Source organism: Rutilus rutilus (assembly GCF_951802725.1).
Source record: "Rutilus rutilus genome assembly, chromosome: 16".
NCBI classification, from domain to species: domain Eukaryota; kingdom Metazoa; phylum Chordata; class Actinopteri; order Cypriniformes; family Leuciscidae; genus Rutilus; species Rutilus rutilus.
In genome coordinates, this window is record NC_140224.1 from 5,270,911 (window position 1) to 5,380,125 (window position 109,215).

The 109,215-nt window shown below is 39.3% G+C and overlaps 5 protein-coding genes across 7 annotated transcripts; 1 reads left to right on the forward strand and 4 right to left on the reverse strand.

The window, feature by feature from the left end:
* Positions 1-13,054: 13,054 nt before the first annotated feature.
* Positions 13,055-22,142, reverse strand: LOC311306213 (uncharacterized protein). The gene is made up of 6 exons (XM_084434482.1): positions 22,045-22,142; positions 14,692-14,792; positions 13,966-14,034; positions 13,754-13,808; positions 13,552-13,588; positions 13,055-13,392 (listed from the first exon to the last, which is right to left on the reverse strand). Exons 1-6 carry the CDS (start codon positions 22,139-22,141, stop codon positions 13,371-13,373), a joined length of 381 nt encoding a protein of 126 aa, XP_084290608.1. The 5' UTR covers position 22,142; the 3' UTR covers positions 13,055-13,370.
* An 11,674-nt stretch (positions 22,143-33,816) lies between these two features.
* On the reverse strand, positions 33,817-42,267 carry LOC311306214 (uncharacterized protein). Of its 2 annotated transcripts, none has more exons than XM_084434483.1 (7): positions 42,217-42,267; positions 40,234-41,255; positions 35,847-35,947; positions 35,151-35,219; positions 34,931-34,985; positions 34,739-34,775; positions 33,817-34,585 (listed from the first exon to the last, which is right to left on the reverse strand). In XM_084434483.1, the coding sequence occupies exons 2-7, from the start codon at positions 41,006-41,008 to the stop codon at positions 34,564-34,566; spliced, it is 1,059 nt and encodes a 352-aa protein (XP_084290609.1). In that variant the 5' UTR covers positions 41,009-41,255; positions 42,217-42,267; the 3' UTR covers positions 33,817-34,563. The 2 variants fall into 2 exon arrangements, with proteins under 2 accessions (XP_084290609.1, XP_084290610.1); XM_084434484.1 differs by having other exon boundaries at positions 42,221-42,258.
* A 4,020-nt stretch (positions 42,268-46,287) lies between these two features.
* Positions 46,288-80,108, reverse strand: LOC311305633 (transient receptor potential cation channel subfamily M member 4-like). Its single transcript, XM_084433441.1, has 28 exons — positions 79,937-80,108; positions 79,033-79,094; positions 78,783-78,960; positions 76,206-76,386; positions 75,292-75,461; positions 72,053-72,221; positions 63,845-63,909; positions 63,528-63,761; positions 63,316-63,418; positions 63,053-63,174; positions 60,604-60,840; positions 57,381-57,482; positions 57,126-57,254; positions 56,077-56,206; positions 55,841-55,986; positions 55,630-55,742; positions 53,552-53,656; positions 53,411-53,457; positions 53,018-53,253; positions 51,979-52,094; positions 50,687-50,819; positions 49,862-50,036; positions 49,596-49,761; positions 49,317-49,498; positions 48,854-48,986; positions 47,936-48,008; positions 47,755-47,848; positions 46,288-46,747 (listed from the first exon to the last, which is right to left on the reverse strand). Exons 1-28 carry the CDS (start codon positions 79,991-79,993, stop codon positions 46,719-46,721), a joined length of 3,687 nt encoding a protein of 1,228 aa, XP_084289567.1. The 5' UTR covers positions 79,994-80,108; the 3' UTR covers positions 46,288-46,718.
* Positions 80,109-81,146: 1,038 nt separating this feature from the next.
* LOC311306512 (uncharacterized protein) lies at positions 81,147-83,520 on the reverse strand. Its single transcript, XM_084434950.1, has 4 exons — positions 83,400-83,520; positions 82,507-82,588; positions 82,051-82,221; positions 81,147-81,499 (listed from the first exon to the last, which is right to left on the reverse strand). Exons 1-4 carry the CDS (start codon positions 83,443-83,445, stop codon positions 81,361-81,363), a joined length of 438 nt encoding a protein of 145 aa, XP_084291076.1. The 5' UTR covers positions 83,446-83,520; the 3' UTR covers positions 81,147-81,360.
* A 10,200-nt stretch (positions 83,521-93,720) lies between these two features.
* LOC311306020 (chaperone Ric-8A) lies at positions 93,721-107,877 on the forward strand. 2 transcript variants are annotated; one of them, XM_084434165.1, is made up of 14 exons: positions 93,766-93,881; positions 95,256-95,341; positions 95,521-95,568; positions 97,788-97,805; positions 99,621-99,707; positions 99,799-100,379; positions 101,114-101,249; positions 101,595-101,783; positions 101,957-102,051; positions 104,106-104,256; positions 105,473-105,568; positions 105,667-105,811; positions 107,195-107,474; positions 107,559-107,741. In XM_084434165.1, the coding sequence occupies exons 1-14, from the start codon at positions 93,851-93,853 to the stop codon at positions 107,686-107,688; spliced, it is 2,073 nt and encodes a 690-aa protein (XP_084290291.1). In that variant the 5' UTR covers positions 93,766-93,850; the 3' UTR covers positions 107,689-107,741. The 2 variants fall into 2 exon arrangements, with proteins under 2 accessions (XP_084290292.1, XP_084290291.1); XM_084434166.1 differs by lacking the exon at positions 97,788-97,805 and having other exon boundaries at positions 93,721-93,881; positions 95,521-95,583; positions 107,559-107,877.
* The last annotated feature ends 1,338 nt before the right edge of the window (positions 107,878-109,215 follow it).

Below are 109,215 nucleotides of genomic sequence, written 5' to 3' on the forward strand. Positions count from 1 at the left end.
AGTGCTGGACTCTTGCATGGTCAATACAAGATCTTGAGCAAAAATGTATGCACCTCTTGATGGATATATATGTTGTGATGCCATATTATCTTTGCAAGCACAGACTTTTTTTTTTTTTTACCTCAATATACAGTATCTTTCTTTTAATAATTTACATATTTAGCATCAAACAAACAATATAAGTCTTGTTCAGAGTAAAAACTGATTAAAGATTAGAATATAAGATTTTTTAAAAAGGATTGCACAACCACCCAGTAGGTGGCGATATGTAATAAGAATGTAAATCGCAATTAAACAAAAGAAGATGAAAAAAAAAAAGAGTAGAGTATGGGGCTCTTCTTCTTAGCTCTGTTTTCATGGTGACTCCTTGATTCGGTGCTCTGTTGAGAATAGATGCAGCATCCCAATTGCATACTTGTGCACTATTCTATGCTGTTTTGTAGAATAGTGAGTAGTGTGTTCACACTGAAAATTCCAAAAAGAAAAGGTGCATTGTAAATAGCCAGATTATGTCCTTAATTAACCGGGGGAAAGTGTGGAATGTTCCTTTATGCACTCAATTGTTGCCACTTTAAATAGCAGAGGGGGAGGGGTAACCAGACTCCAATGTTAAATGACAAAATAACCTTGTATGATGTATACACAACACTGTTGAGTAAATATTGTGTGTCATTGCATAGTGTGTCATTTGGGTGTCTACACATCTAATGCCTTCACTGTGAACATATAGGGTTGACTGAACTTGGCCACGTTTTTGGAACTAGCAAGGTTTGGGTTAATTAATTGAGAGTTCAGGGTATATGTGATGGTAAGTTTACCTTGATTTTAGACCAACATGGTAGCTCAAGCTTCTTTGTCCTTTTAATTTAATTTAATAATTAAATTTAATATTTTTCCCTTTCAGCTTTCTTTGATCAGTGATCCGACACATGATCTTGGAACTAAACCATGAACAGGGTATGAACTTGCAAAAAAAAAGAAAAAAAGAAGCAGGTTATGCAAAATATCCAGGTAAGTTTACGGATAAGCAAGCAGATAACCCAAACATTGAGGTCCAAAAACTGAGGTATAACTTTCACACCATAGCGACTTATTTTCTCAGTAGCAGGTTATAAGAACTATTACAACTTAAAACAAAGCTATAATTTTTTCATTTAGATTTTATTCTCATCTCACACAATGTAGATGTGCCATTTGGAACATTTAATTGATTTTTATAATTAATTACTATATAATGTATTTCTATAATAAAATACAAATGTGGAAGTAAAATGGCTCAGACAAAATGTAGGCAGAGTCATTTTCTAAGCCTGCCAATTTTAAAAACATTTCATAAAACTAATTTAAAAATAAATTCACCAGAAACTTCCAACTCTACTTGGATTTCTATTTCTATATTAATCTGTTCATCATATAAAGCTGTCTTGTCTCTTCAGAACATTTGGACTAAATTGCTCAATTCATATAGATTAGTTTTACAATATCTTTATGAACTTTTTGAAGCGTAAAAGTGGTAGTTGTGTAGTGTTGTCAATGGAGGGACAGAAAGCTCTCAGATTTCATCAAAAAGATCTTCATTTGTGTTCTGAAGATGAACAAAAGTCATATGGGTTTGAAACAATTAAGGGTGAGTATAATAACAGAATTTAAATTTTTGGTTGAACAAATAGATCCTCGTCTCTCCTCGTTTGGACTAAACCCTGACACACAGTCAGTTATTGCCCAAAATATTCAAGAAGACTGATTTGAGCTTTGCTTTCAACAGTCCTATCTGGAAGCCCAGTGATTGCAGTGCTGGAACTGCATACCACTGTTGAACTCACAATATCACATGACAACAGGCATTTTAACATCACTAGCTCAAAGCTTCTTAACTTTTTAGATTGTCTTTTTCATGAGAGTAATGAAAAAACGTGAAAAAGTGCATCTTTAGTCATTAAAGTCATGTGTGTGATGCACTATGCTGCTGTTTTATCTACAGCTGTTATGAGGTTCTTGCTGCATAAACTGAGCACATGAAGATTTGTCATGCTACATTCATCCTGGAGATTAGATCATATTCATTAAAGGTCTCCTACAACAGGTTTACATGCATCAAAGGTAAAAAAAAAACTGTTTCATTTTCTCATAATATACATTTGCACATCACCAGATTGTTAATGATTCTCAAACGACTCGTCAAATGAATCAATCTCTCTAAATCCCGCCTTTCCGGGAGCTACTCTGCTCTGATTGGCCAGACAGCTCAGTCTATTGTGATTGGTTTACCGTGTCGAAAACAAAAATGCCCATTGCCATAACAACGTCAGCTCTGCTTGTCCTGGTCCCTGGTCCTTCCTAGCCTACACTGTAATCTAAACACAGTTACGAACAATGATGTCGATTTTAACATATCAATGCGAGCGTGAGTCCGATGATGAAACATTCATTGGGAGAACTAGTTATTCAACCCGAACCTCCATCGCAAGGACAACTCGAGCAGGACGTTTCTCAGTGATACACTAACGTTACTCAGTTTCAGAGATGGACAGTATTTAAATGACATATGTTTGAAATACGTATTTAATTACTTTTGAGTATTTTGTCATTTGTATTTTCCTTAACAAAAATAAATTAAATGTAATTTGTAATTAAATACTTCGAGAGACTGTAATTTGTATTTAAAATACTAAAATACTTTTTTAAATATATCATTTTATTTCGCATATATTAACTTTCATCACCAGGGTTAAAGGGATAGTTCACCCAAAAATGAAAATTAGCCCATGATTTACTCATCCTGAAGCCATCCTAGATGTATATGACATTCTTCTGTCAGACGAATACAATCAGAGTTATATTAAAAATATATACTGGCTCTTCCAATCTTTATAATGGCAGTGAATGGCCGTTTAAGTTTTGAAGTCCATCAAAACAAATATATCCATCATAAAAGTGCATCTATCCATCATAAAAGCACATCATAAAAGTACATCTATCCATCATAAAAATGCATCTATCCATCATGAAAATGTGCATCTTTCCATCATAAAAGTGCTCCACAGGCTTCCAAGCTTTATAATGGCAGTGAATGGCTTTATATTTTTTCTATCTATGTACTCAATCTATGGCAAATTTTTGTGAAGGAAGACAAGCATGTGAAGTTTATCTGGTTTCAAACTGAAGCCAAACACTGTCTGAAGGTTTCCTGAAGAACTGAAAAGCTCTTAAACCTGTTGTTGCACTGGCGCCAATAGAGATCGCTAAGACATGTGACCAAATGGGCGGCAACCTCTTCAGAACGCAAAGAATTATGGGTATGTTTGGCCAGGCTGGCATAGCAGGCAAGTGTTCTGGCATGAAAATAATGAAAAATTAGCGTGAAAAACAGAATATAATCCTACAAAATGCAGGCATCTTGAACACTGCGTTCTTCCCTCCATGCAATGAAGTTTGGCGCCTTATGTTTGTGCCGCGGATTCCCAAAATGCTTTGCGTTCACCACTGGGAATATGTCATGATGACGTCACATTAGCAATCCTTATAAAGTCATGCAGATAGCAGATTTGAATAAAAAAAATCAAGTGCAAATACAAATACAAAAATAAGATGAGTAAAGAAAACGGGGTTCTTAATTTTAATAATCACCCTTTATTAAATATATGAACACAGAAACCCCCTGTTAAAGGTGCATTGCGCAACTTTTCATGTTAAAAATACCCGTTTTCTAACCCATACATGCTTAAACAATTGCCTGATGGGCTGAATGAGCCCTTCTCTGATCACTGCGATTGCCTCTATAATCCTGTACAGTAAAATAAATAAGAGGGATTCGGGTCGGAATCTGAGACTGGTCGTGACGTCATGCGCGTTCACGGCACGCTCATATGTCTGGCAGGTTTGTGTATGCGCCGACGCCGCCATTCTCCGTAGAAAATGGATTCTAAGAGACCGGCTTGTAGTTCATTTCAAACACCAACGCAAACTCCACGTAAGATAAAAAAAGAGAACTTTTGTCTAGTGCAACCAAAAGGTCCAAATTGGAGTCAGACAGGCGTCGGGGTAAGACGAGAGTAAACATAGGGAAGGCTTTCAACAAATGTGGAGAGATCTCCGGTCTGCTCTAGGGCTCAAACGGGATCCTCAGTTGGCTTTTTTCTTGATAAAAAGGTAAGATATATCCCATTCTCTAATGTCTGATACGGCCAATAATGACAATAAATGACGATCCATAAAATGTGTAATGCTTCAGCGTAAGCTAGATAAATGTACAATCGGAATAGGTTTTACTAACTTACCATTGTCAGTGATCAGGTTCAGAATGATTGTGATATAAAATGCTGATATATAAGTTAGATACTTAGACACAAATTTTGAGCAAATTACTGCTTAATTACGATGTATTGCTATTGGAATATGCTACTTAGCTGATCAATAAAACAGGCTAAACCCCCGCAAATCTTCGTCGGACTAGCCTGTTTGGCTTTTATGGTAACGTCATAGTGCCACTTGATTGTTTATTACCTTGAGACATTTGGGTGTACTTTGTTGACCGACTGTGTATGGTATGGTATCATGATTACTATTTTGAGCTTTTACAAAGTAACTTATATTGTTCATGAACGTGTTTCCATAATAATGGTCATAAGTGGATACAGTAAACACATAACACAGTTCAACATGGCGATAGATGGGAATAAAAAACGAAGTTTTCTACTACCCCCATTTTTTCCCTTACACATAAGTGTGTTATTTACTCAATTGCCTTTCCTTTCACATATTTTAAATTACTTGCAGATTTAAAACTTTATTACCTCTGAAGACATGATAATTGTAAACAAAAGATTTGTGCGGCTGATGCTCCTTGGGTTATGACCAGCTCGTGCTCGTGCAAGCGTGCGTGTGCGTGTGCGTGTGGTCCGTGAGCGTGCACACCTCTGGTTGCAGTTTCGCTTGCCGCCAGAGGGGGCGTAGTTCTGCGAAAACTCAGACTCTTGCGCAATGCACCTTTAACAGTTAATGTCACGTTTCCCATTCCATGATGACTAGTAAAATAATAGCCGCGTCGCGTCTATGACAACTCGAGGTATTGCACACCGGACACGCACTTTCTCAGTTTATGGCCAGCAATATCATTATGTTTAAGGATATTATGGAATTGAGATAATGTCTGTACTATGTTATGATTATACTGTACAATTAAATACAATAGTTGCTGAGTCTGTGATCTGAACACTTTTTTCTGCGCTCTGTGTCGCGGCAAGATTTTGAACACGGTCCTGAGCCGTTGCTGGGCGCCGACAGACGCCGAATAGAACCGCGCTGTGCTTCTCGTCCGGTGTGTGTACACTCATACAGAATGTGTTCGAATTTTAAAGACGTGGCGCTGCGCTTCTCGTCCAGTGTGCGACCACCTCTAAGGTGCTGTTTTCTTTGAAGCCGAAGAACTCTGTTGTTAATACTGGCGAGCTCAGCTTACTTTTTTCGGGTGTGGACAGAGTGTTTCACTCTAGCTGCGCGGGCGCGGACGAGCGCTGCGTCTAGAAAACGCCAATATCGCCAATACCGGTATATTGTATTGCTCTAAATTAACACGATGTCGATATTTCATGCTTTGAATATCACGATTATCGTCAATACCGGTATATTGCGACACCCCTATTTCAAACTAATCTTTCTTTCTTTCAAACTAATCTTTCTTTATTTCTAACTAATCTATCGTTCTTTCTTTCTAACTAATATTTCTTTTTTATTTATAATCTCTTTCTTTCTTTCTAACTAATCTTTCTTACTTTCTAACTACTGTTTCTTTCTAACTTTTCTTTCTTACTAACTAATCTTTCTTTCTTTCTTTCTACCTTTCTTTCTTTCTTTCTTTCTGTCTAGCTAATCTTTCTTTCTTTCTTTCTGTCTAGCTAATCTATCTTTCTTTCTTTCTAACTAATCTATCTATAGTTCTTTCTTTCTAACTAGCTATCTTTCTTTCTTTCTTTTTAACTAATCTATCTTTCTTTCTTTCTAACTAATTTCTGTCATGAAGGTAAGAGGATCAGACAGCAAATGCGGAGAAATAATATCACTTTAATTGAAATAGAGCTTGCCAGAGAGTTCAATAAACAACAGAAAAAGTTCTCAAAGGGAAACTTAGAACTACTTGTAGTAGTATAAAGTCCAAATAAGGTCTCGGCTTGTAGATAACAAAAACAGCAGTCAGCCCGGGTGAAACGAAATGCTCAGATGAAAGCTCCGTACGACAGGGAAAAGGAGTAGGCTGGCGTTTCCCAAGGGAGAGTAGAGGCAAGCGGCGATTCTCCGGCTCAGTTGAGTTTTCTTACAGTTTTTGCCCGTTGCTTGAACACATTTTGCAAAACTTCGCTCATTGTGCCAAAACTCTACACACAAGTAAACATGACACAACACTGGGAAATATACCATTCACATCTGTGTCAAATTGAAACTCTACCATCAAAACCTGACATTCCTTTGTCAAAATGTAACTCTGATGACAAAATGACACATACTTGCATCATATGCATACACTTTCAGATCAGGGGGAACACACTAGTCTACTTTATATAAAACACTGCAGTCTTTGATTTTCACTGTTTATTCAGAAGGCATATTTTCAGGAGGCACATTTTCAAACAACCAAAAAAGCAAATAGGCCTACTCAATATTGTATATTGCAGTAATATGAATTCAGATAAAGCAAAAAATAAATAAATAATAATAATAGAAAAAACACTATGCTGTAAACAGAGAAAATCATGGCAATTGTGCATAAGTGGGCTCATGGATCCCGCCGTCTGTTGGGGTCTGGCCACAGGACCTCATCGACATCGCAAGCAATGTCTTCTCCCGCTAGGCACCGGGGAAAATATCCCCTTGCATGTCGAAACCATCCATGGATTGCTGTCACCTGAATGTCGCCGCAGGCCTGTTCCATTGCCTGCAGAAGAGGCATGCGGGCATGTGGTTGGCGGTCATATACACGCCATCTCCAAGCCGAAAAGAATTCCTCTATAGGGTTTAAAAATGGTTATACTGTAAGTAATCATCATGGTATGTTTCACAAAAACTACCACTTTGGCTGCAAAAGGAGCATTAGCACCCTGCAATACCCTGTACACGTGATGTGGTAATGTGATATACTGTAGTACAGTGCTGTAAATACCATCTGAGTAGAGTAGAAGGTAGAGAGGTGACGACATACCTGTTTTCTAGTCGGAATGTTCTTATTACAGATGCCACTGTGAAGCGGCTTAGATGTGGGTGGACTCTCTGCCCAGCTTCCCTCATAGTCAGGCCATGGTTGATGACATGGTCCAGCAAAGTTGCTCTTATATCATCAGAAATAGGGGTCCGTGCATGGCCTCTTCGACCTTGACCTTGACCTTGTCCTCGTCGTCGTCGTCCTCCTCCTCCTCCTCCTCCTCCTTTTTGTAGCTGGCTGATTGGTGTTCAGTTTTGCAAGTAAGTGCCTTCAGGTGTGTATTTGAGTGGTTGCAATTACCCGATGTGTTTTGTATTTTGGATACATGTGTTTTCCAAATGGCACCCTGAGATTTCATTTTCTTATGTATGAAATAGAGTGTAGTATGCAGGACCAAGTGTGTTGCATAAAGGAGTAAGTGTGCTGCAGAATTGCAACTAGAGTGTAAAGCAGCACTTTTGTTTAAGGTATGGGTACATGTGTTGGAGGTATGGTAACAAAAGCTTCAAGTTGTGTTACTTTAGTCTAAGCATGGGTCTATAGTGTTCAAGCAACGGGCAAAAACTGTAATATAAATCAGCTCCCGACACGACAGGACTAAGACATGACAGATACACGAGGATTAGTAGGCGTTTAGTACACATGAGAGAATGCAATACTCAGGCAAAGACAGGTAGAGAGAGGGGGAAAAGAAGTAGGAACGCTAATCAGAGGAAAAGAGGATTCAGGTGAAGAGGGGAATGAGTGATGGCTAATGGTAAAAGAGAGACAGCTGAGAGGGAATAAGGATTAAATGAGAAGGTGTGTGCGTAAATGAGGAAATAGCGGTTGTGTGTGTGTGTGTGTGTGTGTGTGTGTGTGTGTGTGTGTGTGTGTGTGTGTGTGTGTGTGTGTGTGTGTGTGTGTGTGTGTGTGTGTGTGTGTGTGTGTGAGAGAGTAAGAAAACAGGATCATGACAATTTCTCTTTCTTTCATTCTAACTAATCTTTTTTCTTTCTTGCTTTCTTTCTAACTAATATTTCTTTCTAAATAATTGTTCTATTTCTTTCTAATCTTTCTTTCTTTCTTTCTTTCTTTCTTTCTTTCTTTCTTTCTTTCTTTTTTCTTTCTAACTAATCTTTCTTTCTAACTAATCATACTTTCTTTGTCTTTCTTTTTAATTAATCTTTCTTTCTTCCTTTCTTTCTAACTAATATTTCTTTAATTCTCTCTAACTTTTCTTTCTTTCTTTCTTTCTTTATTCTTTCTAACTAATCTTTCTTACTTTTCTTTCTTTCTTTCTAACTAATCTTTTTCTTTTTAACTTTTCTTCTTTCTTTCTAACTAATCTATCTATCTATCTATTTATCTTTCTTTCTTTCTTTCTAACTATTCTTTCTTTCTAACTTTTCTGTCTTTCTAACTAAGCTTTTTTCTAACTATTCTTTCTTTCTTTCTAACTAATCTTGTTGATCTATCTATCCATCCGTCCATCCATGATCATGCTACAACATGCTAAATCACGTGGTAAACCATGGTAAATCATGCTAGCAATGTAGTAAACCACTAGAAATATGGTAAAACATGTTAAACCATGCTAGAACATTTTCAAACTTTTTCAAACTTTCTGGCTAGGCTTTTTCAAGCCAACTTAAAGTTTGTCTTCAAACTTTACCATCTAGTTTTTGATGTATTTGTGCCCATCTCTGCTCAGTTTGAGGAACATGAGATGTTGCAACTGTAATTCCTCAGCATCAGCATTAACAAGTGGATGTCTATCAACCAATTATTTTACTAATTTATTTACCGAGAATTTTTCTAATATATTGCGGTGAACACGTGGAAAGTGGAAACTGTATCAATAACAGTTCATGTAAGTTATGCAATACATTAGCCGAGCTCTAGCGTGAATGACTGATGTAACATAAACATTGGTAAAACAAATCTTGCTCCATGCTTAATCTTTACTCAAACTAGTGGGAACGACAGACAATCTGCTTTAATAGACACAGTTTTAGGTAATCGTGGCCCACAGCTGATTAGCAGAAGTATTTCAGTAAGACAGTAATAACGTGAGTTAGCCAGTTAGCAGGAGACCTACACAATATAAAACTCAAAACTACGTTTTTTGAACACCATCTTTCAAGAGCAAGCCGTTTGTGAATCCTGCATTGAACTCCGAGATTTGAGAAGCAGTCGTCAGTGAAATAAAGGGAACACAGCAAAAGCTTAGGATTATACTGCTGTGGTATCATGGTAAATATTAACTTTAACCACTGATTCTTCACATGCTCGTCCTTGGGCAGTGAAAAAAAACTGCTGGCTTTACCCTCACATTATAGAGCACAGCGTCTTCGCGACATGATGCTATCCAGTATCCACAGGAATCAGCTGCAGTGTTTGAGGTTCAAGTTTTCCCTGGTGTCTGCGCGCAATAAGTTGGTGGGCAATATGCTAATGTTTCGTCTTGATGTCACGACGAAGCGGCTTATGACTTGTTTGAAAAACAATTCATTTCATTGACTCAGAGTCGACCCCTACATTTGAATGACCCTAAATAGGACAGGCGGTTTGAAGAATGGATGGATGGAAAGATGGATAATTAAATTATACTGATTATATTACATTTACGCCATAAATTAACATGACCCATTATTCTATAACCGATGAGTATTGCATGCATAATGAATGGTTATTTATTAAACATTTGAGATTGTTATATGTACTGTTTTTTTTTTTTTTTTTGTCAAAAAGATTGGTTGTAATTTTTGTCCAAGCTATTTCCTAAAGTTAGGCTGCGTCCTAAGCAAACCCACAGCTTTTCCTGAACTTTTTTTATTCTCTTTGTCTCCTCTTTTATTCTTTTCATTTAGAGTTTATATACGCATACAAAGGGAATAAGTTCATGTGGTTTCACTTGCTATTTTGCACAGTGGTTTTATGCCCGATCTCACGGGAAAACCTACAAATTCTACGAGGTGGCTTATTCGTACGAATTCATACGACCTGACTCGTACGAATTTTTGCAAAATCGTACATATTTTACGAATTGGCCAATTCGTATGAATTCATACGAATGACCTACCCCTGACCCCGCCCCTAAACCTACCCATCACGTGGGTTTAGACAAATCGTACAAATTCGTACGAATTAGCCAACTTTTTATCATTCGTACGAATTCGTACGAATTGGTCGTGAGATAGCGTTGGTTTTATGTGACCCATAAATGCATTTTTGGGTGTGTGACCTGTCACTAAACCTTTGCTTATTCAACTTGACTTGATTAATCATGCAGTGACCTCCACAGTTTTTCCAAATGACATTGACAATTAAAATAACAGGTTTTGTATTTTTATGTGCATAACATTTGCTCATGGAATAAAGATGTTTATATTCAGTTGGTAATGTATTTGCACTTGCAAGATTTCAATCAAATAAGGAAATGCATTCATGCATTCGACATCGAGTGTGGGCACCCAAGGGCAGAAACATAAATTGTTCATATGAAATAAACAATTACCTGTAGGTGATGAAACGTCAGCCGTGAGAGCAGCTGACGCAAAGACATCGCAGTTGTGAGAGATTGCTGTGGCCGATAAACGTCAAAACACATTTATGTCAGGAATCTGAGCAGCTTCAGAAAAAGAGTCATATGTCACATAATTTTACTGATTTTGCACAAGCGCGTGTGTATGTGGTCACATGATCAGATCACAAGTCTGCTGCACCTGCTGTCCAAAGGAATTTAGTAAAAAATGGCAGGATGCTGAAAGAAAAGATACACAGACATCGGTGAAGAGACAATAAGAGATAGAGTGAAAATGAGGGAGGGAGATGAAAGGCTAGTTCTTGTGAATAACTGACAAGATACAAAAAATGATATAGCCATACACATCACCTGAGCAGAGATAAACACACAGATTTCCTATAGGTGCAGTGATTGAGTCTTGTGTGTGTATATGTGTATATATGTATAGTATATGTATATGTATATGTATATGTATATGTATATGTATATGTATATATGCAGGGCCGGATCTACCATACGGGCAATCTGGGCACGTTCCCAGGGGCTCTTGCGCAGAGATCCGTGATCGGAGTTTTTTTTTTTTTTTTTTTTGCCTACATAAAAATAGTAGGCTACTATACACAAGGCTTGATCTTGATAATTATCCAGTCAGAATAAAAAAAAAGTGTATATTACATTATATAATCCCGCTCTTATTCATGCAAATGCTTTTAAATAATTCATGTGCGACAAGATAAAAGTGTGACTGTGACACACACACACACACAGAAAGACACGCCAGTATCGTGCGCACAGAGAGCACGCCAGAATACAGTTCTCTTTCGTGCTTGAACTTACAATAACACACACAATTATGTCAAAATGTCAATTTTTTGTCGAGTATCTTCATAACATAAGAGCAGTCTTATGATGAACGTGAAGAGGTGTGAGAGAATGAGGCGCGTATGAGATCAGCGTCTCTGTCAGCAGCGGCTGGTCTTAAAGGGGTGGTTGAGTATGATTTCACTTTTCTAACTTTAGTTAGTGTGTAATGTTTCTGTTTGAGCATAAACAACATCTGCAAAGTTACAACGCTCAAAGTTCAAAGTAAAGGGAGATATTTGCTTTTAAAGAAATCGTTTTTTTAAGGACTACAATTGTAGTTGTTAACAAACGGCTGGTAGGGACTACATGACATTCCTCAATCACCAACCCTTAAATTTACATAAACCCCGCCCCCGGGAAGATTGCCCTTTTCACAAGTTGTAAAATAAATCTCTGATGTCCCCAGAGTGTGTGTGTCTCTCTGCGCAAGGGCCCCTGGGCACGTTCCCAGATTGCCCGTATGGTAGATCCGGCCCTGTCAGCAGGATTATTATAGCTAACTTAAAACTAAAATGATTATTTTATTTTTTTTTACTCGAAAAAACAAACAATAAAATGATTTTATTTCAGCTAGTCGCCAAAGCAACATTTTTCATTACTTCCTAACTGAATTGAAATTGTAATACTGCTCTCTAGTGGATGTACACTGCAAATGCGACTCACAATGAAAAAAATCCATCATCCATCAAAAAAAATCTCAGCCACCTTGAACATCTGTTGCCATGATGCCTCACACACAAAAAGGAAAATGATGTCATTATTTAAACTCACCCTCATGTCTTCTACTGAACACACACACACACACACACACACGTACATACATATATATAATATATACACATGTACATACATATATATAATAAAATATATTAATACATATTATTTTATTTTTTTAAGAAGGCTGGTAACCAGACAATTGATGGTAAACATTGACTACCATAGACATTTTTTTCCTACTACGGAAGTCAGTGGCTACCGTCAATTGTCTGGTTACCAGCCTTCTTTAAAATATCTTCTTTTTCATTCAGCAGAAGAGAGAAACTCATACAAGTTTGGAATAATAAAATAATTTTCATTTTTGGGTGAATTATCCCTTTAATAGGAAATAATAAAAAGCGATAAAATGTTGAATGGACACAATTACAGTAGAAGCTGAGGGGAAAACAGTGTAAAAACATATATAAATATAATATGCTGGTGTGTCTGCACTACAAATTGAGACATACTGTATGGCATTTATCTATTTCTTTAATACTGTATTGTTTATCGTGTTTATTCACACACACTCATAAATTGTACCCATTTATTGAGATTGAGACTGAGAAATCGGAAAACAGAATGACACTTTATGATGAACTCATGACACATATTTATAAAAATAGACATTGACCAGAACTTTTTTACTATTATTATTCTATACTGTATATACCATTCAAAAGCTTAGGGTCAGTATGATTTTATACATCTATATAAAAGAAGAGTCTTATGTTCACCAAGGCTGCATTTATTTGATCAAAAATACAACCAAAAACAGTAATACTAAATCATATTTAATTGTAATTAATTTAACGCAGCATGTAAAGTCACCTTTAAAGTGCCATTAAATGGTAAACATTAGGGTCCTGATAGTTTCTCAGTTTTATCTAGGATAAAGTAGGTTGTCCACTCCCATTATTGGCCTCAGGGTGAAAATCCCCTGATCTGGTCAGTCAAGTAATCAGGCCTACTACATGTGAATGATCTGACCGCTAGTCTGTAGTTCCTCTGTTCACCAAAAGATGGCGCTGTGAAGAACACTAAACGTATTCAGAGTAACGTGTTCACAGTCCTGTAGGTGAAGATGAAGACAAACACACATACAAAACACACACACACACACACACACACAAATAACGCATGATATGAATGATAACAGGTATGAATGAATATTGAATATATGAATGTGAATTTTCTGCAAGTAAAGTCTGGATAGATGTTATATCCTTACTGGTAGAGAGAACCGCTCAATACATCAAGAATTCCACCTAAAAACAAACATTTCCAAAATATTATCCAAAAACACATAAAGTAATAACATAAAATATATAGATCTGAAAAGGTTTTTGGATCAGCATAAACTATGCACTGAAATTTTCCAAAACGTTGAAACTCTAGCATTAATAGAGAGAGTGTGCATCCTAGTATCCTACCTGGCTGGCAGAGAGTCTCACAGATCACCGGACAAATGTAGCAGTATGAACAACCCTGTGGAAGGAGAAATGAAATGTAAGAGAGTAGTTTGATGCATTAAATCTTCATGGACTTTTTAAAGGTTTTGTTCGGTTGCCACACACAGTTCTTTTGCCCATGTAGTGTATTAATATAGATTTTGATAATATTAAGAAGTAACACTTAGGCCTACTTCACAGTGATGGCAGTGTGCTGATGTGTCTCCTTCCTCACAGGGGCATTTGTCACAGGTACTGCAGTGCTGAGAGGAAAGAGAGAGCCAGACACAGATAGAGTAAGTTACATCTCTGCCCTTTACTGGGGGGATTTAGGAAGGGATCACACCAGAGCTGTGTCCGAAATCACACACTCTCTTGAGTAGCTTATTTTGAATAAGTAATTGCTTCACGGCCACTAAAAAAGTATGTTCTATATAGTATGAATGTGTGTAGTATGAATGTAATCTGGACATACTACATTCGCAATGTTGTCATTATCATGTGACCTACCAGCGTCAGTTGCATTGCTTCACTGCCATTCATAAATCCTCTTCTGTGGCCTCATGGGATAGTAAAGAGTCCATCATATGCACACTTCAGAATCTCATCGGAAGTAGTAGGTCATCCAGGTACTTTTTGCCTACTCTTTTATGAGTACTGTGAATTCGGACATACTTCTTTTGTCACATACTGTTTTTCACCTACTATATAGTAGGGAAGTATGTGATTTCAGATGCAGCCCAGATCTGTACTTCAGCATGGGTCATGGAAGTGGGTTTGGCATGTGGTAAAAATATATTAATACTGATCATTGATTCTGATTCTGATCATGTCTGACATGTTTGTTTGAAGCTCATTAGCATATGTTGAGGCTGTGGAATGTGTAAGTCAGTAAAAAGTGTGGTAGAAGCATGGTTTACCTCGCAGACTGAGCAAAGGCCACAGAAAGAGCCTGCTCTATACTGTTCATCCTCCTTGGAGACCACCTCTTCTGACTCTACATTTTCCTCCTCAGCAGTTTCTACAGCACGAGGGAAAGATGGGGTTTAACAAAGGTCTTCATTAGTAATGGGTAAGGCACCAGAGGTACATTTAACCATAAAGCAAAACGTATCCATCAGTCAGTGTTAGGCTCAGCTCTAAATGAACAAGTACTAGTAGTTGATTCTTAAGAGGAAGTGGTATCTCTCACCGTGTCAAAACCTGCAAATCAGACAACATGGATCTACCCAGCAGGGGTGTCCAATCCTGTGCCTTTCAGCAGAACTTAGCTCCAGCCCTAATTAAAAACACTTGAGACGCAAGTGTGGGTATTAGGATAAGCCCACCAGAAATGTCCAGGCAGGCAGGTGTGTTGCAGCTAAAAGATGCAGTATGTAATATTGACAGCTAGTGGTTGAAATGGGTACTGCAGTCCAAATTCAAAATATTGGAGAGAGTTGTTTCCCCGCCCCCTCCTCCTCAGACTCGAGCTCACGAGGGTTGCCAGTTTGAGGACACGCAACAGGAACAAACGCAATTGACAACAGAAGGCGAGAAGACTTACAACTCGTAAGCTGATGAGTTGATTTATCCGCTTTTTAATATGCCCCCGTTCATAGAGATATTTAGATGGATGCCGAGGCTTTATAGGTCAGGTAGAATCTGCAATCTCTGATCCAGTTCATTTGCCGGCTTCCATGGCTGCAAAATGCTGTGTTTTTTGCCAACTGGCATCCTGTGGTGTCGAAATGCTATTGGGTAAATTGGGGCGGGATCACACAGACCAATAAAAAAAATAAAAAAAGACATCCCGACACAGAACACACATTTCAAAGTAAAATAACTGGCTGTAGCATTGTTTTTCAAAGAATGAGTATGAGCATGTTTCCTAAATATCTGCAAACATTATGGTATTTTTATGCTTTAGTACAGTCAAAAAATTACAAACAGCACCTTAAACTCTGCAGCTAAATGCCACTCCAAGCAGTGTGGGAATCTTTGTGATGTTTGTTAACCGTAAAGGTATTTCAAAGTTTGAATAGGAACTAAGCAAAGAACGAAAAATAACTTTGCCGTGAGTATATCGGGGCCTTTACCCGTAACTACTTACCATCCCTTTCTCCAGTTATCTGTCATACACGTCATTACTGCTGACTAATGCAATTACTGCAAGTATAAATCCATCATCTCATTCTCCTCCTCCTGTTGTTTCTGCTGCCAAGGTCACTTAGATACTACCGAAACAAGATCAGCAACACTTCAGACACATGCAAACTAATCACAGGATCTTTAACAAGAGATCTCTCCAACTCCACTCTTTCACATCAATGCATCTCTTACTACATCTCTTAATACTTTCCCACCATATTTAAGCAGGCTCAGGAACAACACTTAACCGTACAACAGTCGAAAGCTACAGAATAGTCCTGCCAACTTTCTGTCACAAGCTCTTGAAAGAGTTGTGTTCAGTCAACTCTCAGGTTTCCTGGAGAGAATTTGTGTCCAAGACATATCCGCTAATCACTGGGCTTCAAGGTTCAGTGCTGAGTCCTTTCTTATTCTTCATATACACACACAACCCGACAGAGGGAAATCATAAAGGCACAATGCTTCTATCACTCCTACGCAGATGGTGCCAGCTCTACCTGTCATTCTATCCTATCGACACTCTTATCTCACCTCATAATCTGCATGCCTTCTGGACATCTTCGCCACTTTTCAGCTGAACCTTGCTAAAATAAAGCTCAATCTAAACCATCAGTCGATCATAATGTCATTGTACAACTGGGTTCGACTCCAGCCTGTAGTCAACATTATTTCACGGTTTATTTGTTTAATAAATTACTTCAGATCATTTTTCCTGCTCCATTCATTGAATTACTATAACAATTCATTAATTGCTATAAGTTTGGTGAAGAAAATATTAATCGGACAGTAGTTGGTTTAATAGATAATAGGTATGGTTTCTTTGTTCTATGTCATATGACACCTAAAACAGAGTACTTTGTGCTTGTAAATTTTAACTTAAGTTAAACCCGGATCCTAGGTTTCACTGGTGGCCATACAGTCATGTGATACCATGTAACATATATGCCATTTGTTAGGTGCATGTCAACAGCATTCAACCAGAAAGGACTTAAAGTGGTTGGAATATTTCAGCTGCTGTAGCTGTTCAGATATAGTGAGCTATTTTAGGGCTCATGTGTGACTTCACTGACTAACTGAAGGGTATACACAGGACTTTAGACAGCCAACAATGGCTGTGTTCCAAAACCTATGAAATGCCTACGTAGAGAGCACAACCCTATAAAGCCTACTGTATCATAGATACAGCAATTTTCAAAGATTACCCACACCTTTTCCTTGTTTTACCCTAATTTATTCTGCATTCTCCTCAGTATTCTCCCGTATAGTCCTATAAGCCCGCGCTCAATCGGCCCAAAGTAGGCATCCAACCAGCGGGGAAGGTCTCTGCGTGTTACTGTCTTTTCTTGTGACAAAGTATTTTTGATTAAATGAAATACATTTTCTCATATGTATTAACTTGTTATTTCATCTGACTCCATAAATGAAAAAGTTTTAATGATATTTGTGCATCATTAAATGTGAGCAAATGTTTGACTATTCCTTTTAACTCTTAACTGAAAATTTTCGATTAGAATAAAATCAAATGTTTTATTATGTCAGTTAAATGTATCATGCCAATTACATAATCAATTCAAAGATAATCAATACAAAACATGAAAAGCTCTGGAATAAAGAGAAGAGATGCGAACCCGACATTAGGACATACATGATGCTGAGAGTCCCGGAGGCTCTCAGCATTCACGGGCTGATCTGAGGTACAGAATCGCGCCGATCCTCTAGTTGCATTTCATTATGTAAACAGAAACTTCTTTCCCTTGGAAACATCTGCTAACAATGGGAATTTACATTCAGAGTTGACACCTTCTGGGGGTATGAGACCATTTGTCTAGAGACCACCTTCCTTTGTGTGCCAGTTATCTCTAAACTCTTAAAAACCTTATTACCTTTTGTTTTACTTATTTGGGAATGAGACCTTTGTACTAGTCGCACTGAGATATTTAAAATGATACCAAACATGTATAATACTCTATGATAATTATTCACATTAAACCATATGGATTTTTGGGTGATTTTCATGTGATCTCAGCATGAGAGAGGGGGAGTGGGGGAAGAGATGTATTCTGAGGTGAGACTTTGTGTCTCAAATGGTGCACAAGAGTGAGTTCAAATGTTAATTTCCAGAAAGATCCTTTGTCTTCTCGGGGAGTGGTTGTTCATCAACCAGTTCTTCCAGTGTATCCAGCTTACAGTTCTCAGTTTTATATGTTTGTCCATCCAGGTCGATGTATGATTTGATTTTCTGTGCTTCTTTTTCCAGTGTTCCCTGGTATTTTGTTTTCTTTTAAACTAACCTCTTCCAAATAGATCCTCTCCTCATCTCCGCCAAACCTTGACAGACATATTTATTGGCAAAAATATTAAAGAAAAAAAATTAATACTGAAACTGATCTGGAATGTTCTTGCAAAGAAGAGTGGAAAATAATTCCAAGGCCAGGGGTGCATTCTAGAACTCAGGTTATACAACATATCCGGGTAAGTTTACTGATAAGTAAACGGATAACCTTAACGTTCAGTTTACTTTCTCAGGAGCTGGTTATGTTCCAAGATTAGTTTACTTTAGAGGTATTCAGCATAAACGTACCCAATTGATGATGCTCCAGTGGGCATAAACAGTATTTACACACACACACACACACACACACACTGCCCGGCCAAAAAAAGTCTCTGTCTGGATTTAAATAGGCAAATACTAAAAAGTCTATGATTGGATCATTATTGCAGTGATTATTATGTTTCTATGTTATATGTTTGACAACAGTTCTTCTATCCCTAATTGATGGAGTGTGTAGCAACCACCACCAATGTGCAGCATCCACCTGGATGATGCAACGGCAGCCATATTGCGCCAGAACGTCCACCACACACCATCTTGATGGTGGAGAGGAGACAGAGTGATGAAGCCAATCAGTATGTATGGGGATGAATGATTAGGAGGCCATGATGGACAAGGGCCAATGGGCAAATTTGGCCAGTCTTTTTTCCGAAGGACATACTGGGATTTTTAATGACCACAGAGAGTCAGGACCTTGGTTTAACGTCTCATCCGAAGGACGGTGCTTTTTGACAGTATAGTATCCCCATCACTTTGGGACTTTAGGACCCACACAGACCACAGGGTGAGCGCCCCCTGCTGGCCTCACTAACACCCCTTCCAGCAGCAACCTGGTTTCCCCAGGAGGTCTCCCATCCAGGTACTGACCAGGCTCAACCCTGCTTAGCTTCAGTGGGCAACCAGTCTTGGGCTACAGGGTGATATGGCTGTTGGCATCTTTGGGATGTGCTGGAGAAGAATTACAGAGTGCTGGACAATACAAGATCTTAAGCAAAAATGTATGCACCTCTTGATGGAAATATATGTTGTGATGCCATATTATCTTTGCAAGCACAGACTGTTTTTTTACCTCAATATATCTTTCTTTTAATAATTTACATGTTTAGCATCAAACAAACAATATAAGTCTTGTTCAGAGTAAAAACTGATTAAACTGATTTTTAAAAAAGGATTGCACAACCACCTAGTAGGTGGCGATATGTAATAAGAACGTACATCACAATTAAACAAAAGAAAATGAAAGAAAAAGTATGGGGCTCTTCTTCTTAGCTGTTTTCATGGTGACTCCTTGATTCGGTGCACAGTTGAGAATAGATGCAGCTTCCCAATTTGCATATTTGCGCACTATTCTATGCTGTTTTGTAGTATAGTGAGAAAATTCCCAAAAGAAAAAGTGCATTTTAAATGGCCAAAATAATTTAAATATTATGTCCTTAATTAACCGGGGGAAAGTTTTAATATGTAGCAGAGGGGGAGGGGCAACCAGACTCCAATGTTAAATGACAAAATAACCTTGTATAATTTATACACAACACTGTTGAGTGTATTGTATTAGTGCATAGTGTGTTATTTGGGTGTCTACACATCTAATGCCTTCACTGTGAACATATAGGGTTGACTGAACTTGGCCACGTTTTTGGAACTGGCATACCCCAAGTAAGCAAGGTTTGGGTTAATTAATTGAGAGTTCAGGGTATACGTGACGGTAAGTTAACCTTGCTTTCTGGAGTACTCTCCAGGAATTGGCTGGTTAGCATTTCCCCTTAGACCCTGGTAGATGCTGAAACTATACCAACATGATAGCTCAAGGTTGTTTGTCCTTTTTATTTAATTGAATTGAATTTAATAATTGAATTGAATTGAATTGAATATTTTTCCCTTTCAGCTTTCTTTGATCAGTGATCCGACACGTGATCTTGGAACTAAACCATGAACACGAGATGCACTCGCAAAAAAAAAAGAATGCAGGTTATGCAAAATATCCAGGTAAGTTTACGGATAAGCAAGCAGATAACCCAAACATTGAGTTCCAAAAACTGAGGTATAACTTTCACACCATAGCGACTTATTTTCTCAGGAGCAGGTTATATGTTATTTTACTCTAATTTATTCATTTTTATTTTATTCTCATCTCACACAACGTAGATGTGCCATTTGGAACATTTCATTTCTATATGATGTATTTCTATAATAAAATACAAATGTGGAAGTAAAATGGCTCAGACGAGGCAGAGTCATTTTCTAAATGGCTTTAAAGCCTGCCAATTTTAAAAACATTTCATAAAACAAATTTTAAAATAAATTCACCAGAAAATTTGATCTTCATTTCCCAAAAATCGGGAATAATGAATGTTGACGGAGGGATCGCATATGATTCAATCATGAATAAAAGCCTACATTTAATCTGTTCATTTTATAAAGCTGTCGTGTCTCTTCAGAACATTTGGACTAAATCGCTCAATTCATATGGATTAGTTTTACGATATCTTTATGAACTTTTTGAAGCGTCAAAGTGGTAGTTGTGTAGTTGTCAATGGAGGGACAGACAGCTCTCAGATTTCATCAAAAAAAAGATGAACAAAAGTCATATGGGTTTGGAACGATATGAGGGTGAGTATAATAACAGAATTTTCATTTTTGGGTGAACTATCCCTTTAATAATCTAACCACTTGCAAATAGATCCTCATCTCTCCTCATTTGGACCAAACCCTGATACACAGTTATTGCCAAAAATATTCAAGAAAAAAACAACTGATTTGAGTTTTGCTTTCAACAGTCCTGTCTGGATGCCCAGCGATTACAGTAGTGCTGGAACTGCATACCACTGTTGAACTCACAATATTACATGACAACAGGCATTTTAACGTCACTAGCTCAAAGCTTCTTAACTATTTAGATTGTCTTTGTGATGAGAGTCATGAAAAAATGTGCAAAAGTGCGTCATTAGAAATTAAAGTCATGTATGTGATGCACCATGCAGCTGTTTCATCTACAGCTGTGTCGTTCTTATGAGGTTCTTGCTGCATAAACTGAGCACATGAAGATTTGTCATGCTACATTCATCCTGGAGATTAGATCATATTCATTTATATTTTTTAATGATATGACCCCACGATTGGACAGGCGGTTTGAAGAATGGATGGATGGAAAGATGGATAATTAAATTATACTGATTATATGAATTACATTTACATCATAAATTAACATGACCCATTATTCTATAACCGATGAGTATTGCATGCATAATGAATGCTTATTTATTAAACATTTGAGATTGTTATATTAACTGTCTCAGTATTTTAATTTTTTTGTCAAAAATATTGGTTGTAATTTTTGTTCTAGCTATTTCCTAAAGTTAGGCTGCGCAAACCCACAGCTTTTCCTGAACTTTTTTTATTCTCTTTGTCTCCTCTTACATTCTTTTCATTTAGAGTTTATATGCGCAAACAAAGGGAATAAGGTCATGTGGTTTAACTTGTTGTTTTGCACAGTGGTTTTATGTGACCCATAAATGCATTTTTGGGTGTGTGATTTTGTGTGAAAGCATTACAACTTTGCTTATTCAACTTGTCTTGATTAATCATGCAGTGACCTCCACAGTTTTTCCAAATGACAATAATTAAAACAGCTTTTGTATTTTTATGTGCATATCATTTGCTCATGGAATAAAGATGTGTTTATATTCAGTTGGTAATGTATTTGCACTTGCAAGATTTCCAAAAAATAAGGAAATGCATACATACGTTCGGCATCGAATGTGGGCACCCACGGGGAGAAGCATAAATCGTTCATGTCAAATGAACAATTTACCTGCAGGTGATGAAACTTTAGGCGTGAGAGCAGCAGACGCAAAGACTTCGCAGTTGTGAGAGATTGCTGTACGTGGCCAATAAATGTCAAAATACATTTTTGTCAGGAATCTGAGCAGCTTCAGAAAAAGAACAGTGTCACAAGGGAATATGATATGACATGTCACATAATTTTACTGATTGCACTGATTTAGCACAGGCGCGTGTGTATGTGGTCACATGATCAGATAACAAGTCTGCTGCACCTGCTGCTCAAAGGAATTTAGTAAACATGTGCAGGATGCTGAAAGAGAAGAGTGTGATAAGAAAAGACACAGACTGCGGTGAAGATACAAGAAGAGATAGAGGGTGAAAATGAGGGAGGGAGATGGAGGACAAATTCTTGTGAATGATACAAAAAATGATATACACATCACCTGAGCAGAGATAAACACACAGATATCCTGTAGGTGCAGTGCTTGAGTCTTGTGTGTGTATATATATATATAGTAGTCAACATTTGAAGTGGATCAAAACCTTTCATCAAAGTTATATATGAATTACAACAATACCTGTTCTTGTCTTAGGACAACTTTGATGAACTTTTAAATTTGTTTGATGATCTGAATAATTTAAGTTTGACAAATATGCAAAAAAAGAAAAGAAAAAAAAAACATCAGGAAGGGGGTAAATAATTTTTCCCAGCACTGTATATACTGTATATATATATATATATACCTTCCTGATTTTTTTTTCTTTTTTTTTTTGTGAAACTTAAATTAGTCAAACTTAAATTATTCAGATCATCAAACAAATTTTAATATTACACATTTTTGAATATCACTCAAGATTACCCAAGTAAATACAAAATGCAGTTTTTAAATGATGATTTCATTTATTAAGGGAAAAATGCTGTCCTAACCTGCATGGCTCTATTGGCGCTTTTTCACTGCATGGTACTGTACGGCTCGGTTTGGTACGGCACGCTTTGGCGCTTTTCCACTGCATGGTACGGTACGGCTCGGTTCGGTACGGCTCACTTATGGCGCATTTCCACTGCATGGTACGGTACGGTACGGCTCGCTTCAGCTCGCTTTAAATGGTACCATCTCTGTTGAGGTTCCAAGCGTACCGTACCGATACTAAAATGTGACGTGAAAACACTGCAGATCACTGATTGGTCAGACAGAATCATCTCTACCAGCGTCATTGTATTTACGACACGAGACACTTAAACCCGCTAGATTTAAATAGCCAGTAGACAACAGCCAACGCTGTAGCACCTGTTTTAAAAGTATTTGCTTCAAAAAAAGAGTATAAACTTTTTTTTAAATTCGCATTTAATATGATGATGTCATGGTAGAGACGGCAACTATAACGATCAGTCCCACCCACTTTGAAGCGGTACTAACTGCAGTGGAAAAGCAACCGAGCTAAAGCGAGCCGAACCGTGCCGTACTGAGTCGAGTCGTACCACGCAGTGGAAAAGCGAAGCGAGCCGAACCGTTCCACGCCGAGTCGAACCGTACCGAGCTGAACCGAGCCGTACCATGCAGTGGAAAAGCGCCATATGTGAAAAAGTAATTGCCCCCAAAACCTAATAACTGGTTGTGCCACCCTTGGCAGCAACAACTGCAAACAAGTGTTTGCTATAACTGGCAATGAGTCTTTCACATCACTGTGGAGGAATTTTTGCCCACTCTTCTTTGCAGAATTGTTTTAATTCAGCTATATTGGAGGGTTTTCGAGTATGAACGAAACTATGTTAAAGGTCATGCCACAGCATCTTAGCCGGACTTTGACTAGGCCGATCCAAAGCCTTAATTATGTTTAGACCCGCATAGTGAACTGTACACAGTCCACCATTGTTTCGACGCCGGAGCAGGTGTAGTGTCCCCAAGTGATTGAGGTGTTTTGTTGTTTGATGTAAGAATGAACATAGCATTTTTCATTTACTGCCGACATCTGAGCTGCTGAAGACACAGTGGATACTTTTGTTTTTGAAGGGAATGTGCCCAACCACCCCCCACCACCCTGTTAGTTGGAATAAGTGTTTTTGTGTAATTCGCTTTGTTTGGTGATGATAATGAAAGGGAGAGAGAGAGTTTATGGATAAGACTTTAATGAACACTTCTTGCATGTGTTTTATTCAGCTCTTATGGTGATTTTCTGGAGTAAAATGGACACTCAAGAACCAATTATGCCCCTTTTTTTTTTTTTTTACAAGATTTAAAGCTGCAGTAGGTAACTTTTGTAAAAATGTATTTTTTACATATTTGCTAAAACTGTCATTATGTCCTGACAGTAGAATATGAGACAGATAATCTGTGGAAAAAATCAAGCTCCTCTGGCTCCTCCCAGTGGTCCTATTGCCATTTGCAGAAATACACCGCTCCCGGTCAGAAACAACCAATCAGAGCCAGGAGGAATGTCTTAGCAGTGTCAATCAAGCTCGTGTACGCGCTGATCACACCCCTCTATTGCACAGCGCGTACCGTCCGTCGTTCAAAATCAAGATTGCCGGTGTGCCGCAACTGTGGTAATGGCGGACAAACAACCAAAACTGCCAATTTCTCGAGTGGCACCTGCTCATACAACAAAGACGGGTAAACGGTAAAAGACCGATGACGATAAACAAGCGAAAAAGAAAGAATTAGAAATAGAGTGAATTCCTCGTCGGAGCCCATTGACTCGGTGTCAAAACTCTAGCCGCATAACATACAGATAAAATGTCACGCACTGTGCAAAGCAACAATTGAAACCTGCTAATTCACTGGCTTGTCATGTTGCTGAAATAATGTACTAGCAAACCTTATTTAGCATTACATATCGCTAGAATAATTACTTACATACTGTAACGTTAGTTACCGTTATTATCTTACTAGCTATTTATAACTTATAGAAAGAGTGCAACGTTATAAAGTTACATTACATGTATTGCAAAATATGTAATGATTTGAGGACCAAGTTTGTTGGACCACTGTTTATCCGCTGTCATCGGTGGCCCTGCTTACTAGCCTGCGCGTTCACGACAGGCTCCGTTGTGGGGGAGGAGCTGTGGAGGGAGGGCTGTAGCGCAGCAGAGAGCAAGGGGGAGTGACCTGTAAGTTGTGCTTGTTCAAATTTTCAGGCTAAAGGCCTATTTATACTTCTGCGTCGAACTCACGCCGTAGCTACGTCTTAGGCTTTGTGTAGCGCGCGTACCCTTCGGCGTACCCTGACGTGCACCTCTCCAAAAATGTAACAACGCGTCAACTCTACGCGGACGCAAGCGCTGTGATTGGTCTGCTAGGACCGCTCCCTCGGGTTTCACATGCTCCCTCTGCAGGTGTAATTGCGCATCAAAGTATAAATGAAAACCAACGCGTTGCCTACAGCATAGAGGCTCCGGCGTAGGTCCGACGCAGAAGTATAATGAGGCCTTAAGTCAACGTTTTCTAAAAACTCCCTACTGCAGCTTTAAAATAAGTCTCTGATGTATGATGAATACAACATTTTTTTTTTTTTCGCCACTAGAGATCGTCTGTTCAAAACAAAGGCGTAGATTCATTTTGCGTGCGTAGCGAGATTGAGCGTGAAATCATGGGATTTTTTGTCTGCACCTCACAGCCAGTGGAAAAGAATCCGATGGGACTAGGGTAGAAATAATATTCATGAATGAGATTATCAGTGTTACTGTCGTATGAAGCAGATTAGGGGCGAGTGCTCGAGGCCGCTGGAGCGATTGCTAATGAAAGACGAGTGCGAGACACGACTTGAGAGCAGTGGAGCTTTTATTATGCAGCAGACGCAGATTCTTCAGGTCAAGTGTATGTGGGGTAAAGGCCAATTTATACTTCTGCGTCGGGTGCGCAAGGTAGGTACAGCGTAGCATATGCATAGACGTGTACCATACGTCGTACCCTTCGCCGTACCCTGATGCGCACCTCCTCAAAAATCTAACTACACGTCGCGACGACGTGGACCGCAAGATCTGTGATTGGTCGGCTTGGTAGCATCGCATTTCCTCCTACGCATTTCCGGTGTGTTCTTCTGCACCGCCCATCATTTTTAAATTCGGTTCAACCGTCAACAGGTTCACGGGTTGCATGTACCATCTCCTCCGATGCCTTCTCTCGTTTCTGCCTTTTAGTTTTAGTCATTTCACTAAAATTAATTAAAATTAAGTTTTTCCACCTCGATAAGCTCCAACTCCAACGTGATCCGCTCTCTTTCAGTCGCTTAGTAGCCTAAACTCAAAACAGCCGCGAGGAATCTAAACACAGTGGAACATTAAAACCCGCCCCCGCCAAATAGCGTTTCGGCGGTGTAACTGCAGAGGAACACAGACATAACGCAGAAGTATAAATGCTCACGACGGCGTCGCCTACGTACGTAGCATACGACGTACACTACGGCGTACACTCGACGCAGAAGTATAAATTGCCCTTAACTCAGAACCATTGTCTCACAAATGTTTGTAGAAGTAGTCTGCATGCCTAGGTGCTTGATTTTATACAACTGTGTCCATGGAAGTGATTGGAACACCTGAATTCAATGATTTGGAGGGGTTCTCTTACGAGAGATACTCTCGTACTGCGTAGAATACGCTAGGGGAAAATCCTTTTCCACGAGAATACTGAAGCCAAAAAATTATCCTTAATTTTGTATTAATGTAAAACACGTTGCGGCAGCATACAGACATAGGCGAGGCAGCTCGCGCGCCTATTGGCTGGTCTGCTGGCAACTGCTTAAGCCTATCGAGCGAGACCTAGAGTGACGTCAGACCCAATGAGGGCGCTTTGCGGACTCTGAGGACTCGCTTGGCACTATTTAACGAGACTGCGCCCACACCTGCTGTTGTGCCGCGCCGTAAAAAGCGCCGCGCTCAGCGAATCCCGGAGCCCTCTCCCAGCCGTCAAAGCTCGCCGGTGCGCCCGCCTGCTTCTCCGGTTTCATCAGCATCACTTCCTGACGGACAACGGCCGCGGTCTGCCGCCGCTTCCGTCGACGACGCTGATGAGATCGACGCGCTGCTGCGAGAGGGGGATTCCTGCTCTCTCTTAGCATCAGGCAGTGAGGATTGGGCGAGCTCTGAGGATCTCGCCCCCCCCTGCCCGTGCTTCAACGGGAAAGAGAGCGAGCATTGAGGCTGAGCTCATGCGCGTACTCACTCAGGCCACGGCGAGCCTCGGCCTCGAGTGGATTACGCCTGAGCAGCCTGCTCACAACCGGCTGGACGGCTACTTCCTGCCTGGGGAGCGCACTTCACCTGCATCCAATGGCGCTTTTCCACTACACAGTACCAGCTCGCCTCAGCTCGGCTCGGCTCGACTCGACTCGGCTCTGTTTGGTTTTCCACTGTGTAAAAGTTGTACCTGTACCAGCTTCCAGGTACTTTTTTTCGTACCACCTCCGGCGAGGTTCTAAACGGGGCTGAGGCGAGCTGAGGCGATACTAAAATGTGACGTAAAATCATGGCAGACTGCTGATTGGTCAGAGAGAATCGTCACTATTCACTGCGTCATCATTGCACGCGCATCCTGAATAAAAAACAGCAAAAACAAAAACAAAAACATCCAAAAACAGCATACACTCGATTTCCTCCATTGTCCTGTGTGTGTGGGTAGCGGGTGTGCGTCGCGCGTCTCGTGTAAAAGATTAAGTCACGGCAGTTTCCTGCGGCGTCGCTATGACGACCAGGTACTATTGTGGAGGTACTATCTGCAATGGAAAACGGAGCGAAAAGCGAGCCGAGCCGAGCTGAGTCGAGGCGAGTCGAGTCGAGTCGAGCTGGTAATGGAAAAGCGCCACAAGCCAGCGCCCTTTCTTCCTGAGCTTCACGAAGAAGTCGCTAAATCTTGGAGCTCCCCTTTTTCTGCCAGGACACGATCCTCTGTTTCTTTGGCGTTCTCCGCTGTCGATGACGCAAAAAACAGAGGCTACCACTCCCTGCCGCCGGTCGAAGAGGCTATTGCAGCGCACTTATGCCCGCCCTCCGCTGGACGGCGTGCTAAGATGGCGCTGCCCTCAAAAGCCTGCCGCACGACATCAGCCCTGCTCCGCCGCGCTTTCTCCACCGCCGGGCAGGCCGCGTCAGCGTTGCACACCATGGCCACGCTCCAGATATACCAGGCCGATCTCCTCCGCAAGCTGGACGAGAAAGGACCTGACGCAATCTGCGTGCCGGACCTGAGAAGCGCTACAGACTTCGCTCTCCGCGCTACCAAGTCAGCGGCACTGGCCATTGGACGGAGCATGGCCTCGCTCACCGTGTCTGAAAGACACCTGTGGCTGACGCTCTCGGACATGTCTGAGTCAGAGCGCACCGCGTTCCTCGACGCGCCGCTTTCCCCTGCCGGCCTCTTCGGAACCTCGGTCAAAAATTCCGCCGATAGGTTCGCTGAGGTGCAGAAAGCGACCCAGGCCATGAAGCATTTCCTCCCGAAGCGCTCCAGTTCTGCAGCAGGCCGTGCGAAACCGTCTGCTCAGAGCTCGCAGCCTAAGCCTCAGTCCACTGCCTCTTCACAACGCCGCCAGACCCAGAGCTCGAGACCGCGCTCTCGCTCATCCAGCCGCCGCCCCGCCCCGCGTGGCCCGCGGCCAAAGGTTGCGTTGAAGCCAGAGGCCCCGAAATCGTCCTAGCACGCCTAGGAAAGCGACGGTGTCCAAGTCCCGCTGCGTATTTAGCAGCCAACAAGCCGGTTCCATTGCCCGCTTGCCTGCACAAAAAAGCCGTTTTATGGCTACCCAGATAAATCCCTTAAAGAGTGTATTTTCTGGTGTCCCGGCCACGGCCGATGGTGTTTCATGTGTAGAAAAAATGCCCACTACTCAGTGCCCATTCCTACACACAAGCACAGCCCTTCACACAGGGCTCGCGCACATAAAATCGACTCAGATCGATTGCGCATTAAACGTAGCAAACGTGCCCACTGCCCAGTGCCCACAAACGCTACTTCCCACATGTCTCACGGTCTCTGTAAATACAAGACCAGTATGCATACGCTCTGCTCACGCGAGCAATGCTGTAAAAGTGGTGTATGTGCCCGCTGCTCTGCGCCCACGCCCACACACAGACATGGAACTAGCCCAGCCCTCCCCCTCTCAGTTAAGGAGGAGTCAAGCGCGGGCATTCTGCCCGCTGTTACCAGCGCGCCCCCTGCCTCAGATGTCATGAGCGCGACGCTTATGTCACAGCACACCGAAGCCGCTGTATCGCGAGCCGATCAGAGCGTGCTTCGCATCCAGCCCCTAGCTACTCGCGCACTTGCGTGGGAAAAGCTTCCCGGGGTTTCGAGATGGGTGCTGAACATCATAAAAGAAAGCTATTCGCTGCAGTTTCGCCGCCGTCCACGCCGCTACATAGCGCGCATCGAGACCACGGTAGAATTGAAAGTAGCTCATCTACTTCGAGCCGAGATTCTGAAACTGTTGAGCAAAGGGGCTATAGAACCCCTATCTCAAGCTCAAAGCGAAGGAGGGCTTTACAGCAGATACTTCCTGGTGCCCAAGAAAGACGGGGGTCTCAGACCCATACTAGATCTGCGGCAGCTGAACAGAGCGCTTGTGAAGCGCCAGTTCAGGATGCTCACGACCGGAAAAATCCTCGCGCATGTCCGCCGAGGGGACTGGTTTGTGTCAATAGATCTAAAGGACGCGTATTTTCAAATACAGATAGCGTCACGTCACAGGCGATTTTTGAGATTCGCCTTCGAGGGCCAGGCATATCAGTACACAGTCCTGCCTTTCGGCTTGTCCCTGGCACCCCGTACATTTACGAAGTGCATGGACGCAGCGCTCGCACCCCTCAGACTGCGGGGCATACGAGTGCTGAACTATTTGGACGACTGGCTGATTCTAGCCCAATCTCACTCGGAGCTCGTGGAGCACAGGACCATTTTACTCGATCACCTCGAGAATCTCGGTCTCGCAGTGAATTGGGAAAAGAGCTCGCTATTCCCCAGACAGATTATATCTTTTCTGGGAATAGAACTGAACTCGCTGCTAATGACAGCACGCCTGTCATCTCAGCGCACACTGGACATTCGGCGCGCAGCCGGCTCGTTCCGCTGCGGCGCGATAGTCCCTCTCAAGACATTTCAAAGGATGCTAGGTCTGATGGCCTCAGCATCATCAGTTCTCCAATTGGGCCTTCTGCGCATGCGCCCACTGCAGTTCTGGCTCAAAAAGAGAGTGCCACGCACAGCGTGGGCCTCCGGTCGGCTTCGCTTCAAGGTCAATCAAGCGTGCATTGCAGCTCTGAAACCTTGGCAGGAAAAAGACTGGTACCAATCAGGTGTAAGCCTGGGGACTTCCTCGAGAGTGACGGTGGTGTCCACGGACGCATCCACCTCGGGATGGGGAGCGCTGCTCGAGGGCAGACCGCTTTTTGGCCAATGGTCAAAGCAGGAGAAGCTCCTACATATCAACTGCCTCGAAATGTTGGCAGTGAGCAAGGCGCTCACGCGCTTTTGTCCCCTGATAAGGGGACACCACGTGCTAATACGTTCAGACAACGTCTCAGTGGTGTCCTACATAAATCGCCAGGGCGGCCTCAGGTCCCTGACTCTGTACAGGCTAACCAGGCACCTCCTGTTATGGGCTCGCAGCAACCTGCTCTCGCTGAGAGCAGCGCACGTGCCAGGGCTCCTAAATATAGGGCCAGACAGACTGTCCAGGAACCAGGTTCCGACAGGAGAATGGTCTTTGCACCCACAGACAGTCCAGCTGCTGTGGAGGAAATTCGGCAGAGCGGAAATAGACCTGTTCGCGTCTCAAGAAAACGCTCACTGTCCAGAATTTTCTCGAAGAGCAAGGACGCGCTGACCCACGAGTGGCCTCGCCGTCCTCTCTACGCTTTTCCCCCCGTCTCCCTCCTGACACAGGTGGTAGAACGGATCAGGGAAGAAAGATGCCCAGTGCTGCTTGTAGCCCCACTTTGGATGAGCCAACCTTGGTTCCCAATTGTGATGCAGTTAGCAAGCACCGCCCCGTGGCCAGTGCCTCTGAGGAGGGATCTCCTCTCTCAAGCCAACGGCTCGATCTGGCATCCTCACCCAGAGCTGTGGTCCCTCCATGTGTGGGCCATCAACGGGTACCCGCTGACCTCCCACAGGGAGTGTTAAACACTATCACGCAGGCTAGAGCTCCGTCTACGCGACGTCTCTATGCCTCCAAATGGTCGGTGTTTTCTGGCTGGTGCACAGCTCGTGGTGTGTCACCCCTACATTGCGGTGTGACGGAGGTTCTCTCCTTCCTACAGGAGCTGTTGGATAAGGGCAGGTCCCCTTCCACGCTCAAAGTCTATGTGGCGGCCATAGCAGTGTTCTCTTCGACCAAGCTTGGCCAGTCTATTGGAAGGAACAATTTAGTCATTCGCTTCCAAGAGACTGAATCCTCCCAGACCTCCCACAGTCCCTATATGGGACCTTTCTACGGTTCTGGAAGCCATGAAAGGTCATCCATTCAAGCCCTTGCAGAAGATTGATCTTAAACACCTGTCTTTCAAGACGGCGTTTCTTCTGGCTCTCGCTTCAGTGAAGCGCATAGGGGACTTACACGCGCTCTCAGTAAGCGCGGCGTGCATGGAATTTGGGCCTAATGACTCTAGAGTTATACTCAAGCCTAAGCACGGTTATGTTCCTAAATCCCTCAATACACCGTTCAGAGCACAGGTCATCTCCCTGTCTGCCCTGCCGGTCACTGAAGGAAACATGGACGAAAGCTCCCTTTGCCCAGTTAGGGCATTAAGAGCTTATGTGTCTCGCTCGTCTGTTTTCAGACAGACGGAGCAGCTCTTTGTTTCATTCAGCGGGCGTTCTAAGGGACTAGCCGCTTCGAAACAAACCCTATCCAGATGGATAGTGGACGCAATAGCGCTAGCTTACACAACCAGGGGCATGCAGTGCCCACTGGGTGTCAGGGCGCACTCCACGAGAAGCATGGCTTCATCGTGGGCCTGGTCAAGTGGGATTGCCTTGCAAGATATTTGTATGGCGGCAGGCTGGGCCTCTCCGTCTACATTTATAAGGTTTTACAACCTAGAGGTTCCCGCACTACAGGCCAGACTACTGTCGGTCTAGTAGGGCCAAATCTCATACACTGACACTGTCAGTTATGCAGCTATCGAGTATTGCAGTGCTGCTCTATGCTGCCATGTAGGAAGACAGTGGCTAAGCCCCTCCTCTTCCAGGATTCCCTGTGAGTCCCCTGGGTGATTGTGTACTGTATGAACTCCGGGCTGTCGCCCTTGAGTCTATAGTGTCAGATCCCAGCACGCACGGCGTTTTACAGTAGGTTCCCCTAGCGTATTCTACGCAGTACGAGAGTATCTCTCGTAAGAGAACGTACTCGGTTACTAACGTAACCTCGGTTCTCTCTAGAGAGAGGAACGAGTACTGCGTATCCTGCCGCGAAGCGCCCTCATTGGGTCTGACGTCACTCTAGGTCTCGCTCGATAGGCTTAAGCAGTTGCCAGCAGACCAGCCAATAGGCGCGCGAGCTGCCTCGCCTATGTCTGTATGCTGCCGCAACGCGTTTTACATTAATACAAAATTAAGGATAATTTTTTGGCTTCAGTATTCTCGTTGAAAAGGATTTTCCCCTAGCGTATTCTACGCAGTACTTGTTCCTCTCTCTAGAGAGAACCGAGGTTACGTTAGTAACCGAGTACGGTTTCCAATACTTTTGGCAATATAGTGTAGGCCTATATAACACTGTTCTAATGGTTTTTGGATATTTGAATCCAAAAATCTTACATATTGTGCCATTAAAGTCTTACAGAGGTTATACTAAATGTAATCAGTGATTCTCAATCTGCAGTACTTCTGTGGCATGTGAATTAAAATTTTTATTTATAATAAACCCTGCAATATTCCATAAAAACAAGAATTGACTATATGATTTCATAGGGACTTTAAAGCAGAAGACAACATAAAGAAGATATAATGTCATTTATCCTATCATTCAGCTCATTTGTAACATTTCTTTCAAGCTTTTGCTCAGATCGAACAGTTAAGTTAGGTATGGTGGAGGAGGTTTACCATAAGAATATCAAACTAGAATACAAGACATGATGTTTTTCAAAATGAACGAGAAAGAGAGAGAGTTTAGTTTAGTCACTGCACACTGTAATTATAGCTTATTTTTCCACAATTGCTTGACAAGCATTGGTTTAATAGGCCTATACAAGACGTCCTCAGCATGGTTTTTTAAGGCTAACTAAAACTAAAATCTTTTTTTTTTCTTTTTTTTTTTACTTGAAATAAACAAATAATAAAATGAAAAACTTATACATGTTTTATTTCAGCTAATCGCCAAAGCAACATTTTTCATTACCTCCTATTACTAAATTGAAATTGTAATACTGCTCTCTAGTGGATGTACACTGCAAATGCGACTCACAAATTAAAAAAAAAATCCATCAATGAAGCCACCTTGAACATTTTATTTGTTGCCATGATGCCGTCATACACAAAAAGGAAAATGATGTAATTATTTACTCACCCTTATGTTGTTACTCACCCTCATGTCTTCTGCTGAACACAAAAAAATAAAACTCTCTCTCATATATATATATATATATATATATGTGTGTGTGTGTGTATTATTATTATTATTTAAGAAGGCTGGTAACCAGACAATTGACGGTAAACATTGACTACAATAGTTTTTAATTTTTTTTTTCCTACTATGGAAGTCAGTGGCTACCGTCTATTGTCTGGTTTCCAGCCTTCTTTAAAATATCTTCTTTTTTATTCAGCAGAAGAGAGAGACTCATACAAGTTTGGAATAATGAAAGAATTTTCATTTTAGGGTGAATTATCCCTTTAATAGGAAATAATAAAAAGCGATCAAATGTTGAATAGACACAATTACAATAGAAGCTGAGAGAAAAACAGTGTAAAAACATATATAAATATAATATGCTGGTGTGTCTGCACTACAAATTGAGACATACTATGTGGCATTTATCTATTTCTTTAATACTGTATTGTGTTTATCGTGTTTATTCACACACTCATAAATTGCACCCATTTATTGAGATTGAGACTGAGTAATCTGAAAACAGAATGACACTTTATGATAAACTGACACATATTTATACAAATAGACATTGACCAGAACTTTTTCACTATTATTATTCTATACTGTACATACCATTCAAAAGCTTGGGGTCAGTATGATTTTAAATATAAAAGAAGAGTCTTATGTTCACCAAGGCTGCATTTATTTGATCAAAAATACAGTCAAAAACAGTAATACTGTACAATTTTATACGAGAACCTTTGCACTTAATCATATTTAATTGTTATTAATTTAACGCAGCATGTAAAGTCACCTTTAAAGTGCCATTAAATGGTAAACATTAGGGTCTTGGTAGTTCCTCAGTTTTATCTAGGATACAGTAGGTTGTCCACTCCCATTATTGGCCTCAGGGTGAAAATCCCCTGATCTGGTCAGTCAAATAATCAGGCCTACTACATGTGAATGATCTGACCGCTAGTCTGTAGTTCCTCTGTTCACCAAAAGATGGCGCTGTGAAGAACATCAAACGTATTCAGAGTAACGTGTTCACAGTCCTGTAGGTGAAGATGAGGACAAAAACAAAACAAAAACACACACACACACACACAAATAACGAATGACATGAATGATAACAGGTATGAATGAATATTGAATATATGAATGTGATTTTTCTGCAGGTAAAGTCTGGATAGATTTGATATCCTTACTTGAAGAGAGAACCGCTCAATACATCAAGAATTCCACCTAAAAAACACACATTTCCAAAATATTATCCAAAAACACTGAAAGTAATTACATAAAAATATATAGATCTGAAAAAGTTTTTGGATCAGCATAAACTATGCACTGTAATTTTCCAAGCCGTTGAAACTCGAGAGTGTGCGTCTGCAGTCTCCTACCTGGCTGGCAGACGGTCTCACAGATCACCGGACAAATGTAGCAGTATGAACAACCCTGTGGAAGGAGAAGTGAAGTGTAAGAGGGTAGTTTGATGCATAACATCTTCATGGACTTTTTTAAGGTTAAAATTAGGTGTATTGTTCGTTTGTCCACATACAGTACTTTTGCCCATGTAGTGTATTAATGTAGATTTTGATAATATTAAGAAGTAACACTTACTTCACAGTGATGGCAGTGTGCTGATGTGTCTCCTTCCTCACAGGGACATTTGTCACAGGTACTGCAGTGCTGAGAGGAAAGAGAGAGCCAGACACAGATAGAGTAAGTTACATCTCTGCCCTTTACTGGGGGAATTTAGGAAGGGATCACACCAGGGCTGTGTCCGAATTCACATACTCTTGAGTAGCTTATTTTGAATAAGTAATAAAAGTATGTTCTATGTAGTATGAATGTGTGTAGTATGAATGAAATCTGGACGTACTACATTCGCAATGTTGTCATTATCATGTGACCTACCAGCGTCAGTTGCATTGCTTCACTGCCATTCATAAACCCTCTCCCGTGGCCTCATGGGATAGTAAAGAGTCCATCATATGCACACTTCAGAATCTCAGCGGAAGTAGTAGGTCATCCAGGTACTTTTTGCCTACTCTTTTATGAGTACTGTGAATTCGGACATACTTCTTTTGTCACATACTGTTTTTCACCTACTATATAGTAGGGAAGTATGTGATTTCAGATGCAGCCCAGATCTGTACTTCAGCATGGGTCATGGAAGTGGGTTTGGCATGTGGTAACTCTTGATCATGGTGACATGTCTGATCATGTCTGACATGTTTGTTTGAAGCTCATTAGCATATGTTGAGGCTGTGGAATGTGTAAGTCAGTAAAAAGTGTGGTAGAAGCATGGTTTACCTCACAGACTGAGCAAAGGCCACAGAAAGAGCCTGCTCTATACTGTTCATCCTCCTTGGAGACCACCTCTTCTGACTCTACATTTTCCTCCTCAGCAGTTTCTACAGCACGAGGGAAAGATGGGGTTTAACAAAGGTCTTCATTAGTAATGGGTAAGGCACCAGAGGTACATTTAACCATAAAGCAAAAAGTATCTGTCAGTCAGTGTTAGGCTCAGCTCTAAATGAACAAGTACTAGTAGCTGATTCTTAAGAGGAAGTGGTAGCTCTCACCGTGTCAAAACCTGCAAATCAGACAACATGGATCTACCCAGCAGGGGTGTCCAATCCTGTGCCTTTCAGCAGAACTTAGCTCCAGCCCTGATTAAAAACACTTGTGACGCAAGTGTGGGTATTAGGATAAGCCCACCCGAAATTTCCAGGCAGGCAGGTGTGTTGCAGCTAAAAGGTGCAGTATGTAATATTGACAGCTAGTGGTTGAAATGGGTACTGCAGTCCAAATTCAAAATATTGGAGAGAGTTGTTTCCCCGCCCCCTCCTCCTCAGACTCGACACTCACGCGGGTTGCCAGCTTGAGGACACGCAACAGGAACGAACGCAATTGACAACAGAAGGTGAGAAGACTTACAACCCGTAAGCTGATGAGTTGATTTATCCGCTTTTTAATATGCCCCCGTTCATAGAGATATTTAGATGGATGCCGAGGCTTTTTAGGTCAGGTAGAATCTGCAATCGCTGATCCAGTTCATTTGCCGGCTTTCATGGCTGCAAAATGCTGTGTTTTTTGCCAACTGGCATCCTGTGGTGTCGAAATACTATTGGGTAAATTGGGGCGGGATCACACAGACCAATACAAAAAAAAAAAAGACATCCCGACACAGAACACACATTTCAAAGTAAAATAACTGGCTATAGCATTGTTTTTCAAAGAATGAGTATGAGCATGTTTCCTAAATATCTGCAAACATTATGGTATTTTTATGCTTTAGTACAGTCAAAAAATTACAAACAGCACCTTAAACTCTGCAGCTAAATGCCACGCCAAGCAGTGTGGGAATCTTTGTGATGTTTGCTAACCGTAAAGGTATTTCAAAGTTTGAATAGGAACTAAGCAAAGAACGAAAAATAACTTTGCCGTGAGTATATCGGGGCCTTTACCCGTAACTACTTACCATCCCTTTCTCCAGTTATCTGTCATACACGTCATTACTGCTGACTAATGCAATTACTGCAAGTATAAATCCATCATCTCATTCTCCTCCTCCTGTTGTTTCTGCTGCCAAGGTCACTTAGATACTACCGAAACAAGATCAGCAACACTTCAGACACATGCAAACTAATCACAGGATCTTTAACAAGAGATCTCTCCAACTCCACTCTTTCACATCAATGCATCTCTTACTACATCTCTTAATACTTTCCCACCATATTTAAGCAGGCTCAGGAACAACACTTAACCGTACAACAGTTGAAAGCTACAGAATAGTCCTGCCAACTTTCTGTCACAAGCTCTTGAAAGAGTTGTGTTCAGTCAACTCTCAGGTTTCCTGGAGAGAATTTGTGTCCAAGACATATCCGCTAATCACTGGGCTTCAAGGTTCAGTGCTGAGTCCTTTCTTATTCTTCATATACACACACAACCCGACAGGGAAATCATAAAGGCACAATGCTTCTATCACTCCTACGCAGATGGTGCCAGCTCTACCTGTCATTCTAACCTATCGACACTCTTATCTCACCTCATAATCTGCATGCCTTCTGGACATCTTCGCCACTTTTCAGCTGAACCTTGCTAAAATAAAGCTCAATCTAAACCATCAGTCGATCATAATGTCATTGTACAACTGGGTTCGACTCCAGCCTGTAGTCAACATTATTTCACGGTTTATTTGTTTAATAAATTACTTCAGATCATTTTTCCTGCTCCATTCATTGAATTACTATAACAATTCATTAATTGCTATAAGTTTGGTGAAGAAAATATTAATCGGACAGTAGTTGGTTTAATAGATAATAGGTATGGTTTCTTTGTTCTATGTCAAATGACAGCTAAAACGGAAATGTACTTTGTGCTTGTAAATTTTAACTTAAGTTAAACCCGGATCCTAGGTTTCACTGGTGGCCATACAGTCATGTGATACCATGTAACATATATGCCATTTGTTAGGTGCATGTCAACAGCATTCAACCAGAAAGGACTTAAAGTGGTTGGAATATTTCAGCTGCTGTAGCTGTTCAGATATAGTGAGCTATTTTAGGGCTCATGTGTGACTTCACTGACTAACTGAAGGGTATACACAGGACTTTAGACAGCCAACAATGGCTGTGTTCCAAAACCTATGAAATGCCTACGTAGAGAGCACAACCCTATAAAGCCTACTGTATCATAGATACAGCAATTTTCAAAGGCCTCTAAATGATCAACATGATCAAAACTGCTAAAAAGCATGTTGTACATAATCAACTTCATGATTATGTCTAATTGATAGTTCTCAAAGGGATAATTCACACACACCCCCCCCCCCCCCCCCAAAAAAATTCTGTCATTAATTACTCACCCTCATGTCTCATCTTTCTGATGAAATTTGAGAGCTTTCTGTGTCTCCATTGACAGCTACGCAACTATTGATACTTAAAAAAGAACATGCTTGAGCTGCTGTTATATGTGAAAAAAGCCTAAATTCATCATATGGGGCAGTTTCCCGGACAGGGTTTAAATTAAGACAGGAGTAGGCCTTAATCTAGAATAGTTAATTGTTACTTAAAAAATGGCTTTCTGAAACACAGATTAAGTACAGATTACTAACACCTGGACTATGCTAATCTGAATTAGCATGACAGAGGTTGCCTATAAAACATGGAATGAATCAAGAAAAGCTTAAAATTGCATGGAACTGAGAAGCAAATCCAAGGAAAACAATGGCATCTGAAAAAAGACATTTTTACTAAACGAGAAAATTCTTTTAAAGCACTTTTAAACATCAGCTGTGGAATAAAAGAAAAGGAATGTCTGGGAATCTGTTTGTAATGAATTCTATAGAATAGATAGATTCTAAATATAATGTGCTGTATATGTGTAAATGGTTTTAGTTTAACTTAAATAAACGGTTTTCATTTAAATTGAATTTTTTCAAATAATCCTTTAATGCTTCTTGTTTAGTCCTGTGATTTACAGAACAACAAACTAAACATAACTTTTCTTTACACATGTGATGTTCAGTGTTGGCAGACTAGAAGTGATAATGGTTTCATCTTGAGCATTATCATAGTGATTGCTTTATTAGAAGTCTTGTCAGTAGGTCCTCAACCCAAGCACAAGATCAACACTTCACCACAACATTAACATTAACATAAACTTTTAAATACCAACATAATAGAACAGTAAACATTAAAAGGTCTCTCCAAAAAATGCATCCAAATTCAGCCCTGTGCAATGCATGATGGGATTAATCTGAAGTTAAACCTGCCTCTTGTATGTTTAATTTAAGTCTTAATTTAGTCCTGGAGTAGCTCTAGTCTTCCTCAGGAAATCATCGTATTAAACGCTGGACTGGACTAAATCTAGGGCTATTTAAAACCATGACGGTGAAAGCAGATTTCTGTTAATCTGGTTTAAAAGCCCATTTGAGTCTAGGACTATAGGCTTAATCTCTGTCCGGGAATCCGCCCCATAAAGCGATCGCGTCTCTTCAGAAAATGTTGACTAAAACTCTCAACTCATATGGATTAGTTATACGATCTCTTTATGAACTTTTTGAAGCATCAAATTGATAGTTGCCCACTGTCAATATAAGAATTTCTGTATTTAATATTTTTGGCCATATTTTTACTACATGAGCCATAAAAGCCTGATCAAACATTAGACTTAAAAAAGCTTTTCCTAAAATGTTCTGACTATTACCTCATACATCAGGCCTTACAGGGTATAGGTATAGACACAATCATTATTTTACCTTCGAGTTACCTTCCTTTGACGATGAATCTCATTATTCATTGAGACAAACTATAGAAAAAAAGCCATTGAAGATGGTAGATGAACAAAGAAATAATGAAAAGCATTGATTTATAAATGGAATAATTTGATTAAAGTGACTGTTACTCAATATTTGTGTTTTTATGCCTGTTAGAGCATCACATTTTTAGTCTAGCAACATGTTAATGGTAAACTGAGTTGAATCTGAGAAGAGGGCTATTTGTTTGACACACAGAGCTCTGCTGCCTAAGCAAAGCATTCCAGATCAGTCACTTATGAGCTTCAGTTTCAGTTAGGATGTGGCCTTGGAAGGCAGCTCAATAGGAACCAGCGATTAGAGTGATACAGAAAAATAAGCATTTGTAAGTAAGAGCACATGACATTGATTCTCTGTAAAGGCTAATTCAGTAGTTACCTTCAGCATCATCCTCAACTACAGTCTCTTCATCAGCAGTTTCCTCATCTGCCTCTTCCTCTGCTGTCTGTTGTGCTGATTTCTCATCTTCTGCTAATCTTTCTACATCCACCTCCATCTGCTCCTCCTCCTCTTCTGCTTCTTCTTCATCTGCTTCTTCCTCCTCTTCATCTGTTTCTTCCTCCTCTTCCTCAGCTTCTTCCTCCTCTTCGTCTGCTTCTTCCTCCTCTTCGTCTGCTTCTTCCTCCTCTTCGTCTGCTTCTTCCTCCTCTTCATCTGCTTCCTCCTCTTCATCTGCTTCTTCCTCCTCTTCGTCTGCTTCTTCCTCCTCTTCGTCTGTTTCTTCCTCCTCTTCATCTGCTTCTTCCTCCTCTTCATCTTCTATTCCTCCCGTCTCATCATCTTCATCTGCTGCTGCTGGTTCTTCTCCTCCTCTCTCATCTTCCTCTGCTTCTTCTTGTTCATCTACTCCTATCTCATCATCTTCCTCTTCTTCCTCCACAGCTTCCTCCTCCTCCTCCGTTATCTCAGCTTCTGGAGACGCCTCTTCCTCAGGAGCACTCTCTTCTTCCCCATCTCCTCCTGTGCCATCGGCTGCTTCTTCCGATGCGTTTCCACCTTCCTCCTCATCATCCACCTCCTCTTTCCCACCTCCAGTCGTCTCCAGACCGCCGAGCTCCTCGGCTTCCTCACTTCGGAGCCTTTCTTCGGCCTGCGCTCCAGTGCAAAGCAGAGCTATGATAAGCCCTAACAGCCAGCTGCGTGAAACTGCCATCTTGCCTTCACTCCCTCACACAAATGCAACAGGAAAAACCAGACAGTCCAGTCTATAAGAATGTGTTTGCATCCACCTAAGATTCCACGACTTAACAGGTCCAGGATTCAAGATCACATAGAAGGACACCCTTCAAACCTCCTCGGAGCTGCTGTCGCCGGATCCACCAGAGAGAATTAGAGTTAGTTGAGTAACAGAGAGGGGGCTGGTCTCTGTTGTGCGGTCACATGTCCACTCGCACCATTCTCTGCACAGAGGAACATACTGAGGTGACTGACAGGGCCACATGCACGAGACACACTTGTAATGCCCTTTATTAATACATCTTTGTCTAGATGTGAATGTGCGAGAGAAAGTGAGATTAATAAAAGGAAGATTACGGGGAGGAACAAATCAACTTTAGGACCAACACAAACATTCACACAATTGAGTGAAGCTGTCCTTAGGCCTGGCTGGGACTGGCGTGTGGAAAGCTATATAAAGAGGTTCTCGATAGCAGCAGTCCATGCATGATCTGACCTTCAGTAGATCACTCAGCTGCTGAAACTCCATCCCTCCCTCGCTCACTTTCTTTCCCTATACCAGCTCTTTTTCTAAAGGTCACATCTGTACTCTATATTATTTCTTAACCATACCGTACCCCTTTTAACTCCTCTCTCTGCAGCTGCTATAGCCTACCTTTCGGGCAATGAAAATTGAAAGAATTTGTCATTTCTTTCCAGAAGATTTTCACATCTAAAAACCAGTGGTGGAGTTCTCCACATGTTCCTCTACTGTACCATGAAATCAAGATTTGAGTTTTTTTAAACCCAAGTCTTTAGGTCAGATTTATTTAAACGGCATATTAGAGTGAAACCGCAATCCCATAAAAGTGCAAAAGTCCTGCGGGTGATCTACTAACAATGCACATACCGACACAGCCAACTTGTTTTCATATAGGCTAGAAAAAAAAAAATATATATATATATGTTCGGATAACGTCTTCCTCTGGCATTCCAAATAAATGAACATGTGTGGAGAAAATCTCTTTCTTCTGCCACGCGCGCTCGGCCTCTCTGCGGATCCTTTTTAGCAACTGTCGCAGCATGTCAAGAGCAAAATGGGTTAAGATTTTTCGGGTGTTCAATAAAGGCGTTTCATTATCATTAAATTGACTTCCACAAACCTTAGTGAATCATGTTGCAGAATATATTCAAATAATTACTTACTTACATTTTGCGTCTGAAAGGTAAACTCCTACAAATGCATATACGCAATAAGCTCAGCCACAAAAATACCTGTGCAATTGTTTCACAATTTCAGACTGCAGCCAGAGGAGCACAGCGACTACTGGTCTCCGTTACACTAGTGTGCTCTTAAAAGTGTACAAAAAAGTACTTGAGCAGTAGGCTACACTTAATGGGGCCATGAAATGGAAAATCAAAATGTCCTTGATATTTAGGCAAAATATATAAGAGGTTATTCTAAAGACAGATCATAGACATCTCACAAGTTTAAAATATTTTGTTTTCCACACTTCTGAAACATCGGGATTTGACATCTGTCCATCAATCACAACATTATTTCTATTTGTGGAACTTAATAGCAATTTCTGAGTGAAAAGTATTGTCCTGCTCTTGTATCAGTTTTATAATGTACTGTAGATATGGCCTATACATTGGCATAAAAAATATAATTAATTGTCTCTTATTGGCCTGAACCCTCCATAAAACACACAAAACAAGCCCTACACATGAATAAAAGAAGAACTCATATACAGACACTTTAATAGTCTTTGGATGATTTGTAGATCACATTTAATAGAATACATTTTCAAGAAAACTTAGTGTGGTGTACAAGTCCAGAGAGTACATTGGGATTATTTTAGCTTGTGTTAATTTGTTTTGGAGGGGTGAGGATTAGGGTAGAGAGAACATAGAGAAGGATCTTTGTTGCTCCTGAAATCTGAGAGGCAAACGTGGACACACAATCTATTTATCTCATCTGCTGAGGTTGACATTACAATCCCTTAAATAGTTACACTTACAATCCTTTAAATAGTTATTAGATACACATATATTAAAATGTAGTCCAATACAAAAACAACAGGCAAATACAATATCATAAAAAAAATAATAACAATGAAGAACTCTTAACTCTTTCCCCGCCATTGACTGAATTTTCCGGCCTTCTGTGTTTTCACTGTTATACAGTAGGGGCGCTATTACGCATCTTCTGAAAGAGTTCTGAATCCCCTTATTAAAACACAGGCAAAGAAGAAGCAAAAACAAGCAATAGCATATGTAAGCAGACGCATATGAAAATGAATACGATCATCAACATTAAACATTCGTTCCCGAATGAGGTTGACATTACAATAAAGCAGGACGAGCTTTAGGACTGTGAATCTTTGGGGGTGTTGATGGACTTGATCTACTCCATCTGTGTTTTGATCATCGTTCTGGATCGTTTGCTCAAAATGTTGCTTTTTTTTCATTAAACTTACCCACATTCAAATGTTGATTAAAAAAAAGAATGCATGAGGCTCGGTTCTTTCCTTTGAAATATTGCATGTTCAGATATTTATACAACAAAATATTCTGGGGGCTATGAAACTTCTGGCACCGGCTGGCAACTTTTTCAAAAACGCTGGCGGGGAAAGAGTTAATAAAATGCCATCACAAAATGTAACTATATAAATATCCACAAAAACAAAACAAAGAACATACAAAATCCAAGAACATTTGATCTTACGAAAAAGTAAAAAATATTTTGCTATATTAAAAATGTAAACATTCACGGCGTCAATCTGTTTCATGTTTGACTGAAAAACACTCAATTATATATGTTTAATTTGCTTGTTTTGTCAACTAATACAGTGAGATATAAAAAAAGAGTCGCTAAGAATTAGTTAAAAATTGGTGCATTTTACAAAGTGATGAATTTTTGAGAAATGTATTTCCAGATCCTCCAATGATAAGTTTTAAAAAAAAAAGTTCAACCTTAGGGGACAAATTAGCTCATAGCCATTTCCCACCGACTCGAGGAAGCTCCTGGTTAGGGGTTCAACCTAAGGGATGCCATCACTGTAATCATTGTGATAATGTTGTACAAGATAGAAAAACAAGATCTATTTCACTTTTTATTAATTGTCAAACTACTCATGTAATTTATAGACTGGAATGTCCTCAATGTAAAGTATTTTATACTGGAAGAACAAAAAGACGGTTATTAGATCGATTGGCTGAACATAAATATGCCATCAGGAGGGGCAATGAAGAATATCCTATGTCAAGACATTTATATCAATGCATAACAGTAATAACCCTTCTGTCCTGAGACTGTTGATCATGTGAACTGTACTATTAGGAAAGGGAATAGAGAACTTAAACTGAATCAGAGGGAGACATTTTGGATTTATAAATAAAAAGGCCAATATACACTCACCTAAAGGATTATTAGGAACACCTGTTCAATTTCTCATTAATGCAATTATCTAATCAACCAATCACATGGCAGTTGCTTCAATGCATTTAGGGGTGTGGTCCTGGTAAAGACAATCTCCTGAACTCCAAACTGAATGTCAGAATGGGAAAGAAAGGTGATTTAAGCAATTTTGAGCGTGGCATGGTTGTTGGTGCCAGACAGGCCGGTCTGAGTATTTCACAATCTGCTCAGTTACTGGGATTTTCACGCACAACCATTTCTAGGGTTTACAAAGAATGGTGTGAAAAGGGAAAAACATCCAGTATGCGGCAGTCCTGTGGGCGAAAATGCCTTGTTGATGCTAGAGGTCAGAGGAGAATGGGCCGACTGATTCAAGCTGATAGAAGAGCAACTTTGACTGAAATAACCACTCGTTACAACCGAGGTATGCAGCAAAGCATTTGTGAAGCCACAACACGCACAACCTTGAGGCGGATGGGCTACAGCAGCAAAAGACCCCACCGGGTACCACTCATCTCCACTACAAATAGGAAAAAGAGGCTACAATTTGGGATGAGGCATCTTTGGGATGTGGTGGAACGGGAGCTTCGTGCCCTGGATGTGCATCCCACAAATCTCCATCAACTGCAAGATGCTATCCTATCAATATGGGCCAACATTTCTAAAGAATGCTTTCAGCACCTTGTTGAATCAATGCCACGTAGAATTAAGGCAGTTCTGAAGGCGAAAGGGGGTCAAACACAGTATTAGTATGGTGTTCCTAATAATCCTTTAGGTGAGTGTATGTCCAGGATTGAACGAACACTTGGATTTTACTCCTATCTTGTCGATAGGAAGTCTATCTTGAAAACAGCACACGTCCAAATGATCTGACGGCGCGGGCGGGTATAGATATATACATAGATGTCGCCTTGGCTACGGTTTCGTTCCAATGAACTGCAGTAGCGAAGGCGACATCTAGTGTATACATCTATAACCGCCCGCGGGCGGGTATAGATGTATACACTAGATGTCGCTTGGCTACGGTTTCGTTCCAATGAACTGCAGTAGCCAAGGCGACATCTATTTATATATCTATACCCGCCCGCGCCGTCAGATCATTTGGACGTGTGCTGTTTTCAAGAGATAACAACGATATAAATACTGTTCGTTTTCTCACACAAACCGCTCGTTTCGTGTCTTAGGCCATCAATGTGTACTTACGATGGGGAATTGTTTAATTTGGACGATGGGGAATTGTTTTAATTTGGACTCTGTGCTTGTGTTTTGAGCCAGTGACCATCGACCTGCATTATATGACTGACAGACAAGAACGGTTTGACCTAAAAATATCACAATTGAAACTACTGCGGAAACAAAGACACCTACATCTTGGATGCCCTTGAGGTAAGCTAAAACATATCAAAAATTAATTTCAAAGTGACCTATCCCTTTAATGCTGTAAAGAGAAGTTGATCACATGACAACTGTTAACTAATCCAATGTCTTAATGAATGAAACTGCTTGCACCTGTGGCTGAGATTGGCATGGGCCGAAACGCGTCGGAGAGTTTGTAGCCATCTGATAATAAAGGCTTTTTCATTTTAAAGAGTGCCATGATCATCCTAAAGTTTTCTTTGATGGACTACTAAAAACTCTAGACCATAGAGCACCTTGACTGGACACTTCTCCTTTAGATGCGCTCTCTTCTATTGGACTTTATATAAAAAATATCCTTTTGAACATTAGGCTTATTTGATGTACTGTAACATTATTTGCCAAGATTACATAATCAATAAATGTAAAGTGTTTTGATGTTTTTGTTGTTGTTTGCAACCAATAAGGCAAAAAAGTTCTAATATGCTTTGTTTGTTCCCACTGAAGCTTTTAAGCCATGTCGCTTTCTTCTACATTTTTTTATAGCTCTGTAAAAACAGATTCTACGAACACAATCACCTTGACCTTTAAAAAAATATCTACATTTACAGACAATAAAACTATTATTTGATTAATCTATGAATGTACCATGATGACATAACTGACCTTTCAGTGTACATTAACTTCAAGGACATTCTGTGCCCTGTTCTCTTACTCCAGTCATTCCCACAATCAATGGAAAACGAGGACAGGTCATTTGGGAGTACTAAAGTTGAAAGAGCAGGATGAACCATGGAAAGGCCAGGATGACCAATTTAAAAATGGAAACTAAAACAATGAGGGTCGTTTTTTGACAAGTCATCGCCCCCCTTTAACTGGCTTCTTGCTGTATGTGTCCGTGAGAGTGAGAGACAGAAGAGAAGGCTCTTCATTTCTCAAGGGAGGCTGAAACAACAGCTGATGACAAAAAGATGAATGTGACAACATCAGTACATGCTGGAAATTAAAATGTCTTCTAATTGTCAGTCAATTGCAAATACATCCACTAAAGCTGTGGTTCTCAACTGGTTTGATGGGACAATTTTTTTTTTACATCAGTAACATCCTTAATTTTAACTATGCATGAGTATTTACAATTAATTGTATTTTACACTGCATTATTTCCAGACAGAAGTTTATAGCATTTTTAGCAGTAATGCTCCAAAATAAAAGCTTTATTATTAGAAATGTTAAAGGCTTGAGAGTTGATGTAAAATGTTTGAAAGTGAGGACACTTAAGACATAAATATTAGTTTGATAACTTTGTGTAAAATAGAAATGATTGTTTTTAATTGTAAATTTACAACAGCAATATATTTAATTCATTTTTACAATTAGAGTTGAAACTAATAATAACATTTCAAATCGCAATATATGACAAAATATTATATAGTATTATAAAATATATTAGTATTATAACTGTAAAATAAAAATTAATATAATTAGTTTTTATTTACTGTACAATTGTAATTTACAACAGTAATATATCTTACATTTTTTATTATTAGAATTAAAACTAATAAACAATAATAGTTTATTTATAACATTTATTTTAAATAATTTAAGAATTTAAAACAATCCAAATAAAACACTTGGGGTACTAAAAAAAGATTCAATATTTTATCATTGTAATTTCATATCATGTGACTATTAACCGATATCAGAGAACCATAAACATAAGTATGTGTTGTTAAATTATTGAAATATTACCTTCAAATCTCTCTTGGGGTGCTTAAAGTAAATTATTTTAAGAGTAAGTTGTTGGACTAACAAAAAAACGTTTCGAAGCGCCTTATTTAAATGATAATTTATTATAATTATAAATATATATATTTTTTTTTACATGCTATTATTTTTAAATTGTGACCCACCAGTTGAGAAACACTGTTAAAATGTATGTACTGCGACACAACAAGCAGTTGTACCTTTGCGTGTCGGGTGTGCTTTAGTGCCCTTCGCCGTACTGCTTTGAGACATAGCTTCCATAATCCACTGAAGAGAAGATGTACAGAACTCCATCTGCATATAGAAGAGTATTCCTCTTTGAACAACAGCTTCTACAGTCTATATACAGTGCAATACAGATATCACATCATACGTCTTTACCTCTGATTCTAATGTTCGCAGTCTGCGGTCAACATCTCTGATCTCGCCAACCTGTTTGAGGACACCATCCACCCTGAAACAAGCACAAAACATCAACATTCCACATTAATCTGAGGTAAAAAGGTTTACAATCACATCTGTCCCAATGGAAAAGAAGTAGCGACATGTTTTTCGACATACACCTGAGCAGAGGTGTAAAGTCCAGGGGTCAGAAAGTAAAAGTCCTGCCATATGTTTATTCCACCCATTAACTCAGCCAGTTGATTTCAAATCGCTAATTGGCAAATCCAGGTGATTGGAACAAGATACTGAGGAGGACTTTTACTTTCTGAACCTGGACTTTACACCTCTGTTCCTGAGTGAAACGGATTATCAAAAAAGAAAAAAAATGAAGGCCGGGAGTTGGTTCTATTCATCCACTGTTGATTGGATGTTGAAATGTGGGCGTGGCACTCAAAAGTGTATCAGCTGTGTATGAGCTTGACAATTTCACCGGAAGGTCCAGTTATGACATTATGAGGTCAAAAAAAGAGAAACATCCATGGATGAATTGTTCACAATTAAGATGCGGTCATTTACATTGCTTGACGAAATTTTGTGGGTGAAATCCAGTCATTTTAATAGGAATATGTGTGATCTGAAAATTCATGTGAGGGCAAAAAAGCTTCCAACACATTGAATTGCGCTGCTCGATTTGAAAGTGACTTCTGTGTGAACAGAGCTTCATAGATCGCTTCACTACTGACAATGAACAATGATTTTTGATCTGCAAAATTTCACCTATGTGACAGCATCTTAAGATCTATTTCTTGATATTTTCTACCCTCTCTTTATCCACTTTGTTAAATACTAGTGAGAAAGTTGTAAGAGTATGTCTATATAACAGTAAAATGTGATTTTTCATGCAGATTGACTCACTTAGCGCTCATGCGTTTCAGCCTCTCAGAGTCGGTCCCTTTTTGTTTTTTGCTCTCGAAAGCCAGGAAGTTCTCCTTCTGCAAGGCCTCCCATTTCACCAGCTTGTTAGCCTCTCGACCCTTCAATTCAAGTGCTATTAAAAAGAGACAAATTCATAAAATGTTTACATTACGTCATATTTTTTTAAATCTGCTTTTTGAACTAGAATCATTGGGTGTGTTCACACTAGGCATGTTTAGTTTGATTAAAAAGCACTTCCTGGCATTGTTTGGTTGCAAAATATACATCACAAAATAAAATTGTAAAAAAATTATCCAGTCTTAAAAATTACAGTGTGAGCAAACCAGGACTAAATATATCATTTTCTTTTTTGGTTCGGACCAAAAGAACCAAGAGAACTGAACTACAAGTGTGAACACACCCTAACATACCAAATATACACAAAATGTTTACTATAATTTACCAAAATGTTGGATTTTGGTGGATGGCACTTTGCGGAGGTTTCTTTTGATAAAGAGGTTGATGTGGGATAGGATGATGAAGGGTGGAGCGAGGTTTGGACGAGAATGATACTCCACTATTAGATTATAGCGCTGAAACTTCCAGTATGTGTCACTGCGCTCCTGAACCTTAGAGAATGTATAGCTGCACAAACAGACACAAGGAGAAGAGAAATACATGGATGGATGGGTCATTTGATGGCTACATACACCAGATGGATGAATGAACAGAAAAAGAATACCTGAATGTGGCAATGAGCAGGTTGACAAGTAGGATGTTGGTGACCAGTAGGAAGATGACCAGCAAAATCACCACAAGCCAGTTGTGGCTGGTGTCTCTACATGGCTCTTTCCCTTCATCAATCAATGTGATATTATCTGTGCAGTCCCTATCCCAATACCTGCCAGCTTAACACACACAAATATACAATATAGTTAGTGGATGCAAACAAAAACTTGCAAAATATTTTTAATTGTAAAGTGAAGTGTAAATCAGAAGTGAGCATACTGTCTATTTCTTCCACAGGAATCTGTCCAAATATGTGCAAATATGGTCTGTACAATACTCTACGAAACGCTCTAGTAGGGCTTGGATCGTATGTATATAGCAGAGCTTGATTGGCCACTCCATACGCACTCAGCCACACCGCCAGAAAGAATAAGAAGAAGAACGCATCCTTTATCTGTGGTTCAAAAACATTCATACAAAATAGAAAGAGAATATATAAGTGGATATAATGGTCTCCGGCATTTTTCAAGTATTTTCAAATGTTCTATTTTATTTATTTATTTATTCGTTTTATTTACTTTTTACATCTGGAATATGTTCGACACACAATGGGATTTAAGTATCTAAAGAAGTCAATAAATACATGTATTGAACAAAATTAATGATCGATTAACTCATTTTCAACAATAGATGTTATCCCTCAATTCCTAATATCAAACAAAAATCATGGTAACACTTTATATTAAGGTACACATATTAACTTGCATATTACTAGCACATTATTATATGAAAACTCTGTTAATGGTCTGTTAGTTGTAGAATATGGTCATGTTGGATAAGGCATTAATATGTGCTTTATAAGTATGAATGAACAGCCAATATGCTAGTATATATGCATGCTAATAAGCAACGAGTTAATAGTGAATACGTGTACTTTAATATTAAAGTGTTACCAAAATTTTTAACCGAGCTGTAAAGTTTTAAAAGTCTAAATCGTCCTTCTACCTCTTTAGGCAGAACTGGTGTTCGTATTGAGGGAGGGTTCTAATTGAACGCTTAATTTTGACTAAACTTAGAACTACAACGTTTTTCTGTTTGTCTCACCATTTTGACAAGTATGATGATTTTGGGACCCAGCTGTCTGTGAACAGCGAAAATGTGAATGAGTCGGAGCGTGAAGACCATGTAGTCAATACACAGTATACCACGTCCCATGCTGTATGACGATTTGAACATCCTGAGACAGACACAAAGGCACACATATACAGATGATTACACAAAAATGTAGTAGAATGCACACAGGTATGATGAATATTTAGTAAACGATAACTGCTAAATTGTGACACCATAGCCTGCTACTTGAGCCTGCAATACTTGAAAAGACTTACCCCTGGTTTCACAGACAGGGCTTAAGACTAGTCCTAGACTAAAATGTAAGTCTGAGCTGTTTCCACTGAAATAAACTTGCACTGACTGATCTTAAAAATATATCAGTGCCTTTTTAGTTTTAAGACGCACATCGGTAATGTTTTTAGCATGTTTATAAAAAATACTTAAATGTCCTAATTGATCTATGGTCTAATCCTGGCTTAGTCTAAGCCCTGTCTGTGAAACCGGGCCTTAATGTATCATGTTTTTAAAATATAAAGGGGAAAAGTATGTCTGTAATGTGTGTGTGTATACATATATATATATATACAGTATATATAAATAAAATAAACTTTAAAAAAATAACTTTTCTATTTCAATATATTTTAACATGCAATTTATTTCTATGATCAAAGCTGAATTTTCAGCATCATTACTCCAGTCTTCAGTGTCACATGATCCTTCAGAAATCAGTATAGTGACCCTGGACCACAAAACCAGTCACAAGGGTCAATTATTTTAAATTGAGATTTATACATCATCTGAAAGCTGATTAGATCAACTTTGCATTGGTGCATGGTGTGTTAGGATAGGACAATATTTGACCGAGATACAACTATTTGAAAATCTGGAATCTGAGGGTGCAAAAAAATCTAAATAATGCGAAAATCGCCTTTAAAGTTCTACATTTATGTTCGCGATTGTGCTGCTTCCACTCACAATTCTTTTTAAAATATATATTTACAGTAGGAAATTGACAAAATATTTTCATGAAACATGATCTTTATTTAAAATCCTAATGATTTTTGGCATAAAAAAAAAAAATCTCTATATTTTTGACCCAAACAATGTATTGTTGACTATTGCCACAAATATACCTGTGCTACTTGTGACTTGTGTTTTGTGGTACAGGGTCACATATGCTGATTTGCTGCTCAAGAAACATTTCTTATTTTTAGCGGTGTTAAATACTTTTTTGCTGCTTAGTATTTTTTATGAAAATTTGCAGGACTGTCAAGGGCCATTACCTGCAGCACAAACCAGCAATGAAGAGGGCGATGGCAAGAATATCACACTTATTCCACACATCCTGAGCATACAGCATCAAACTCTGAGTAAATGTCTTACTGCCCACAATGAACGCCTGGGAATGAAAGACAGGAGAAAGTAGAATAAATGGATGGATTAATCATTATACTCAACTGAAAAACTCTTTCTCATTTCTTTGTATGTTTCATGTCTCAGGAATTTCATTCCTCTTAGTTAGGCTACTTATGAAAAGTAATGCTTTTAATTATTAAATGTATTTATTAAAAGCAATTACTTTTGCATTACTTTTTCTCACCTGGGCTGAGCTCACTTGTTTGTTTTTAAGTAACAACAAAAAAGGTTCTATTTTTAGCAAAAGTAAAGGCCCTTTCACACCAGAAGTCAAATGAATAGCCTCAGGCTGAAGGAAATGCAAATTCAAGCCTGTTACAGTAGAGGCTCTCAAACCCATTCTGGATCGCAGAGGAATAGGATTGCAAAAAAAACAAAGAAACACAAATGTGATGTTTAACTTAAGTCATTTTTTCTGATTTGTATGGTGGAATTGGATCATCAAAGGCCAGTAACAACGACATTGGTTAATAAAGTGATATTAAATTCATAAAGTATATTTGTGTTATTTAACATTTAATTATTGCAGGTTTGCGTAGTTTTCTGAGTTTGCATTTCCTTGTTTTATTCAATTAGAACAATACTGTATGTGAGTATATCTGTAGTCTAGAACTACAACAACATGTACTATGAAACTCAAAAACTATAGTATCATGTTTACACTGCGCACAAAAAGCCTCTGCATTTACCCAACATGTAGGCAAGAGAGCTGTCACTCAATAAATGGGAAAACAAAAGTAAATTGAATTATTTATTTGAAAAAATAACTTTGTAAATTGAAAAGTAACGCATTATTTACTAGTTACTTGAAAGAAGTAATCTGATTACGTAACTCGCATTAGTTCCCCAACACTGCTTACTTGTAAGCCGATTTTTTACAAGTGAAGCACCCGTGTCGACACCTACCTCTCGAATCTCCTCACACACGATAGTGAAAACCCAGAAATACAGCACATACTCCGAAGGGGCAGGACCATGAGGGGGAGGTGGCTTGAAGTCGACCAATAGCACGTAGGCGTACAGAAACAGGAACAGGAAGTACATCAGAACGTTGCCGATAAATGAAGTGACAGGAGCGTACCAGTACTGCCTCCAGCGGGAAACCAGAAAGGGCAGCTTAGGTTTGCCGTGTGCAAGAGTACCTGTTACAGGAAGGAAGAAACAGGGAAAAGTAATAAGGGCAACAAGTTTCGGTCAACCCAATCAAATTAAAAGACCAAAAAAAGACAATTAATGAACAAATCTCTGTGAAAATTCAATTGTTTATTAGCCCATGGGTTTCAAACTGAACAGTCAAACCTTTTGTTGGTCGTCTGACATTATTTGAGTCCTCTTGCTCGGCTTCACTGGTAAATATCATAAGAAGATCACAGATAAAGGTATGTTTGTCTACAGAGATCTTATATTTATCCATGATGTATTAAATAAAAGCAAATTTACTGGTGTTTGATGTCATTGAAGGAGAAGACAGTTTCTGTGTAGTGACAGTCTGTTGCTGAGGGTGGAGGTACCATCACCGATTTGTCTTCCGCGTGATCCTCTTTCCTATGAAAAATAAAAATTTCGGTCATTCCTAATAAGCAATACATTTCAAAAGTTAAACTCACAGCTTGTAAAAATGGAAGTATTAGTTAATTATTCACTATTAGTTACTGATTTCCACATCACTGTGTGATGTAATGCTAATTCATTAAGACATTTTCCAGGTGTTACTTCATTTGTTTCTTTTCTGAAATTAAAACAAAATGTTTTCTTGGGAGTGTTGTACAGTACCTGTCATGTTTGGAAACATTAAACAAAAAATTACAAATAAATTGAAAGAAGTCTCTTCTTCTCACCAAGGCTGCATTCATTTAAACAAAAATACAGTAAAATCAGATATATTGTGAAATGTTATTACCAATTAAAAGAACAGTTTTCTATTTGAATATATTCTAAAATGTAATTTATTGCTGTGATGCAAAGCTGAATTTTCAGCATCATTACTCCAGTCTTTAGTGTCACGTGATCTTTCAGAAATCATTCTTATTTGCTGATTTGATGTTCGGATAACATTTCTTATCAATGTTGTTATTATCAGTGTTGAAAACAGTTGTGCTGCTTGACATTTTTGTGGAAACGGTGATGTTTTTTTCAGAATTATTTGATACGCAGTTAAATTAACAGCATTTATTTGCATTTATTTATTAAATGTATTAAAGCATTTATTAAATAGACATATTTTATAACATTATAAATTTCTTCACTGTCACTTTTGAAATATATTCAGCCTTGGTGAGCATAACAGGCTAGAAAAAAAGGTTGTTTTTTTGACCCAGATGGGAGCTAAAAACCTTAAAAATATATTCTTCAAGTTTGTTCACAATTCTTTCAGTTTCCCCACAACATAGGATCATATTTATGGAATGTCAAAATTTTGTATACTCGAGTTCTGTTCGGGTCAAATTTCTGCAAATATTAGCAATGGATTGGAATTCTGTGATTATTTGTGACATTAGTTGGTTTGTCTCTTACTCCATCCTGTCAAATTAAATGACCAAAATTGGTATTAAAGTGGGAGAGAGGCCACACTATGCATATATATATATTTTATTTTGCACAGACGCGTTTCGGCGTGTGCCTTCTTCCTGTGCAACAAAGTAACAATGTAGCCAATCTTATATGCCCACACCCATTACCACACCCATATTAACACAAGCCAATAATGTTAAAGTGATATCCAATCAATAATGTCACTAATGTTTCAAACAGTCCATTAATGAAAGACAACCATTGTTATACATATAAAAAAATTGAACATACAATACACATTTGTGTGTTCCATTTATAAGAAACAACTTAGTGACAGATCTTCATTCATCCCATTCGGGATACATGTGTTTAAGTTAAAAATATACCAAGCCTCTCGTTGCAGGAGGCGGTTCTCACGGTCTCCCCCTCTTGGAGACCGATTAACAAACTCTAAACCCATGAATTTAAGCATATTTACATCATGTCCCGCAGTGTTAAAATGCCTTGCGACTGATTATTTGTCATCGTTCTTTCTGATTTCTGATTTTCTGCATTTGTGCTAAAAAATTCGGGTTTTGAGTTGTCGCTTGGTTTTGCCCACATAAAGCAGCCCACAAGGGCACGTCAGTAAATACACAATAAAAGTGGATAAACATGTGATTCTGCCCTTTACTTTGTATATCCTGCCTGTTTTTGGATGTGTACATACATTTTCTGTGAGCATAAAATTACATGCTGCACAGTTCAAACACTTGAAATTGCCGTGTGGAATTTTAAAGGGGAAATGTGACTACAGAGACAGTGTTTTTTTTACAGTGTGTTCAGGGGATAGGCAGCTAGCGGATAGTGGGGAGATGTTTGTTGTATGTGACAAAAAATGTTTCAGCCTAAAAAACACGTGACATCGCTTAGAGCACCTTTAACGTTAGTTAATGCATTAACTAATGTTCACTAATGCGACCTTATTGTAAAGTGTTACCGGAAAGTTACATGGTTGACGTACTGACCTGAATTTGATGAGGTTGGTGTAGCAGAGAGGAGGAATGACCACAGTCAGTGCAAGTTTCCAGAGCTCAGTTCCTCTTTCCATCTTACCCCACCAGATCTGAGACAGCATCGACTAAAAAAAAAGAGACTCTTTAAGAAAAATAAAAGAAAAAAACACTTACCAAAACCAAACAAACAATGTTATTAATGACTGTTTGCATGTCAAAAGACCTGTACTCCATCGTGGCTGAAGAAAACACGGGCGTCAGCAGCCATGGCCATCTTTAGACAGGTGGTGTCACCCCACATTTTAGACTTGCGAATCAGTAGCTTATAGGAATCACTTGCTTTGGTTTGGTAGCACATGCTAAACACATCTGTAGAAAAATGCCAGGGAAGAAAACAGAGGGTTTAATCACTAGACCGTTTATAGGATGCCAAAAACTGAATATTTTCACCCATCATACCGTGAGCCATATTCTCAAACTTCTGGGCCAAATCCTTAACGGAAAGCTTGGCCTCTGTCTCAATCCCCTGTTTAGACAGCTCCCTCAACAGTTTACATCCTCCCAGAGCCGTCAGTACCGACTCGCCACACTGAGAGAGAACAGCAGTACAGATCAGAGGGATGCTGTGCAGAGCATTTCCTTTTATACATTTCACTTTTTATAAATGGCTGACAAATAAGGATTCCTTACTATTTCGTAAAACTAAAATTGGACATTTTAAATACTAAAAGTAAATTTAGGCATTATACATATACATATACAAATACATAAATACAAATGAATTTGTATTGAGCTTTTCTCAATACACATTGTTTCAAAGCATTACAGAAAATTATGTTAATGTTTCCAATATTTTAATATCTTCATGCCACATAGATGCATTCAGAAGATTAGAGCTTGGTGATAATATAGTTAATCTAGCGATAATACAGCGATAACAATTTTGAAGCAATCAAGCAGTTGCTTTTGCTATATAGAGTATATTGCTGTACGCATACGGATAACATTGGACACTTTTATATCCAACTTTATATAAAGAGCTGGGTGATAACAATTACATTTTAAGTTTAAATAAAAGTCAAGCAGTTGAGATTTGCTATAAATAGTTTTATGTGAGTGTACCGTATTAATGCAGGTAAAGTTAAAAATAAAAAGGTTGAGGTTTATTAATAAATATATCGCTTTACTTGAGTATAGTGCATGTATGTTGATAAAGTTGGATAAAATACATATCAAACTTTATATGGAGAACTGTGCGAAAATACAATTTGCATTTTGCGACAATATAAAAAAATAATAATCACACACCCGAGATGTGTGATATTCATTTTAAGGTTTGCTAAAGATCTTACTTTGACATTTAATAAATTTGGTTGAATATTAACCTTAAGTGAGTTTTCAAAGACAGCACATGTAATCTAAATATAAAACAATTAAATATCCAATATGACTAATAATGACAGAACATAAAATCAATAAAAATTGATAATTCATCTGAAGCATTTTACCATTTCCCAGCAGAAGATGGCCATCTCACTCCAGTTCTGCAGCACTGCCCAGATGAAGAGACTTAACCACGCGTGCTGACACTGATCCTTCCGATAGACACAGTCCCCCTGCAGGACCTGGCATGCTTTCTGAAGGGTGGTTATTAAAGACATTTTATTTTTGGGGACTGAGCAGACATGGTAGAATGGGAAAAAAAAATTATATTCAGACTAGACAGGTCTAAATTCTAAGGTACTAGGTACTAAGTCTGGTACCTTAAAAACTTTTCTTTTGGTAGAAGAAGTGTCCACTACTAGTACAGACTTGTAGAAGAGCTGGCATACATCTCCTAACAGATACTCCAGCAGTTGGGACACCTGGGATGAGAAATCAGTGAAATTTACAACAGCGCATATTCAAAGTTTTCAGTCACATGACTAGTGGGACAGTTTCGATCCACAAACATTTACCTCTCAAAAGAAGAAAAACAAAGATATGTGAACAAACTGCAAGTTTTTGGCACTTATGATCCATATACAGCCCTCATCACAGTATTTCCTAAAAAAAATATTGAGACATTTTACAAAGCTTAAAGGTGCATTAAGCAACTTTTCATGTTAAAAATACCCGTTTTTCTAACCCATACATGCTTAAACAATTGCCTGATGGGCTGAATGAGCCCTTCTATGATCACTGTGATTGCCTCTATAATCCTGTACAGTAAAATAAATAAGAGGGATTCGGGACGGAATCGACTGGGCGTGACGTCATGCGCGTTCACGCTCACCTGGCTATGTCTGGCAGGTGTGTGTATTCGCCGCCATTATCCGCATCAGCAAAGACAACTCAAGCGACTTTTGCAAAAGTAGAAGATGGATTCAAAGAGACCGGCTTCTAGTTCATCCCAAACCCCAACGCAAACTCCATGTAACCGCGTGCACAACTCTGGTTGCAGTTTCGTGTGTCGCCAGAAGGGGGCATAGTTCTGCAAAAACTCAGAGACTTGCTATCAGAGACAGTAACTACAGTGGCACTACATTAAGTTTATCATGCGACGACAATACTTTTTGTGCGGAAAAACAACAAAAATAACGACTTTATCCAACTATTAGTGTTCCTCAATGTGGGCCTCTGACGAGAGTTCACGGGAGCGCCAGGACGCATGCGCGAGAACTGAGCTTAAATACTCCCAAGGAGTGAGCAGTCACAGAGCCCGTCTACGGACCACCATCCTATTAGACATTCTCTGGCAGTCAGTAACAAGTAGTAGTAGAAGAAGAACGCCGTAAACTCAGTTCTCGCGCATGCGTCCTGGCGCTCCCGTGAACTCTCGTCAGAGGCCCACATTGAGGAATACTAATAGTTGGATAAAGTCGTTATTTTTGTTGTTTTTCCGCACAAAAAGTATTGTCGTCGCATGATAAACTTAATGTGGTGCCACTGTAGTTACTTGGACTATTTTAACGATGTTTTAATAACTATTCTGGGCCGGTGAGTTTCGGTCACACTGGAAGCCTATGGAGGAGTCAAAATTCTGTCAGATTTCATCAAAAATATCTTAATTTGTGTTCCGAAGATGAACGAAAGACTTACATGGTTGGAACAACATGAGGGTGAGTAATTACTGACAGAATTTTCATTTTTGGGTGAACTAACCCTTTAACGCTACGTCGTTCTTAAGTTATAAGCTGTACCTTATCGTTAATACGTGTTTCCCGAAACGTTCTTAGTTAAGTATACCTTCTGTAAGTCATACGTTCGGAAGGTTGGTCTGGACCACTCTTAGCTTTACCTTATCACTGTTGCAGGTCTATACGAATATAATTCAGAAGTTTTAATACACCCAGACAGCGTTCAATTAGGCGAATTCAAGTGTTTTCATGCAAAGAATAAAATTGTCATTACACTGATTGATTGTTGTCAGATTTTTTATTATACACTGCTCAAAAAAATAAAGGGAACACTTAAACAACACAATGTAACTCCAAGTCAATCACACTTCTGTGAAATCAAACTGTCCACTTAGGAAGCAACACTGATTGATAATCAATTTCACATGCTGTTGTGCAAATGGAATAGACAATAGGTGGAAATTATAGGCAATTAGCAAGACACCCCCAATAAAGGAGTGGTTCTGCAGGTGGTGACCACAGACCACTTCTCAGTTCCTATGCTTTCTGGCTGATGTTTTGGTCACTTTTGAATGCTGGCGGTGCTTTCACTCTAGTGGTAGCATGAGATGGAGTCTACAACCCACACAAGTGGCTCAGGTAGTGCAGCTCATCCAGAATGGCACATCAATGCGAGCTGTGGCAAGAAGGTTTGCTGTGTCTGTCAGCGTAGTGTCCAGAGCATGGAGGCGCTACCAGGAGACAGGCCAGTACATCAGGAGACGTGGAGGAGGCCGTAGGAGGGCAACCATCCAGCAGCAGGACCGCTACTTCCGCCTTTGTGCAAGGAGGAGCAGGAGGAACACTGCCAGAGCCCTGCAAAATGACCTCCAGCAGGCCACAAATGTGCATGTGTCTGCTCAAACGGTCAGAAACAGACTCCATGAGGGTGGTATGAGGGCACGACGTCCACAGGTGGGGGTTGTGCTTACAGCCCAACACCGTGCAGGACGCTTGGCATTTGCCATAGAACACCAAGATTGGCAAATTCGCCACTGGCGCCCTGTGCTCTTCACAGATGTTGCAGGTTCACACTGAGCACATGTGACAGACGTGACAGAGTCTGGAGACGCCGTGGAGAACGTTCTGCTGCCTGCAACATCTGTGAAGAGCACAGGGCGCCAGTCCTAATAAATGCAATTTCAACTATTTCTGAAGTGCTTCTTTTATAAAGAACACCGCTTTCTCACATAAACAGCCCCCCTGCAAGAGAGAATAATTGATTCTCGAGCCATCGATATCAACCAATTCAGCAGCATCGCCACGGACAGCACCGGGTAACGTCGTACGCAAGGAGATATATCTTAAGCAGCTTCCTAAGGTATGGTTTGGGGAACATGCCTAGAAATGGTATACCTTCAGTTAAGTTATACCTTAAGAGTCTTCGTAGCGCGCCAAGAGACAACGTTATCGGGAAACCCAGCCCAGATTTAGTGTAAATCTTACTGATGATGCATTATTTTTACAAGCAAGCAGATAAGCCCAGAATATGAACACAAGTACACAAGTATTTTTATCAATAAGGAGGTGTATACTGAATTTGGTCCTCCAGTATCACTGTCTTAATGCATTAAGCCACATACGCATTTTCTTAATAATTGTTTTCAATGGGACAACGCTTAACATGCAAGTTAGCGTGTTGCGTTCATATTCTGGGCTCATCTGCTTGCCTGTATATAGTATGTATTAGTATAGCATACAAGTACAAAACTGGTAAGAATAACTTGCGAGTAGCAAGGGAAATCCTAGTTATGCCCATAACAAGTGGGTGTTACTATAGTACACTAATTAACCTGCCGATATTTGTCCAATCATTTTCAGATCTCACCTCATAAATGCTAATGCTGCATTTCTTATCATTGTTGGACTCGTTCCTGCGCTCCTTCAGGATATTCTGCAGCAGTTTGCCGACCTGGCTGTTGTCAGGGATGGAGTTGTAAAGATCTTCCAGTTTTTCGTAGGTCAGGTAGTTCAAAATGTTCAGACCATGATCAATGAAGAGACGCACAAACTGGGGTTTATTGTTCATCAGCGCGTCATTCATGGAATCTTTCAGATCAGCGTACTGCATGTGCCAGGAAAGAAATACCAGGTTATCACCACATACCAGAAAAACTGCTCACCGAGACTGCATTTATTTGATCAAAAATACAGTAAAAACAGTCTTATTGTGAAATATTACTACTATTTAAAGGGGTCCTATTATGCTTTTTCACTTCTTCAACTTTAGTTAGTGTGTAATGTTGCTGTTTGAGCATAAAAAAGATCTGCAAGGTTACAAAGCTAAAAGTCCACTCCAAAGGGAGATATTTTATTTAACAGAATCCACTTTACAAGAACTACAACGAACGACTCGTTTGGACTAGAACGCGTTTTTTCCGGGCTTTGTGAAGTCATAATGATCCTCATTTAAATAATCCCCGCCCTCCGAATACGCAGAAAAGCGGACGAGGCCTGGTTGAGCTGTGCTAGAGAAGACAGTGTGGTCGCTGTCAAAGAGTTTTTTCCACTCCGTTTACAAAACTCATTATATATCCATTATTTATATCCAATGTTGACAAACTTAGAGTGGATAAAATTGATTTTAACCACTGCTCCTGAACATTATAACCCCAATGTTTATCTGTGCGCAGCACATGTTACAGAGAACAGCTTCCAGGAATTTATAGAGTACAATGCAGGCTACGCACAAATGCATCTCCTCAAATGGAGCAGTTTCCACTTTGTCAGGACAATCTGTTGTTTGTGGATCACAACATTTAAGTATGTCTTATTATTCTAGAGTTTTCTATTAACAGTTCCAATGCCAGTTCCAATGTTGTTGCCTCGATGTAAACAAAAGGCAAAGCTGTTTGCTCCGCTCACCCTCTAGCCAACATAAGTGTTGATATAGACTGAAGCGTTTCCATTACAGATTTGAGCAAAACTTTAGCGATTTTTTCTAAATGTCGATTATAAACCATTGCGAAATGATGGTGTTTCCATTAACCGATGTTATGTGACTAAAACGTCATTTTTTCCTCTCGCGATAAGTCATTCCAACAATCATGGCAACGGGTGTTGGTAGGTTTTATACCAACCATCGCACTAGCCATTATTTTCAATCGAAGGAGCCGTATGTGTGTTATCCAAGCATTAATGGTAAGGAAAGCCCCTTATACTTGTGAGGGGCACATATAAGGTGTTTCTCCTTCATATCTGCTTCAAGCTCTTGATTGTGGCATTTCTTTGAGGTTTAGAATCCAGTATTCCTGTAATTCTTTTGTCTTTTATGAGTTTAATAAAGAACTCTGTCTCGTCTTCTGTCCAAACATACCGCGCCATCTATGTCAGGTGACCTGTAAATATTCCGAAATATTCCTTTTTCGAATTGCCTGGAAAACCACCTCTTATCAGGCGAGCGTAAAACCTTTTTTTGCGATAAATGGGTTTTTGCAAAATTGACGTGTTTACAATTCGCAATTTCAATTTGCGCAATTTGAAGTGTAATGGAAACACGGCTAGAGTTTACTGTAGCTTTTGTAAGGTTGTTACGCTCCTTAGGAAAATTAGCCATGGCTTTGTTATCGATTACTGTTTGTATTACCATAGTTTTCTGACAAGTATCATGATTAAATGATGTATAACTTTGCATCTAAAATGTTTATATAAAAAATTAAATAAAAAAAACATACCACTCTGAATGCATGAAAGCATATTCTTTTACACCCCAAAAACTAAATCAAGACTAAGTATAAGGTCATAAAAGGACCCCTTTAAAATAACTGTTTTCTATTTGAATAGATTTTAAAAGGTAATTTATTCCTGTGATCAAAGCTGAATTTTCAGCATCATTACTCCAGTTTTCAGTGTCACATGATCCTTCAGAAATCAGTATAATATGATGATTTGCTGCTCAAGAAAACACTTCATATTATAATGACTGTTGAAAACAGCTGTGCTGAATATGTATTTACTGTAACTTTTGATCAATTTAACGTGTTTATTGTCTTGTTTTAAAATCTTTCTTTAAAAAATAAACGTATTGACCACAAATATCTGAATTTGAACAGTAGTGTATTTAAACATTTTATCCCTCCTTTAGATATTTAAAATTTTGCCACTTTATCCAAATTGACTTTGAGGTATACTTGTAATCAGTTCAAGTATTCTCTGGAAATCAAACCCATGACTCTGGCTTTTCGAGAGCCCTGCTGTACTGTTTAAAGTACAGGAGCACTCGACAACTAGCCCTAGTTTAAAAGCTCATTTACAGTATATTTCCCACAATCCTCTACCTTCCAGTTGATGTTTCCATTGAAGAGTTCACTTTTGGCAATGTCCACTCTGTTCCATGTTACAGCAAGCCTCAACTCATCAGTATAGGGATTAGAATTGCCCATAGCATGTTTTTTACTCGCTAACACACACACACACACACACACACACAAAGAGAGAGAGAGCAAATTTTTTTAGATTGAATGAATAGGTCCACTGTAGACCGAAGGGATTTCAAGTTGAAGAGTTGCAGAAACACTGTAATAAACAGTTTAAAGTTTACCTTTAACAAGGACTTTAAGCATCACAGTGTCAAAATCATCCGCTCCTTCCTGTTCCGCGTTATAAATGCAGATGAGGTCTTTGTTTTGGTAGATGCTTAAAACCTTTCAGGAACCAGCCAAGCAACAACAAGAAGAAAAAACAGCACTAAAAAAAACAATTCAGTTTTAGGATTTTGATGTTATATGATCCAGTAAAGAGTGTAACATTTACCCTGTCAACTTGTTTGTCCATCTCCAGCTCTGAAGGAAAGTATATCTTTAGTTTCTCCGCCAATCGTTCTCTAAGCTCCATGTTGGGAGTCCCTTCCTCCTTCTCTGCTCCTCCAGTTGAGGGCATCGGAGCAGATTGCACGTTCTCCACGATGTCACACACAAGATTGGCAAGCCCCCCCGAACCAGCCAGGACCAACCAGGGCATGGAATTCTTCAGAGAGATATCTAATGCCTGAAATGAAGAAACATTGTAAGAGAGAATTGAGAGATAGGACTGAGGACGTTGTGCATGTAATTAAACTGGAATCTGCTCACCTCCAGCATGGAAGCTTCTCCAGATATCAGCATATTCAGAACAGGAATGTCAATACTTGCACTGCCTGCACATGAGATTGCGTTTTAGCAATTGCATTCAAGTATATAGTCCTCAATGCTTTTATTAAACAGGTCTGTGTTTTATGATTTAATACAAATTTAAATAAACTTGACCAATTTAATCAAGTTTTTAAAATGTAATCGAATGAAAAACAGCAATCAATTTACAACAAAACACTGCATTTGTATTTTTTTTTTTTTTGTCAAATAAGACGCTGTAAAACAAAACTGTGTAAATTTAAAACATAGATGAAAAAAAATTATTATTCCTTTAAGATATTCTATGAACCCTCTATGATATTCCTTAGAAATATGATTATTATTATTATTACTTTGAGAAGTACATTTTAGTATACAGAAGTGATATATTTCTGTCATAATTTCTTGAAGTTAAACCGAACTTTTATTTTTGACAGTTTGTCGTGAATATCTTTCAGTTTTAGTTTAGTTTCAGTGAAATTTAGGGCTGTCCCCGACTATGGATTTTCATAGTCGAATCAGAATCGTCATGTCTTGCCTATAGTCGACTAATAGTCGAATCATGTGTATGGGGGCGGGGCTTTAACGTTTCAAAGCCGCGATGTACAGAAAATCACACAAAGATATAGAAGAAAATGTATAAAAACATTTTGGATCAATAAAACTAAGAAATAACATAACTCCAGAAAGGCCACACTGCAGACAGGATTTGCATTTCACATGCAAATCAAATTAAATCGGCTAAATTACCTGTGCGAGCAGGCCAGCCTACAGCACAACATCGATCCCAGATAGCAAAAAATATCGGCACGGCTTCTTTTTGCCGCCGGCCCCAAGCTGTCGGCCATAGGTGCGCCCCGCTGGCGGCGATGAAACGTTTGCCGCCGAATACGTCACTCCCATTTCTTGCGAGATGCCGCCGGCGAACAGCCGCCGGGCCGCCGACTTCATTCTCTCTGGCGGTTGCCGCCGTCTAAACGAACCGCGGCCGGCTGGCGGCAAGCCGCTTTGAAATCGACCAGCCATGAGTGAAACTGACAGCATACTTTTCACATTTAAAGCGATTATAATATAATTATTATGTGAATTATATAAATTTTTGTTGTTGCTCCAAAGCCATTAGGGGTTATAACAGATTTGACTCTGATTCCATGATAAGGTTTAGGAAATTACATTTAAATTACTTTGAAACTCTGAAGCGATAATATGTAAAATATATAGAATTATTTTATTCACTTAAGGTGACAATTCTTTACATTTCTTTGATTTATGCACAATTTGAGATGCACCAATAGACCAAAAAGAATTCCTTTTGTAAAACTTTCTTGGCAATAAATATCTTTCTGATTCTGATTAGTTTTTAAAATAAATATTTCATTCATGGTATGAACAATTTAGCAGAATAAATGGATGAAGTTAGATTTTTCACCAATGCTTGAAATCAGTGAACAGTGAAAGACATCTGCAACTTGGCCAAAATCTTGGGTTTGCTTTATATTTTTTTATTAATTTGCAACCATGGTAATAGCCTATCTATCATAAACATGAAAATCTCTGTTTTGACCTGAAGGATAAACTCAACGAAAAAGCTAAAATCTCCTCTGGTTTCACAGCTGCGCTGGAAGATTTGTGAAATATTTAGGAATATTTTGTCTGTGTAAATGTCGTTTTATGTCTTTCATTTTTTTCCAACCCTGGTTTTTTTTTTTTGACCTTTTACATGTATAAGGGATTAATTTGCAATTGCGACCTGTACAAATGTTTAAGAAAGTGTTAAAGTCCATGTAAAGGCAATGCAAAAAAAAAAAAAAAAAAAAAAAAAATTCTAAACACATTAGAAATGTTAGAAATGTATTGCTTAAACACATTACAAAGACTGTGACCTGTGAAGTACTGAATTGTGGAGTTAGACTGTTTTATAGTTTTTCACCATTGTGTGTTCAGGATTTTTTTGGGCGGGGCTAAAACGGTGGCTCGATGACGCACTGGAGCCACTGAGGCTGGCCCCTCCCCAAACAATATAAGTAGAGCACATTCGCATCAGTTCACCGCGAGTTGCTGTCGACTACCATCGTTTAAGTAAGTACATGGTTCCTTTTTGTTTAACGCAATATTATGTTTACATTGGTTTTAGTTTATCTTTGTAAAATCTGTAGTCATCTTTGTTCTTGCCTTACTAGTCAAGCTAAAGTAAGGCTAAAGTAAGCCTTGTTTACAAAGTTGCCGCCATGTTACAAATAACTTTCTGTAATAGCTAACGTTACTTAGTTTCTTCCAGCCGTTGAGTTTTTCTTTTCTTCTAAGATACGAATGTTTATACGAGTGTGAGTACGTATGTGTTTTAAGTTAGTTTTGGTCAGTCGAATTAACTACGTCAAGTCAAGTGTGGATCCAGCAGTAGGTAGCGAAATCTACGACAAGAAAGACAGATCAGTATAACTTGTGTTGTTTTCTAACTAAACAGAATGGTGTATATACCATTAGGTTGTTTTCATTAGGGTGTTTTCATTTGTTTGTTCCGACACGCACGCTGCTAGTCTAGTTCAGTGTTAGCTAACACATGCTGTTTCACCTTTTTTACACACTGAGTTCAAGCATGTTCTACATGTTGAAATGTATCTAGCTTCAGTAGGTAGCCAAAGCTTTACATCTAGAAAGACTAAGTTTAACTTCTGGTGTTTTCTTACACAATAACGTTGTATATAGGTTGTTTAAATGATTTTGTTTGTCTGAACAAATAGCTGCTAGTCCAGTAGCTAGAGTGGCTAGCAAGTGTTAGCTAACACATGCTGTTTTGCCTTTGTTACAGTACACACTGAGGTTAAGCAAAGTTGTTAGTTACGTACATGTAGAAATGTAACTAGCTACTGTAGGTAGCCAAAGCTTTACATTTGAAAAGACTAAGTATAACTTTTGGTGTTTTCTAACAAAGCAGAATGATGTATATAGGTTGTTTAAATTATTTTGTTTGTCAGATCAAAGTATGTTGCTAGTTCAGTTCACAGTGTAGCTACAGTGGCTAGCAAGTGTTAGCTAGCACGTGCTGTGCTGCTACTGTACTTTAGGATTATGATGAGTTATATTTATCTGAACTGCTGTACTTTTTATGTTTGAGAACAGTGCTGTGTTCACTTGAATCACTACACTGAATTAGTATTTTTTTTTTATTATTATAATTTTTTTATACAATTTCACTGTTCCACATTTGGCTGATCATCTTTTTCCCCTACAGCATAGCTACTGTATATTCCTAATGTTAACAATGTGGTTTTGTTCACATTTTCTTGCAGTTACCTTGACCGGAGCATTACTGATTAACTTCACACAAGAGACCTACTGTTGGACAATCGTTTTGGCTTTAAAGGTAAATGCATTGTTAGTCACAATGTCTAGTTACTGGGCCAAAAGGAGACGAATATTGAAAGGAGTTGAGAGGGACAAACAGGAAATTGCAGCTGCAAACGATGCTCTACTTGCTGTTATTCCTGACTTTGACCAAGTAAATCCTCCTGTTAATGAACATCAACATGGAATGGCTACAACAAGCCATGGACAAACTGTAATCCCTGAAGCACAGGAATTAACTGTTGATGAGGTATATGAACCTGGTGACATTTTTTCCTCAAGCACAGAAGATAGTGAAGAGGAAGAGGATTGCCTAAGGACACAATTGGCAGGCTGGGCTATTGACAACATGATCCCCCATGTGGCACTTGGTAAGCTTTTAACCATTTTGTCCAAGGATCATCCAACTCTTCCTAAAGACCCAAGAACCCTTCTGAAAACAGTGACTTGTGTTAAAACAACAGAACTCTCAGGTGGTGTATACCATCACTCTGGAATTGAAAGTGGAATACTATCACAGTTTTTAGTGTCTCCTGAATTGCAGAAGTTGACGTCAGTTTCAATGCAAGTTAATGTTGATGGACTTCCACTTTTCAAAAGCTCAAATGCCCAGTTCTGGCCAGTTCTTGGTTTAATTGAGCAATACGTGGGTAATGTCCAACAAAACAAACTTCCATTTGTCATTGGTCTCTATTATGGGAAGAAGAAGCCAAGCAGCCTTCACTTTTTGAATCCTTTTGTAGAAGAGGCACAGCGACTTGAAGCGGAAGGAGTTCTGTTTGAAAGGAGAGCACTTCCTTTCAAAATATCAACATTCATCTGTGACGCCCCTGCTCGTGCACTTGTTCGAAATGTGAAAGGTCACAGTGGATATTATGGGTGTGACAAGTGTGTTCAAAAGGGGGTCCACTACGAGAACAGGATGACCTTTCCTCTAACAGATGCTGCTCTAAGATTAGACAATGCAGTCCGTGACGAACTTTCTGATGACAGTCATCAGTGTGGAGAAACGCCATTGGAATTGTTGTCTGTTGGTTTGGTCACCCAATTCCCACTGGATTATATGCATCTGGTATGCCTTGGAGTGACAAGAAAGTTGTTGCATCTTTGGCTAAAGGGACGGCGGCTGACAAGATTTTCGCCCAGCATGGTAAAAGAGCTCTCCAGAGTACTCCTGACCTTCACACCTCATGTTCCGTGCGAGTTCAACAGGAAGCAACGATCCATGGAAGATGTTGAGCGTTGGAAAGCTACAGAATTCAGGCAGTTCCTCTTGTACACTGGACCAGTCAGCTTAAAAGGCCTTGTACCAACTCAAGTGTACAACAACTTCATGCTGCTTTCAGTTGGCATCACCATCCTACTGAATGTGTCCCTGTGTGCTGACCTTGCAGACTATGCACACGGACTATTGGTTCTCTTTGTTGATCACTGCAGCAAGCTTTATGGAAAAGAACATGTGACATACAACATGCATGGATTGGTGCACCTCAGCCAAGATGCCAAAAAGTATGGTGTTCTTGATAACATCTCATGCTTTCCATTTGAAAACTTCCTTGGGCGTCTGAAGAAACTGTTGCGCAAGCCTACACAACCACTGGAGCAGGTTGTTCGCCGATTGTCAGAGAGAAGTCAGCACAGAAGAACAAACATCTCCAAAACAAGGTCCTTGAGGGAGCACAATCATGGACCACTTCTCAATGGTCTTTCTGTGAAAAAGCAGTATGAGGAGTGTTACTTTCAAGACTTTGTTGTGAAATGTTCGGAGGGAGACAACTGTGTCCTGTTGGAAAATAAGGACATAGTAGTTATACAGAATGTCGTCGTTGATGAAATGGACAACACTTTGGTCATCTACAAGAGGTTCCGGAACGTGGTCGATTTCTTTACTTACCCTGTAGAGTTGCCGAGTTCTGCTTTAATGTCAAAATGTACATATTACACCTGGTACATATTACACCTGGTATTCTGCACTTTCTTTGATACCAAAGATCTCAATTACTTCATACACAATTTGCTGCTTATTTCATTGTTACAGTGCTTAACTATTCTATTTTTAAATATAACTTGTAAATCCTAGATTATACCTCTAATACTTGATATATGCACATTATCTGGTACCAAATATTCTACTTACCGTGACTTTAGTATTGGCTTATTTCATTCCGTCAGTGCTTAACGATTCTATTATAGTTTGTAAATCCTATTTCATACCTGATATTTGATATTGCACATTAACTACTAGTAAAATTCTACTTTCATTCCATCAGTGTGCTTAACTGTTTTTCTATTAAAAATAGCTTGGAAATCCTATTTCATATCTCTGATACTTGATATTGCACATTACCTGGTACCAAATATTCTACTTACTGTGTTAACATTAGCTTTTTTCATTCCGTCACAGTGCTTAACTGTTATTCTATTGTTAAATGTAGCTTGTAAATCCTTGTGCCACAGGTCAGCATTGCAGTTATAATGGTCTGTTCTACTACTGTTTTTACCTCAGTATTTTTATAGATACATTTTATATATTTATATATACACCAAGTTTTGTTTATCACAGATACAAGAGACACAGATCTTATTGCAGCACAGTGTAAATATTGTGCCCTAGGTCAGCAATGCCATTATAATGGTAGGCTATATTCTTCTCCAGAGCTTTACTCTAAATTATTACCACTTATCCTATTGTTAGAAATGGCTTGTAAATGTGATGTTATACCTTGATTTATTTGGTATCCTGCACATTCTTTGGTACCAAATATCCTCATTACTTGTTATAATGTTTACTGGTAATTATTTTCACCCCAGAGCTGACCTCTTTATATTAACAATTATTGAAAGTGTTATAATGTACTTGTAAGGCTGATTTGTTTAACCAAAATTTTATTGGAAACCTGCATGTTCTTTAGTGTGTGTATTATTTTTATATATAGGCTATATATATATATATATATAGGCTATATATATTTTTTTTGTTATTTATATTTCAGTGGTCTGACACATCTTGTTTAAATGACAGTTACTGTACTTTGAAATGTGGAATAAAAATGCCAAATGGATATTTGTCTGGTTTGAGCAATCATTATTCTTGATAAACTGCATGCTATAAATATTAAATATTATATATAGCCAGAATAAGTGGCGGCAGATCGCTCGAAAATAGCGCTTGCCTCCGGCGGGCCGCGGAAGGGCCGCCTTCAATATAAAGGCGGCGGAACGGTGGTTGGCCCGCGGGCCGGCCGCGGAACGAAGGCGGTAGGAAGGCGGCTGCCGCTTTTAAAAAGCGGCTGCCGCCGGCGGTGCGCCGTCCAACGTGTTTGCGATGTCGCCGTTCTGCCGCTTCTACTGCCGCCGGAGCGCCGACGGTGGGCCGCCGACTCATTGCTATCTGGGATGCACCGAAAAAATAAACAATTAATTTACTAAAATTAAATTAGAACAGAATAGGCCTATACCTTTCTAATAAATAAAAAATACAAAACGAAATAAATTAGAATCAAGTCACAAGATGAGGAGCAAATGTGTGCAAAATGCCTAAAGTGCAGGGGAACATATATTCAAAACACAAGCCATAAATAGTTAGATTAGATAACCCTGACAGATTAATAAATAAAATAAAATAAAGAAATTATTAAAATAACGATAGTAGCCAGAATTTTCTACTTTGTCTTTTTAACTGCAGAAACAACAATAAATGCTAAACTGGAGGCAGTCTTTTTAGCTAAAAATGTTCACAGCATCCAAAAATCTAATTAGAACCGGCTGAAAAGTTTTGAAATCACTTGTACCCTACCTGATTGCGAGAACAAATCCAGCCTTTCACTCTGTCTGTGTCCGTTGGAGTCTTTTCAAATTGTGCGCGCGGATAAAATACATTCTAACGTGAAACCCAGTCAATGCGTGAAACATGTTAACGTTGGCCGGCAGAAGTGCGATAATGGTTTTCCTGATGCTAAATCCAGCCTTGGAGAATATCCTTTCTGATGGTGTACATCCTCACTTTAGATTTTCTTATCCCAGACATTGTTAAAGATTTAAATCCTTGCCGCGAAGACGCTCCTCTGTCGGTCACGGATCGAAAGTGAAACTTAAATCTGTCACGGGGTGTTTGGATTTATTCACGCACGTTAAAAAATATTTATTAAAAGCTTCTTTCTTTGCACATTTGTATATACAGCATTATCATAATAGGCTGAATATTAACGTATTGACATAAAAGCTAGTTCTATGAGAAATTGAGCGCCCTCATATAGCCAAAGTGGCATGATCCTCGTTTCATAACACCTCTGCGAAGATTCGAGTCATTCGACCATGAGATCGGTAGTCGAATCAGGCTCCTCCTATCGAAGCATCGAATCTTCGACTATTCGGGGTCACCCCTAGTGAAATTAGCAACATTCACTGGCTGGCTGTTGTCGCGTTTATTTCCGATGTGTGATAGACTGTTTGCAGGATATTCTGCAGCAGTTTGCCGACCTGGCTGTTGTCATACTTTGTCAAAATGAACCTTCACATGACCTTCTATGAACACTTTCTGAATGGTTCGCCTTTTAAACTAAAAGTTTGGTATTCTCTTGTAATACACCCAAAATAGCCATTAGGTGGCCAAAAATCTAAGCCTCCCTTGTTCAACCCAAGTATTTGCTAGTTACCGTGTTGCACTCCTGTTCAATGAAATAACTGCAATGAAACCATATTATGTAAACTCATCTCTACATCAGTAATATTCTATTAAACATAAGTATCTCATGAACGTCAAGTTTAATGCCGTAAAGCACGTAAGCACGTAAAATGCCCTAATAGCAGCATTTCATTTTGTACCTGTGCGCTGACGTGAAATGTAATCCTCCAGACGGGCTCTGAAGGCGACCTCACCACCTTTACGCCCTATGGTCCCATCATCCACCAGAAGGAACGCCTTGTGATTATTATCCAGATGGCAAGAGTCCTGTGCTCCGTTTTTGACAAAATACTTTGCAGGGAAACTTCCCTAAGAGAAAGAATGAGACACTGTTGTTCTGAAAGACCATATGCAAATGCACTGTGGAATGGTAGTTTATCTTCAAATTGGGAAATTGCATACACCAACTGCTCTATGCAGTACATAGCATGTGGAATTATTGGTACCCCTGAAAATTTTTATGAATAAAATATCTCCGAAGAATATACGATATTTACACATTTTTAGCACACCAGGGTGACTAGGAGCATGAAATTGTCGAGCCATGAAAAGTATAAATATGAGGTAACACAAAGGCCAAATTCCATAGATCATACATCAAAATGATTAAAGGGCCCCTATTATGGATTTTTGAAAATGACCTTTCATGTAGTGTGTAACATAGCTCTAAGTGAATGAAAACATCCTGCAAAGTTTTAAATCTGAAAGTGCACCGTATATAAAGTTATTGTCTTTCAAAAGTAAGAGTCGACTCTGAGTCAATTAAATGAATCGGTTTTCAAACGAGTCATAAGCCGTTTCGTTGTGACGTCAAGACGAAACATTAGCATATTGCTCGCCCACTTATTGCATGCGCAGACACCAGGGAAAACTTGAACCTCAAACACTGCAGCTGATTCCTGTGGATACTGGATAGCATCATGTCGAGAAGACGGCACTGTGCTCTACAATGTGAAGGTAAAGCCAGTTGTTGTTTTTTCACTGCCCAAAGACGAGCATGTTCAGAATCAGTGGTTAAAGTTAATCTTTACCATGATACCACAGCAGTATAATCCTAAGCTTTTGCTGTGTTCCCTTTATTTCACTGACGACTGCTTCTCAAATCTCGGAGTTCAATGCAGGATTCACAAACCGTTTGCTCTTGAAAGATAGTGTTCAAAATACTTAGTTTTGAGTTTTATATTGTGTAGGTCTCCTGCTAACTGGCTAACTCACGTTATTACTGTCTTACTGAAATACTTCTGCTAATCAGTTGTGGGCCACGATTACCTACAACTGTGTCTATTAATGCAGGTCGTTCTCATTACTAATATTTGTTTTACCAACGTTTATGCAACATCAGATCATTCACTCTAGAGCTCGGCTAATGTATACATTGCATACATGCACTGTTATTGATACAGTTTCCACGTGTTCACCGCAATACATTAGAAAAATACTCGGCTAATAAATTAGTACAAGTAAATGAATGGGTTTGTTGATGGACATGCACTTGTTAATGCTGATGGTGAGGAATTACAGTTGCAACATCTCATAATGTACCTCAAACTGAGTAGCATATCACTGAGAAACACTGAGTCCTGCTCGAGTCATCCTTGCGATGGAGGTTCAGGTTGAATAACTAGTTCATCCAGTGTTTCATCTTCTGACTCACGCTCGCATTGATATGGTAAAATAAAATTGACGTCATTGTTCGTTACTGTGTTTAGTTTATGGTGTAGGAAGCCTCAGGACAAGCAGAGCTGACGTTGTTATGGCAATGGGCGGTTTTGTTTTCAAACACGCTGTACACAGTAGGCCAATCACAACAGACTGAGCTGTCTGGCCAATCAGAGCAGAGTATATCGCGGAAAGGAGGGATTTAGAGAGATTGATTCATTTGACGAGTCGTTTGAGAGTCATTGAAAATGTGATGATGTGCAATTGTATATTATGAGGAAATTATTATTATTTTTTACCTTTGATGCATGTAAACATGTAGGAGACTCCACAACAACATTAGGAAACTTTAAAATAGCATAATAGGGGCCCTTTAAAAATAAATAAATAGAAGAATATCTAGTTCAGTTATGAAACTCTAGAGGCTGATAGGCTGATAGGTCCTTTACCGGCAGTCTGCAAGCAATCACACTATTGCCACATTGGCACAAGCTGATTGGCCTCTGCTGATCCTGCAGCCATATGATTGCTTGCTCTATGTTTAAATAGTCTGGTTCAGTGTTTGTTGTAACTAGTCCTGCATCGCCCTATCAGAGTCCCTCTGAAACCCTCCACCTCCCCCAGCTCCACCTGCCTAGATCTGCTACGGGACTTATGCATGTTTATTTATGCAGTAGCAGCAGCAGCATATCTTACATGCTCACAGCAGCGTGTCTGTGTATCTGTTAGCAGTAGCAAGTCCATATTCAATAACACGCTAAAACTTTTCCGGGATTTGTCATGACTGAAATGTAGTTCTGATGTGCAGCAAAAGATTGTTGAGCTTCACAAAATGAAACGTGGCTGTAAGAAAATAGCTAAAGGATTGAAAATTCCCATTTACAACATCAGGGCGATAATTAAGTTCCAAAACAGGAGATGTTATGAATCTGTCTGGAAGAGAATGCGTGTCTACATTGTCTTATACAAGTAAGGAGAATAGTTCGGGAGGCCAAAGACTCTTCAAGGATCACAGCTGGAAAATTGCAGAAATTAGTTGAGTATTGGGGTCAGAAAACCTTAAAAAAATAAGTTGTTTGAGAAAGGAAAAATCCTCTGCTCTCATCCAAAAACAAACTCCAGCATATTCAGTTGCCAGACATGACTGGAACAAAAAGAGCTTTTTGGCAGCAAACCCACCAGATTGGAGCACACATGCATAAAATGGTACCCCCATGTGTACAATTAAATAATAAATATAATGCTGTGAGCCTATTTTACTTCTGGAGGATCTGGACATATTTTTGAGATACATGGCATCATGGATTCAATCAAATACCAACAGATAAAAAAAAAAAATTCAAAACCTGACTGCCTCTTATAGAAATCTTATAATGGGCCATGGTTGGATCTTCCATCAAGACAATGATCCAAAACAAACATCAAAACCAACACAAAAATGGATCACTGATCACTGATCTCGTCAAGTGTTCTTCAGCCTCACCAGGATTTATAGGAGAAGAGCTGTTATCTTGGCAAAAGGAGGTTGCAAAAAGTATTGAATAAAAGGGAGCCAATAATTGTGGCTAATGTGTATTGGAGAAAAACATTTCATAATGAGATGTCCCCCACATTTTCCAACTGTTTTACTTCAATGATTTTTTTAAAAAAGAGATCAAAAGGATTTGTTAGGGTGCCAATGCTTCTGACCAGGACTGTTTATTTTTTTAAGTTGCGTTACCTCAGGGTTGACGAGCTGTTCCCGATTCTTCACCAGGCCCCAGGGAGCGATGCCAATAAGCACCACTTTACTAAGAGTGACAGAAGACGTTGCAGTGGCATAATCTTTCACAGCTTGTCCTACACACCTTCCGAGGCCTTCCATCAGCCCTCCGGTTATGATCCACGCACCTATATGTAATGTTAAAGGTGTTTGTAAGCCACATACAAAATCTACTTTTTTTTTATTTAATTGATGATATTTACTAGTCATAATTCTTATGAATTATTATATTTTATCATTTTTTATATATTCTTGCTGCTTTTGTTTTGTAAAACAAAAAGATTTTGTTTGATCTGCCACAGACCCAAACATTAAAAAAATATGAATTACGTAATATTTAGTTATTTATATTAATTATTATTATTGTTGTTATTATTATTATATTTCCATTAAATTGCTTTGTGCATAATTTTTTTTAGTGAAACGTAATCTTTTTTTACTATATACACACAGAGAAGAACTTGCTGGGCGACTTCCCAGACATACACCAGGTTGATGAAATAAATAGTCCTGCAGGAATTTATGGGTCTTTAATGACTTGCAGTTACCCTAGACATGAATGTATGATTCATACTTCTTGCATCTTGTCAGTTTACAATAGAAGGCAGAGTGAAAGTTTGCTCAAATCACTGTGGTCATGCAATTTTCGGTTGCTCATCGATCATTTCAGGTATGACATTTACGAACAAAGAGCTGCATGGCAAACCTTTTCACAAATCACATTCTGGCAGTAAATCAAAACTTCTACTCCGATATCACAACTTTAACACCGTTGTGAAAGTAACATAATGCAAACCTTTGTATAGCATGGAAATGTATGAAAAACATGAAAACAGATATGAATAATATTAAGTGTGGAGAGAAGACGATACCTGTACTCTGTGCAGCTTTAACCAGCCCCTGCCTCAGCACCTCTCGCACCCAGGTCTTGACCTCTGACTTCTTCTCACCACCAACCACTGACACCACCAGGTTGGGCTGCGGCAGTTTCCAATGCTCCCTCATGATATTGAAGACCCTGGAAGAATCAGCGGTGCTGGAGAGACGCAAAAACTGGGATAAAGAGAAGGGGATTGAGATCAAAACGGGAATCAATGACGAGAAGCAACTGTTAGTTACAGAAACAAGCTATTGATTTGTTAAATGTGGTTATTTCTTCAACTTTGGGCAATTTTTATGTCCCAAGGGTTGATTGATATTAAATATTTTTGTAATATGAAGACCCAAATTTAGGGTACGTTTACATGACAATGATGTACTAAAAATGGAAAAGTTTTTCCTTTGCATTTTTCACGTAGATCTCCGCTTCGTCATGCCCTGTGGCAATCCCTGCTGGACCCTTGAAAGTTACATCAACTTTGTGCTGTGGACGAATGACAAACCAGAGGATAACAGCAGCCTTGTCCAGCCACACCTCACAGATGTCATGCAACCAATTAAACACTTTTAAAGGGATACTCCACTTTTTTCGGAAATAAGCTCATTTTACAACTCCCCCAGAGTTAAACAGTTGAGTTTTACCGTTTTAGAATCCATTCAGCTGAACTCCGGGTCTGACGGTACCACTTTTAGCATAGCTTAGCACAGATCATTGATTCTGATGAGTCCAGTAGCATTTCTTTCAAAATGACCAAAGAGTTTCAATATTTTTCCTATTTAAAACTTGACTCTTCTGTAGTTAAACCGTGTACTAAGATCGACGGAAAATGAAAAGTTGCGATTTTCTAAGCCTATATGGCTAGGAACTACTCTCATTCCAGCGTAATAATCAAGGAACTTTGCGGCCGTAACATGAGTGCAGCAGGCGTAATGATATGACGCAGCGCCTGAAAATAGTCCCCAGCTCGGTAACTTCTTCCAACGTGACCGGGACTAAGTTTGTCTAACCTATTAGACCTATTTTCAGGCGCTGCGTCATATCATTACGCCTGCTGCACTCATGGTACAGCCGCACAGTTCCTTGATTATTACGCCGGAATGAGAGTAGTTCCTAGTCATATAGGCTTAGAAAATCGCAACTTTTCATTTTCCGTCGATCTTAGTACACGGTTTGACTACAGAAGAGTCAAGTTTTAAATAGGAAAAATATTGAAACTCTTTGGTCATTTTGAAAGAAATGCTACTGGACTCATCAGAATCAATGATCTGTGCTAAGCTATGCTAAAAGTGGTACCGTCAGACCCGGAGTTCGGCTGAATGGATTCTAAAACGGTAAAACTCAACTGTTTAACTCTGGGGGAGATGTAAAATGAGCATATTTCCGAAAAAAGTGGAGTATCCCTTTAACATAATCTTCTTCGTCGTCGTCTGCATCTACAACTTCGTGTGACAATTCTTTCTGTGTGGAGTTTGTATGTTCTCTCTGTGTTGACGTTGGTTTCCCCCAAAATCCAAAGATATACAGGACAGGTGAATTGGAGACTGCAAGTTTGCCTGTAGGTGTGAGTGTGAATATGAATGTGTGTGTGTGTGTGTGTGTGTGTGTGTGTGTGTGTGTGTGTGTGTCGTCCCTGTGATGGACCGGCCATCTGTCCAGGATGTTTTCCTGCCTATGACCCGAGATGATGGGAAAGACTCCAGTCTGCCCACGACCCTACACATGACAAGTGCTTTGGATGGATTAATGGTTGGATGGATGGATGGGCTACTCGTCTTTCCTCACCAATGTGTCTTCCTTGATCCATGCTTCCAAACAAAATCATTCTGAAGCCATCACGATTTACCAAAAGATGACTGAAAAAAAATACTACTGTAATAGAGACCAAAAATAGGACACCTGGGTTGGCTTTCAGATGATTTTGCAATTAGTTGTGTTTGTATTAATTATTATTTCATTTCATTGTAAATATTCTGCAAAGATTTTATATTTCAATATAATTCCTGTAAAAATGCACAGAGTTTGCCATCATTCTGATTTGAATGTGCTTATATCAGTTTTCAAAGCAGTGTGTTAGCATTCAAAAATGTGCTGACTGAGAATATATAGTGTTTGACAAAAGTGTTCATGGATTTTAGGAAATGTGGTCATTGAATGCATTTTGTGCGAAAGCAATGAAAAATGATTCACAGTTTGGTTTGCAAAGATTTCTGTTTCACTGAATGTGTGAATGGTTCTTGAAAATGTGGTTTCTGTATTGACCAAAGCTTGTTAGCAATTGAAAAAAAAACGTAGGTGAAAATTATTCATATAAATTTTTACACAAAATTCCAGCACAATATTAGAACAACTTTTTTCCCAGAAGGGTCTGGCTGCTTGAAGCGCAGGTGACTGAGTGTGCAAGTCTGAGAGTGCAAGTGCAAGTTGAAGCCAGCCGCTATTGGAAAGTTGGTTTGCTTGTTTACCAAAGTGTATTCTCTATAAGAATACATTTTCCATGTGATCCAGATCACTAATATATCTATAACGTTATAGCTCATATACAGCCCATCCACAATGGAGAGGTACTCACATAGCTGTGTCTCTTGCCGGCCCCAGCAAACTCCAGCTCTCCATAGGCGTCTGTCGGGTGTTCGGAGGAGTGCTGTGTGCTGTCCCAGTGACTGACCATGGCTGTGCTGAAGTTATCGCCCAGGGCCGCTGAGGGGTGTGTGTCTCGCGTGGACCCACACTGACACAGAGCACCATTGCTACAAAACAACAGACGGATCAGAAGGAATCTAACAAGACATACTGAATACTCACCAAGTCTGACATCTTACCTGAAAGAGTCCTCCACAAATGTTGTGCACACTCTCTTTTTAAAGAAATTTGGAATCCAGCTCTAAAATAAAAAAAAAAAATTTTTTTATGAATGCACTAAAAACATGATAGCTAGTACAACAGTGGTTTTGGACTTACGGTGACAATGTCACTAAGTTAGCAAGATCAAGCTAGTATATTAAGCTGATCATGTGATCTATTGAGGGAAAAATACTGAGTGCAATTTCAAAGCTTGTACCACTTTATCTTATCTAATGCTTTTGCGCAAGGAAGGTCAGAATGAGAAAATCACAAAACAGCTCACTTTAACTCATCATTAGATCCCCACCCATCCCTTTCATCAGGAAAGCAAGACAGACCAGTTTAGCCATTAAGGTGCTTCAGTGCTTTTAGATCATATGAACTGGGTTTTGTGTTTAGTTTCCCCGAATGCAACTTTGATTAAAATGATAATGTTTGATTTAATGATAAATTAGATTAACCTCAGGTTGTTACAAGGTGACTGTAAATCAGACTAAATTCCATAAAATAGTTGTTGTTCACTTAAAAAAATACAACAAATGTAATTGCACTGTAATACATGAATACTGCAGTTAGTAAAGTGAGACCATATGACAAAAGACGCACATGACACACACACACATGCGCACACACACACATGCACAGTCTTGTTTTAACCCATGGTATGTTGTTTTGAGGAACTCCCTGAAGTCCTGCTGCTGCTCAAAGCCAACACTGAATCTTAACGACACCGAATGCTTTACAATACTGAATCTTTAAGAACATGATATATGACAAGCATACAGCAAAAGCGTGTTTGTAACGACGATACAAAATCAAATGCGAAAAAAATGCGCTGCTGTTGTAGCCTTAGACGCTGTAATCAACTTTTGACAGACCTACCAGATCTGTTTTCGGCATCACGGCGACTCCACCTTGTTCAATGTCCCTTTCGTTCATCTTGGTTTGTTCATGGACTTTATAAAGTCGCTGTTAGTTTGTAGTAAGTTTCACTTCAGAGCGCTCTGCAGAAACGCGTAAGCTCCATTCGGTGAGAGGAAGTCCGGGATCGCTCGAGACTGTCGGGTTACCTGAGAAAACAGGTGGAACCAGCGCTCGCGCAGGGTGTGGCTACAGAGGAGATGGGGAAGTGTGTGTGTGCGTGTGTGTGTGTGTCAGTACTGACAGAGACAGTAGTGAGACAGTAGGTAACCTGTTAGACGAGACATAATGCTAATTTATGCTTGAATCAAAATTCGGTTTATTGTTCGCTACACAAAGGATTTGTCTAATCACCGTCAACAAAATGCCAGGTTATAATTGTTATATGTGCTTATTATGTTAGGAATAATTCAAGATAATTGTAACATTTAGATAATTTGAGTTATCTCAGTGCCAAAAAAGTGTCCTAATTTACCTGATGTAGCCTACAACGGAACTAAAATGGCAATATTGTTTTTCTTTTATAAATCTAAAAGTTTTATACATTTTATATTTTATAAAAATTGTGAGAAATGTTATTTATTTATTTCATAAAAATCATATTTTATTATTTTCATATATAGGCTATATATATATATATACAGAGAGAGAAAGAGAGAGAGATCAAAACAACATTTTAGATATTAAATTACAAATTACATTAAATGAAATATTGCACATGAAATATTAAATTACAATTAAGCAGGTTACATTAAATTAACTTTCCTCAATGCTGAAAGACATTTTACTCTAAATGTAAGGTAAAAGATGCCCCTCATCACCTATTTTTAATAATGAGATTAATAATAAATATAATAATAATAAAATATTGTATTATTTATTGTTTATTCAACTATGCCAAACATTTTGAGTGCCAAAATATTTGACAATCAAAAAATATATTTCTACACTGAATATCTAAATATAAAAAAATAAAAATAAAGTATTTTTTTATTCGCCAGATATTTTGGTACTCAAAATATTTGACATATTTTCCTTTAGTTAAAAGCCCCATTGTACCCTTCATATTCACAAGAGCAAAATGAATATGCCAAAGGAAGCTACCATGTTGGACAACACAAATTACAAACCATAAAGTTGTTACGTTTTTTATTAATTATACTTTTGTCACCTTTATATACAATTTTTAAATAGAATACATACAACTTTTATATAATAAGAGCAGCCTAAACAAAGTCTATCAAAGACATGCAATATCTTAGTAAATTAGTTAATCTAATATAGAATAGCTCTCTTATTTGAACATAGCAATATCCTGAGCAGTACCAGTCAAACACATTCTGTCCTTTGATGAATGAGCAGAAGCTCGTCTGGGATGTTTAGTCTCAGCGTCCGTATCCTGTTGGGTCGTTGGCCTTTTTGGATTCGTCTTTTCCGTTGCTCTGACCCATTCGGTATAACTTGTTGGCCAGGTTGTGTACCTGACATGTGCCAAGCTGACAGCCTCTCTGAGCCGCGCGCTTTCTGAGAGAGAGAAGACAAATGTCAATCCACAGGCTTCTGCATTTATACTGATCTATGATTTAAGATTCACTAATGCATTATTCAAATCAAAGGTTGTATTTGTTAACATTAGTTAATGCACTGTGAACTAGCATGAACAAACAATGAATTTTTATTAACAAAAATTTATAAATACTGTACCAAATGTATTGCTCATTGTTAGTTCATGTTAGTTAATGCATTAACTACTATTAATGAATGAAACCTTAATCTACCGATATTTGATATGAGGCACACTTTTTGTTTTTGTTAAAATTTGTTATTAACTTTAAACCCAAGCAGCAGACAAGGAAAACAAAAATATATATGTTTAGATTCTTGCATATAATATTTATACTCTACTGTTAAAAAAAAAAATGTAATAAGTACATCTTCTTTTCAGAAAGGGTGCATTAAATTGATCAAAAGTGACAGTAAATACATTTATAAAGTTGAAAATGTTTCAAAAAAAAAAAAAAATGCAGCCTTTAACATTTGAAGTATATATTCTTTGATAAATGTGATTAACTTACTCTCTGGCTTTTTGAAGGATGGTTTGTAGAATCAGAAAAGAGGCTGCGTCTGGATCGGGTTTGCTGGTGGTTTTGGTCTCCATTGATGGAGTCTCTCTGTCAGTGCCGACCAAGGTCACGTCCCTTGACCTCTGTATGCCCTTCACTAGTGAGAGGCTTTCTGTCTGTGTCCTGTACATGTGAAAATACTGTGTGAGATTATAGCACGTGGTCAAAATGTCCCTACGAGGATGGGAATACCAGAAATCCTTTTCCTTGTAGGGACATGTTTTGGTCCGCATTAGGAAAACAGCCTATAAACCAATCTAAAAATGCAAAACGTTTTCTGTGATGGGTAGGTCTAGGGGCAGGGTTATGTAAGGGAATTGAATATGAAGTTTGTACAGTTTAAAACCATTATAAGTCCCCACAAAACATGGAAACCCAACGTGTGTGTGCGTGTGTAAATGCACACACCTCCGTGTCTGTCTCACTTGTGTGGCTGTGTTCATCGGTATAGTCAGCAACAGCAAAACAGCCACTTCCATAATGGTATGACCTGTAGGGATGCAAATTACACACAATCAATCAATCAACCAATCAATAAATAAGTGTTATTTTAGTATCATTATATACACTGTAAAAATATACAGTGACACTTTATTTTAAGGTGTCTGTGTTACATTGTAACTATATATTTAAGTACTGAGTAATAGTAATTAACAACATGTACTTACTATTGGGTTAGGAATAGGGTTTGGTTTAGGGTTAGTTGTATGCAATTAAGCATAAATTTACTGTTATTATTATGGTAAGTGCATAGGACACTGTAAAACTTTTTCAGTGTACTATTATAGTTTTTGTTAATATATATATATATATATATCATATGTCATATCATATTTTCAATTTAATTTGAGTATTTTTTTTTATAAATAATAAAACTATATAGTTTTTTTTTTTTTTTTTGTGTTTAACTAAAAAAATTATTAAATATGCTTGCCAAGTGTTTTTTATTTATTTATTGTATTTTATGTCAGTTAATGTTTATTTTATATGTAAATGCTTTTCATGGTTTTATTTGATAATATAAAAGCGATCAATTGACATTACTTAAAAAATGCAGTAAACCTGTTGCCTTAAAATTAAATAAACTTCATGCTTAATTGAAAAAATGAAGTACTGTGGAATTGTCAAGTTCACATAACTTATTTTTTTCACTTAAGCATTAAGTTTATTTACTTAGTAATGTTAAGGCAACAGGTTTACTACATTTTTTAAATAAGTGACAGATAATATGCCTCGTCACTCTGTTCTCAATTAAATGCAACTATGTAATTAACGTTTTGTTGATCTCTTTAGGAACTCACCTTGCATGGAATGGAGACACTTGAGAAGACTTTTTGTCCTGACCATCAATCCTTAGAAACAGCGTCACACTGCTGAGGAAAACGGAATATGATCCACTTGGTCTTTGTCTATGAGAAAAGCATGTAAGTTCTACAGTTTCTTCTGCCTCCTCTGTGCTTATATGATAGTGGGAAGGGGGCGGGGCTACACAAGGGGGTGTGTCCTCACTGCTAATTGTAGTGGATTATAATATATTTGTACCTTTCTTCTTATAGACAAGTCTCCATTTCTGTTTAAACTGGGACAGATGTAACATCTAAATGATAATATATATTTTATGTTTCTTTCTCTAACCCTGACGCGGTCATACTTTCTACAATACCTTCCTCTTCTTATGACTCACCACCTCTTCACATCTCAACTGGCTGCTTGTTCCTGAAAGTTTTTTTCCCAGCTCTCTCACCTGCCGGAAAGCCATCTCTTAAAATAGCCCCTCCTCTCACACAGCTTTCCTTTATCGCTCCACTTTTCCTGTCGTTTTGTTCCCCTAACTTGAGTCACTCTTTTTTCCATGTCTTTCTTGTTTTTTTTTCTTCATGCCCCTGGCACTTCAGATCCTCTCCTGTTCTCTCAAAACTCCCGTCTGTGTTTTCAAGCGAGAATTTCTTTTTTGACGTGAGGATGCACTCTTAACAGTCTCCAAATAAAATCTTTTCAGTTAGTCAGGAACTTTCAGGAATTTTGAAGCGTCATTTGAATTGAGCTATATAAAGGAGATGACTGTTCATTCACAAGCCTTTCCCCTATTCTCATCCTCTTTTCTTGACAACCTAGTTCCCCCCCTTATGCTTGTTCTCTGTTTCCCTATAGACTCTATTGTGCACTTTTCCTGCTTTGGACATCTGGAGTTGTTTTCCCAGTCGGAGTAGCTGCTGTGTACCTCATGTTTTTTTTTAACCAAGTGCCACATGCAAATATTTATGTTTATGTCATATACAAACATGTATCATATAGAGATTACTTGTTAGATAAAGGACAGAAAGCCGTAATTCACCTGACTCAGTTTACATACTTACTTTAGTTCATATTTACTTTTCCTGCTGTTTTCTTGTAACCGTAACATGTATATGCAACAGGTTGTGGAATTTGAATGATTTTTTTTTCGTGTGTACCCATAGAGGCCAAATGTGCTCTGTCCCTCTTATTCATTTTTGCAGCCTACAATTAAATACAGTGGTCTGTGGTTAAAACAAACTCAAATGCTGTTTGATAATTCATACCATGTAAGACCTCTATCTCATTATAATCATGTTTAAATGTTTATATCTTTCATTAATTTCAGGTTATTCTCAAAAAACTTGCAAGACATTTAAAACTCAAAATCCAAACAGTGTTGTTATTCTTAAAACTAAAACTATTAAAATCAGTTTTAGGTCATTTAAATTAAAATTAAATTAAAACAAAAGTATAAGATGAAAAACTTCAATTTAAAAAAACTTGAAAATTAGAAATGTTGCCTTGGCAACCACTGTAACTAAAATAAGTTGATGTTGGGGAAAGTTACTTTTAAAAGTAATGTGTTACTCCCTAAAAAAGTAACTAACTGCACTACTTGGTTACTTTTAATGAAAAGTAATGTGTTATGTTATTTTGTGTTATGTATTTTGCATAACCTTTCTTCAGCTGGGCTGAGCTCGCTTGCTTGTTTTTTAATAACTGTAAACTTTGCTTTGAAACAATATGTATTGTATAAAGTTTTATTTTTTTCAAAAGTAAAGGCCCTTTCACACCAAAAGTAAAATGAATAAGCCTAATGCGGAAGGAAATGTAAATTCACATTTCAACAAACTGTAAATTCAACAAACCTTTCGGCTATTCTGCCCATTCTGGATCGCAGAAGAATAAAACACAGACAATGAAAGTTCAACACTCTTTCTTCAGCAATAAAAACAAAAAAACATGAAACGCAAAAGTGATGTTTATCTAAAGTCATATTTTGCTTCTTTGTATAGCTAAACTGGATCATCGAAGGTCAGCAGCAAAGACATTGGTTAATAAAGTGAGATTAAATACATAAAGTATATTTGTGTTATTTAACATTAAGGTTTGTATAATATTCTGAGTTAGCATTCGCTGTTTTCATTCATTTTGAGGAACACTCAGCGAACACAATGCCTCTGCACTCACTCCTGATTTCTCTGAACATGAGGACAGCAGAGCTGTCAGTCAATACATGGGAAAACAAAGTAACTTTTGTTACTTATTTGAAAAAGCAACTTTTTTAAAAATGTAAAAGTTATGTTATTTTACTAGTTACTTAAAAAAGCAATCTGATTATGTAACTCATGTTACTTGTAATATGTTACCCCCCCCACCCCCCACCCCCCCCCCACCCCAACACTGCTAATGACTAAAATAAATAAAAATTAAAGCTAAAACATATTTACAAAAAACTAATACAAATGACAAAAGCACATCAAAATTACTAAAACTCAAAATATTGATAAATACTTTAATACTTTAGTATATAGGCTATAAATAATACTAAAATAACACAAATGTCCTTCCAAATATGTTTTTTTTTTTTCTCAAATTTCAGTTCATGAATATTTAAATGATACCTACTCTTCTCTATAGTATAAATGTAGGCCTGATAGAAGAAAAATATGTTAAATCATACTTTGCATTTCATTTGACACTTTATTGGTCTAACTGCTGTCTACATGTTGCCAAAAAATAAATAAAAAATCAGATATTTTGATGTTAACTGTCGATCATTTGTTTCATTATCTGCCTGTGTCAGTTGTAGTCAGGCCAGACATTAACCAACAACCAGGCATAATTATAGCTGTGATTCCTATGAGACTTATTAAAAAATGAGCAAAAGGCTCATGGAGATTTTTGTGCGAACAATTATATGACACAGACATCTTAATCATCACTTAGGAAGCTTACAATCATATTTATTATTTGTAAGATTATAAGTCACTGACTTTAGAATTAATCTCATAAAACTAAAATGAGAAAAACATATGCTTGATATTTTATTTTATAATATTTGAAGTAGGTCACGGTAACAATTAACAGATGTTTGTGACTTTTAATCAGATTCACCTTTATTCATCTTGACTCTCTCTCCAAGACACAATCGCTTTTTTGCTATGAAAGAGCTTGTCAACAGGATGTAAATGGCAGGTGTGGATACAGGATTTGTGTAACACTTGATTAAGAGTAGAAGAGGAGCTGTTGTTCGAGCACTTACTGTGATTTATGTCTGTGTACGTCAGTTTGTGCAGATAGGGAAAGGTGAAGTGGGTTTATTCTCATATGAATTGCAGTGTATATCATTTCAAACATTCTCCTATCTTTAACAGGCACATCCTGTTGTTGATTGCCAATCAGTGGCACAAGGTGCAGTGAGTGTGTGTACTGTATGTATGAGTGTTTGTGTGTCATTTTTTTGTCCTGGCCACCGGGCACTGATGTGTATCCTGTCAGGAAACACATTGACTAAGTTACATGACAGATTCACACACACTTCACTTACTAAAATGCCCATTCACACACACACACACAAATTCAGAATTGAAATTCAGAATTGCAAACACAATTTGGCCTTCTAATCTAGAGGTAGAAAGACAGTAGATGATTCACTATGTTGTAATATGTACTGAAACATGAACTTCAATAAATAAATAAATAAAAAATAAAAAACAGCCACTCTTACATATTAAATGTTCATTTATTTGTTTTTTATATGATTAAAAAATGCTAGAAAATAGCTATGAACATTGAGAAAAAATATATGATCTTGATTACCATACATCACTCCCTTAGGTCTGAATATATCTTTTCATCCCTGTTGTGACGAATATCCAAGTGAAACGGCTTCTTGAACAAGAAAAAAATGTAAGACAGGACTTAAAATTGTTCATCAGGAATTGGTTGGATTGTTGTGGTTTCCTATTGGTCGATCTCATGTGAGTGACAGGTTGTCCCGCCCTCACGCCAGTAAACACGTCATCAGAGAAGAGAAGAGATGTCACTGCAAGAGGGAGAAGTTATTTTGATTAAAGGACAAGTTCGGTATTTTACACTTAAAGCCCTGTTTACAGATTGTTTCTGATGAAATAGAACGGTTAAGATTAAAATGTGGACACATGCTGCTGGCCCGAGAATTTTCGGTTTCTTTCGCTTTCCCCCCCACCTCCACAATGGCTGCATAGGTGCACTGGAACAATCCCTCCTAAAACACATTAAACTTTCATTTACAAAGACGTGAAACTCACCGAGTGGTCAGGGATGTTCACTGATATGCTCACACAAAAATCACTGCAAAAGACGCAACGTCTCTCATCTGGGCTGACCAGCCCAACCCCGCCTTCCCCGAAGAGGACACCTTCGAGGGCAGCCTCTCTCTCGTCCACGAACCGTCCGGTTCTGGCGAAGAGGATGATGCGGCCATTCTTGGGGCTTCAGAGGATGAGGAGGCCATCCCGCCCTCTGGTGTTCCCCATGCAGGCTAGCGCCCACGCGGCTCTGCCTCAAGCCATCCTCCTGGAAGTGTGTGAGCGAGCGGCCGCTCGTCTCAACATTGATTGGCCGGCACCACAGAGCGCTACCGACCAGGAGAGGGATATTTATGATGGGAAAGTGCTGGGACCTCCTCCCGGCCCGAGGAAACAACTCTTCCCCATCCTCCCAGCGTGCGCTAAGCACATGAAGAATTATTGGAGCGACCTGCTCGACTTCAGACACGGTCTCACGGGACTCAAGGTTAAGGACATGGCAGCTCACGGTATGGGCGACCCCCCCCGCTGTTGAGCCTTCCATCGCAAGGCACCTTAACCCCGCTCAGGGTGGGCTGCTCACTCCCCCTAAGCCGGTCTTGCCCAACAAAATGGACCGTTTTGCTGCCTACGTTCACCAGGTCCTCAAACAAGTCCTCGGCCGTGGCTGTCAGGGCCCTAAACGTTTCTTCGCTCCTCTCTGCCTACCAGGCGGAGATCCTCGAAGAATTAGGGCAGCAACTGGAAAAGGGAAATCCTTCTGAGACCCTGTGGAAGGAGATCCTTACGGTGAACGACCTCGTCCTCCGCAACTCCCGGCAGGCTGTCCAAGCTTACGGGCGCTCCATGGCGCTTTCCGTGGTGGGAGAGCGCGCGCTCTGGCTGAACCTATCGGGACTCCCTGACAGCGAGAAGCGGCGCATCGCGGGCGCGCCGGTGGAGCCCGGCCGGGCTCTCTTCGCCCCCGCCGTCGCACTGATGCAACAACGGTGTGACGATAAGAAGAAGGAGGATGAGGCTTTCAAGCTGTGCCTTCCCAGGAATGCGGTCCCACGCCAGGCGCCCCCTGCGCGTTTGCCTAACCCACCTGCCACCTGCCACTCCCCTCCTCTTTTAGGACCCCCGTCCAAAAGACCCAGGGGCTCCCGCGGATGGGTCAGCTCACCGCCTGTCGAGACGTCCCAGCTCGTGTGTTCAGGAAATGTGTGTTTTCCCCCCACGTTCAGGGGGCCCTTTGTGAGGGAAAGTTTAAGCACAGTGACACCACACTGCTCACACTCTGTTCCCCTCACTCTGTCAATAAAGGCTTCGGCCCCAGTGTTTGCCCAACACAAAACACAAAAAAATACGAATCAAATGAATTCGTTTCGGAGAGAAGACCTCTCTCCGCAGAGAGAACTCATCTCACTGCAGAGAGAGGAAATCCCTCCGAACCCCTGCATGTCGCCTCTAGTGTGCCCACCAGATGGCGCCATTGCAATCACAAATAAACCAGCTGGGCTCACACAGCTCCGCTCTGGCCCGAGCGGGAGCACTCGCGAGTCACGAAGAGGCTTGGCGAACCGTTTCAGCTCCCGAGTGGGTGATGCGTACAGTAATGCAGGGTTACAGATTGCAATTCGCAATAAAACCCCCGCATTTCAACGGCGTTCTCTGTTCTCACACAGAAGAGAACGCTTCACACATTCTGAAAGAGGAAATATCATCTCTCCTAAACAAGGGAGCGATTCAGATGGTGCCCCCCAATCTGATGAACCAGGGTTTTTATTCCCGTTATTTTCTGGTCCCGAAAAAAAGGCGGCTCTCTCCGTATCTATCTCTCTCTCTATCTTGGACCTTCGAGTGTTGAACAAACATTTGAGGAAATACAATTTCAGAATGCTGACACAAGGCGCACTCGCCCGTGCCATAAAACAGAACGACTGGTTCACATCAGTCGATCTGAAAGATGCTTTCTTTCACATAAGCATCTATCCCCCGCACAAGAAGTTTCTTCGTTTCGCCTACCAGGGCATATGTTACGAATTCACAGTTCTTCCGTTTGGGCTCAGTTTAAGTCCCCGGTCCTTCTGTCTCTGTGCGGAGGCGGGCTTAGCACCGCTGAGAATATCAGGTCTGAGAATCCTGACTTACATAGACGATTGGCTCATCATAGCCGAATCAAAGGAGAAGGTGTTGCAGGACACCGGCCGTCTGCTCGCGCACATCACATCGCTCGGGTTCCAAGTGAATGTGAGCAAGAGCAATTTTACGCCCAGTCAGAATGTCATTTTCCTGGGCTTGGAGTTGAACTCAGTCTCCATGCAAGCGCGTCTCTCTCAAGAGCGCGTTCGCTCTCTGATGAACTGTCTGTCGCAGTTCAGAGAAGGGGCGAAAGTGCAATATCGCACATGTCTCAGACTGCAGGGTCTCATGGTTTCTTCCTCCCAAGTTGTGCCGTTGGGACTCCTGAGGATGAGAGCGTTCATGAAATGGGTTTTGTCACTACATTTCAGCCCGATTCGCAACCTTTGCCGCTCGGTAACAGTGACACGCGCCTGCTTGGCAACCTTGCGCCACTGGGAGAGCGAAGACTTTTACGCACGGGGAACCCCTCTGGGGGCGGTTACGATGCGGAAAATTGTGACGACAGATGCGTCCTTAACAGGCTGGGGTGCCACCCAGGAGGGCAGAACGGTGAACGGTCTGTGGCCAAACAGACTACATTCAGTGCACATAAACTATTTAGAGCTTTTAACCATTTGGAAAGCTCTGAATCATTTTCTGCCTCGCCTGCAGGGACATCACGTTCTAGTACGGTGCGACGGATCTTCTATCAAGGGGAAACCCAATCTACGGAGATAGTGGAAATGCTATGGATGAGATTCGGACGGGCGAGCATAGATCTATTCACCTCGCGCGAAAACTACCATTGTCCTATGTTCTTCTCGCTAAGGGACGTGGACGCGCCCCTCGGGTAGACGCACTGGCCCACCCATGGCCCAGAATGATCCTGTATGCTTTTCCTCCCCTGTGCCTGATAATTCCCACACTGGCCAGGGTGAGAGAGCAGGGCCTGTCTCTCATTCTGATAGCACCCAGGTGGCCCAAAGCCCCATGGCTGGCAGAGATAATTCCTCTGTTATACGCCGAGCCGTGGCGCCATCCCGCTCACACGGACCTATTGTCCCAAGCCAACGGGGAAATTTACCACCCCCACCCGGACAGGGTGGCTCTCTGGGCCTGGCCCGTGAGAGGACGAACCTGAACGCACTTGGGCTTTCGCCGCGTGTGATCGCCACTATTCAGAATGCCAGGGCCGTCTCTACACGGTCCTTATATGGCTGTAAGTGGCAAGTGTTCGAAGGGTGGTGCGATGGGCGCGGTCTCACATCTTATCAGTGCTCGGTGCCTGATATTTTGTGTTTCCTTCAAGACCTCATGGAAAAAGGGAGGTCTTTTTCCACCGTTAAGGTCTACCTGGCTGCGATTTCAGCCTGTCATGTGGGTTTTGAGGGCTCTACTTACGGGCAGCACCCTCTAATCCGCAGATTTATGAAGGGTGCACGCCGCTCTTTGCCAATCATCAGGAGAACTGTTCCGGAGTGGGACCTCTCCATGGTGCTGGAAGCGCTGTCTCAACATCCTTTTGAGCCTCTGGGGAGTATTTCCCTTAAGCTGCTGTCCTTCAAGACAGCTTTGCTCTTGGCCTTGGCATCTGCTAAACGTGTCAGTGAGCTACATGCACTCTCGGTTCATCCCTCGTGCACTAAGTTGTCCCTCAGTGGAGATAAGGTTTCCCTTAAGCCTAACCCGGCCTTCATGCCGAAGTGCTTCCCTGCGTTCACTTCGGAGGTGTTGGAGCTGTCCGCTTTTCACCCTCCACCTTTTACCTCTCCAGAGGATCAGAGGCTGAATACTCTGTGTCCAGTCCGTGCTTTACAGGCATATATGACCAGGACCAGCGCTTTCCGGAAGAGCGACCAGCTCTTTGTTTCATGGGCTCCCCCGCACAGAGGGAGTCCCATATCGAAGCAACGTCTCTCACATTGGGATGTGGACGCTATAACTATGGCTTATGAAGCAAAGGGAGTTCAGCCCCCAAGGGGCATCAGAGCTCAATCTACAAGGGGCTTAGCCGCCTCTTGGGCTTTGTTTAGGGGAGTGTCACTGCAGGACATCTGCTCCGCTGCCAGTTGGGCCTCTCCTCATACCTTTGTGTTTATTACCGGCTGGATGTCACCAGAACCTCGGTAGCACATTCGGTTTTAGGGGTGGGGTCTTCTTAGCTCTTCCCTGCAACCCTGTTGGGTAAAACCAATGAGAGTGAATGGGCCGGCTGGCCATGTTCATTACTGTCACCAAACATTTACTTCCCTTCATGGGTTTAGTTTATGTGCCTTGGTGTGTTGGGGTTATTATCATGTATGTGTCTCATGCATGTTTCATGTCCTGCTTGTCCACAGCAGTTAGGTGTGGCGTCACCTTTGCAGGTTCATGATTAAGGGAAGTGTCAGGCACCGCCTCCCCGAGGTGACCGTCTTTCTCTGGCTTTCAGAACCTCACTGTGAGTGTATTGGGCAATCGGGGAGCTGTCCATGTCTCTCCCATAGGTGGATCTCGAACACGAGATGATGAAAGAGAACAATAGGTTACTATCGTAACCCCGGTTCTCTGAAACATCGAGTGGAGAGATCCACCAGCTTTGCCCCGCTTGCCGCACGAGAAGCGAACATACTTACTGAGGAATAGCAGTGCGCCTAGCCTTATATGCCTGTAGGTAAGGGGGTGTGGCCTCACCTGGCATTGGCTGCGCACTCCTGTCCGTCTAGCCAGACTTGGTGCAATTGGATGCTTCTGCAGAGGTCAGGTACAGATGCCCTTCCCATAGGTGGATCTCTCCACTCGATGTTTCAGAGAAACGGGGTTACGATAGTAACCTATTGTTTCACGTCTTTGTAAACGAAAGTTTAATGCGTTTTAGGAAGGATTATTCCAGTGTACCTATGCAGCCATTGTGGAGGTGGGGGGGAAAGCGAAAGAAACCGAAAATTCTCGGGCCAGCAGCATGTGTCCAAATTTTTATCTTAACCGTTCTATTTCATCAGAAACGATGCCGTTTGAAACTGCCGTTTGTTTTTGGCGCTCAGTGGCTGTCTGTGTACATCTCTGCATAGCCTTATGGTGTCTGTACACCAAAAGCAAATTTAATTATTTCCGCAAGTAGATTACATACAAAGTCAATGCGAATACACGAATAGATGCAAATTTGCGCCGTGAATGACGTGAATTGGGCAACGCGATTGCCGCGGGTTAGCACTGGCCTTCCACAACAGGTACAGAGCAGCAATAGTAGTTATCTCCAAAATGGTTGATGATGGAAAAAATGGCAGAAAGAAATGTTGTTGTTGTTGATGTGCGTGAAAACACTCCTCATCGCGCGATCCAAGTAATCCTGCGCGTAATCTAGAGCGAGTAGCATTCGCTTTGCTTTTGGGTGTGCACACACCATTAAGGAAAGCGCTGATGACGTGTGATGTCAGGACTCAGGAGGTCTGATGACGTGTGATGTCAGGACTCAGGAGGTATGGAAATAAATGCATGTTGACAAGCAAGTAGGACATCGTATCATTGCATTCGGACCTGAGACTTCCACAGTAGATACTATGTACATGTTTTAATATTTAGACCACATCTAGTATTGATTGCTATCAGGATGTGAAGAGAGTTTCAACCAGTATAAAAAAAGTGTTTATAAAACAAATTGCCTACCCTACCCGTTCCAAGGCACACATTTAACATCTACATACAGTATATCATTAAAGGTAGCCTACCTTTAATGACATATAGGTGTTAAATTTGTGCCTTGGAACAGTCACTGGTCGTCATGTCACTGTCATCAACTGAACTGCCACCTTGTGGTTACTGTATGCCACTGCACCATTGACTGGCTCTATTGTGAGGTTATTTATAGGGCGAGTGAATCGAGATGAAGTGGAAAGACATTAAAGGATTAGAGCATAACTAATGCAATGCAGGATTACAGAGAAAAGGGGGCAGGGAAAAAGGCAGAGGAAACAGAGAGTGAAAAAGACTGAGAGAGAAGTGGATAAAAGGCCTGGAGGTAAAGAGAACGACTTGTAGTTTAATAGCAAGTGATTCAAATCCAACAGAAATTTAAGATCCAGCACATTGGATCCTGCATGGCGTACTCAGGTGAAGACACACTCACAGGTGAGAGGATGAAGAAGACACTTGTTTTAGTTGGAGTGGATAGAAATCTGAAATTGACTTATATGCAGGCTTATATTTGTGTTTTGGTATGAAAATATCATATTAATGCCTTTTTAGATATTTGAACAGTAGCATTTGTTTCAGTAAGTACAGTCGGCCAAACGTTTAAGTGCGAAACTCGTGGAAATGCTTCTACAGTATTTTTTTTTTCTTATTTTATATTGTATTTAGTATTGTTTTATTACAAGTTATATTATCATTGTAAAAATTTGAATCAAAAGTTGAATTGAAAACGTTATATGTTTTAGCTTCTGGTTTGTCCCCCTCCGTGCTTTAATAACAGATTGATTAGGCTACATTTATTAATTCGGATTATTGAACTAGCAAATATTTCAGTAACACTTTATATTACAGTATCTGTTACACATCTTACATGTAAGCAGCTGACACTAAACCAAACCCTAATTATATAGTACGTATGTACTTATTACTGTACTCAGTACTTATTTGTATAAATACACCGTAACAAGGGCAACTTAAAATAAAAGGTTACACTTTATTTTACAGTATTTTTGTTACATATGTTACATGTACTTAATAACAGTAAATTATGCATAATTACATGCAACTATCCCTAAACCTAATCCTACCCTACCTTATATTATACTGTATATTATACCCTATATACCCTAAATTAATTAATATTACTCAGTACTTAAATGTATAATTACACTGTAACAATGACACCTTAAAATAAAGGGTAACACTTTATTTTACAGTGTCCTTGTTACATATGCTACATGTGCTTACCATAGTAATAACAGTAAATTATACATAATTACATGCAACTAACCCTCAACCAAATCCTAATCCTACCCTAACCCTACAGTAAGTACATGTAGTTGCTAAATATTACTCAGTACTTAAATGTATAATTACACTGTAACAATGACACCTTAAAATAAAGTGTACCCAAATAAAGTGTAACCCTTTATTTTAAGGTGTCTGTGTTACAGTGTAATTATACATTTAAGTACTGAGTAATAGTAATTTACTACATGTACTATAGGGTCAGGGTTAGGAATAGGGTTTGGTTTAGGGTTAGTTGCATGTAATTATGCATAATTTATAGTTATTACTTCAGTAACTACATGCAACGTGGAATAAGGACACTGTAAAATAAAGTGTTACCAAATAACCAATATCTCTTATTCATTTTACATTTCACTTTCAACATTTCTTTGTTTTAGATTTTTCGACCCCCTAAAATTGTGTTTATTTTCTTGTTTAAATCACATATTCTTCATGTGGTCTCCTTTTTTGGAGAACGTTTTAATGTTTGTGCACGTGTGTGCATTTGTGTTTATCTTGCAGCGATGAATGTGGAGAGGATTATTGAGTTTATCAGAGAGGGCGATCAGAAAGGACTCAAGGCAGAACTACAGCAATTTAATCGAGAGGTACTGACAATGAACAGTGATTATGTTCAGTCTAGTAGCTTCAAACCCACTGTATTAATAACATTTGCACTGACAATACATGTCATTATAAAACAATCTACTTTGCACAAGTTGTGCACTCAGAGCTCACATTTGATGTAATTGCTCTTTTCTAATTGCTCTCTCTCTCTTGCTCCTAGTATGCGCAGTGCTTTTTCTATGATTTGGAGCAGCGGGACAGAAGAAAAGTAAGGGATATTTGAGTGCAATTACACATACACACTCACAGGAAAGAACAATGAGGTCTCATTATATATTTAAATGAGAAAAAGAAGCCAGTAGCTCCCAAGCAATGTCTTAAAAGGTACACTATGTTAACAACATTTAAACAATGAGTCAATACATCATCAGTCCTTCTAAACATGTTTTTGTCTAACCCTGATCCACTATGTTAAGCCTATTATAAGTGATGGTTTTTGTTGCGTGGCTGGGCATGAGGTTAGTTGTCACAACGAGTGAGATAGGTTGACATGAGCTGCGTTTCCACCGGAATTACCTGGAACAATTTGTCCCAGGAACTTTTTTTCCCCAGACCTGTTGCTGTCTGCGTTTCCACCGCGGTCTAAAGTACAGAGAGGATTAGGCAAATAGTCCGGTGACGTAGGACTGCGCGCTACTTTACAGTTCCCCATTGTTGATTCGAATAGCAAACAACTGTTACTGCACACATCGCAACAGATGGTGGTTGATATAAAATGCTGTGTGGAATCAACCAATCAAAATGCGGCATGAACTCAACCAATCAGCATGTTAAGCGCCCAAGTCCCACCCCTGAAAGCTCCTGAACTTTGAAAAAGTACTACCTCGCAAGCAGGGACTTTCGGAGGGGGAAATATCTACCCGGAACATCATGCGGTCCTGCGGTCGAAACACATCGAGTACCACCCCAAAGTCCCCAGTTCCTGGGAAAAGTTCCTGCGGTGGAAACGTGGCTATGGTTGACCGGCTAAATCTTGAACCTCCCGGATCACCCTTTTTAAAAACTCGCCGATCAGAGGAGAGTCTGCTGGCAAAAAGAGAAAGCAACGGAGCTTGTATTAAAACGAGAATCAACATTGGTTTGGCTTTGTGGATGTGGTGAGAACTGAAGGATTTGAAATGTTGTAAAAGCGACACTAAGGTGACGTTTTTATTCCTCAACAGGTGAATATGGTATTTTATTTTATTTTAAAGATAAATTGCCATATGTAGCTCACTAAGAGACAGAGTTCACTGTAAAGCATTATCTTTTGTGCAGGGTCATAGTCATCCACACAGTCAAGCAGAGCCACAGCACAACCAAAACTGTGTTCTTCCAAAAAATGCATGCAGTTTTGTTTTTAAACACTAGAGGGATGTTAAGTTACATAGTGTACCTTTAAAATGTTCTCAAATTCAGGGATTTCTATGTATGAATTCCAGACCGAATGTTCTTCCCCGAGCAAATGGTCTATATGTTATGCTATCCACATTTATTTTATAGCTGATGTATTTTATATTTTGATTTCTCCAAATAATTGATTGAAGTTTTAAAAAAACTTTTCTGAGATAAAGTTTACATTCAGTTTACATTAAATAAGAACTATAAGCTATATGAAATTGTAAACTTTGAGTCCTCTTGGCAGGAAATATTTCCCGCATGTCCTCAGTTGTTTGCTGATACTGCAGTAGTTGACTTGATCCCAGGCCGTCAGCTCATTAATATTTAGACCATAAGCTCCCTACTTATTCCATTCCAGGTAGCAAGTCAGTGTTGATGTGTCTACGTTAATTGCATTGAATTTACATTACAATATGATGTTGGTTCAACATCATTTTTACATCCGCAGTAATTGTTGATACAATGTTGAGATTTCACAAAAGAAGATATATTGAAGAATATTGGTACAAACGTTACATTACGAATGTTACAAACGTTCTATTAGAAATACTAAAATATAGTAAAAAAACAAATAAGTAATTAAATAAATAAATGAATAAAATCAGGGATGTTCGGGAAAAACTTCCAGTCACTGATTGGATGTGGTTTGCTATTGGTCAGTCTCATGTGAGTGACAGGTTGTCCCGCCCTCGCACCAGTAAACACCTCATCAGAGAAGAGATGTCGCTGCACGAGGGAAGGGAATGTATTTTGATTAAAGATTATGAGGGCATATATAATAAACACCGCAATATTCCATAAAAAATAGGAATTGCCAAATTTGATTTCATGAAAATTTTGGGATGAAAACTCAACATTGTATCAGTATCACCTTGCTATCTGGGATATATTTCTCCTTTCCTGATCCTTCAGCTTTGTTACTGCTTGTTAAAACATGCAAACACAAAACGCACACTTAGGATAGAAAAACATCTGGTCTTATCTTTTGGGTTGGTTTAATGATTTTCATATTTTTCTGTCATCTGGCTGCTTGTTTAATCTGAAAAGAGGCAGGAGCTGGAAGAGGTATTATTTTCTAAATTCTTGAGTTCCCTAAGGCTACTGACATCCTGATTTGACCATTATTAACCCTCTGGTGGTCATTTTAGACTAGAAAATTGTACTTTTTTTTTATTTTTACTTTATCAAAATGGCAAAAAACTAGGTGAATTTTGTGGTACTTCCTATATGAACACACACACACACACACATTAATTGTGGACATGATTAGAAGACAAAATAGTCACACTTGTGATCTTCACAGTCCAAACTGACCACACAGGAAATTAATGGGGCATATGAAAAACAGAGCTTTTTACAGAGCAATGATTAAATCGTTTTTGATAATGTCTAAATATATATCCAAATGTAAAACCTAATAAAAGTTTGTCTGTAATTATGCCTGAAAATACTGATAAGGAACTAAGTAACACACAAAGTTTAAAGTTTGGATTTTATAGCTTTACTGTATTTTTAACTTAAACACTCACTGTATTAAAAAACTGACATTTTTTCTAATATTTATTATTTATTATTTATTTATTATTATTACCATGAAATACAAAATATTAAAGAATAAATATTATTGAAACAAAATATTGAACATTCATTAAATTAGAAAAAAAAAATTACACTTCTTGCCTTCAGTCTGTTTTGACCACTTAATAAGGAACAGAATGCTGCAGGGATGACATATTTTTGTAGGCCAAACCCGGAAATGAGTTAGCATTTTAGCATTTCCCAGTTCGGGGTCAACCCTATGTTCCCACAGCCCTATGTTCCCACGGCCCTATGTTCCCACATTTCTAAGAATTTTTCTTTTAACGATTTGTCTAAACCCCAGTTACGGGTAGGTTTAGGGGTGGGGTCAGGGGTAGGCCATTTGTGGGAACATTGTCTGAACCCCAGTTACGGGTAGGTTTAAGGGTGGGGTCAGGGGTAGGCCATTTGTGGGAACATTGTCTGAACCCCAGTTACGGGTAGGTTTAAGGGTGGGGTCAGGGGTAGGCCATTTGTGGGAACATTGTCTGAACCCCAGTTACGGGTAGGTTTAGGGGTGGGGTCAGGGGTAGGCCATTTGTGGGAACATAGGGCTGTGGGAACATAGGCATGATCCCGTCGGACATTAAACGTTATCACATCGACAGGTAAAATCATCTACTCACTAGTCGCTTTCAAGTCTCATTGTGTTAATAATCGCACTCATACTCTTGCTAACTATTCTAACTCAAACGTTCAGGGAAATACTTTTTAAATTTTAAACAAAGTCCGAATGAGTTGTCGGATATGGAAGCTTGTAAAAAAAAAAAAAAAAAAATTATTGTGACTTTTTATCTCAGAATTTTGACTTTTTCTTGCAATTGCGAGTTTACATCCCGCAATTCTGACTTTTTTCTCTCAGAACTGTGTGATATAAAGTCGCAATTGCGAGTTATAAATTGTAATTGTGAGAAAAAAAGTCAAAATTCATAAAAGTTGTTCATTTGTGAAGATTATCAAGATGAACAAAATGTGTAAAAATCATAAGCTTTTGTTAGTCACAGACCTTATTTTCTTCAATAATTCAAAAGCCAATCCTATTGGATATTTGTCGTGATGCTAACTTCCAAGTTGGCCTACAAAATACTCTCAAAAAGCACTCTATACCAGAGGGTTAAAGTTGCCATGTACAATTTCTGGATCACTAGCACCACCACTAGCAACACTAATCACTGTTATATCTTAATCTCTATATATCTTAATCTCAAAAAAAAAAAACTCCCACAAATTGAATGCATGATTCACAGTATACTCAAAATGGTTAATTCCTATAATAGTTTTTTTTTTTTTGGGTCACCGCAGTTCAGAAAGAATAAAGTGCGGGATTATATGTCAGACTCGGATTCAGACTACGATGAGTCCAGTGACCCAGACGTCATGTTGAGACAGGTACCCTTGACTTTTATAAATAAATACACACATTCTTAAAAACAACGTACGCCTTTGTTCGTTTGCATTTGTTTCTCTCTCTTGCCCTCAGGCTCTGGCTACAGTGATGGTCCGGTTCCTCCAGACTGAACCGCAAGGGCGTTTGCTGAAAGAATGTCTGAGATCCTTACGAATCCTCTCGAGGGACAAAAAGGTTTTGGGACCTCTTATCACTGACAGAGCACTGCTCACTCTAGCCCACCTGGGCGGCATCAGCAATGCACCTATTCCAAAAGAAGACACTGACAATGATGTTGACTCCTATGATGACGTCATTTTGGCCATTTCTGAGAGCAAATTTGGCCGAGCAGATGAGGATGATAACGGTGGTGAGGAGGACGATGGTTCCGGGGCTGTAACCAGTGATGCGGTCTGGGGACCGAGCAATTGGTGTGGTGATCGCAAGCCTAGCACGTTTTCAAACATCAGCCTCGTACCTTCTCGCAGGAGGAGCAGCGTTTATAAAGCTCTCACACCTGGTAAAAGAGACAGCAGAGGAAGCGTTGGAGAAGCGGAGGAAGAGGAAGAAAAAGATGATGATGATGAAGAAGCTACTAGGAAGGAAGTCATGAAAATATTATGTAACATTGTTTACAATAGTACTTGGGCACAAGAGAGAGCCAGTGAACTCAGGTATGAGCCATTTCAACATACGATTCAAACTCTTTTTTTCAAACTCAAACTCATTTTAACACCTCCAGACCTTGAATTCATCGAAAGTCTTTGGGATGCACTGGAGTAGACTGTACAGAGATAAATGTTATTTCCATGAAGAGGTGCATCCATTTTTGGTCAAGATCTTCTATTGACAATGCAAGAGTCCAGCACTCTGTGAAGTCTCCTCCAGCACATCCCAAAGACTTTCAGTGAGTTTAAGATCTGGACTTCATGCTCCCTCCTAACCATTCTTTCACAATTTGAGACTGATGAATCTTGACGTCGTCATCTTGGAATATAGCCATGATGTGTCTTCCTACGTGGTTGTTTAAGAAACGAAAAGCGACACACTCCATCAAATAGGGTTAGAAGAATGAACTTCATCTCCAGAGCTGCTCTGAGACTCACTTCACCAGCATTTCACAATTTAATTTTAGAAAAACTATCATCAGACACACAGTAACTCAAATGGCTCTGCTTGTGCTAACCAGAGAAAGCTTGACCCCTGGGTTACAAGTCATTGCAAATATGGCTAAGTGAAGTTAGTTTTGGGGGGGGGGGGGGGGGGGGGGGGGGGGGATTCGATTGCAATGAAATTCATACATTTCTGTTACTAAAGTGGTTTTGGGGGCACTATATTCACTGAAATGAAATATATTTGCATGTCATATGCTTTTTTCTTTTCTCTCCCACTACTTGCTGTACTTCAGTCTCCTCCGTGGTCTGACAGAAAAGCTAAATAAGGAGTTTCAGTCTGCATCTTCCCCTTGTGGCCAATTTTACACGCTCCGGTTCATGTTTTTACTGACGGCGCTGAGACCTGAACTCAGAACACAACTGAAACAAGTATCTACTTTTCTCCTTCTATTATTTGAATTTTGAGGGGGGAAAAAATTAATTAATACAAATAATATTTTCTGTTATCATATTAGGTATGCTAACATTCAAAAGTTTAGGGTCAGTGAGATTTTTTTTTTTTTTTTCAAGCATTATGTTAATCAAAAAAGGTGTTGCAGAAACTGTCTATTTCAAATAAATGCTGTTCTTTTGAACTTTTGAAGAGTAGTCTTTCAAAAATAAACAAAAATCATTCTGAGCTCAAACTTTTGAATGGTAGTGTAAATTGTTGTATATCAACCAACAGCCACATTGCTATCTAGATATTGTATTGGCGTTTTTGGTCATTTTTAGGAGGGAGGAGTGTCGCTGTTGACCACAGTGCTGGAGATGTGTTTAGCAGTACAGTGGAAGGAACAGTATGAGGTCGCGCTGGATCCTGCAGCGCCTCCTGTAAGTGTGGAGGACTCACAGCAGGCTCAGGAGGCTCTGAAGATACTTTTTAATATCACACACAGCACACACACTCAAGAACCTGAAGAGGTGGGTGTATGCAGACATAATCACACTCATGCTCACTCACCTCCCTTACAAACAATGGTACTATGTGATGTATCAGATGGTAGTACTGTAGAGATACTGTAGTAAACCCACATTGCACTGAATAAATTCATATAAATTGTTAACATCAAGGTTCACATTGTGTCTACCACCAGGAAGCTGCATCTCTCTATCGCCACCTGGCTGCAGTTTTGCGTTACTGTCTGATGGTGTCCTGTGAGGAGGAAGAAGCTACAGATGAATTAAAGGGGTCAGTGTTGATCAATATTTGTATTGCTCTATAATAACTATTATGGGTTGAAAATTTCAGTAATTATGACTCGTTCCACAAGCACAAAAGTGTGCACTAGTGACTGACGCTAGAGGCTGCGGTTCAAATCCCGCTCGGAGCAGTGTGAGTTATATTGGTGCCGTGACCCGGATGGGAGTGAGATTTAGGGGGTGAGTGTAACGGAGGCAAGCTAGTAAGAGCTGGGCAAATAAACCTCACTCCCCTGGCCTCAAGAGGCGCACTGGCGACTGACGCCTGGAGGCTGTGGACTTTAACGTCCTTGTTAGCGCACCCGCCTCCCATGGGTCATGCCGGAGACAGGGGTTCGAATCCAGAGTAGAACCAGGTCCGGAGGAAGTACAGTAATGTACTTACAGTAGAAGTCAAATATAATTGACATGGATTTACAAGATCAAGACAAGCACACAAATAATAGAAGTTAGTAATAAAATAAAAGTAAAGAATAAAATAAAATAGCATACACTGTTGTATAGGTAATAAATAGACAAGTAAATTTGAGAATCAAATGCACATATGTGACTCTGGACCACAAAACCAGTCGCATGTGTACATTTTTTGAAATTGAGATTTATACATCATCTGAAAGCTGAATAAATAAGCTTTCCATTGATGTATGGTTTGTTAGGATAGGACAATATTTGGCCGAGATACAACTATTGAAAATCTGGAATCTGAGGGTACAGAAAAATCGAAACATTGAGAAAATCAGCTTTAAAGTTCTCCATTTATGTTCACGATTGTGATGCATTCACTCACAAAAATAAATGTTTTATATATTTACGGTAGGAAATGTACAAAATATCTTCATGGAACATGATTTTTATTTAATATCCTAATGATTTTTGGCATAAAAAAAAAATCAATAATTTTGAGCCATATTGAGCCATTGAGCCGTATTATTGGCTATTGCCACAAATATACCCGTGCGACATGTGACTGGTTTTGTGATCCAGGGTCACATATTAAGAGTCTAGTGCACATATTAATTTGGCTGACAGATGTATATACTGTATTTATATGTATGTGTGTATATATATATATTGGTAGGATTTACAAGATCATGACAGACAAACACACACACACAAAGTGAAATATAATAGAAAACAGTATTAAAATGTAATAAAAATAAGACTCCAAAATAATTATAAAATAATAATTACAATAATAAAATATTTATTTTAAATTGTAATAATATTTTACAGTATTACTGTTTTTACTGTATTTTTTATCAAATAAATGCAGCCTTGGCAAGTATATTATTAATAATAATAATAATAAAGCAAAAAAAATTGCAATAAATAACAAAAATGTTATTTTAAATTGTAATAATATTTCACAATATTACTGGTTTTGACTTTATAAGAATAAAAAAAAATCTTGCCGACCTTTTGAACGGTAGTGTATGTTACTAATAATTTTATTCAATTGTATTTATTGTAATATTTTTGTGTATTTGTAATTTGTTAATTGTACTAAATATTTTTTGTGTTTTTATTTATTTTGTAAAACTTGGAGTATTTAATTCTAAGGGTCATGACATAAAAAAAAGGTATTAAGCCCACACACGGTGTGCAGGCAATATTTATAATAATAATAATAATAATGTAGAGCACATATTCATCTGACTGACAGATGCGTGACTGCCTTCCTTCAGTAACACCTGCATCTGATCTGTTCGTGAAAGCTTTAGAAAATGAGAAATTAGATGTGTTTTTTTGTTTTTTTCTCTAAATTGACCACAGTTCATTCATTCATTCATGTTCATCTGTGTCTGCTTTTCTCCTCATCTTCACTCATATGAATTATGTAATGCATAACCTTCTCCACCTCAAAAGGACAATTTATTTTCTGTATTTTAAATATCCAACATTTATAGACAATTTTATGTAAAAGATGTACAATTCTGCTTTTTACAGACTGATGTTCTGTTTTAATCACCAGTGTTCAACATTCGATTAAAACAGAAGAGATTTTAGCACACGCATGACCTCAGATCTCTCTGTTTCTCTCAGGCATGCAGCGAACATGCTGTCTGCTCTCCCGTTGAGTTGTCTAGACGTTCTGGTGTCTGTGCCTCTGGGTCCAGACTCACACCAGATGAATGGAGTCAACATGGACTGTGTGCAAAACCTACTCATGTACATGGAGAGAAAACTGGAACAGGTAAAAAGAGGGTGAATGAAAGAAAAAGGGAAGGGAGAAACAAAAAGATGGAGACAACAGAGAAACGGATAGATTATCATATCATGAATCATATTGCCCTTGATATTTTGAGATTTAGGGCCAGATTTACTAACAGCGTGCGCCTTAAAAACTACTGTCAGGATTTACTAAAGACACGCAGTGAAATATTAGCGCTGACAAGGCATGAACAGGGTTATTTTTACGGCTGACCTTATCGCATATGCATTTGTAGGAGTTTCCCTTTCAGACACAAAATTGATAGGAGGAGAGTATTTAAATGAATCATGCACGGTGATTGACTAAGGTTTGCGTTCGTCAGTTTACTGGTATTTTGCGTCAATATTTACCGGCCAAAAAAGGGCATTGGTCATTATGGAAATGATGTTGTGTTGTGTGAAATGTTGTGAAAGGCAGCAGTAGGTAGAAATAAGTCTATTTAATGCCTTTAAGAGCCTTCCAAAAATCAGTCAATACTAATATTTACTATACTATGATATTAGCAATTCACAGCAACGTCTCTTCTGCTCACCAAGGCTGCATTTATTTGATAAAAAAAATGGTGCAATATTATTACGATTTAAAATATTAAAATAGTTTTTATTTGAATATTTAATCAAATTTAATTTATTCCTGTGATGCAAGGCTGAATTTTCAGCATCATTACTCCAGTCTTCAGTGTCACATGATCCTTCAGAAATCATTCTAATGTGATGATTTGCTTCTCAAGAAATATTTCTGATTATTATCAATGTTGAAAAGAGTTGTGCTGCTTTATTTGTTTGTGAAAACCATGAAAAAAAAAAAAATCAGGATTCTTTGATGAATAATAAGTTTAAAAGAACAGTGTTTATTTGAAATTGCAAATGACTTCACTGTCACTTTTGATCTATTTTATGTATCCTTTCTGAATAAAATTTGACTGATTTTTGGTAGGCTCTGAAAGGCGTGAAATGTATTTACATTTTCCCTGTCCTCTGCCTTTCATGACACAATTTGAGCATTTTTATTTATTGTGTAAAATTTAGAAAAATTTGGCGTGTGTTTGAAGGGTCAGAGATGGTGGAAGAAGGTAGAGGGAATAAATGATCTTTAATAGTGGAAATGAAAAACAAAATATATGATATGACTCGCATATATTCTTGCATGACATTGCTTGTCATGTGGCTTTTCTAACGCAGTGGTGTTTTACATGCAGGGTGAAAAGGTCAAAGAGAGACTGACCCCTGTGCTGAACTTGCTGACCGAGTGCTCCAGAGGTCACAGAGAGACGAGACGCTACCTTAGACAACAGGCACGACTGCTATTTTAGATTATCATGAGGCAACATTGTCTAATAAAACACTTGCATTGTTTTGTATCAAACTGCGTATGTGTTCTCACCGAGTACAGATTCTGCCTCCATTAAGAGATGCTAGCACTAAACCTGAAAAGGGCAACACCTTGAGGAATCGTCTGGTTAGACTGATGACCAACCTGGATACTGAGCTCAAACACTGCGCTGCCGACCTGCTCTTCGTGCTGTGCAAAGAGAACGGTACTGCATAGAAACACACAAGCATAGAGTATGAAAACTGCACGCCAAATTACCACAAAAACAGATTGCAGATTGCAAAAATTCAATGCAACACAGTTTCAAAACCGAACATAACAAAACAACCAATAAACAACAAACACTATAAAATGGCTCTTCCTGTTTTCTATCAAGTATAATGACGGAATAAACATATGAATTACTATTATGATCTTTTTTTAAACTATAAACATTGAAAAAATTATTGTACTTAACTTGACATGTCCTCCTACAGTATTAGTCTGAGACGATGAGGGCTTCTGATGAAATCTCATCATAATCAAGTGTCTGTTAGTTCGCATTAAAAGGAATCTCCCAGATTCATTACTTGGTTTCTTGCAGCAGTACAGTTGGGATGTCCAATTTAGGATTTTTAAAAAGGACCTATTATTCCCTTTTACAAAGACTTAATTCTGTTTTTGGGGTCTTATAGAATAGGCTTGAAAACCACTTATTTTTCCCATATTCTCCATTGTTGCAGCTCCTCTCTTCTCAGTCTGTCAGTAACGCTCTGATTAGTTTCTGTCTCTATGAAGCTCCTCCTTCTGAAATCCGCAATGTGCTCTGATTGGTCGGCCGGATCAGTGTGTTGTGATTGGTCAACCGTTTCAAGCGTGTTTGGGAATGTCACGCCCATTACCATCACTGCGAGTATAAACATACTAATAACTAACTCAACCAGGCCCCGCCCCTTTAATTAATGTTTGGGTGGGTATTATTTAAATGAGGAATATTGTGACATGTCCGTTCCCGGATGAAAACTCAAGACTACAGTGGAGGCGTTTCAGGGAGTTCAGAAACAATGACACTGATATAGAGAATAACTCCCGCTAGAGGGACTTTGTGAAACTTTCCAGACCTTTTTCATACTCAAACTGCAACATTACACACTAAAGAAAGATGAATATGTAAAATAGCATGATAGGACCCCTTTAAAGTATCAGCTGATTGATATTTGCTTTGCCATTTTCAACTTCAACTCCACAAAAGCATGAATCTACTATTACGTCCTTAAGTCCTAAAGATAATGTAGTGGGCGGGACTAACAGAAACTGGCGAATCTTATTTGACTTTTCATTTTGACAAGCATAATGTATACACTAAAAGGAGAGGGAAAACTAGGAAACTGTCTGCAACTGACCATGGAAACTTGCATTTAATTATTCCTTAACTAAATGTATACATTTATAAGTGTGATAAGACGTTTTTTTATTACACTTTTCCATTCATCTATTTGGAAAATAACCAACTTTTGATTGGGTGGGCCACATTTCAACTACTGCATTAAACACCCATGAGTTTTACCCCCCAAAACCTAATATGCTGTTTTATTCTTGGATATTCCAGTGAGACGTTTCGTCAAGTACACTGGATATGGGAATGCCGCTGGGCTCCTGGCCACTAGAGGCTTGCTAGGAGGTCAAAGGTCACAGGCCACATCATCGGGCACACGGTACTCTAGCGACTCCGACTCCGACACCGAGGAGTACCGGCAGATTAAAGACCGCGTGAACCCAGTGACGGGACAAGTGGAAGAGGAGCAGCCTGATCCCATGGAGGGAATGACAGAGGCCGAGAAAGAGGAGGAAGCTCACCGGCTCGTCAGTCTTTTTAACAAACTCTCAAAGTAAGGAACTTAAACCACTTATCAAAACACCAGTAAAAGCTTTGTACACACTGCTCTCACACTCTCGCACCTTTTCCTAAACAGGGAGGATGTGATTCAGCCAATGGGATTGAACCAAGCGGGTCAGCTGGTGCCACTGTCAGAGCTCAGGGACTTCTCAATGGAGGAGAGGGAATCGGAGGAAGAACACGATGACCTGGAGAACGTGGAGTAGAATCGGCATAGATGTGGTGACCAAAACTATATACTTATAACTTAAAATAACTAGTCTTAACATTTAACAGCTTAAACATAAAAACATACCCTTAAATATTACCTGAATATATCTAATTAAGACACTTTAATTAATTAATACTCTACAGTTCAAAAGTTTGGGGTCAATAAGATACTTCACCAATAGACCATATAAAATATACGATTTTTAAAAAAATATATTACTAATTAAAATGTTTAAACAACAATAAAATCAGAATTGGTTTTTACTGTCGGTGCATCACTCGTGTGATGCCTACTGTTCGTTTTTCAAGAGTAGGCTACTTTAGTTTTTTTCGTTCAACAGTGCACTTGATGAATGGATTACACTAAAGTTCTCGTGAAGAGAAACGCGCAGACTGCAAATACATTACCAACCAAACAAAAGCGCATTCTATTCTTGAGTGTTGTCGCGAGTCGTGCTCTCGCTGATATGGCCTATACTACCTGATGATCAGTAGTGGTTCACCTAATAAAATTCAATAAATACCAGTTACAATAAGCAGTCCGTAGTGTTTCCTCTTTGTCGCCATCTCTGTTCGAAATCTGCAACTGCAGTTATTCACGGAATTATCAACTTTACGTGGGTTGTGCCTCCGCATGGCCAATGAATCCAATGTTTTGAGGAGAATATGCGGCTTGTCAGTCGCCGCCGATGTGGATACTGGCATTCGCAATCACAGATTCTACTCTTTGGAAGTGTGACCAACATAAGAATTTTCACTGGAAAATGTCGTCTGAACAAGTAACATCCACTTTTGTTCTGACCAACTAATGGAAATAAAAAGCATTGCAGTAAATTGCGCTGATTAAATCTAACGATCGCTTATATCACATCAAACCGACTACATTTAATGCCCTTCCGATATTTATCCTTGTTTTCGCATGGGCCGGTTGCAGTCTCTTTCTCTGTAGCCACTCCGAAGTCTTTTGCCTTTTACAACGGGTGAATCTTCAGTTGTCACTGGTGATTGTCGTTTGAACCTTTCTGGATCCGCCATCAAATTGATAAGTTTAATTATATAAAGTGCTGTGAGAAAAGGCTATAAATCTCCACCTCCAGCATCCTCACACTCATAGTCTACTAGCCGAGACACCTTCTTTATGTGTACAGATGTGACGTAATGACGCAAAGACATGCTCGAATTTCCAGCAGAAATCCACCAGTACCACTGGAATTAAAAACATTATTACAAGCTTACCGTTTTGAATCGAGCTAAGGCAAGCCGATAGTTTTGAACACTGGCTGATTATGTACTTGCTCAAAAATGTATTTTAAAGATAATTTTTAACCCAAAAAAGTTACGGACTGCAGCTTTAACTCAAAAATAACTATTAAATAATAAAATAACTAGAGAACTTGTTGACTAAAATCAACTTGAAAATGCTATCTCATGAAACAAAGGCGAATCTGTAAGTTCTTTACAATTTAAAGGTACACTGTGTTATTTCATCAATCAATCGTGAAAGACATTTATAATGTTGCAAT

What these genes read in the sequence shown, in the direction of transcription:
- LOC311306213 (XM_084434482.1), bottom strand. Translation starts at nt 22,141, where the DNA reads ATGTATTTTGACATTTATTGGCCACGTACAGCAATCTCTCACAACTGC. An exon ending in GCCTTTGCTCAGTCTGCGAG is followed by an intron (nt 14,035 to 14,691) that starts GTAAACCATGCT and finishes CTTTCCTCTCAG; the next exon opens with CACTGCAGTACCTGTGACAA. An exon ending in TGAGACTCTCTGCCAGCCAG is followed by an intron (nt 13,589 to 13,753) that starts GTAGGATACTAG and finishes GTTTGTTTTTAG; the next exon opens with GTGGAATTCTTGATGTATTG.
- LOC311306214 (XM_084434483.1), bottom strand. Translation starts at nt 41,008, where the DNA reads ATGGCAGTTTCACGCAGCTGGCTGTTAGGGCTTATCATAGCTCTGCTT. An exon ending in AGTTGAGGATGATGCTGAAG is followed by an intron (nt 35,948 to 40,233) that starts GTAACTACTGAA and finishes CTCGTGCTGTAG; the next exon opens with AAACTGCTGAGGAGGAAAAT. An exon ending in CACACTGCCATCACTGTGAA is followed by an intron (nt 34,986 to 35,150) that starts GTAAGTGTTACT and finishes CTCCTTCCACAG; the next exon opens with GGTTGTTCATACTGCTACAT.
- LOC311305633 (XM_084433441.1), bottom strand. Translation starts at nt 79,993, where the DNA reads ATGAACGAAAGGGACATTGAACAAGGTGGAGTCGCCGTGATGCCGAAA. An exon ending in GAGAAGCTTCCATGCTGGAG is followed by an intron (nt 63,762 to 63,844) that starts GTGAGCAGATTC and finishes TCTTCATTTCAG; the next exon opens with GCATTAGATATCTCTCTGAA. An exon ending in TGTCAGACGACCAACAAAAG is followed by an intron (nt 53,254 to 53,410) that starts GTTTGACTGTTC and finishes TTCCTGTAACAG; the next exon opens with GTACTCTTGCACACGGCAAA.
- LOC311306512 (XM_084434950.1), bottom strand. Translation starts at nt 83,445, where the DNA reads ATGGTCAGGACAAAAAGTCTTCTCAAGTGTCTCCATTCCATGCAAG. An exon ending in GTGTCTCCATTCCATGCAAG is followed by an intron (nt 82,589 to 83,399) that starts GTGAGTTCCTAA and finishes GCATCCCTACAG; the next exon opens with GTCATACCATTATGGAAGTG. An exon ending in ATCCTTCAAAAAGCCAGAGA is followed by an intron (nt 81,500 to 82,050) that starts GTAAGTTAATCA and finishes TCTCTCTCTCAG; the next exon opens with AAAGCGCGCGGCTCAGAGAG.
- LOC311306020 (XM_084434165.1), top strand. Translation starts at nt 93,851, where the DNA reads ATGGCGTACTCAGGTGAAGACACACTCACAG. An exon ending in AGGTGAAGACACACTCACAG is followed by an intron (nt 93,882 to 95,255) that starts GTGAGAGGATGA and finishes TTTATCTTGCAG; the next exon opens with CGATGAATGTGGAGAGGATT. An exon ending in CTTTTTAACAAACTCTCAAA is followed by an intron (nt 107,475 to 107,558) that starts GTAAGGAACTTA and finishes TTTCCTAAACAG; the next exon opens with GGAGGATGTGATTCAGCCAA.